Raw genomic sequence first — 144,179 nt, 5'->3', positions numbered from 1 at the left:
CAAAGATTCCAGCGGCAGCTCTCTCAACCACTGAGGATAGGGTTTGAACCCATTCCTGCCTCCCTACTTGAGAATAAAAGTCGTGAGGAAACCGTGGATTTGATGGTGGCTTTTCACACCGAAGACGGGGGTGTGACTGTAATGGTGGAGACCTTGAAGCGGATCGGTCTACGCAATGCAGCAATGAAGTTGCTGAAGAAATATAGAGCTGCCTGTCAAGTAGACGGTACTGTCTCTCCGACCTTCATCCCCAGATGGTGAAAAAGAAGCCACCTGCTCTTCCTCGTAGTCCTCAAATGACAATAGGATGACTGCTTGGATAGATTCAGACGTTCTGAATCTTTGTATATTTTTGTTCATGTATATTTTGTACATAAAGCCAAACTGTTATCGACCAATTGTTTATTATGAACAGTTTTCGACAACCGTTGGCCACTGACCAGCTAGCAGGAGCATGTTTTGGGTTTGCCAGGATCAAGGACCATTCATCATCATGTTTAGGGAGGGTGTTTGTCAGGGGTCATTGCCATGCTGGCTTGTGATGGATATTTTTGTCAAAATTCTATTTTTGCCATGGATACACACATCAATTAGATATAAACATAAAGAGATATAGCCTTAAATGACCGTTACGGGTCTGTAACTCTGAGCGTGTACAAATGGAACGTAATTACGCTCTATTTGTACACGTTCAGAGTTATGGGATTCCTTGAAAATAAAACGTTAAAGAACTGCTGTCCTAGTGGACTCATAATGTGCCATAATTATACTATAGTGTCATTGTAAATCAGTGTCATACATATTCTAAAGGAAACCTGGAGACTTGGTGTTCTGTAATTGTATTATGATCAAAATAAGAACATTATAATGGTGTGTAAAACAGACAATCTAAGCTTTGCCACGGACAATGACAAGTCTTTGCCACAGACACATTTGTCTGTACACATTTGTCTGTATACAGACATATGGATGGCCCCTGGTGAGTGTCATTCACTTAGGAACCCTTGTGCTCCTCTAACCTAGAGTCTAAAGGTTCCATTCCCAAACCTTTCAGGCCGTCACCCCCCCAAAATAATCATATTTGAACTGCTTGGGGACCCCATTGTGAAAATAGTTGGAGGGGGTACTTTAGGCATTACATTTAGTTTGACTTGGTTCCACAAATAAATATTGTGAAAATAGCCAAGCTACAAGGCTCGCATTGAGCTTGTAGATTGCCTATTTTCACAATATTTTTCTTTATTTTTACGTAATATTTGACAATTTGGTTTTAAAAGTGTCTTAAAAGTTGTTACATTCTAATTGTAAATTGTAGACGTGCATATACCCATATACACGTGTATATTGGTTAAGGTTTGTTTACTTTTGAGTGCATGATGAATTATAATTTGAGCCCCCCCGGGGGTTTGGGAACCACTGCTGTCTGAAATGTAATTATCATGATTTAATTACTCCAGTGACACATAATGATCACATAATAGCCTATATGTTTGAAGATGACTGTTCTACTCTTGGACTGGCCTACTTGTTTTACTATTACAATTCGCATTTTAAGAATGTAGGTTAATGCTGCAAGTGCTAATGTTTTTTCCCCTGTAATATTCCCATTTTATTTTATATTCTATTTCATATTCTATCTTTGTTATGCTACACAAATGTGTTTGTCAAATGTTATAAACAAACATTTATTTCTGTGGATTTTAATATGGCTTTTCATGCCATCAATTAATTGACGATTGTTTGATAAGGTTAGCAACAATCAGTTATTAAAACCTGCTTTAACCACATTTACCCTGTGTCACTATTTTCGGCATGTCATAGGCCCAACATACATTGTAAGCTTATAGAGTACTCGTTATGCAGAATGTCCCATTTCAAGTTTTCAAATGTATACAAATATTTTGAAAATAGCAGATCTACAAGTTCACAATGCGTTGCATTGCGAGCTTGTAGACCGGCCATTTTCAAATGGCCGAAATGTATACAGAGCTGCAGATGTTGAAGTGGCTAATGTATGATTTGTAATAATAATCAAAATCTACAAAGTAGCAAGTAACTAAAGTTGTCAAATAATTAGTAGTGATGTAAAAGTACAATATTTGCCTCTGAGATGTAGTGGAGTAGAGGTAAAAGTATTGGACATTGGAAATATTCAAGTAAAGTAGAAATATAGTAGGCTACATGAAATAAGTATATGTACAGTACAGCTACTTAGTTACTTTTTATCACTGGTGGAAACATCCCAACGACCTGCTGCTCTGGCTGTACCACAGGAGGGTTCATGAACACCTGAAAACGTTCAAGGAACAATGGGTTAAATTATGTATCATGCTTTATAAAGGAATAATGGATAGAATAGAATGTAAGCGAACATAAACCACGAAATACCTTCAACTGTCTGTTAAATCAAATGTTGGCCTAAATAGCCTACTGGATGGAAATAAAAGTGAAATTAACTGAGCTTGAGAAGACAGGCAATCATGGCAGAATATAAATATTCTGTATAAAACTGTGAGAATGACTTTTAAACTGGCAGCTCTTCTGCTAAATGCCACTACAGGATAAAGTACTGTATATGGATCACAATGACTGATCTAATCTAATAGAAACCCTTATGAGCCCAATCCTCTTTTCAACACCCATTGGAACGTCAAATCAAGCCAGGATCTCAAGCAGTGGCCAGGCTCATAGCCAGATAAACACTCACATCATATCTGCAGAAGCCTGTCCATTCAGGACTCCTGCCTAGTGCCTATGCAATTTGGATTTGTGTATCTAAAACGGTAGGTGGCAGTATTGCACCTCTAAAGCCCAAACTACTCATTATTTACAAAATTATTATGATGTGTACTGTCATTATTAATTAATGTATTAATTAAGTATTGACAAAGTATCAACAAATAAGTGAAACATTTTAAGCATAATACGCATGGCAGACACATATAGCCAGATCTGATCGTGGTTGAGAACCGACAAAAGTCAGGTAGATGTAGGCCTACACTGTCTGTATGTGCGTGGTAAAGTACTCACATTTTGTACTTAAGTAAAAGCATCAATAGGCCTACTGCAAGTAATCTGTTACAAGTAAAAGTATGGAATTCAAAATGCCTATTGAGTAAAAGTACGAAAGTATCTGTATCAAAATGTACTTAAAGTTCTAAAAGTACAGAATAGGCCTACTCATTGTGCAGAATGTCTCATTTCACAATTTGTCAAATGTATAAAATGCATAAATATCTTTTGAAAATAGCAGATTTACAAGCTCACAAGGATTACAGACAGAAAAAAACAGCACCCTGGACAGCGACCTTGGGCATCATCCATCCCTCTTCAGTGAGATTGAGGGCCCCAGCCCTTCTACCTCATGTCCTCCCCCCACCTCCTTTACATTTTCCCCATAAGGTATAGGCAATACAATATTTGTAATTGTTTATCTGTGTCCTCTCAAAGAACTGACTGATTGAGCCTAGAACTAAAAGTATGGAAGTTTTTTTCCCCCACATTTGTACTTGAGTAAAAGTACAAAAGTATTGGTATCAAAATGTACTTAATATACCAAAAGTAGGCTACTCACTATCCAGAACGTCCTGTTTCTCAAGTTTTCAAATGTATACATATATTTTGAAAATAGCAGGTGTAGAAAATCTGATCCTCATTCTCCCATGTGAGAAGGGACACTAAAAGCCAATCTTAAACACTACCCTAAGAGGCAATCCCCCATTTCAACGCAGGAAATTGGTCTTCAGGAAGAGACTGCCATTCTTCTGCTACACTAGTTGCATGAGCCATAGTAACAGTAATGACTAAGACAAGAGTGCCATAACCAGGGGTGTCACAAGGGGGGAAGTGGGACTGAGTTACTAGGGCCCAAGGTGGAGGGGCCCTAGTAACTTTAGCTATTGAAAAATAGCAGATCTACAAGCTCACAGTGCGGCACTCGGTGCCGCGCTGCGAGCTTGTAGATCTGCTATTTTTGAAAAGTCATGAAAATGTGTGCAAATCTTTGAATATATTTTTTAAGCGAACATTTATAACTCAAATTGTGCTTCTGGGGGGTCCCTGGAACTAGATATTTTGAGATGGGGGTCTGTGGTCAAATACATATCATCTTGGGGGTCCTTCACATGAAAGGGTTTGAGCACCACTGACATGGAAACATACGTTTTCTTGTACACAAGATTTTTCAAAAATAGCAGATCTACAAGCTCGCTGTGAGCTTGTATATCTGCTATTTTTCAATAGTTAACATTCATGGGGGGCAGGCAGTGAATCCTTGTACCCAGGGCCCAGAATTTGGTGTGACGCCCCTGGCCATAACTGTCTGTCAATGATTGCTGAGAGTGAGTGTGATGTGCGGGAGGGGCATGCTGTGTGTGTGTGTAAGGAAGTGAAACTTGAAGATAATACGTTAGTAACAGTTACAACTGGTTCCCACCATGTCGAGGTTTAAAGCCCTGCGCAGACCCAGGGAGAGTGTTTATGATGGACCCTCTATTTATGTCGAGGTTTAAACTCTCCATGCCCAGACCCAGGGAGAGTGTTTATGATGGACCCTCTACACTCCGGGACACCCTGGGACATTTTGAACATTATGAATTTGTGCGTTTCAGGTGGCATCTCTCTGAGGAGGTGATGTCAGAGTTTGAAGCCATTCCTAAGAGCCACCTGGAGAAAAGAAGTCGTGATGAAACAGTGGATGTGATGGTGGAGTTTCACACTGAAGACAGAGCTGTGAAAGTTGCAGTGGAGATCCTGAAGCAGTTGAGTGAACATGACGCAGCAAAAAGGTTAATGGAGAAATATACCGCCGAAAACAGAGATGACATCCTGTGAGTTTCTACCAGAGACCTCCTCCTGTGCAGCCTGGAGGAGTTGGGAGGTGAAGACTTTGAACGTTTCCGGCAGCAGCTCTGTCAGAAATTGGTGATCGTTTTTGAAGCCATTCCCAGGGGCCTTCTTGAGAATAAAACTCGGGAGCAAACAGTGGATCTGATGGTGGGTGCTCACACTGAAGATGGGGCTGTGAGTGTTGCAGTGGAGATATAAACATAAAGAGATATAGCCTTAAATGACCATTATGGGTCTGTAACTCTGAGCGTGTACAATTGGTTCTATTTGTACACGTTCAGAGTTATGGGATTCCTTGAAAATAAAACGTTAAAGAACTACTGTCCTAGTGGATTCATAATGTGCCATAATTATACTATATTGTCATTGTAAATCAGTGTCATACATATTCTAAAGAAACCTGGAGACTTGGTGTTCTGTAATTGGGTATTATGATCAAAATAAGAACGCTATAATGTGTGTAAAACTGACAATGTAAGATTTGCCACGGACAATGACAGGTTCTTTGCCACAGACACATTTGTCTGTACACATTTGTCTGTATACAGACATATGGATGACCCCTGGTGAGTGTTGGTCATTCACTTAAAGGAGCTATAGTCAACTTTTTCTTGAAAAACTGATGCTAAAATAAAAATAATGTTTCGAAAATATTTTATGAAAAAAAATAAGCTTCATTTATGTGTTTCTATTCAAAAATGACAACAAAAAGCGTAAAATAATGATAAAATAATCATTTTGGCCATAGTCAGACCGACACTTTGTTTACATTCTTGTCTATAGACTAGGATGTAAACAAAGTGTCCGGCCCTACAATGAAAAAGTTGACTATAGCTCCTTTAATTAGGAACCCTTGTGCTCCTCTAACCTAGAGTCTAAAGGTTCCATTCACAAACCTTTCAGGCCGCCATCCCCCCAAATCATATTTGAACTGCACGGGGACCCCATTGTGAAAATAGCTGGAGGCGGGTCCCTGACAACTACTTTAGTTTGTCTCGGTTCCACAGATAAATATTGTGAAAATAGGCAAAAAAAACAAAGGCTTGCATTGAGATTGGAGATTGTCTATTTTCACAATCTTTTCTTTATTTTTACGTAATATTTGACAATTTGGTTTTAAAAGTGTCTTAAAAGTTGTTACATTGTAATTGTAAATTGTAGACATGTGCATATACCCATATACAGTTGTATATTGGTTAAGGTTTGTTTACTTTTGAGTGTGTGATGAATTATAATTTGAGCCCCCCCCCTGGGGGTTTGGGAACAACTGCTTTAGACCATGCTGTCTGAAATGTAATAATCATGATTTAATAACTCCAGTGACATGACATATCCTATATGTTTGAAGATGACTGTTCTACGCTTGGACTGGCCTACTAGTTTTACTATTACAATTCCCATCTCAAGAATGTAGCATAATGCTGCAAGTGCTAATGTTTTTTTTCCCCCTGTAATATTCCATTTTATTTTATATTCTATTTTATATTCTATCTTTGTTATGCTACACAAATGTGTTTCTCAAATGTTATAAACAAACATGCATTTCTGTGGATTTTAATATGGCTTTTCATGCTATCAATTATTTGGCGATTGTTTGATAAGATTAACAACAATAAGTTATTAAAACCTGTTTTAATCACATTAACCCTGTGTCGCTATTTTGGGCATGTCATAGGCCTAACATACATTGTAAGCTTAATATAGAGTACTCGTTATGCAGAAAGTCCCATTTCAAATTTTCAAATGTATACAAATATTTTGAAAATAGCAGATCTACAAGTTCACAATGCGTTGCATTGCGAGCTTGTAGATCGGCTATTTTCAAATGGCCGAAATGTATAAAGAGCTGCAGATGTTGAAGTGGTTAATGTGTATGATTTGTAATAATAATCAAAATCTACAAAGTAACTAGTAACTAAAGTTGTAACATAATTAGTAGTGATGTAAAAGTACAATATTTGCCTCTGAGATGTAGTGGAGTAGAGGTAAAAGTATTGGACATTGGAAATATTCAAGTAAAGTAGAAATTCAGTAGGCTACATGAAATAAGTATATGTAGGCTACTTAGTTACTTTTTCATCACTGGTGGAAACATCCCCAAGGACCTGCTGCTCTGCCCCAGGAGGGTTCATGTATACCTGAAAACTTTCAAGGAATAATGGGTTAAATTATTTATCATGCTTTAGTTTGTAAAGGAATAATGGATGGAATAGAATATAAGCAAACGTAAACCAATATCATGATACTGTATACTTCAACTGTCTGTTAAATCAAATGTTGGCCTAAATAGCCTACTGGATGGATGATATTAACTGAGCTTGAGAAGACAGGCAGTCATGGCAGAATATACATTTTCTGTATGAAACTGTGAGAAAGACTTTTAAACTGGCAGTTCTTCTGCTAAATGCCACTACAGGTTAAAGTACTGTAATGGATCACAATGACTGATCTAATCTAATAGAAACCCGTATGAGCCCGATCCTCTTTTCCACACCCACATTGGAACGTCAAATCAAGCCAGGATCTCAAGCAGTGGCCAGGCTCATAGCCAGTTAAACGATCACATCATATCAGCAGAAGCCTGACCATTCAGGACTCCTGCCTATGCAATTATTCTGTGAATGGATTTGTGTATCTAAAACGGTAGGTGGCAGTATTGCACCAAACTAATACTCATTATTTACAAAATTGTGTACAGTCATTGTGGGCTCGCCAGTACCTGGCGAGCACACTTTAGATATTGTCATTATTTATTTATTTATTTATCTAGTAAGTAGACGGGATTTTCGGTTCCTTTCTACTCCTACATACTTAGTGAGAAAATGAAAATAAAAACATCAATGTGTTCAGCTTACTGTGGCGCAGTGTGCTATTACTTTTTACAGCAATCGGCCAAATGGTGGCGCTGTAGGAAGCCTTCGAAAGTGCAAACTTTGAACAGGTATAGCTCATGCTGTGTTATACATACAGCCATGAAACCTGTATACACTTATGCGTCTCCTCATGCCGAACAACTTTTACCCTCTAACTTTTGACCTCTGACCTTTAGGTCTCCCACAATTTGGAATAATATGAAAAACAGTAAAAATCTATCTCCTCCTGGGTTTCTTTCGTTACGCGCACGAAACTTTTTTCACATGAACTTTGGACCAATACGGTGAGATTGATCAACCAGATTTTTTTTAAAGTGAAATATAATTTTTTAATAATTCAATCAATATTGCGGTTTTATGCAAATTATTCTTCGGCCTCTAAATCATACATGCAAAGTTACACGTTCATGGCATTTGGCAAAGATGTAGAAGGTTAGTCAAAGTATCACTGAAACCAATTTTATTCCAATCGGCCAAAGGGGGGCGCTATACGAAGCGTTTGAAAATTCAAACTTCAAACGGGCATAAGTCATGACTCGTTTCGTTTGAAGACATGCAACTTGTTACACGCGTGCTTTGACTCAAGCGGAAGACATCTGTGTCGTTGTTAAGTAAGCTCCGCCCTTCAATTTTCCGCCATTTTAAGCAGTTTGTAAAACGCGCAAACCCGCTTTTATTCTGGAATCTTCGCGTCACGTGCACAAAACTTTTTTTACTTGAACTTTGGACCAATATCTAAAGATCTGTCAGATCGGATTTCTTCAAAATTGAAACATGCTTTTTTTTTTATAATTCAATGAATATTGCAGTTTTATGCAAATTATTCTTCTGCCTCTAAATCATACATGCAAAGTAACATGTTCATGGCATTTGGCAAAGATGTAGAGTGTTAGTCCAAATATAACTAAAACCAATCTTACTCCAATTGGCCAAAGGGGGGCGCTATATCATTTTGAGCAGTTTGTGAAACGCTTAAACCCGTTAGGATTTTTTTTCCGCAATTTGCATGAAACATTCTACACACAATCTAAGGACCTTTATCTAATATGCCTATGAAGTGCACACACAAAAAATATACAATAATAATTATAAATATAGCTGCAAGCAGCGATAAAGTGGCCAAGGCCAAAAACACCTCAAATCATGAACACAGCCTGCAATGTGCGTGAAATCTTGCAAGCACATTCCCAATAGGCCAAGGAACAGATACCACCCTTCTCACATTGGCCTGTTATAGCGCCACCAGTGGGTCAACTTTTGCACAACACATTTTTGGAACAAAATGGACCAATCTTTGACGTCAGTAACGTCAAAGAGAGCACTGCCTGCGATCTTGACATTTTGTACTTTTATAGCCATTGTTTTCTGGCTTGAAGCGAGCCCACAATTGTTTCGAAGGAACAATATTTTCTAGTTATTAATTAATGTATTAATTAACTATTGACAAAGTATCAACAAATAAGTGAAACATTTTAAGTATAATACGCAGCATGGCAGACACATAGCCAGATCTGATCGTGGTTGAGAACCGACAAAAGTCAGGTAGATGTTGGCCAGGTAGATGTTGGCCTACACCGTCTGTATGTGCGTGGCAAAGTAGCCTACTCACATTTTGTACTATAGGTAAAAGTATCAATAGGCCTAGTGCAATGAAATAATCTGTTACAAGTAAAAGTATGGAATTCAAAATGCCTATTGAGTAAAAGTACAAAAGTATCTGTATCAAAATGTACTTAAAGTTCTAAAAGTACAAAATAGGCCTACAGAATGTCTCAGTCATTTCACAAGTTGTCAAATGTATAAAATGCATAAATATCTTTTTTAAATAGCAGACAAGCTCACAAGGATTACAGACAGAAAAAACAGCACCCTGGACAGCGACCTTGGGCATCGTCCATCCCTCTTCAGTGAGATTGAGGGCCCCAGCCCTTCTACCTCATGTCCTCCCTCCCCCACCTCCTTTACATTTTCCCCATAATGTATAGGCTAGGCAATACAATATTTTTTATTTGTTGTTGTTGTTTTATTAATTTGTTTATCTGTGTCCTCACAAAGAACTGACTGATTGAGCCTAGAACTATAAAAGTATGGAAGTTTTTGTTCACATTTCAACTAATTAATTGTAAACGAAACGTTTGCTTATGGTTTACAAATAATGTATTGGAACATCAAATAATGTATAGGCTATTTGTAAACCACACTATGGTGCAGTTACTGTGAGTTGAGCCAGGGGTAAGGTTCTATACTTCTCACCTGTCCTTCAGCATATGGACATTGGACACTGTTACTATGTCAAATGGACTTGGACTTTTCCTTTTATTTTTATTGTTTCTCTTTTGTGATTGTGTCTTGCTTAAATTGCATTAATGCACTATGCACATGTAAGCCTGTTGTCCAAAAGAGCTGGAAATTGAACTGAACTCTGTCTCACACACACGTGCACGCACACACGCACGCAACGCACGCACACATGCAGGTGACACACTCACATCATGTGACATCAAGGGCATTATTATTAAAATGTTTCTTTTCTTATCAAACTAAACTTACCACGTGGCCACCAATAACTGCATGGACGTAGCTGGTTTCAGACATCACACATTCCATGACATGACGAGACTTCATTTTGGTTCCCTGCAAGACAGCGAGAAGACACGAACTGACGAACATAATTTCAGGTAATAATGCATAGGCCTATTTTGTTATTATCTCTCAATCTGCTAGCCTATAAACAATATGGAATTTCCCATAGGCCTATCTTAAAACTCGTTTGCACGTCTAACAGGTACCTACGAATAATTATGGGGGGAGGGGGCGTTTGGGACTTAAGTTCAGGATAAGAGGCCTATGGTCCGAACCATTGCTTATAAAGTCTCTAATTCGGTGTTTGAGCAGCGTTTAGCCTATAGCCTACTTTTCATTTAGTGGCCTACACACACTTTCTTTGATCCGGTCCATCAATGAAAGTGTTAGTGTCTCTTGACACTTGGTCACTAGCATATCCATGTGATGTTTGGTGTATTTGCGTGGGTGCTTGAGCACTGCTGGTGTCCACTTGTCAAGTTGTCATTAGGCCTAAGGGTCTGCAGTTCTATTGTCATTGATCCATGTGCTCAGAGTTTCAGCCTATAACTCTGGTTTCAGTAGCCTACATCCTCCTCCTCATGTCGTGTCATGTGCACATTTCTTTTTTTTGTTTTGCGTAGGCTATTTGATTGATTGATTGAATCATTGATTGATTCATTGATAACAGAATGAATGTCGCGCAAGACACAGGCCAAACTCTAAAAAGGATGTCACTTGCCCGCTTGCAAGTTGCAACTTACTTGGGTTTGATTTGAGGCCTAGCCTATATGTTTTTAAGGAGAGTGAAGGGGGGGAAAACTAATTCGTGATCGTTGGACATTGTTATAAATTATAACTTGTTGTTTTATGCGGGACGCTTGACAAACGTCCCATCTTCAGCCTTCAGGACTGTTGAGCCAGCGCCATTGCTACCGGCCTATTTATAAATAACTAGGATGCAGCATGCAGCTCTAGGCCTAACCCCATGCTTGCTTTTGCCAGTTGTTGCACTTGCAGGATTGGGTGGGGCACTATTCCTTGTTGCCCATCATGCACTCGAATCGATCCTCCTGTTTACCCAACCCAGTTGTGTTGTAATATCGTATTATTATTAGCATTCTGTGTGTGTGTGTGTGTGTGTGTGTGTGTGTGTGTGTGTGTGTGTGTGTGTGCGTGTGCGTGTGCGCGTGCGCGTGCGTGTGTGTGTCCTGGCTCTTCAGTTGAAAGTTGAAAATAGTTATTGCGGTGTTGAATGCAAGTCAGTCAGTGTAGGCTACTGTAGGCCTATGTGTGTCTGTCTGCCCAGGTGGGATGGGTCCATGACAGGGCCCATTGTCTCATAATCCACCTGTTTGCTCTCAGGTCGGGGATCACCAGGGGTTAAAATGTATCTACCCTTAAGGGTGTGTTACTCTGAGTGAACAAATTGAACCAAATGGACCCTTACAGGCCTGTAGTCTACACCCCAGCCTATATCATTTCTCAAGGTCAAGGTCAAGGTAAACTTTATTATCCCGTTCAGGGAAATTCATTTGGTCCAAAGGTGTGAGTACAAAAAACATACAATCACAAACAACATCCAACATTGAATACTGACTATACAGGCTACATGTATCTATCTGCTGACTTTTTTGTTTAGAATTCTGATTCTAAGGGCCCACCCAGACACTTTACATGGTCCATTTGGTTCCATTTCTCTCATTTACAAATTGGTTACATTAACACTGAGGTTTTAACAGTGTGAGAGAGATCTTTTTTTAAATCATCATCATGCCTACATCAAACTGGGAATCAATTATATCTAAAAGGTTGAGAATCACTGGCAAGAGCTTACTGCTGCTTTGATCTTTGACTTTGACATGCGTTGATTGTAGTTTAATTTGATTGTGTTTGAGAGAAAGAGAACATTGACGGTCAAGGTCTAGTTATGCGTAAATTGTAGCTAGATTGTAGCTACAACTCCCTCCTGACTCCCTGGAATAAACTCCCCATTGCAGTCAGAAGGTGGGGGGGGGGGGGGGGGGGGGCATTTACAGCACATTTAAGTTCAAATGAAAAATGAATTCTGTGTGAAAAGCTTATTTGAAAGTGTTTCCTCAGGAGGCTTTGAGTGAAATGGCTTATGTTTTGGGTACGGTATGTTCCTATACCCTGTATGGCACATACTATACAGTATGTCCCATACAGTATATGATATAGGAACACATTCAGAAAACAACTAAAAGAGTTTGGTCAATTTGTCACACAATATAACTACTAAAAATACATACACAATTCAATTATATTAATATATCAGAGCAGTGGTCTGGTTGGTTTCAGGTTCCAAGTGGTCCCAAATGAACATAATAGAAGTCTGAATGAACTAGGGTGACCATACGTCCTCTTTTGCCCGGACATGTCCTCTTTTAGGGGGCTGTCCGGCCGGTCCGGGGGGGTTTTATAAATTCCTTCAAATGTCCGGGGTTTCGCGCATATCACAGTTTAAGCACGGACATTTACAATGCACGTTCAATGGTTCTTTTGGAAACACACTGTGAGAGGCGCTAACCCCGGAACGTGTATTATTCATACTACTCTCTGCCTGCGATCCCTCCCTCCCTCAGCCTGTCTCGCTTTCAGATCAGAGGCAGAGCAGAGCAGAGCTCTGCAGCAGATCGCGCAGCGCAGAGCCAAACGAACTGCAAACGCTATTAATGCTCACTCCCTCAGCAACTGTGTTTACATTGGTGAAGGAATCTTGCCTGCTACTCCCTCAATCCTGGTCTAAAAATGACGGGAGACGGCTCTACGGATGCGTATCGGCGAGACGAAGGTGCTCGCGACGACCGCGGCTTTCAATCACTGATGAAATGCACAAAAAGTGCGAGTGACCAACATTGAGAAGCAGAGCGTTCTGTCAGCAAAGCTGGTAGTCTTCTGTGTCCATTTAGGCATTTACAATTATAACAGTTCTGCTTCAAGCCCATAACACTGCAAAGTAGCTTACAAGACAGTCTGTGCGAGGTGAGAGCTCTTCTGCTAACTAAATTGACAGAATCTTTTCTACAACCTTGTAAAGCAGAAGATACGGCGGTTTGAATAATGGGCTACCTCTCTTTTATTTAGTTACAAAGCTGAACGTTCATACAGCCAAAAGGCATACTTTATCAGTGGATCTCTAGCCTATTAATAGATTTGTAAAGGGTCCAATTGGAACCCCCTCAAAATTGAATACATAATAGGCTATTAGTGGTAGGCCTATAGGGCATAATTGAGCGGTAAACTAGTAATAGAAAAAAAAAATTGGGGGAAAAATTATATATATATATATATATATATATGCCGGGTAGAGTGTCCTCTTTTTGGATTTTCAGAATATGGTCACCCTAGAATGAACAATGTTATATCCACTTCCAATAATAATGATCACAATAAACAACACCTTCCCCACAGTGGGAATCACACAGGTGTATGTAACAGCAGGCCTAATGTCTCTGGTCCATCACATAGGTTGACATTGCCCCCTAGTGGCCAAACAACAGCCAAAGTACCACATGCCCATGAAACCTCTTTCTGAGATAGCTTTTTTGTGACTCAATATTAAAGAAGCAATATCTGTTTTGTTATTCTTCATAGTCTAGAAAATGATGTATGTGCTGTAAGTTTCAAGTTTTAATTAATTACAGAATATCTTTGTGCTTTGTGCTTTTTACAGGAACACAGTGGACTGTGGAAGTACAGTAGAAGAATGAAGTATCTGGTTTTCACCTTAATGCCATTGCTGCTCTATGCTGTTGTGATTAGTGACGCAAGAGGTAGGCTAATCATTATCGTAGACTATATTGTGTTGTCACACAAACACACACACTTTATTTAGTTAACGGTGTAAACTTAATCTCACAATTCACCATGATGTATTTTTAGAAAATAAGAAAAGGAAATTATATAATTTACTCAGAGATATTTGCTTACGGTAGGCTGTCTTTGTTTTAAACAGACACTGATTATGGTACTGTTGAGGAAATCATCTATGACGAAGACCCCATAACAGCTGAACCTGGGACCAGCGCTGTGTTTGAATGTACTTTCAGTCATGGTCCTGCATTCAAACCCATGTCTGTAAGGCTGATGAAGTGTGACTCAAAACCTATGTGTGACATGAAGGATGACGTCATCTTCGACTCCGAGGATGTCAATGCAACTACGGACCAGTTCAGGGGTCTAGTGTCCCTCTTGGAGCCAGATCTCAGCAAAAATAACTGCAGCATCCGCATCAATGACCTCAGCATCTGGATGTCTGGATCCTATCAAGTTGGAATTGTGTGTCAAAGGGATGGGCGCCCTGCTGTAATAAGGACTCACCATAAAAAGACCATCAAACCCACAGGTATGAAGAATTGGTACTTTTATAGTATAATTTAACTCTGAAGTGTGTGCAAATAAGCGAATGAACCCGTCTGGTTACTATTTGTCAATTAACACTTTGCTTTAAAATAAGACCTTTATGTTTTTTGTGCCACCAGGACTGCGTCAACCCAGAATAATTGGTCAAACCACAGTGGAGGAAGGTGAGAACCTGAACTTGACCTGTGAGGCTGAAAGCTCCCCTCCATCGAATGTCACTTGGACCGAGGCCGGATCCGATACCGCGCTGGTGAGTGGTATTCAGAGAGCCACTCTCGTCATTCCAACGGTGACAATGGAACACAATGGAAGTGTGTACATCTGCACAGCGAAACATGTGAACAAGACGAAGACTGCGTCTACTTGTGTAATTGTGACGAGTAAGTACTCTACACTGCACTGAGTTGCTTTGAGGAAACATTTATTGTCACTATTTTCACATTTTCACATTTCTATAGCTTATCGCCTGCACATTTCTCTTTCATGTGATTTTATAGTGCCCTCAGTCATTCAAAGGATGGAAACATTTTATTATGTTATCTTCGCCCTTGTGGTCCTGGTTGTTGCTGTGGCTCTGGCTGCAATGACATATGGCTGGATCAGGTGCAGTGTTACAATCCCTCCCTCTATATATATAATCTCTCGTGTTTCAATTTGACATTTTATTGAGAAATATTTAAACATTTAACTAAACAATAATGTTTTTTTCCCCCTTCTTTCCCAAAATATCTACTCAGATACAGAAAGATCCGCAGAGAACCAAGAGTCAAGGCAGATGCCTCGCAGATGGTGGCTCCTCAAGATCAGCAGGTATTATTTTGATCTATCTTATTACACTTTGTATCACTGATGTTTGAGACGTTTCTGATTTGCCGTTGCCATGCTTTGACCGAACATTTGTGTTTAACTTTGTCATCATTGCTGACTTGCTCATATCAATTCCACATTGTTCAACATGTTCACAGGCAGGAGGAGGAGGAGGAATACATGGTTTCACTGGGCTTGAGCAGGCCTTCCAGGAGGGAGGGGGTAAGAGCAATAATAATGATGATAATAATAAAAATCTTTGTAACGCACTTTATATTTGAAACAAATCATGGTCAACTCCTATTTTATCTAAGCATATACCGGTACATAAAAACACATTGCGATCCATCCACATGGCTGCCATATTAATGAACTAGTGGGTGTGGCCACATAAACTTTCTGTACACTTTTTGGGAAAGAATACCTCATCATCATGTCTTAGGGTGGAAAGAAAATCATGGTTTGACATGGTGTCCTGCTGTGTGTCCTATAGGTGTGCAGCCGCCAGCAGCTCTTCCAGAGGGAGGGAAGTAAAGCCATGCGCCCCTCTATCAACAACTATCAACCAATCAATCAAACTGTATTACATTGCTCGTTTCATACAAATACATACATGACATGAAAGTGTTTGACAACAACCAGTGTGGTCTACAGTAGCGGGCGAGAACAATGAAACTTATAGACGAACACACAACAAACAATGAATACACACAAGCTGATGAGAAACAGCTGGACTCGGTAAGACCAGGGGCCTGTTTCACGAAAGCAGAATTAAGTATGTCACACTCACATCTAACAACAATAGGAACTATAGTGGGCCTATAAGAGAGTAGGCTAACTAACAATGACATATCACATGAGTCATTGGTCATGGTCACACACTATTTCAGTAATAGGCCTATAATTAAATTGATTATAATGCATGGTAATTAAAATGAGTACTTATACAAACATAGTTGTTGAATTTACTGTGGAAAAAGTCGTTGGTTTACAAATGGAGTCAACATTGGACTAACAGCTATCTCACAAAACAAGGCACTGGATTAATACAGCTTGGCAGTTAGCCTGCATGGTCTAACTAGCATGTATGGAAAAACTGAATCCCAGTTTATCATATTCAGGATAACTGGCTAGGCTAATCTGCCAAGATAATTCAGCTTTCATGAAACCGATTGAGCGCTGATCCTGGCTAATTTAAACCAGGATATATAGCTGATATATCCAGGCTTTATCCCTAATATAGGTCTCGTGAAACAGGCCCCAGACATTCAAGCAACATGTAAACATGTTCTCATTTGTGTTCTTTCAGACAAAGGGGAAGAATGATGTATAACACGACAAATGAATGACTGATGTATTTACTGATAAACATTTTACTAGGGTTCAAATAATATTTGTAAATGATATGTCATCTGCTTGTGACTGCAATGTGTTCCTGTTCGCACTGCGGATGACTCGGCTCTCCTTGTCTCAGGACAAACTGCAGATTGAAAAGGCCCTTAGCTGTGAACTAAATGGTACAGCATCTTGCAATGGGCCTGGTGTACAAGATACACTAAACCACTAAGATACCCATGTAGCCTACCTGACAAAATACTTCCAAAACGTCAAGGATGTTCACAAACAACACCAGAGGCAGCTCTGCAGATCACTTCCAACCCAGATTTAGCTCAAAGGTTTAAATTCATTCTCCTGCTATGCCACACACATGTGGAACGCCCTACTGAAGGCCTTAAAAGAGTAGTAAATCTCTACCCTCCTTTAAAAGTCACTAACAGACGGCTGCTTCGCGAAACTTGTAAAAAAGACACAGCCTACCCTTTCCTCCCACTGACCTTTCTACTATAAATACCAGCATTAATGATTGTATTGTTTTACTAAATTTGTACGATATTTTCTGCTACTGTTTTCTTTGTCTGTTTGTAAATCTCTGACTTCCTTTAAACTCTGAAAAGCCACTTAGAGGTGGCTGCTACTCTAAACTGGCAACAGAAAACTTTACCTCCACCTGACCTTTCTATTGTAAATGTATTTTTTGCATCATGTTTTACAAGGTTTTGTTCTTATATTTTCTGCATAGTACTGTGTTTTATTTGTCTGTCATTCAATGTTATATGAATTTAAAAAAAGGACCCCAATTTAAACAAACCCAAAGCTTTTTTGAAGAGTTGATCCTTTTAGTTGACTTTGTACCAGTGAACTGTATTGTCATCAAACTCCTTCCTTTTCCTATGCAAACTTCTAATAAAGTCTTCAATCAATCAAAGCAGCACTCACAGTGCAATTATTCTGTGAATGGATTTGCGTATCTCAAACAGTAGGTGGCAGTATTGCACCACAAGAGTCCAAACTACTGCCACCAAAGCGGTAGATGGCAGTAATTCACCATAATCGCCATCAAGGGGTGAGAAGAAGCAGTGCGACTTGTAGTCAGTCCGTCAGTCGGAGAGGTCCGTGAACTGAGCAAATATAGAACTTCCGGTGTCTGTGTCTGTGAACGCGTGCGTGTGTCAAAAGTGCCGACACGAAAAGCCGTCTCCTATCCAGCGCCCACTAGAGTCGGAAAACGGCGCCATTTGAGTTCTTTTTTTAGCACCTGGCCGCACTGGACGGCCATCAAATTTTGCAATGCCGCCTCTCCCGCTTAGCGGAGAGTGTGGTGTGGTAGAGGAGGTCTCTGTGAACGCGTGCGTGTGTCAAAAGTGCCGACACGAAGAGCCGTCTCCTCTCCAGTGCCCAATTTGTAAAGGCTGTGCACTCCATTGAAGAGCAGTTTATCTAGTTGTATACTATATTTTTGTTTTGTCATTAAAACGTTATTTTTACACAGAAACATAATTTTCGTTGTATAGCTTCAATTAAATGCTTAATCTATATTTTTAATGTGTATATCATATACAAATTAATCGTTTTTCAATGGCTTTAGGGGTACTCTTATTCTGAAGAGATTGACACCGGAAGTCTTATATTTGCTGACACTAAATTTGTTCACGGAACATAGCCATAAGCAGGTTACTGGTTACAACCAAGCCCCCAGAACGAAAGGTTTCGTACGAAACCATGGTTTTCTTAGTTTAGGAGAAATGCACTCCTCTTGGGTTATCGCGCCTCCTAGCGTGCGATACAGAGCTACACATATGCTCCCGAATGACAAAGTCGGAGGGTATGCCAGTCAAAACGCCCCGCCCCAACCGTGGGCATAAGGCGCGAGACTGGCATGTTCGGTAGCACTTTATAATAAGGTGCCATTAATAAACACTTATTAACAGTTAATAAGATACTTAATAACTTGTTATTAACTCTAATAAGAACGTTATTAAACCTTAATAAACACATAATAAACTATATAATATGAATCTTATAAACGTTAATAAACTACTTATAAGATAGTTATAAACCTTAATATATACTTACTACAGCTTAATAAAAGATTAATAAGAACGTTTTAACAACTTAATTAAACATTTATACGATGCTTAATTATACATTAATAAATAATGTATAAGTCATCTATAAACCTTATTATATGTTTATACATGTTAATAAATTAATAATAAGAAAGTCAAATAACCTTAATTAACACTTAACAAACTACATGAAAAGGTACCTTACTAACGGTTAATTAACAACTTATAATTAACCAATAAACCCTATTATATTTTAATACAGGTTAATAAACCATCTTAATTACTACCAATATTGTATCAACTATTCATAAGATACTTAATTAACAATTAATAATCTACTAATAAGATACTTGTTATATCATAATAAATATTTGTAAATGCATTATGAATACTATATAACAATATATACATGTTAATTAGATACTTAATTAACAACTGTTGTAAGTGGAATAATATCGTATAAACAATAACAAGTCCTAAATAGATTTCTTATTAACATTGAGACAGTGCATTATTAACAATAATACATTCTTTATTGAGCATTCATTAACACGTTAATTAGGCATTTTGTGGGTACATGTTGTAAAGTGGGAACATGTCTTATAAACATCAACAAATCCTTAATAAAGTGTGTTATTAATGTTGAAACTGTTTTATTTACTTCAACAAATCGTTAATTAGGCATCTATTAACAATTACATTTTGTGGGTACCTGTTAAGTGGGAACACGTCGGTCTTATTAACATCAACAAATCCCTAATAACATGTCTTATTAACATTGAACGTGTCTTATTAACATCAACAAATCCTTAATTAGTCATTCAATAACATGTTAATTAGCCATTTTGTTGGTACCTGTTGTAAAGTGGGAACATGTCTTATGAACATCAACAAATCCTTAATAAAGTGTCTTATTAACATTGAACGTGTATTATTAACATCAACAAATCGTTAATTAGTCATTCAATAACATGTTAATTAGGCATTTTGTGGGTACCTGTTGTAAAGTGGGAACATGTCTTATGAACATCAACACATCCTTAATAAAGTGTCTTATTAACATTGAACATGTATTATTAACATCAATAAATCGTTAATTAGGAATTCATTAACACGTTAAATAGGCATTTTGTGGGTACCTGTTGTAAAGTGGGAACATGTCTTATTAACATCAACAAATCCCTAATAAAGTGTCTTATTGACATTGGAAGTGTATTATTAACATCAACAAATCGTTAATTAGGCATTCATTAACACCTTAAATAGGCATTTTCAGCTACATGTTGCAAAGTGGGAACATGTCGGTAAAACATTTATCTTTCTTTTCACTTTAGGTAAATAAAAGGAGGTAATTCATTCTTAAATGAAGGCTGTGCACAAACAGAAGTAGTAATGTTTTGGGGCTAGCGATTCCTTTGCAGCTTATGTAATGTCATTCCAGTTTATGTACAACTTCTTCCTCCTCCTGCCATCGCTTGAAGACGAAGAGCTTGAGGAATTTGAGGCAAAGGTGGTCGAGTAGCTGGACTTTGATGGTGACTTGACAGAGGTTGGAGACTCATTTCTTGATGCTGTAAAAACAAAATGCAAAATGTACGTAAATAGGAGGTTAGGCATGTTAGACATGTTTTGTTCATAAAGTGGTTACAGTGCACTTATTGTAAATAATAATAACAATACATAAATAAATAAAAAGGAGCAGCGCTCTTCCAAGCACAGGTCTCCAATGTGATAGGCAAATGTGAAAAGGGTGCCATGTCATCGGTGGCCTGTCATGATTTGAGGCATTTTGTTCCAAAGATGTGTTTTGCTCAAATTGAGCTGCTGGTGGAGCTATAACAGGCCAATGTGAAAAGGGTGGCATTTGTTCCTTGACCTTTTGGGAATGTACGTGAATGTACAAGGCTTTTTTTTCTCAAAACAGACCAATCCTGCAAACTTTAGAAGCCAATCTAAGCCAACTAGGATGGAATATGAATTATCGGAAAGATCATTCTTGATCACTAGCCTATAGCGATACTCGGTACTGATTCCCGTGATTTCTGGAACAAATCTGAAGGAGTAATTAAAAAAAAATTGTTTTACAAAAGTCAGCATCCTGGTGGCACTTTAAAAAGATGTGAAAAATGAAGGGCAAAGGTTTTTTTTGGGCTCTTGGGAGTGCGCATACAAAGTTTCCACTGATCGGTGGAGTTATTTGTAAAAACAGAAATCGGCCTGTTATAGCGCCACCATGAGGCTAATTTCAACATTTTTACAGGCATTTCTTCCTCTGCCTAATGGGAATGTGCGTGCAAAATGTCACTTAGATCGCACCCTGTGTTCAAGATTTGAGGCATTTCGTTCAAAAGGGAGCACATTTGCAAAAGCCAGTCAGGATGGAATTTGAAAAATCGGAAAGACCTGTTTTGTTTAAGGACTATAGAGATACCGTGTACCGATTTGTGTGATTTTTGGACAAAATTGTTAGAAGTACTGTCCAAAAATATGTTTTTGGACATCCACTGTAAACAATGGAGCGATGGTCCCAAAATGAGTTCTGTTCAACCAATGAGTTCTTTAATCAATCCAGTTTCAGTAGCCCTCCTATTTAATCCTTTTTGGGATGTTGAAGTTATCATCTGCCCATTTGTCAATTTTGTCAAAAGAAATTGGTTGAATAGAACTCATATTTTGGGACCATCGCTCCAATGTTTACAATGGTTTGTAATGCAGGCTGCCACCATGTGTGGTCATGTGATCCAAGATGGCCGCAATGTGAACTAGAAGAAGTGCTCTTCCGAGCACAGGTCTCCACCAGGCCACGCGTCCTGGTGGTGCTATAATAGGCCAATGTAAAAAGGGTGGCATGTGTTCTTCACCAATCTTAGACCTTTCATGGCGCCACCATGAGGCGTATTTGAACATTTTGTAGTGTAATTTCTTCCTTGGCCTTTAGCGAATGTGCATACGCAATTTCATTACAATTGCACGCTGTGTTTGATTTAAGGCATTTTGTTCGAAACGGGTCAATCCTGCAAAGTTTGGAGGCCAATCTTAGCCAATCAGGATGGAATATTTAATATGGGACAGATTCGTCTTGATCATATGACTGTGGAGATACTGTGTACTGATTTGTGTTAATTTTGGGGTAAAATCAGAAGGAGTAATATCCAAAAATGTGTCTTACATAAGTAGGCCTCCTGGTGGCGCTATAAAAGGCTGATGTGAAAAATGTAAGGAAAGGGTTTTCCTTGGCCTATCGGGAGTGCGCTTACAACGTTTTAAACTGATCGGTGGAGTTATAGGTAAAACCACAAATTGGCCTGTTATAGCGCCTGTTATAGCGCGATTTCATGTTAATTGCACTCTGCGTTTGTGATTTGAGGCATTTTGTCCAAAATGGACCAATCTTACAAACTTTGAAAGCCAATATCAGCCAATCAGGATGGAATATGGAAAATCAGACAGATCTGTGTCGATCACATGACTGTAGAGATACTGTCTACCGATTTGCGTGATTTTTGGAAAAAATCTGTAGGAGTAGTGTACAGAAATGTGTTTTGCAAACATCGGCCTCTTGGTGGCGCTAGAACAGGGCTATTTGAAAAATGTGGGGCAGAGGTTCTGAATTGGCATCCAGGGAGTGTGTGTGTGCTCATTTGGCAGTGACCGGGCCAACGGCGCCGGAGATTAGCTGGTAACAAACTCAGAGGACGGACGCACGCACAGACGGACGGACGGACGGACGGACGGACAGCCGGACGGACGGACAGGGGCGAAAACGTACTCTCCCCCTGCCTTCGGCTGGTGGAGACAATAAGGTCTATAACAAGCCCATGCAAAACATTGGGGCAGAGGTTCTGCTCTGGCACCCAGGGAATGTGCATGCTCAGTTTAGGCCTGGCAGAGACAAAGGGTTTGCAGAAATCTGCCTCCTGGTGGCACTATAACAGCAGAAGTTCACAGCATTTTTTCTTCTTCACCTTAATTTTTCATCGTCCTGCTGGATGGAAGTGCAGCAGGACCATTTCAGTAGTACATTTTGAAAATGAATATTAATAATAATAATTTATCCAGCAACAATTTCATGGACCCACTGCAGTATCTCCGGACCCCCTGCTAAAGACAGGGGTGTTGCACCAAATTCTGAGCCCTGGGTACAAGGATTCGGGCGGCTGCTAGCTGTGACTTAATAGACTAAGCCCTTATGCTCCCCCCACCTTTTTCTACCTTTGTATTTGATGTTATGCTTTTTCAGCTTTTGAAATTATCCTAGATAAAGTACTATGTTCTATCCGTCTGTCTTTCAATGTTATATGAGATACTTAAAGTGTGGTTCCTGTGGAAATAAGCCTCGGCTTTCTAGGATCTCCTTTTAGTTGACCTTGTACCAGTGATTTGTAAAACTCAAAATGTACAAAATCAATTATTCAAAATCACAATCGGTCACTTTACAAATGTCTTGAACTTAGAAATAACCCATAAATGTCCTATGGTCTTAAAAGTCCAATCCTAGTACCACTGTGTGTGGCAGTAAGTTGTGAGTATTTGTTAAGTTCACTAATTGTCCATCCAGGTAAGGGTTAAGACTGTCAACCATGAATTACAATTCTGTTCCGAAGAATGTTGACAGCCCTAGTATGAATCCAGAGTGATATGCCAATATCACTCAATCCAGTCCAAGTAAAAGACCTGACCTGTTAAACAAGGTCATTATAATCAAATTAGGATCACACTCTTTAAAAGTTTAGAAAATAAAAATAAAATGTTGTCTTCTTCTTAATTCAACTACTGAACGTGTGTTTACAATTATCAGAGTACATAATCAAAACAAAACTATTACTGTCAGAGTTAGTCAGTGGCTGCTACTGCAGTCACAAGCACAGTACAGTTCAACTCACCAAGTCAGACTTCAAACTAATCACAGGGTTCCAGGGATCACCAGGTTTCAAAAATAATCAAAATACAGCTCTTCTGATCAACCAAACATATCTGTTCACATTCATCAAACTTGTTCTTTCTTAACTCAATCTGTAATCTGTTTGTTTCACATGCTTCTCTCTGCTTCCTTCTCATGTTCTCTCCAGAACATTCTGTGCTCTGCTGCATGCAATTAGCTGAATCACATCACCTGGGCTGGTGGTGTCTTCAAAGAGCAGTCAATTGATTGAGAGACCTCATTGGCCAATTGGTTCATTGGTTGTTCAGAGCACCTCACAGGGCTCTTAAAGGAACAGTACACTACAAGTAGAGGAATGTGAATCAGAATGAAAATAAAACCCATAGTATCTTTACTCTGTACAGTAGTAAAATAGTTTGACAAATCCTATTTAGTGTTCTTCTCTTAAGCTCTTTTTTTAGAGGTTTGTTCACTTTATTTTAACCTGGTTTATGAATCAAGTGCATTCATATTTAGATAAGTACTTGATTCAGTTGTCTATTTTGACCTGGGTTACAAATAGCAGATGTACAAGCTCATGTGCGAGCTTGTAGATCTGTTTTATTTTTATTTTTATCGTGAACATTTTTCATGGGGTCTTTAAATATTTCAAATTTCAAACATAAGTTTTTGCAAAACACATGTTTCTATGTCAGTGGTGCTCAAACGTTTCCATGTGAAGAACCCCCAAAATGATATGTATATGGCCACGGACCCCATCTCAAAATATTTAGTTCCAGGGACCCCCCAGAAGCAAAATTTGATCTAAAAATGTTACCTTAAAAAATATCCATATTCAAAGATTTCCACACATTTCATGACTTTTAAAAGAAAACAGATCTACAAGCTTTCAGCGTGGCACCGAGTGCCACGCTGCGAGCTTGTACATCTGCTATTTGTAACCCAGGTCAAAATAGACAACTGAATCAAGTAATTATCTAAATATGAATGCACTTGATTCATAAACCAGGTTAAAATAAAGTGAACAAACCTCTAAAAAAAGAGCACTAAATAGGATTTGTCAAACTATTTTACTACTGTACAGAGTAAAGATACTATGGGTTTTATTTTCATTCTGATTCACATTTATCTACTTGTAGCGTACTGTTCCTTTAAGATCCCTGTGAGGTGCTCTGAACAACCAATGAACCAATTGGCCAATGAGGTCTCTCAATTAATTGACTGCTCTTTGAAGACACCACCAGCCCAGGTGATGTGATTCAGCTAATTGCATGCAGCAGAGCACAGAATGTTCTGGAGAGAGCAGGAGAAGGAAGCAGAGAGAAGCATGTGAAATAAACAGATTACAGATTGAGTTAAGAAAGAACAAGTTTGATGAATGTGAACAGATATGTTTGGTTGATCAGAAGAGCTATATTTTGATTCTTTTTGAAACCTGGTGATCCCTGGAACCCTGTGATGATTCTGTGATTAGTTTGAAGTCTGACTTGGTGAGTTGAACTGTACTGTGCTTGTGACTGCAGTAGCAGCCACTGACTAACTTTGACAGTAATAGTTTTGTTTTGATTATGTACTCTGATAATTGTAAACACACGTTCAGTAGTTGAATTAAGAAGAAGACAATGTTTTATTTTTATTTTCTAAACTTTTAAAGAGTGTGATCCTAATTTGATTATAATGACCCTGTTTTATAAACAGGTCAGGTCTTTTATACTTGGACTGGATTGAGTGATATTGGCATATCACTCTGGATTCCTACTAGGGCTGTCAACATTCTTCGGAACAAAATTGTAATTCATGGTTGACAGTCTTAACCCTTAACTGGATGGACAATTAGTGAACTTAACAAATACTCACAACTTACTGCCACACACAGTGGTACTAGGATTGGACTTTTAAGACCATAGGACATTTATGGGTTATTTCTAAGTTCAAGACATTTGTAAAGTGACCGATTGTGATTTTGAATACTTGATTTTGTACATTTTGAGTTTTACAAATCACTGGTACAAGGTCAACTAAAAGGAGATCCTAGAAAGCCGAGGCTTATTTCCACAGGAACCACACTTTAAGTATCTCATATAACATTGAAAGACAGACGGATAGAACATAGTACTTTATCTAGGATAATTTCCGAAAAAGCATAACATCAAATACAAAGGTAGAAAAAGGTGGGGGGAGCATAAGGGCTTAGTCTATTAAGTCACAGCTAGCAGCCGCCCGAATCCTTGTACCCAGGGCTCAGAATTTGGTGCGACACCCCTGTCCTCAGCAGGGGGTCCGGAGATACTGCAGTGGGTCCATGAAATTGTTGCTGGATAAATTATTATTATTAATATTCATTTTCAAAATGTACTACTGAAATGGTCCTGCTGCACTTCCATCCAGCAGGACGATGAAAAATTAAGGTGAAGAAAAAATGCTGTGAACTTCTGCTGTTATAGTGCCACCAGGAGTTCAGATTTCTGCAAACCCTTTGTCTCTGCCAGGCCTAAACTGAGCATGCACATTCCCTGGGTGCCAGAGCAGAACCTCTGCCCCAATGTTTAGCATGGGCTTGTTATAGACCTTATTGTCTCCACCAGCCGAAGGCTGGTGGAGCCCTGTTCTAGCGCCACCAAGAGGCCGATGTTGGCAAAAAACATTTCTGTACACTACTCCTACAGATTTTTTCCAAAAATCACGCAAATTGGTAGACAGTATCTCTACAGTCATGTGATCGACACAGATCTGTCTGATTTTCCATATTCCATCCTGATTGGCTGATATTGGCTTTCAAAGTTTGTAAGATTGGTCCATTTTGGACAAAATGCCTCAAATCACAAACGCAGAGTGCAATTAACATGAAATCGCACACACACATTCCCACTAGGCCGAGGAAGAAATGCCACTTCAAATGTTTGAAATCAGCCTCATGGTGGCGCTATAACAGGCCAATTCGTGGTTTTACCTATAACTCCACCGATCAGTTTCAAACTTTGTAAGCGCACTCCCGATAGGCCAAGGAAAAACCCTTTCCTTGCATTTTTCACATCAGCCTTTTATAGCGCCACCAGGAGGCCTACTTATGTAAGACACATTTTTGGATATTACTCCTTCAGATTTTACCCCAAAATTAACACAAATCAGTACACAGTATCTCCACAGTCATATGATCAAGACGGATCTGTCCCATATTAAATATTCAATCCTGATTGGCTAAGATTGGCCTCCAAACTTTGCTGGATTGACCCGTTTCGAACAAAATGCCTTAAATCAAACACAGCGTGCAATTGTAATGAAATTGTGCATGCACATTCGCTAAAGGCCAAGGAAGAAATTACACTACAAAATGTTCAAATAAGCCTCATGGTGGCGCCATGAAAGGTCTAAGATTGGTGAAGAACACATGCCACCCTTTTTACATTGGCCTATTATAGCACCACCAGGACGCGTGGCCTGGTGGAGACCTGTGCTCGGAAGAGCACTTCTTCTAGTTCACATTGCGGCCATCTTGGATCACATGACCACACATGGTGGCAGCCTGCATTACAAACCATTGTAAACAATGGAGCGATGGTCCCAAAATATGAGTTCTATTCAACCAATTTCTTTTGACAAAATTGACAAATTGGCAGATGATAACTTCAACATCCCCAAAAGGATTAAATAGGAGGGCTACTGAAACTGGATTGATTAAAGAACTCATTGGTTGAACAGAACTCATTTTGGGACCATCGCTCCATTGTTTACAGTGGATGTCCAAAAACACATTTTTGGACAGTACTTCTAACAATTTTGTCCAAAAATCACACAAATCGGTACACGGTATCTATAGTCCTTAAACGAAACAGGTCTTTCCGATTTTTCAAATTCCATCCTGACTGGCTTTTGCAAGTGTGCTCCCTTTTGAACGAAATGCCTCAAATCTTGAACACAGGGTGCGATCTAAGTGACATTTTGCACGCACATTCCCATTAGGCAGAGGAAGAAATGCCTGTAAAAATGTTGAAATCAGCCTCATGGTGGCGCTATAACAGGCCGATTTCTGTTTTTACAAATAACTCCACCGATCAGTGGAAACTTTGTATGCGCACTCCCAAGAGCCCAAAAAAAAACCTTTGCCCTTCAATTTTCACCAGGATGCTGACATTTGTAAAATATTTTTTTTTAATTACTCCTTCAGATTTGTTCCAGAAATCACGGGAATCAGTACCGAGTATCGCTATAGGCTAGTGATCAAGAATGATCTTTCCGATAATTCATATTCCATCCTAGTTGGCTTAGATTGGCTTCTAAAGTTTGCAGGATTGGTCTGTTTTGAAGAAAAAAAAAGCCTTGTACATTCACGTACATTCCCAAAAGGTCAAGGAACAAATGCCACCCTTTTCACATTGGCCTGTTATAGCTCCACCAGCAGCTCAATTTGAGCAAAACACATCTTTGGAACAAAATGCCTCAAATCATGACAGGCCGCCGATGACATGGCACCCTTTTCACATTTGCCTATCACATTGGAGACCTGTGCTTGGAAGAGCGCTGCTCCTTTTTATTTATTTATGTATTGTTATTATTATTTACAATAAGTGCACTGTAACCACTTTATGAACAAAACATGTCTAACATGCCTAACCTCCTATTTACGTACATTTTGCATTTATGTTTTACCGACATGTTCCCACTTTGCAACATGTAGCTGAAAATGCCTATTTAAGGTGTTAATGAATGCCTAATTAACGATTTGTTGATGTTAATAATACACTTTCAATGTCAATAAGACACTTTATTAGGGATTTGTTGATGTTAATAAGACATGTTCCCAATTTACAACAGGTACCCACAAAATGCCTATTTAACGTGTTAATGAATTCCTAATTAACGATTTATTGATGTTAATAATACATGTTCAATGTTAATAAGACACTTTATTAAGGATGTGTTGATGTTCATAAGACATGTTCCCACTTTACAACAGGTACCCACAAAATGCCTAATTAACATGTTATTGAATGACTAATTAACGATTTGTTGATGTTAATAATACACGTTCAATGTTAATAAGACACTTTATTAAGGATTTGTTGATGTTCATAAGACATGTTCCCACTTTACAACAGGTACCAACAAAATGGCTAATTAACATGTTATTGAATGACTAATTAAGGATTTGTTGATGTTAATAAGACACGTTCAATGTTAATAAGACATGTTATTAGGGATTTGTTGATGTTAATAAGACCGACGTGTTCCCACTTAACAGGTACCCACAAAATGTAATTGTTAATAGATGCCTAATTAACGATTTGTTGAAGTAAATAAAACAGTTTCAACATTAATAACACACTTTATTAAGGATTTGTTGATGTTTATAAGACATGTTCCCACTTTACAACATGTACCCACAAAATGCCTAATTAACGTGTTAATGAATGCTCAATAAAGAATGTATTATTGTTAATAATGCACTGTCTCAATGTTAATAAGAAATCTATTTAGGACGTGTTATTGTTTATACGATATTATTCCACTTACAACAGTTGTTAATTAAGTATCTAATTAACAATGTATATATTGTTATATAGTATTCATAATGCATTTACAAATATTTATTATGATATAACAAGTATCTTATTAGTAGATTATTAATTGTTAATTAAGTATCTTATGAATAGTTGATACAATATTGGTAGTAATTAAGATGGTTTATTAACCTGTATTAAAATATAATAGGGTTTATTGGTTAATTATAAGTTGTTAATTAACCGTTAGTAAGGTACCTTTTCATGTAGTTTGTTAAGTGTTAATTAAGGTTATTTGACTTTCTTATTATTAATGTATTAACATGTATAAACATATAATAAGGTTTATAGATGACTTATACATTATTTATTAATGTATAATTAAGCATCGTATAAATGTTTAATTAAGTTGTTAAAACGTTCTTATTAATCTTTTATTAAGCTGTAGTAAGTATATATTAAGGTTTATAACTATCTTATAAGTAGTTTATTAACGTTTATAAGATTCATATTATATAGTTTATTATGTGTTTATTAAGGTTTAATAACGTTCTTATTAGAGTTAATAACAAGTTATTAAGTATCTTATTAACTGTTAATAAGTGTTTATTAATGGCACCTTATTATAAAGTGCTACCTGTACTTCCTCTTAACAACACCGTTCCTCTGCACGCAACATGCGCGCGAAGGGGCGTTTGAGGAGTGCATTTCTCCTAAACTAAGAAAACCATGGTTTCGTACGAAACCTTTCGTTTTCTGTCATTTACTCGAAATGCACTCCTCTTGGGTCACATAAACCCCCGGAAGCGCACACCCTCAAATTCCGCCCGCTCCGCCTGACAGGAGACCACACCCCCGGCGTGGCCCCTCCCCCACGGAGCCCCGAGCCCACCGGACTCGAGAGCGGAAGAAAGTAGAAAGACCCTGACAGACCGAAATCCGCCTCATGAACTAATAGGCCGACCAGGTCCGCCTCATAAAACCCTGACAGGCTGGAGCCCGCCTATTCACTAATAGGCCCACTAGCAGCCGTTTTATAAGGAAACAGGGTCTCCCCCTTTTACCGAGAGCAAAGGGACTTGGTCTCAGCTATAAAAAAGGGGGAAAAAAGTCTTTAACTAGAGGAGGCGGCAACACCCAGGACCGAATGCGCCAATGAAGATGGAGCCACGTCCAAATGGTAAAAAACCACAAAAGTCGACGGAGTCGACCAGTTAGCCGCCGAACAGATCTCTTGGATCGAGACACCCCTGGCTAGAGCCCAGGAGGTCGACATTCCCCTAGTGTCATGAGCCCTTAGGCCCTCAGGAACCGGGACTTTAGCACAAGTGTAGGCCATCTTTATGGCCTGCACAATCCACCTTGAAAGTGAAGCTTTAGCCACCGCTTTCCGTCTAGGACCACTTTTAAAAGTGACAAACAGTTGGTTTGACGCTCTAATAGCCCTCGTCTTCTCACAGTAAATCCTCAAGGATCTTACCGGACAAAGACAATGTAGACGCCTATCCTCCTCCGAAGAAAACGGAGGAGGATGAAAAGCCACCAACTCGGTTGGCTCATGTATAATCACACGGTTCTTTGGGACAAACGCCAAATGGGGTTTTAGCAGAACCTTCTTGCCATCCTCACAGAATCTCATGCACACCGGGTCCACCGATAACGCATGTAGATCACTGACTCTCTTGGCTGTAGACAAAGCCAACAAAAGACTAGTCTTAAAACTCAAAAGCTTTAAGCTCGCCGCCTCCAGAGGCTCAAACGGTGGACGGCACAGCCCGTCCAACACCACACCCAAATCCCACGATGGGAAAAGGGACCTAGTAACCGGTTTAAGCTGGTGCACACCCGCTAAAAACCGAGCCACCAGACGGTGCCTACCCACCGTCTTACCCTCAAAGCCCACATGGCACGCTGACAGCGCCGCCAAGTAACCTTTAATGGTAGAAAAGGCAAGACCACATTCTAGCTTTTCCTGAAGGAAATTCACAACAAGCTGGACCGGAGCCTCAAACGCCACCACCGGCGACGTACGCTCCGCACACCAGTCTTCAAAGATCCTCCACCTCTTATCATAAGCCGACCGCGTGGACGAAGCCCTAGCACTTTGAATAGTCTGAACCGCCCCTGGCGTCAGACCCAAAGCGCTCAAAGACTCCCCTTCACGGGCCAAACCTGAAGGTCTAGCTTCGCCGGGTCGGGATGGAAGATCTCCTGCCCTGCCTGCCGTAGCAGATCTCTGATTGGCGGCAGAGGCAACGGGTTGTCGTAAAGGAGGGGAGATATCTCCGACCTCCACACGCCCCACCCCGGAGCCACCAACAATAGTTTGAGGCCGAACCGCCTGACCCTCTCCAAAGTCTGGGGGATCAGTTCCAACGGAGGAAACGCGTACAGCAGTTCCCTCGGCCAGTCGTGAGCCAGAGCATCCAGCCCCAGTGGGGCTGGCCCCGTCGCAGAGAAGAAAAGTGTACACTTCGCGTTCTCTGCTGACGCGAACAAGTCGACTTGAGGCTGACCGAACCTGCTCCAAATCTGTCTCACCACTCCCGGGTGGAGGGACCAATTCGCATAAAGGGGCTCCCCCCTGGACAGCAGATCTGCTCCGCTGTTCAGAAGCCCCGGAATGTGCGACGCCTTGATCGACGCCAAACGTGGTTCCCACCACAGCGTCAGATCCCGCGCCAGCTGATTGAGAGCCGGGGAGGAGAGGCCCCCCTGCTTGTTGATATAGCACATGGTCGTCGTGTTGTCTGTCCTGATCAACACGTGACATCCTTCCACGAAAGGCAAAAAATGTTTCAACGCCAGAAACACTGCCTTTAACTCCAGAAAATTGATGTGCCGTTTCTGTAGAGCGGAGTCCCAAACTCCCCTCACCGAACGGCCCTCGTGCGTTGCGCCCCAACCACTGAGGCTGGCGTCCGTTGTGATCACTTTCCGTGACACCACCACGCCCATACTGACCCCCTGGGACAGAAGAGTCACGTCCACCCACGGTCTCAGTGTGTACACACACCCTGGGGACACCTTGACCTTGCGGCGACCTTGTGTCGAGTGGATTTTGAGTGCCAACATCCACTTTTGAAAAGGCCTCATATACAGCCTGCCCAGCCTGAGTAGATGGATAGTTGAGGCCATCAGCCCTGACATAATCATGCAGCGCTTGTACGTGACCACTCTGCCCACGCGAAAAGATTTCACGCAGGCCACGATCTTGACTAATCGCTCCTGTGAGAGTCGAGCCGTCATATTTATTGAGTCCAGCGAGATCCCCAAAAAGGTGGTCTGCTGAGCTGGTGTTAACATACTCTTTTTGAAGTTTATGTTGAACCCCAGAGAGGTTAACTGCGACATCACCACATTGGTGAGACGTGTCACCTCCTCTCTCGAACTTGCGCTTATTAACCAATCGTCCAGGTACGTCGCAAGTCTGATTCCCTGCTGCCGCAGGGGAGCTATAGCCGCTTGTGTCACTTTGACAAACACGCGGGGAGACAGAGAGAGGCCGAACGGGAGAACAGTGTATTCGTACACTTTCCCCTCGAAACCGAACCTCAGGAATTTTCTGTGTGGGGGGTAAATTCCCACATGCTGGTACGCGTCCTTCAAATCGAGGGACGTCCAATAATCGTTGATTCTGATAGAGCGCAATAGCGCTACGTTCGTCAACATTTTGAAACTGTATTTTACCAGAAAATTGTTGAGGGCTTTTAGGTCCAGAATGGGCCTCAGCCCCCCCCCTTTCTTTGGCACAACGAAATAATGAGAATAAAACCCCAGACCGAGCTGATCTGTGGAAACTTCCCTGATCGCTCCTTTCCCCAATAAAGAGTGAATCTCCTCCCTCAGAATCAAAGCGGCCTGCCCCTTTGCGTGCGTGAATATCACTCTGTCTGACAAGGGAGGCTGGGTTGAGAATTGTAGCCTGTATCCCTGCCTCACGGTGCGAAGCACCCAGGGACACGGCTTGCATGCTTTCCATTGAGTTAAATGCTTTGACAAAGGATTCTGAATGGGAGCTGACGTCAGACCTAACGGAATGTGATTGATAGGAATGCACGGTATGTGCACCCCCGGACATGACACTGACGTCACCGGTAACGCGGAAGTCAAAGGGACTCGAGACTGAGACACGTGACTTACTACTGAGCGTGACACCGTCTTGCTGTGAAGCGAGGGCCTTACGTTTAATGCCTTTATCACCGGCGACAACACTTTGTTGCACGGTGGGACAGGAGGCAGAGGAGGAGTGTAAAAAGGAACGCATTCTTGTAAACACGTCCTGTCTAAAACCCTGTTTAATACTGCTGTCGCAGCTGGGGCTGGGATAGCTAAACAAGAAAGACCTCTCTGCAACCTTCTTACCTTGACTGGCGCTTTTGCGCCCTCTCGTGTCGGAAGGGAGGAACACTTGTTGTTCCGGCCCTTGAGTTGAGGCTGTGGAACAATTAAACCTTTTATATTGGAAATGCCCCTTAAGGGGGTTTCCTTGAAGGCTGTTTGTGTTTGTGATTGTGGTACTGGGCATGCATATTTTATATATGGATGTCCCCACTGGGGATTCTCCATTGTGTGTGCATTGTGAAAGAAGAGACCTTGTTTCGCAGACACATTCTTTACTGGGGAGAAAACATTTGGCACAGTAACAAAATTCACATTTACATTGGATTCCTCCACCCTGGGTGGCAGGATCAAAAGTGCACTGTGCTTGCGCGCTGGAGAGCCGTCCATGACCCTGTCTCCGTGCGCCGAGGGTGAGAAGGCCCTCTTTCTCAAAGTGTCATTTTCTCGACCCTCTCCCACGCCCCCTCACTGCTGCACTGTATGAAGGGCGAGCTGGTGGGCGCATCTCCTGGTGCTGGGAGCCCTGGTTGCTCTGACTTCTGTTCCTGCTCGTGCCCGAGGAGGAAGACGGAGCTCTAGGAGAACGATGGGGTTTCCCGCCCTGTCGGGGGGGTCCCTGATATCTCTCCCTATTACGGGAAGAGCGTCCTGAGTAACCTGACTGTTCTTTCCCTTTATCAGGTTTACCCAAAACAGCATCCACCACTTCTTTTTGGGCTTTACTGGTGTCGGTGATGACACGGAGGAAGGGTAACGCTCCCTCGAAGAGACTGTTGGGGGCTGTGTCCAGGCCCCTCAGCTCCTCTCGCCTCTCGCTGGCCTTTGGTTCGTCGCCTTGGAAGGGGACTTTCTGCAGCCACCTGAACCTCTCCATGCTGACAGCGACGTCCATCCCTCTGCCAGCCCATTGGATGGCATGGACGTTGCTCACTATTGCCAGCTGTAGCATGGCATCCCATTCAGCATAGGCTTCAGGAGGGAGGCGGTCCTTGTTTTGGAGCAGCATCTCTGCCATGGCTCCATTCATCAGCCCCACCACGTTTAAACTTTTCACAGAGAGCCCTGCAGCTTTATAAACATTTTTTACCATGTTGGAGACCTTGTTCTCGTCCTTGTTCTTGAACTTGGGCACAGGCTCCTGAGTGAAGGGGCATTCCGTGGGTTTAAACTGGGCACAGAAGAACTGATTAGTGGCGACATCCACAGGGGGAAGGCCGCCCACGCCAAACTTGTCCTCATCCGCCAGTGAGGTTGACAGAGCCATCTTCCCGGGCTCTCTGTGTTCTTTCCATGTGGAATGGAGAGCTTCTTTGAGCCCCGGGGTAGCGGGTAGCTTCTGAGAGCGAGGGACTGGTGTCTGTACCTCTCTCTTGCCCGCAAACTTGATCTCCGTTGAGCTCGCAGGGCGAGGCTCCACTGGCATAGTGAGGCCCATCTTGGCCACCGCCAGCTCAACCACTGCCAGCAGGTCCAGTTCTTGTGGGGTGGATTCTGCTGTGGCGCCCACCTTCTCCTTATCCACCGCTGCCTTCTTGGCAGGGGCGATGGGGGGGGCTTGGGGTGAGGTGCGAGGGGTGCCGCCATGACGGGGGCTTAGCATCACAATGTCCTCACTTGTCTCCTCTTGAACCAAACCGTCCTCCTCCTCCTCCTCTTCATCTTCCTCCTCTTCTCCTTCCATGGCATCTTCCTCCTCCTCGGAGGTGCCAAACTCGTCCGAGCCGCGAGGCACTTTACGTGGCACGTTCTGTTGGGACGTTAAGAGAGGGGGGAAAGAGGGGGGGGCGGTGACCGTGGGAGTCATCAGGAACGGGTTGGTGGGGTGAGGAGTCCCACTGGTGGCCGCCTCGGCGGCGACCGGAGACAATGGCCCCGCCTGGAGTGGTCCCTGGAGGCTAGCCTGCAGGGCGGCGGAGGCCTGGAGAGGCCCGGTGCTGGTCAAACCAGGACCGGGCGTGAAGGAGAAGCGTGGGGTGGAGCCGAACATGCCGGGTCCACCACTGTGCGCTGTGGTAGAAATAGTGTACATCGGAGCGAAGCTACTGCGGATAGGTTCGCAAACACTAGGAGCCGCCTGGACAAACCTTGCTGCGGTGCTGGAAACAGGCCCGCTTCTTTGTCCTGGCGTGGCGGGGATCTGAGCGCCGTGTTCCATCTGAGCTCCCCGAGCGACGTGGCTTTGTTTGGGCCTTGTAGCGTCCATGTTCATGACCACCAGCAGACGCTGGTGAAGAACGGCCGCGTCCATCGTCGCGCAGAACACGCAGCTGTTTGGGAAGTAGAAACCTTGCCAAGCGTGTTGTAGCTCCAGACAGCCCAGGCAGATGGAATGCGGGTCCTCAGCGGCGATAAAGCGGCTGCACTCCGGATCCCCGCAGCGTCGAGGGAGGGGTGGTGAAAACAGACCCTCGCTAGACATGACGAAGGTAAGCTAAGCTAACCTAGGCTAGCCGCTTGTTATCGTTAGCAGCAAACAGCGAAGAACAAAACAGAGAAGAACAGACCAAGTTGAACGAAACCCGTGGGTGATGGTCCTACTCACCGCTAAGGCTAAAGTTGAATTCGAACTGGTCTTATACTGAGTAACTTGAAGAATTAATTATTTGTCGTAGAGTAACATGTGTAGACGTCCGTATCTCATGCGTGCAGAGGAACGGAAGAGGAAGTACACATGCCAGTCTCGCGCCTTATGCCCACGGTTGGGGCGGGGCGTTTTGACTGGCATACCCTCCGACTTTGTCATTCGGGAGCATATGTGTAGCTCTGTATCGCACGCTAGGAGGCGCGATAACCCAAGAGGAGTGCATTTCGAGTAAATGACAGAAAACCCAAGTAGTAAGGCTGCAGCGGTTAGCTTCTCCCAGAACCCAGGGCTAGACTTGAAGCAACGGCTACGTCAGAGCCCTAGAATGGAGAGTTGCGTCACTCCCGTTCACTTCATGGGGCCAGGTCGTCTACGCACACATCTATTGGCGTATAGTGACAAACGGCCAACCGGAAGTTTACAAAATGCATTGAAGTCTATGAGGTGTAAAGTGACAATGAACCACGTGACCAGCGCTGTTTCTGACCCCGCGGTGACACCACTCTCTGATTATACTGCTCTGGGCTACGTGCTAGCATGTAGCTAATCCAGGTGCATTCTGGGGGTTTGGCCCCACTACTCCATGGTTACAACTGGTTCCGACTTCCCACCACAGTTATAGCAACTAGCTGTCTGTATACAGTTATAGCCATAGGTTATAGCTCGTTCTCCGCCGCATTGTTTGCCAGGCCTCTTTTTCAAGGGTTGTTACTACCAGATAAGCACCAAGCTATTGTACTAGCAAGCTACCAGAGGAGGACTCCAAACTAAGCTTATTCAGAGCCGTGAAGCTTGAAAATGTAAGTATGATCAATCATACTGACATTCCAGTCAACGCCGGTGTAATTTTTTTTTTTTTTTTTAATTTTAATAGTAAGTGGTTTTCATGAGAGTAACGCCGTGTGGGCCTAAGCCTAAGGCCTACTTCGTCTCTGACTTCTTGTTTGAAATGACCAAACTTGCCTACCGATGAATTATTTGCATGGGCATAAATCATCTTGTAGATCTGCCATTTTGAAAAGGATTAAATTGGGTTTTGTGTTCCTTTTAAAGGAGCACTTAATTTTCAACCTTTTGTTCATTATGGATCCTCACTATGCTCATATAAGATGGCACTGTCTCTGTCCACTCGCTCTGTGTCTAAGGTGGACTGTATCGACCGATCAGAAACCTGGCAACTTTATTTAAAACAAACACAATTTTGAGCATGTAGATAGGCCTATGCTATTTTCGGATATTTTATTTGTGAAAATTTCCACCTAATATTAATGACATGCCAAAAATGTGCACACCAGGTTGAAAGTAGTGGTTAAGAGATTGATTTCCCACTAACAGCTTTAGGCCAGGGGTTCAACATAGAGAATACATGTGTAGACCTACTGTTATGTTCATGCAGTAAAATAACAATCCTGTCCATTCTATCAAGTAACACATTCCATGATTTTCTTTCATTTAGCTGAACCAAGCAGATGGAATCGAGCACAGAAATCCTGGACAGACCCAGGAAGAGGCTTAGGACACAAGGCCTGAACAACCCTAAAAAGAGAATCCTGAACTCCCTGGAAAATCTAAAAAAAGAACCATTTGAACGTTTCCAGCTGAATCTCTCTGAGGAGGTGAAGTCAGAGTTTGAAGCCATTCCTAAGAGCTACCTGGAGAACAAAGGTCGGGATGAAACAGTGGAAGTGATTTTGGCGTTTCACACTGAACACAGAGCTGTGAAAGTTGCAGTGGAGATCCTGAAGAAGTTGGATAAAAATGACGCAGCAAAAAGGTTGATGGAGAAATACTATACTACCAAAAACAGAGATGACGTCCTCCAGTGTATCTCTATCACAGACCGCCTCCAGCGCACCCTGGAGGAGTTGGGAGATGAAGATTTTGAACGTTTCCGGCAGAGGCTCTCTCGGGAATTGGAGATTACTTTTGAAGCCATTCCTAGGAGCCTTCTTGAGAATAAAACTCGCCAGCAAACAGTGGATTTGATGGTGGGTGCTCACTTAGAAGATGGGGCTGTGAATGTTGCAGTGGAGATCCTGAAGCAGATAGGACACCACAATGAAGCAAAGAAGTTGGTGGAGTCAAATGTTGATTTTTTTGTAATGAAAAGTAAAATGGTGAAAAATTTGGAATGGTTAGATGAATCAGGATTTGAAAAGTTCAGGTGGCAGCTCTATCAGGGATCGACGATAAGGTTTAAACCCATTCCTGCCTCCCTCCTTGAGAATAAAAGTCGCTTGGAAACGGTGGATTTGATGGTGGAATTTTACACCGAAGACTGGGCTGTGACTGTCATGTGGGAGACCTTGATGCGAATCGGTCAACGCAATGCAGCAATGAAGTTGCTGAAGGAATTCAGAGCTGCCTGTCAAGGAGACGGTACTGCCTCTCCGACCGACATCCCCAGATGGTGAAAAAGCAGTCACCTGCTCTTCCTCGTAGTACTCAAATGACAATAGGATGACTGCTTGGATAGATTCAGACGTTCTGAATCTTTGTATATTTTTGTTCATGTATATTTTGTACATAAAGCCAAACTGTTATTGACCAATTGTTTATTATGACGCAACCCCACATGGTCAACACACAGCTCTAATCCTCCTCTTCTCCTCTCCTTTTCTTCATCAACACCACACGCCAGGACTCGACGAAATCAGATGTTTGCAGGTCAAACAGTTTCCCGTATCATTTGGCAATTCCACAGTGTATAGTGCAGTGTAGAGGAGATATGTTTTAATGATTCTGTTTGATTTTATTTATTTTATCCCCCCTTTTATTAGGATGTTCCCATCTGACCAGTACTGCTTGTAGATCTGTCTTTTTCACTTCATACTTTAACATACATGCTGATGGGTTTTGAATCTAATTTTGACCTTTCATCCTTTCCTCCATTTATGGTTGTTTCTATGAATTATATACCTTTTTCCTTTTTAATAAATGAGAATGATTAATAAGGTAATTTGTCATTTTTCGTAAATATTCATATTTTACCGTATGTATGCACAGTAATGAACATGTATTGCAACTCTGCCAAGAACTCACGCTTTTAAACAATAGCGTGATAAAAAAAAACATATTTATTTTATGAAATATAATGTTTAATATTACGATACATTAATACTGTATCCATATTCAGTATTCATATGCACTACATTTGACTATTTGGTTTTGAAAGTGTCTTAAAAGTCTTTAAATTGTAATTGTAAATTGTAGACATGTGCATATACCCATATACACTTGTATATTGGTTAAGGTTTGTTTACTTTTGAGTGCATGATGATTGATGAATTATAATTTGAGCCCCCCCTGAGTGGGACTGAGTTACTAGGGCCCAAGGCCCAAGGTGGAAGGGCCTGGAATTATTTTATACTTTAGCTATTAAAAAATAGCAGATATATACAAGCTCACAGAGCGGCACCGATTGCTGCGCTGCTTGTAGATCTGCTATTTTTGAAAGTCGTGAAAATGTGTGCAAATCTTTGAATATATGTATTTTTTAAGCAAACGTTTGTGACTAAAATTTTGCTTCTGGGGGGTCCCTGGCTGGAACTAAACATTTTGAGATGGGGGTCCGTACATATAATTTTGGGAGTCCTTCACATGAAAAAGTGTGAGCACCACTAACAGAAATTTTTTTTTTTCAAAAAACATTTTAAAAAACTTTTCACGGTTTAAAAAAGAAATAGCAGATCTACAAGTGCCGTGCTGTGAGCTTGTATATCTGCTATTTTTCAATAGTTAAAGCACAAAAGAATGTGTAATAATGCGTTCCCAACCCCCCTCCGCCTTTGAAGAACATTCATGGGGGGCCCCAGTGAATCCTTGTACCTGCAGGGCCCCGAATTTGGTGCAACGTCCCTGCTTTGTACCTGTAGGTTCTCAAACATTTTCATTTTTCAAGCACCCCAAAATCGATGTATGTATTTGGACGCGGACCTTCATCTGAAAATGTTTTGTATCAACTGGGGACCCCCGGAAAAGAAGATTTGTGTTAAAATAAGGTAAAATTATTCCACATTGTACACATTTCTTTCACCATTTTTCCAAAAATAGCAGATCTACAAGCTTCATGATGCGTTCGCATTGTGATGTGTTGTGAGCTTGAAGATCACATTTTTCTGCTGACCCCCTGGAACCCCTTCAAGGACCCCTGGCAGGCTGGGGGTCCCCGGACCCCACTTTGAGAACCACTGCTTCTGGACCTATAGGACCCTGCTGAGATCTCAAGCAGCGGCCAGGCTCATAAGTTAAAAGATCACATACACATCAGCGCATACACATCTTGCAATGGGCCTGCTGTACATGATACACTACACCAGGGGTGTCCAAACTCAAATATTAAAACACCCAAGGGCCGACTGTCCCCTGATAAAATATACTTTCGGTTGGACCATAACAAAGTCACATACATATGCATCGCAATTACAATATTTTATTTAACTATCATCATCAATATTTAATATTAATGGTCTTTTGTCAGGTGTCTGCTCTGAACAAAACACAAATAACTTCTATTACCAAAAGGACACCCCTGCACTACACCACTAAGATACCTGTGTACCTGACAAAATACTTCCAAAACGTCAAGGATGTCCACAATTACAACACCAGAGATGTTCAACCCATATTCGGCTCAAAGGGTCAAATTCGTTCTTCTGCTATACCACTTAACATGTGGAACGTCATACCGAAGGCCTTAAAAAGGATACCATTTATTCTTGCATCATGTTTTACAAAGTATTGTCTTATATTTTCTGCATTGTACTGTGTTTTCTTTGCCTGTCATTCAATGTTATGTGAGTTAAAAAGGACCCCAATTTAACCAAGCCCAAAGCTTTTTTGAGGTGTTGATCCTTTTAGTTGACTTTGTACCAGTGAACTGTACTGTCATGAAACCCCTACCTTTTCCTATGCAAACTTCTAATAAAGTCTTCAATCAATCAAAGCAGCACTCACAGTGCAATTATTCTGTGAATGGATTTGCGTATCTCAAACAGTAGGTGGCAGTATTGCACCACAAGAGTCCAAACTACTGCCACCAAAGCGGTAGATGGCAGTAATTCACCATAATCGCCATCAAGACTAATCTGGGATCACAACTACTCTTCATCTAATAACAACTCTTATCTCAACACAAAAGTTCTATTCATGTGGTGAAAGGCACGCGTCTTCCCTATGAACACAGCGCTTTTCGAGAGGTGGGTATCTGGGCAAGTGTTATTGTTTCTTTTGATCAATATCTATATATGATCATGTTGTGTGCTAGCCCTGAATACAGGACTCTCATATACATGAGAGTCCTGGTGCCGCCTCAACATGAGGAGTAGTGGGCAATCGAGCCCTTAACGGTTTGAGCTAGGAACGTCAGATTTCAAAAATAAACTGCTTACCCAAGCCAACTTTGCTAACGATTTGACGCCGCACAACGTTCATTACACGCCGCTCCCCGGTTGTTGAATAAAACGCATTTTTGTCCGAAATTATTTTGCTTAACATAGGACGTCCGCCTCTAGTGGACAGTCGCGTCATCGCATCATCTCCGTTCACTACAATGATCAACCGGAGATGACGCGACTGTCCACTAGAGGCGGACGTCCTATGTTAAGCAAAATAATTTCGGACAAAAATGCTTTTTATTCAACAATCCGGTAGCGGCGTGTAATGAACGTTGTGCGGCGTCAAATTGTTATCAAAGTTGGCTTAGGTAAGCACTTTATTTTTGAAATCTGACGTTCCTAGCTCAAACCGTTAAGGGCTCGATTGCCCACTACTCCTCATGTTGAGGCGGCACCAGGACTCTCATGTATATGAGAGTCCTGTATTCAGGGGGGATGGTGTTTTTTACTGGTGTTTCAGTCCGAGTGTGGGGAAAGGGTGCGTTCGGAAATGCGCACCGGACTGCGCGGGCGTTTATCGTGGGCTTGCCCAGGCCTTACGGCCTGGGCATAAATATAACGATTGCATTCACCACGGCTTCGTAACTCGCGCGGCGCTCCGCCGGCCGCGCGGCCCTGGCCCGCTCTTCGCGCCGCTTGCAATGTCGTGGACAATAAAACGAGCGCACCCTTTCATACACTCTGACTGAATCACCAGTAAAAAAACACTCTCTCGTATTCAGGGCTAGTTGTGTGCTAGCTAGCTAGCTCAATGCTGTGTGTATGTGTGCTTTAATACTAACGCTTATGAATGAATGAATTAAGCCATGAAATCACTCTCTGTCCATGTCGTCAACACAGCATTGTGTCATTAATATGAACATGATAACTTTGCCTGGCAATCCCATGGAATAACGTAGCTCTGGTCCATAGCGTTAGTAGAACTCCACTAACGCTATGGACCAGAGCTAGGAATAACGCAGCTATGACCGCATGTGTGTTAGCTGTATGATGCTATTATGATAAAGCCTAAAATAGTGTTCCCTTCCCTGCAAGTGTGCGAGGAGCATGTGGCATATTATTTTACACGGCTTTGTGTGGATAATGGTTGATAACACAAATCCCAAGTGTTCTTTTAACTAGTGAGTGTACAAATATAACCTCAGGGACAATTGTGGTCAAGTACTAACCTCGCCCACCAGGCTTTAGTCAAGTACACTCAAGTCAGGCACAATGACAAGAAGTTGATGTCTCTGTCAGATTGTCAATAAATGGAAGGCAGCAACGTAATGAATTATTATGGGGCCCATGGTTTGGGCCAACCAAGAAAAATGGATGCCATCATGCATTCATGCTACTATGGCAACTGCTGAATAAGATGTGAAATGTGTACGTGTGGAAATTGTATCTGAGGGGTTTTTCACCATCCAGAGCTGTGTTCATTTTCTATTTCATATTCTATTTTTGTTACGCTTTGTTACGGGGAGTATTGTTGTGAGGAGTATGAGATATTTTTGTTTATGGAATGTACAGTAGAGCAAGCTAGAAAATAAACCTGTTTTAATTAACCTTTGTGTCACTATCTTGGGCATGTCACGGGCCCAAAACCTTTCAAAAAATAGATATACAAGCTTACAACATTTCGAGATTCAATACGTAAGCTTATAGATGTTTAATATTTTCACAATTGGCCATAAGAAGCTTATGTGATAAAAGTGCTGTCTTGCAGAGGCTGAGGGAGGGAGATCCTGGCAAAGGCTGGAAACCAGTGGTGGAAAATGTACTCACATGTTTTACTTAAGTAAAAGTATCAATAAAATACTGCAATGTACAAATACTCTATTACAAGTAAAAGTCTGTAATTCAACATTTACTTGGGTAAAAGTAGAAAAGTATTGGCGTCAACATGTACTTAAAGGACCAAAAGTAAAAGTACTAGTTATGCAGAATGTCCCTGTATGCAAATATTTTGAAAAGTGCAGATCTGGGTTCCATCAAGATGCATTGTGAGCTTGTAGATCTGCTATTTTCAAATGGCCCAAATGTACAGAGCTGAAGTGGTTAATGTATGTTTTGTAATAATTATAGTAGTAATAGTAACTAAAGTTGTCAAATACTGTAATTGTAGCGGAGTTAGTACAATATTTGCCTCTGAGATGTTGTGACGTATAAGTAAAAGTATTGGAAATTGGAAATATTCAAGTAAAGTAGAAATACTGTACATGAAATAAGTACACATGATTTTACTTTCCACCACTGGTGGAAACATCCCAAGGACCTGCTGCTCTGGCTGTGCCACAGGAGGTAACATAATATAACTTCATGTACACCTGAACATTTTAAAGGAATAATGGGTTAAGTTATTTCTTATGCTTTATAAAGGAATAATGGGTTCAAATAGAATAGAATGTAGGCTAAAGTAAACCAACTTCATGAAATACCTTCAACTGTCAACATTCTGTTAAATCAAATGTGACATTTAACAGAGCTTGTGAAGACAGGCAGTCTAGGCATATAATATAAATATTCTTATGAAACTGTGACAAAGACCGTTACACTGGACAGTTCTTCTGTTGGGTAGAAATATCACTACAGGTTAAAGTACTGTATATGGATCACAATGACTGATCAGCTGCCATCAAAATGGTTGATATAATGTAATAGAAACCCTTGTGAGCCCAATCCTTTTTTCAATACCCACACTGGAACGTCATGGAGGCGTATGTCCAGCTGCAGAATTGTCATTGTAAACTTCCTGCCCAGGGACCAGGGGTCAAGTGACAGCTGTATCATCCCAATATATCTGAGATCGATTGTGTTCTGTTAACATTGGTGGGTGGTTATACCCACTATACCACAGCAAAACTATTAACATGACAACAGCTAGCTCTTCTACTAATAAGCCAAGAGTCAATTATACATCACACTAGTCTAACTCGGAGCAGTTCGTGTGGGCAAATGGGCGGGCGCGGCGAGTCTCACCGCAAGTCTCCAGCCAATAGCATTGTGTTCTCCTCTCCCCACCCCCCTCTGCTCCTCCTCCTCCTCCCCCTCGCTCAACGAACGCAGCTGCGTCATGACGTCAACACATTCCGTGCAACGCCCCTCTGCACTCTGATTGGTTAGGGAAAACTTCCTCCAACAGTGATTCTAATGGGAACGCCCAGGCTTCATTTTCTTCCGAGCGCCTAATGAAGCCTGGGTTTCCGAGGCTAATTATACATTAATTGCAAATACAGCTTTGTTATAATTCCCAGGCAACTGGGGTCCAATTGGGCCTGCACTTCAAATGCCTGGTCACCCGTAGTTAGTGTCAACAGACTTTGGACCAGTTGGTTCTCAAACATTTTCATATCAAGGACCCCAAAGTTGATATGTAGGGTTAGGGGTGCCGTGTCCTGAGGCAAACCAACACCCGTTTCCAATGTTATCATGTGATAGAATGACACTGACATACAGTAGGGAACACATCGACATCATTCTGAGAAAAAGAACACATTAACCTTGATTGATAGATAGATTGACAGATTGATTGATTGATTGATTGATTGTGCAATTAGTTTCTCAGAGGATAAAGGTGGTGGGGAGCTTATCACTGCATGATTTTAATGTTTTCTTTCAGGTGCCGTCTGTACTGTGTCAGCCACTGGAGCGAACAGCTGGAATGATGCATGTAAGTGACGTGGTGATGTTGTTCAACCCAGCAGAGCCATGAAAGAGAGAGTTACGACACTCTCAGACTTACGTTGTAATCAGAATATTCATATAATATTCAATTTTCAAACAACCAACTTGATTTGGAATTCATTTTGGTATTCTCCGAGATAAGAACAAGAAGACTGCAGAGTATAATGCTTGACCAATAGTTCCACCAATCTACAAGCTTACACCGCACCGCATCGCAATGCGCTGAGCTTATAAATCTGCTGTTATGAACCTAGCTGATCTACAAGATCACAACTGCACAATCATTTGTAGATCTGCTATGTCAAGGCCCAGAGTATAGGGATGCCAGGGATACTGTGGTAAATGGGTGCATGAAGGCATGAAGCACACAGGTCAAGACACCAATTTAATTCCTGGAATCTGATCCATGTTCTCCCGCGTGAGAAGGGACACTATAAAGCCTCAGATCTTAAACACTACAGTAAGAGGCAATCCCCCATTTCAATGCAGGAAATTGGCTTTTGGTCTTCAGGCAGAAACTCTGCCATTCTGCTACACTTGTTACATGAACCAGGATCACATAGTAACAGCGAAAACAAAGAGTGACTGTATGTCAATGATTGTTCAGCCTATGGAGCAGGTAACTTCGCATAACCAGGCTTTCTCTAGGGAGCAGGAGTGAGAGTGTGCTGGAGGGGCGGTTGTGTAAGTGTGATCAGGAAGTGTCACTTCCCGCCGTGTGGAAAGTCCCCTTGTGAGGTGATCGGTTGGTTAAAACAGTTATAGTCAGTTATAGCTATATTCTCTGTCGCTGTACGAGCATAAAGTGCTCGTTCTCCACCGCATGGTTTGCAGGGTTGTTTTTTCAAGGGTTGTTATTGTTACCACCAGTTAAGAGCCAAGTTTGCTAGTAAAGCTACCAGAGGAGGACTCCAACTACGCTTCAGAGCCGTGATTAAAAATGTAAGTATAAAACAGATCAATCATGATCAATCATACTGAGATTCCAGTCAACCCTGGTGTAATTACATTTTATTTGATTTTTTAATAGTACTGTAAGTGCTTTTCATGAGAGTAACATTGATACGTATAGGTCTAAGGCCTACTTCCTCTCTAACTGCTTGTTTGAAATGACCAAACTTGCCTACTGATGAATTATTTGTGCATAAATCATCTTGTAGATTTGCCATTTTTGAAAAGGATTAAATAGGGTTTTGTGTTCCTTTTGAAGGCGCACTTCCTTTTCAACCTTTTGTTCATTATGGATCCTCACTAATGCTCATGTAAGATGGCACCGTCTCTGTCCATTCGCTCTGTGAGGTGGCCTATAGACCGTGCAGAAACCTGGCATCACCTTTAGACACAATTTGATCTTGTAGATGTGCTATTTTCGGAAACTTTATTTTTGAACCATTCTCCTAATATTAATAACATGCCAGAAATGGGTACACCAGGTTGAAAGTGGTTAAGAGATTGATTTTCCACCACTAACAGCTTAGGCCAGGGGTACAACATAGAAATGTTTTCTAACTTACTATTTCTCTTAACTGCACATTTTGACTGAGTGTGTTTAACCAGTGAAATAACAATCCTGTCCATTCTATCAAGTAACACATTCCATGGTTTTCTGTCATTTAGCTGAACCAAGCAGATGGAACCTAGCACAGAAATCTTGCACGCCCCCAGGAAGAGGCTGCTTAGGACAGAAGGCCTGCACAACCGTCTATATCCTAGAGAGAGAATCCTGTCGACCCTGGAAAATTTTAAAAAAGCAGAATTTGAAAGTTTCCAGTTGCGTCTCACTAGGAATGTGATGTCAGAGTTTGAAGCCATTCCTAAGAGCCACCTGGAGAACAAAGGTCGGGATGAAACAGTGGAAGTGATGGTGGAGTTTCACACTGATGACATAGCTGTGAAAGTTGCAGTGGAGATCCTGAAGAAGTTGAGTCAACCTGACGCAGCAAAAATGTTAATGGAGAAATATACTGGCGAAAACGGAGATGACATCCAGTGTATCTCTATACCAGAGACCTCCTCCTGTGCACCCTGGAGGAGTTGGGAGAACAAGACTTCAGACGTTTCCGGCAGCAGCTCTCTCAGGAATTGGTGATTGTTTTTGAAGCCATTCCGAAGGGCCTTCTTGAGAATAAAACTAAGGAGCAAACAGTGGATCTGATGGTGGGTGCTCACACTGAAGATGGGGCTTTAAGTGTTGCAGGGGAGATCCTGAAGCAAATGGGTCAACACAATGCAGCAAAGAAGATGTTGGAAAGTGTGTTCTATTATACCATCGGTATAGACGGTTTTTCTGTAATTGTGCAAATCCTGAACGCCCTGGATGGACAAAATTTTCAAAGATTCCAGCGGCAGCTCTCTCAACCACTGAGGATAGGGTTTGAACCCATTCCTTTCTCCCGCCTTGAGAATAAAAGTCGCGAAGAAACCGTGGATTTGATGGTGGCTTTTTACACCGAAGACTGGGCTGTGACTGTTGCGGTGGAGACCTTGAAGCGAATCGGTCAGCGCAATTCAGCAATGAAGTTGCTGAAGGAATTCAGAGCTGCCTGTCAAGTAGACGGTACTGTCTCTCTGAACTTCATCCCCAGATGGTGAAAAAGAAGTCACCAGCTCTTCCTTGTAGTACTCAAATGACAATAGGATTACTGCTTGGAAAGATTCAGACGTTCTGAATCTTTGTATATTTTTGTTCATGTATATTTTGTACATAAAGCCAAACTGTTATCGACCAATTGTTTATTATGAACAGTTTTCGACAACCGTTGGCCACTGACCAGCTAGCAGGAGCATGTTTTGGCTTTGCCATGCTCAAGGACCATTCATCATCATGTTTAGGGAGGGTGTTTGTCAGGGGTCATCGCCATGCTGGCTTGTGGTGGATATTTTTGGCAAAATTCTATTACCATGGACACACACATCGAGTAGATATAAACATAAAGAGATATAGCCTTAAATGACCGTTATGGGTCTGTAACTCTGAGTGTGTACAATTGGAACGTAATGGACCCTGTAAGGGTTCTATTTGTACATGTTCAGAGTTATGGGATTCCTTGAAAATAAAACGTTAAAGAACTGCTGTCCTAGTGGACTCATAATGTGCCATAATTATACTATAGTGTCATTGTAAATCAGTGTCATACATATTCTAAAGAAAACCTGGAGACTTGGTGTTCTGTAATTGGGTATTATGATCAAAATAAGAACATTATAATTGTGTGTAAAACAGAAAATCTAAGCTTTTCCACGGACAATGACAAGTCTTTGCCACAGACACATTTGTCTGTATACAGACATCATGGATGACCCCTGGTGAGTGTCATTCACTTAGGAACCCTTGTGCTCCTCTAACCTAGAGTCTAAAGGTTCCATTCCCAAACCTTTCAGGCCATCACCCCCCAAAATAATCATATTTGAACTGCATGGGGACCCCATTGTGAAAATAGTTGGAGGGGGTACTTTAGGCATTACATTTAGTTTGACTCGGTTCCACAAATAAATATTGTGAAAATAGCCAAGCTACAAGGCTCGCATTGAGCTTGTAGATTGGCTATTTTCACAATATTTTCTTTATTTTTACGTAATATTTGACAATTTGGTTTTAAAAGTGTCTTAAAAGTTGTTAAATTGTAATTGTAAATTGTAGACATGTGCATTTATCCATATACACTTGTATATTGGTTAAGGTTTGTTTACTTTTGAGTGGTGATGAATTATAATTTGAGGCCCCTCCCCTGGGGGTTTGGGAACCACTGCTGTCTGAAATGTAATAATCATGATTTAATTATTCCAGTGACAACACATAATAGCCTATATGTTTGAAGATGACTGTTCTATGCTTGGACTGGCCTACTTGTTTTACTATTACAATTCGCATTTCAAGAATGTAGGTTAATGCTGCAAGTGCTAATGTTTTTTCCCCTGTAATATTCACATTTATTTTATATTCTATTTCATATTCGATCTTTGTTATGGTACACAAATGTGTTTCTCAAATGTTATAAACAAACATTTATTTCTGTGGATTTTAATATGGCTTTTCATGCTATCAATTAATTGACGATTGTTTGATAAGGTTAACAACAATCATTTATTAAAACCTGTTTTAACCACATTAACCCTGTGTCGCTATTTTGGGCATGTCATAGGCCCAACATACATTGTAAGCTTATAGAGTACTAGTTATGCAGAATGTCCCATTTCAAGTTTTCAAATGTATACAAATATTTTGAAAATAGCAGATCTACAAGTTCACAATGCGTCACATTGCAAGCTTGTAGACCGGCTATTTTCAAATGGCCGAAATGTATACAGAGCTGCAGATGTTGAAGTGGCTAATGTATGATTTGTAATAATAATCAAAATCTACAAAGTAACTAGCAACTAAAGTTGTCTTATAATTAGTAATGTACAATATTTGCCTCTGAGATGTAGTGGAGTAGAGGTAAAAGTATTAGAAATTGGAAATATTCAAGTAAAGTATAGAAATACAGTAGGCTACATGAAATAAGTATATGTAGGCTACTTAGTTACTTTCTATCACTGGTGGAAACATCCCCAAGGACCTGCTGCTCTGGCTGTACCACAGGAGGGTTCATGTACACCTGAAAACTTTAAAAGAATATATTAATCATGCTTTATAAAGGAATAATGGATAGAATAGAATGTAAGCAAACGTAAACCAATATCATGAAATACCTTCAACTGTCTGTTAAATCAAATGTTGGCCTAAAAAGCCTACTGGATGGAAATAAAAGTGATATTAACTGAGCTTGAGAAGACAGGCAGTCATGGCAGAATATAAATATTCTGCATGAAACTGTGACAAAGACTTTTAAACTGGCAGTTCTTCTGCTAAATGCCACTACAGGTTAAAGTACTGCATATGGATCACAATGACTGATCTAATCTAATAGAAACCCTTATGAGCCCAATCCTTTTTTCAACACCCACATTGGAACGTCAAATCAAGCCAGGATCTCAAGCAGTGGCCATGCAGGCTCATAGCCAGTTAAACGATCACATCATATCAGCAGAAGCCTGACCATTCAGGACTCAAAACGGTAGGTGGCAGTATTGCACCTCTAAAGCCCAAACTAATACTCATTATTTACAAAATTATTATGATGTGTACAGTCATTATTAATTAATGTATTAATTAACTATTGACAAAGTATCAACAAATAAGTGAAACATTTTAAGTATAATACGCATGGCAGACACATATAGCCAGATCTGATCGTGGTTGAGAACCGACAAAAGTCAGGTAGATGTAGGCCTACACTGTCTGTATGTGCGTGGTAAAGTACTCACATTTTGTACTTAAGTAAAAGTATCAATAGGCCTACTCCAAGTAATCTGTTACAAGTAAAAGTATGGAATTCAAAATGCCTATTGAGTAAAAGTACAAAAGTATCTGTATCAAAATGTACTCTCTCCCAGCCATTTACAATAGGCTTGTGCGCCTATACTGCCAGGAATTTTATTAATTTCCAAGTTAGCTTTAATCTAACCCAACAGGGATCATATTGTTGTACAATGTAGTACTAGTACTATCCACTAGAGTGTGCCCAACGATAATCTCCTAGAGTCTGGACTAGCGAGTGGACAGCAGTAGACCCATAATGGCGGCGCCCATTGGCGGCCATTATGTCTCCCGGTCCGCCGAACGGGAGCTATAAAACACGATCCGAACGTCGTGCGCACGCCATTTACACTCGTTTTTGCTCTTGAGTGACCAATCTGTCAGTCCAGCCATTTTTTTCCGAATGAGAATCGGTCTAAAAATGGTAAAGTTTGATAAGAAAAACGTCAACATTCAATGCTGTAAAAAGGCCCATTCTATGTTATGGCCGAACGACTTCCGGGTTACGTCATCGATGATGTCACTTCCTTCGAATATGTAACTTTAGACTAAAATTAAGCTAGAAAGGTCATTTATAGCTCAAAAAATGTCAAAAAAATACCAAAATGATCAGAAAATGATCCCCAAGGCGACGTTTGGCGATCTGGCTGCCTCACCCTCCTCAAAATGGCGATGGAAGGCGATTTGGCTGTGAACTAGTTAAAGTTCTAAAAGTACAAAATAGGCCTACTCATTGTGCAGAATGTCTCATTTCACAAGTTGTCAAATGTATAAAATGCATAAATATCTTTTGAAAATAGCAGATCTACAAGCTCACAAGGATTACAGACAGAAAGAAACAGCACCCTGGACAGCGACCTTGGGCATCATCCATCCCTCTTCAGTGAGATTGAGGGCCCCAGCCCTTCTACCTCATGTCCTCCCCCCATCTCCTTTACATTTTCCCCATAAGGTATAGGCAATACAATATTTGTCCTCTCAAAGAACTGACTGATTGAGCCTAGAACTAAAAGTATGGAAGTTGTTTTTTCCCACATTTGTACTTGAGTAAAAGTACAAAAGTATTGGTATCAAAATGTACTTAATATACCAAAAGTAGGCTACTCACTATCCAGAACGTCCTGTTTCTCAAGTTTTAAAATGTATAAATATATTTTGAAAATGGCAGGTGTAGAAAATCTGATCCTCATTCTCCCATGTGAGAAGGGACACTAAAAGCCAATCTTAAACACTACTACCCTAAGAGGCAATCCCCCATTTCAACGCAGGAAACTGGTCTTCAGGAAGAGACTGCCATTCTTCTGCTACACTAGTTGCATGAGCCATAGTAACAGTAATGACTAAGAGTGCCATAAGGGGCGTCACAAGGGGGGGGGGGGAAGTGGGACTGAGTTACTAGGGCCCAAGGTGGAGGGGCCCTAGTAACTTTAGCTATTGAAAAATAGCAGATCTACAAGCTCACAGTGCGGCACTCTGTGCCGTGCTGCGAGCTTGTAGATCTGCTATTTTTGAAAAGTCGTGAAAATTTGTGCAAATCTTTGAATATATGTATTTTTTAGGCGAACATTTATAACTCAAATTGTGCTTCTGGGGGGTCCCTGGAACTAGATATTTTGAGATGGGGGTCCGTGGTCAAATACATATCATCTTGGGGGTCCTTCACATGAAAGGGTTTGAGCACCACTGACATGGAAACATAAGTTTTCTTGTACACATTTTCAAGATTTTTCAAAAATAGCAGATCTACAAGCTCGCAGCGCGGCACTCGGTGCCGCGCTGTGAGCTTGTATGTCTGCTATTTTTCAATAGTTAACATTCATGGGGGGCAGTCAGTGAATCCTTGTACCCAGGGCCCAGAAGTTGGTGTGACACCCCTGGCCATAACTGTCTGTCAATGATTGCTGAGAGTGAGTGTGATGTGTGGGAGGGGCGAGCTGTGTGTGTTTAAGGAAGTGAAACTTGAAGATATAGTCACAGTTACAAACTGGTTCCCACCATGTCAAGGTTTAAAGCCCTGCGCAGACCCAGGGAGAGTGTTTATGATGGACCCTCTATCTATGTCGAGGTTTAAAGCCCTGCGCAGACCCAGGGAGAGTGTTTATGATGGACCCTCTACACTCAGGGACACAATTTTTTTTTTTGAACATTATGAATTTGAACGTTTCCAGTGGCATCTCTCTGAGGAGGTGATGTCAGAGTTTGAAGCCATTCCTAAGACCCACCTGGAGAAAAGAAGTCGTGATGAAACAGTGGATGTGATGGTGGAGTTTCACACTGAAGACAGAGCTGTGAAAGTTGCAGCGGAGATCCTGAAGCAGTTGAGTGAACATGACGCAGCAAAAAGGTTAATGGAGAAATATACCGCCGAAAACAGAGATGACATCCTGTGTGTTTCTGCCAGAGACCTCCTCCTGTGCACCCTGGAGGAGTTGGGAGATGAAGACTTTGAACGTTTCCGGCAGCAGCTCTTTCAGAAATTGGTGATAGTTTTTGAAGCCATTCCCAGGGGCCTTCTTGAGTATAAAACTCGGGAGCAAATGTAACGGAGGTGATCTGAACCTCCCCACCCGGGTTCGTACCCGGGTCTCCCACGCAAAAGTCCAACATCTTAACCACTAGACCAAAGAGACATCCGGGGGAGATATAGTCCAGTCATTTTAGGGTTAGACCTAGAACAAATTGCAATAGTAGCAAACTCAACTGATTTTGTATCCTCATTATGTCCTTAGTGAGGGGAAAAAAGTCCCAAGGAATCCCACCGGGGCAAAGTTTTGAAAACGACCTACCTACCTTCAATTACTATACACTACAATATAACGGAAAAAATGACTGAAAAAAAATCTGCTTTAAGTGGGATATGAGGGGTCAAACTAGGGTTTTTTAATTATTCTGAATCCATTGCAAGCATTTGTTTTGCATGAAAAACATTCCTTGGGCTAAAAACGGACCCCAAAAGACTGAAAATTGATGAAAATTGATGAAAATTGACGTTTTGAGTGGCCATTTCTGGCCCAAGGAATGTTTTTCGTGCAAAACAAATGATTGCAATGGATTCAGAATAATTAAAAACCCCTAGTTTGACCCCTCATATCCCACTTAAAGCAGATTTTTTTTCAGTAATTTTTTCCTTTATATTGTAGTGTATAGTAAGTGAAGGTAGATAGGTCCTTTTCAAAACTTTGCCCCGGTGGGATTCCTTGGGACTTTTTTTCCCTCACTAAGGACATATTGAGGATACAAAATCAGTTGAGTTTGCTGCTATTGCAATTTGTTCCAAGTTTGGCCTAATTTTGGCCTAAAATGACTGGACTAATACTAGACTTTTGAGGCTTCAAGGCTGGGGCTGCGACTCTCTCCATCACACTCACCCCCCTTTGACCTCCTCCTACGGGGAAGCCCGAATCCGGGTCACGGCACCAATGTAACGGAGGTGATCCGAACCTCCCCACCCGGGTTCGTACCCGGGTCTCCCATGCGAAAGTCCAACATCTTAACCACTAGACCAGTCCGGGGGAGATATTAGACTTTTGAGGCTTCAAGGCTGGGGCTGCGACTCTCTCCGTCACACAAACAGTGGATCTGATGGTGGGTGCTCACACTGAAGATGGGGCTGTGAGTGTTGCAGTGGAGATCCTGACGCAAATGAGTCAACACAATGCAGCAAAGAAGTTGGTCGAGTCAAACACTGGTTTGATTAGACAGGAACATAAATATATGTATAAAACACTCCGAAAATCACTTCTGGAAACCCTGGATGCCCTAGAATGGGAGAAGTTTCAAAGATTCCAGCGGCAGCTCTCTCAACCACTGAGGATAGGGTTTGAACCCATTCCTACCTCACGTCTTGAGAATAAAAGTCGTGAAGAAACGGTGGATTTGATGATGGCATTTTACACCGAAGACGGGGCTGTGGCTGTCATGGTGGAGACCTTGAAGCGAATCGGTCAACGCAATGCAGCAATGAAGTTGCTGAAGAAATATAGAGCTGCCTGTCAAGTAGACGGTACTGTCTCTCTGAACTTCATCCCCAGAAGGTGAAGAAAAAGAAGCCACCTCATCTGCCCTTCCTTGTGGTACTCAAATGACAACAGGATGACTGCTTGGATAGATTCAGATACTTTCTGAATATTTGTTTATTTTCGTTCATGTCCTTGGACTACTTATTTTGTTTCTTGAAGAACCCACTCGAATAGGTACATTAAGTCGGTGCTTTTAAAGGGCAGTTGAAGCAATGGCTAAAACGCTCACAAACATGTAACCACCTATAAGAAAATATTTGATGCCTGTACAAATTACTCTGCCAGGTTAGTCTCTCCTGTGTGGTTTTTAACTTACTGCTGGCACTAGGCACCTTGTCGCACTAGACAAGCGGTTGCGCCAAGCACCTTGTTTTTGCTGTGTTGTTGTTCGCCCTGTACTGTTCTGTTCTTGTTTGTCTCGTTTTGTTTCTTGTTTTATGTCCTGAGGACAACGGATGAAATTTAGCTTTAAGCTAACTCCGGCTGGTTTACACTAAGATCTTGTATGTTGTATTATGCAATATGTCTTTATCTCTGTGTCCATGAACTGGTACTGTCCTGTCTAAATAAACAAATAAAGTAAAAAAGTAAGTAAAATGTTATCGACCTTGTTTATTATCAATAACTGTTATCGACAACCGTTGGCCACATGATCAGCTCCACTGGAGCGGTTTTTGGGTAGCCTGGCATTAGCCAGACTGATAACATGGATTCACTCACACGTTCCTCTACGGATCAGTCTGGACTTCGGCCCATATAGGGAGTGAGTATGAGAAATCAGAAAATGACCGGGCCAATCAGTGACTGCGATTCAACTGAACAGTGTAATGCAGTCACTGATTGGCCCGGTCATTTGACAATCTGGCCAATTTGGTGAATTGTAGAAATGAACAGATACTCTGTACACACTTACAGTATACTGTATGTTGGTTAAGGTTTGTTTACTGTTGAGTCAGGAATTATAATTTGAGGCCCCCTGGGGGTTTGGGAACCACTGCTTTAGACCATGCCCTGCAAGCCAAATGACGTTATTATGACGTTATGATAACGTCCTCCGGTGACTCTGGTGATGTTCAGAACTCGGCCAGATCACAGCCCATATGGGGATAATCTTGACGTCATTACCAGGACGTCATATGGATTTTTTTATTTTTTTTTGGACAGGATTATTGTTATTGCTTGTAATGTTAGTTGAAATATGAGCAGGGGCATATATTCTGGGACATATCTGACTAGTTATGATATTTATCTAGCCTCGATCAGACCCTGACCTCTGATTAATCGAGGACGTTTTTGTTGGCAGGATTTATGTTGTTGCTTGGTGATATTCTAGGCCAGATCTTACTAGTCATGGTTTGACTTGATCTGGCCCCAATCAAGACATCACTGATTGGTCCAGGTCCTGACCGTGCTTGCTGGGTGCTGTCTGAAATGTAATCATGATATAATTACTCCATTGACAGTCACATAATAACCTTTATGTTTGAAGATGACTGGCCTCAGTGGCCTGCTAGTTTTACCTGAAACACTTACCATTTCATGGAGGATTTTGTTAATTCTGGAAGTGCTAATGCTTTTTTCCTGTAATATTCAAATGTCATATTCTATTTCATATTCTATTTTTGTTACGCTTTGTTACAGGGAGTATTGTTGTGAGGAGTATGAGATATCTTTGTTTATTGAATGTACAGTAGAGCAAAAATAAACCTGTTTTAATTAACCTCTGTGTCACTATCTTGGGCATGTCACAGCCCCCAAATGTTTCAAAAAAAATAGATATACAAGCTTACAACATTTCAAGATTCAATACGTAAGCTTATAGATGTTTAATATTTTCACAATTGGAAGCTTATGTGATAAAAGTGCTGACTTGCAGAGGCTGAGGGAGATCCTGACAAAGGATGGAAACCAGTGGTGGAAAATGTACTGTAAAATGTTTTACTTAAGTAAAAGTATCCATACTAGTCCAGTAATTTTAAGCCAAAATTAGGCTAAACCTAAAACAAATTGCAATAGTAGCAAACTCAACTGATTTTGTATCCTCAATATGTCCTTAGTGAGGGAAAAAAAAGTCCCAAGGAATCCCATCAGGGGAAAGTTTTGAAAACGACCTACTTACCTTCACTTACTATACACTACACTATAAAGGAAAAAATGACTCCCAAAAAATCTGCTTTAAGTGGGATGTGAGGGGTCAAACTAGGGGTTTTTAATTATTCTGAATCCATTGCAAGCATTTGTTTTGCACAAAAAACATTCCTTGAGCAAGAAATGGCCCCTCAAAACGATGGTTTAGTGATTTTCACAGTCTTTTGGGGTCCGTTTTTAGCCCAAGGAAGGTTTTCCATGCAAAACAAATGCTTGCAATGGATTCAGAATAATTAAAAACCCCTAGTCTGACCCCTCACATCCCACTTAAAGGAGATTTTTTGGGAGTCATTTTTTCCTTTATAGTGTAGTGCAGGGGTGCCCAAAAGGTAGATCGTGATCTACCAGTAGATCACCAAGGGTGTACAGGTAGATCACATGACATGCCCTTAAACATTGATTGATTGACTTCAAGAAGGGCCTGTCCTTCATGACTTCTAGGCATCCCCTGCAATGCAATGCAATGCTTTGTTCAAGAGTAATAGCATTACTAAGAACCAGAAAACGTACCACTTCCATACAGAATGGAATGAAGTCTTTTCTGTTACGACTGGTGTGAGTTGACCCAAACGCACAGCAAAGGAGGAGGCAGAAGAAGGTTGAAGCCCACCCGGGCGTGTTTATTAACAATGGAACTCAGAGTTAATTCACAAGGGGGGCAAAAAGGGGAATTGGGCTCTGCGGCTGCTCCAACTCAGCACGGAACCCGGGAAACTGAGGAGGAGAGAAAAAGGCAGAGTCAATAATAATCCACAAGGAATAGCAGTGCACAGCAGCTACAAGGAGCAAAAACTGGCTATCTCTACTAAACTGGGAAAGCTAATAATGGCTGTCTACTTTACCAACCATGGACTGGTGAGCAACTGGCGCCGAGCTGCAAACAGGCCAGGCTCTTGTAGGCTCTGGAGGAGATGATTGCAGATGGCGACCAGGTGAGGAGAATGGCAACGGGAGACAGGTGTGCAGATGTCTGGGACTCAGAGGTCTGCTGTGACGTACTGTGCCACGAGAGGGTGCCACAGTGCCAAGTGAGGGCCAGGACGTAACATTTTCCCCCCTACTATTTCTCATTTCAAGGCAAAGTGAGTTTGTATTAGCGGTATATGTTATGCCATTGCCACTATTCCAAAGCCTGTTCGGGTAGATTTTTTGGGGTGGGTAGATCCTGTTGAGCTGGTAATTTTAAAAGTAGCTCTCAAGTAAAAAAAAGTGTGGGCACCCCTGTAGTGTAGGCCTATAGTAATTGAAGGTAGGTAGGTCGTTTTCAAAACTTTCCCCTGATGGGATTCCTTGGGACTTTTTTTCCCTCACTATAAGGACATAATGAGGATACAGAATCAGTTGAGTTTGCTACTATTGCAATTTGTTTTAGGTTTTTTCATATAACAACTGGACTATACTGCAATGTACAAATACTCTGTTACAAGTAAAAGTCTGTAATTCAACATTTACTTGAGTAAAAGTAGAAAAGTATTGGCATCAAAATGTACTTAAAGAACCAAAAGTAAAAGTACTCGTTATGCAGAATGTCCCTGTATGCAAATATTTTGAAAAGTGCAGATCTACAAGCTCACAATGGGTTGCATCGCGACACATTGTGAGCTTGTAGATCTGCTATTTTCAAATGGCCCAAATGTATACAGAGCTAATGTATGTTTTGTAATAATAATAATAAACATTTACAAAGTAGGCTAACTAGTAACTAAAGTTGTCAAATAATTGTAGTGGAGTTAGTAAATATTTGAGGTGGCTATAAATTGAGCTTATAAATCTGCTGTATGAACATAGCAGATCTACAAGATCACAACTGCTATTTGTAGATCTGCCATTTTTAAAATCTTTTTCGACTATAATGACAGGCCCAAAGGGATGCCAGGGTAACTGTGGTAAATGCGTGCATGAAAGCACAGATCTTAAACACTACAGTAAGAGGCAATCCCCCATTTCAACTTGGGAAATTGACTTTTGGTCTTCAGGCAGAAACTCTGCCATTGTGCTGCACGTGTTACATGAACCAGGATCACATAGTAACAGTGATAACAAAGAGTGCCTTAACTGTATGTCAATGATTGTTCAGCCTAGGAAGGGGCGGGTATGGAAGTGTAATGCTGCTGCAGCGTGTGTCACAGCTGCGTAGTAAGCCTGTTACAACTGGTTCCCCAACCACTGTATTGTGAGGCGATCGGTTGGTTAAAACAGTTCTCTCATATTCTCTGTCGCTGTACGAGCATAAAGTTAAAGTGCTCGTTCTCCACTGCATGGTTTGCGTCTGTGTAATTATATCTGTCGCTGTACAAACAAAAAGTGCTCTTTCTCCATCGCATGGTTTGCTAGGTACATAGGCCTCTTTTTCAAGGGTTGTTATTTGTTACCACCAGTTAAGAGCCAATCTTGCTAGTAAGAAGAGGAATCCAACTACGCTTCAGAGCCGTGATTAAAAATGTAAGTATAAAACAGATCAATCATGATCAATCATACTGAGATTCCAGTCAACCCTGCATGGTGTAATTCAAGTTTATTCGATTTTTTAATAGTAGGCCTACTGTAAGTGCTTTTCATGAGAGTAACATTGATACGTATAGGTCTAAGGCCTACTTCCTCTCTAACTGCTTGTTTGAAATGACCAAACTTGCCTACTGATGAATTATTTGTGCATAAATCATCTTGTAGATTTGCCATTTTTGAAAAGGATTAAATAGGGTTTTGTGTTCCACTTCCTTTCAACCTTTTGTTCATTATGGATCCTCACTATAGTCACTAATGCTATAAGATGGCACTGTCTCTGTCCACTCGCTCTGTGTCTAAGGTGGCCTATAGACCGTTCAGAAACATGGCAACCCTATTTAAAACAAAATCTAAATGGTCGATCTACATTATCACATCACCTCTAGACACAAGTTGATCTTGTAGATATATTTTCGGAAACTTTATTTTTGAACCATTCTCCTAATATTAATAACATGCCAGAAATGGGTACACCAGGTTGAAAGTGGTTAAGAGATTGATTTTCCACTAACAGCTTAGGCCAGGGGTACAACATAGAAATGTGTTCTAACTTACTATTTCTCTTAACTGCACATTTTGACTGAGTGTGTTTAACCAGTAAAATAACAATCCTGTCCATTCTATCAAGTAACACATTCCATGATTTTCTGTAATTTAGCTGAACCAAGAAGATGGAATCTAGCACAGAAATCCGGTACACCCCCAGGAAGAGGCTTAGGACAGAAAGCCGGCACAACCCTCTACAGCCTAGAGAGAGAATCCTGTGGATCCTGGCAAATTTTAAAAAAGCAGAATTTGAAAGTTTCCAGTGGCATCTCACTAGGAATGTGATGTCAGAGTTTGAAGCCATTCCTAAGAGCTACCTGGAGAACAAAGGTTGTGATGAAACAGTGGATGTGATGGTGGAGTTTCACACTGAAGACATAGCTGTGGAAGTTGCTGTGGAGATCCTGAAGAAGTTGAGTCAACATGACGCAGCAAAAATGTTAATGGAGAAATATACTGGCGAAAACGTAAATGACTACCTGTGTATCTCTAGTACCAGAGACCTCCTCCTGTGCACCCTGGAGGAGTTGGGAGATGAAGACTTCAGACGTTTCCGGCAGCAGCTCTCTCAGAAATTGGTGATTGTTTTTGAAGCCATTCCGAAGGGCCTTCTTGAGAATAAAACTCAGGAGCAAACAATTGATCTGATGCTCGGTGCTCACACTGAAGATGGGGCTTTAAGTGTTGCAGTGGAGATCCTGAAGCAAATGGGTCAACACCATGCAGCAAAGGAGATGGTGAACTCATATATGTACTGTGATAGCATCAGTGGCCGTTTAGGTATTTCTTTCATTATTCTGCAAACTCTGAACGCCCTGGATGCACAAAAGTTTCAAAGATTCCAGCGGCACCTCTCTCAACCACTGAGGATAGCAGGGTTTGAACCCATTCCTACCTCACGTCTTGAGAATAAAAGTCGTGAAGAAACGGTGGATTTGATGGTGGCTGTTTACACCGAAGACGGAGCTGTGGCTGTCATGGTGGAGACCTTGAAGCGAATCGGTCAACGCAACGCAGCAATGAAGTTGCTGAAGAAATATAGAACTGCCTGTCAAGTAGACGGTACTGTCTCTCTGACCTTCGTCCCCAGTGGTACTCAAATGAAAATAGAATGACTGCTTGGATAGATTCAGATACTTTCTGAATCTTTGTATATTTTTATTCATGTATATATTGAAAGTCAAACTGTTATCGACCAATTGTTTATTATCAACTGTTTTTGACAACCGTTAGCCAATAAACAGCTGGAGCATGTTTTCAGGTTGCCTTGCTCAAGGACCATTCATCATCATATTTAGGGAGGGTGTTTGTCGGGTCATTAGAAGTCGTTAAATTGTCATTGTAAATTGTAGACATGTGCAAATCCATATACCCATGTACACTTTTATATTGTTTAAGGTTTGTTTACTTTTGGTTGCATGATGAATTATAATTTGAGCCCCCCCTGGGGGATTGGGAACAACTGCTTTAGACCATGCTGTCTGAAATGTAATAAACATGATTTAATAACTCCAGTGACATGACATAGCTGTTTGAAGATGACTGTTCTACGCTTGGACTGGCCTACTTGTTTTACTATTACAATTCCCATTTCAAGAATGTAGCTTAATGCTGCAAGTGCTAATGTTTTTTTCCCCCTGTAATATTCCATTTTATTTTATATTCTATTTCATATTCTATCTTTGTTATGCTACACAAATGTGTTTCTCAAATGTTATAAACAAACATGCATTTCTGTGGATTTTAATATGGCTTTTCATGCTATCAATTAATTGACGATTGTTTGAGGTTAACAACAATCAGTTATTAAAACCTGTTTTAACCACATTAACCCTGTGTCCCTATGGGCATGTCATAAACCCAACACACATTGTAAGCTTATAGAGTACTCGTTATGCAGAATGTCTCATTTCAAGTTTTCAAATGTATACAAATATTTTGAAAATAGCAGATCTACAAGTTCACAATGCATCGCATTGCGAGCTTGTAGATCGGCAATTTTCAAATGGCCGAAATGTATACAGAGCTGCAGATGTTGAAGTGGTTAATGTGTATGATTTGTAATAATAATCAAAATCTACAAAGTATAGTAACTAAAATTGTCAAATAATTAGTAGTGATGTAAAAGTACAATATTTGCCTCTGAGATGTAGCGGAGTAGAGGTAAAAGTATTGGAAATTGGAAATATTCAAGTAAAGTACAAATACAGTAGGGAGTAGGCTATGAAATAAGTATATGTAGGCTACTTAGTTACTTTCTATCACAGGTGGAAACATCCCCAATGACCTGCTGCTCTGGCTGTGCGCCAGGAGGGTTCATGTACACCTGAAAACTTTCAAGGAATAATGGGTTAAATGATGTATCATGCTTTATAAAGGAATAATGGATAGAATAGAATGTAAGCGAACGTAAACCACGAAATACCTTCAACTGTCTGTTAAATCAAATGTTGGCCTAAATAGCCTACTGGATGGAAATAAAGGTGAAATTAACTGAGCTTGAGAAGACAGGCAATCATGGCAGAATATAAATATTCTGTATGAAACTGTGACAAAGACTTTTAAACTGGCAGTTCTACTGCTAAATACCACTACAGGTTAAATGACTGATCTAATCTAACAGAAACCCTTATGAGCCCAATCCTTTTTTCAACACCCACATTGGAACGTCAAATCAAGCCAGGATCTCAAGCAGTGGCCATGCAGGCTCATAGCCAGTTACACGATCACATCATATCAGCAGAAGCCTGACCATCCAGGACTCCTGCCTAGTGCCTATGCAATTATTCTGTGAATGGATTTGTGTATCTAAAACGGTAGGTGGCAGTATTGCACCTCTAAAGCCCAAACTAATACTCATTATTTACAAAATTGTGTACAGTCATTATTAATTAATGTATTAATTAACTATTGACAAAGTATCAACAAATAAGTGAAACATTTTAAGTATAATACTCAGCATGGCAGACACATAGCCAGATCTGATCGTGGTTGAGAACCGACAAAAGTCAGGTAGATGTTGGCCTACTACACCTTCTGTATGTGCGTGGCAATAGCCTACTCACATTTTGTACTATAGGTAAAAGTATCAATAGGCCTAGTGCAATGAAATAATCTGTTACAAGTAAAAGTATGGAATTCAAAATGCCTATTGAGTAAAAGTACAAAAGTATCTGTATCAAAATGTACTTAAAGTTCTAAAAGTACAAAATAGGCCTACTCATTGTGCAGAATGTCTCAGTCATTTGACAAGTTGTCAAATGTATAAAATGCATAAATATCTTTTTTAAATAGCAGACAAGCTCACAAGGATTACAGACAGAAAAAACAGCACCCTGGACAGCGACCTTGGGCATCATCCATCCCTCTTCAGTGAGATTGAGGGCCCCAGCCCTTCTACCGCATGTCCTCCCCCCACCTCCTTTACATTTTCCCCATAAGGTATAGGCTAGGCAATACAATATTTTTTATTTGTTGTTGTTGTTTTATTCATTTGTTTATCTGTGTCCTCACAAAGAACTGACTGATTGAGCCTAGAACTATAAAAGTATGGAAGTTTTTGTTTAACTAATTAATTGTAAACGAAACGTTTGCTTATGGTTTACAAATAATGTATTGGAACATCAAATAATGTAGTAGGCGGCTATTTGTAAACCACACTATGGTGCAGTTACTGTGGGTTGAGCCAGGGGTAAGGTTCATAGAGTTATAATAAGAGGTAAGGTTCTATGCTTCTCACCTGTCCTTCCGCATATGGACACTGATACTATGTCAAATGGACTTGGACTTTTCCTTTTATTTTAATTTTTTCTCTTTTGTGATTGTGTCTTGCTTAAATTGCACTAATGCACTATGCACATGTAAGCCTGTTGTCCAAAAGAGCTGGAAATTGAACTGAACTCTGTCCCGGCACACACGCACGCAACGCACGCACACATGCAGGTGACACACATCATGTGACATCAAGGGCATTATTATTAAAATGTTTCTTTTCTTATCAAACTTAACTTACCACGTGACCACCAATAACTGCATGGACGCAGCTGGTTTCAGACATCACACATTCCATGACATGACGAGACTTCATTTTGGTTCCCTGCAAGACAGCGAGAAGACACGAACTGACGAACATAATTTCAGGTAATAATGCATATTTTGTCATTATCTCTCAATCTGCTAGCCTATAAACAATATGGAATTTCCCATAGGCCTATAACAGGCTTAAAACTCGTTTGCACGTCTAACAGGTAGACTGACGACCTACGAATAATTATGGGGGGACGGGGCGTTTGGGACTTAAGTTCAGGATAAGGCCTATGGTCCGAACCATTGCTTATAAAGTCTCTAATTCGGTGTTTGAGCAGCGTTTAGCCTATAGCCTACTTTTCATTTAGTGGCCTATACACACAACTTTCTTTGATCCGGTCCATCAATGAAAGTGTTAGTGTCTCTTGGCACTTGACAGGTCACTATATTCATGTGATGTTTGGTGTATTTGCGTGCGTGCTTGAGCACTGCTGGTGTCCACTTGTCAAGTTGTCATTAGGCCTAAGGGTCTGCAGTTCTATTGTCATTGATCCATGTGCTCAGAGTTTCAGCCTATAACTCTGGTTTCAGTAGCCTAGGCCTACATCCTCCTCCTCATGTCGTGTCATGTGCACTTTTTTTTTTGCGTAGGCTATTTGATTGATTGATTGATTGATTGATTGATTGATTGATTGATTGATTGATTGATTGATTGAATCATTGATTGATTCATTGATAACAGAATGAATGTCACGCACGCTGGGGGGCATTAGGCCTATTATGGTCTGTAGTCGGAGAAGACACAGGCCAAACTCTAAAAAGGATGTCACTTGCCCGCTTGCAAGTTGCAACTTATACTTCGGTTTGATTTGAGGCCTATAGCCTATATGTTTTTTAAGGAGAGTGAAGGGGGGAGAAACTAATTCGTGATCGTTGGACATTGTTATAAATGATAACTTATGTGTTGTTTGCCACCGGCCTATTTATAAATAACTATATCGTTGTCTTTTTTTTTATGCAATTTAGTTTTCATATTTTAATTATAGTTATAGTTTTAGTAGTGTGAATGGCCCTTTAAAGCATGCAGCTCTAGGCCTAACCTCATGCTTGCTTTTGACAGTTGTTGCACTTGCAGGATTGGGTGGGGCACTATTCCTTGTTGCCCATCATGCACTCGAATCGATCCTCCTGTTTACCCAACCCAGTTGTGTTGTAATATCGTATTATTATTAGCGTTGTGTGTGTGTGTGTGTGTGTGTGTGTGTGTGTGTGTGTGTGTGTGTGTGTGTGTGTGTGTGTGTGTGTGTGTGTGTGTGTGTGTGTGTGTGTGTGTGGCTCTTCAGTTGAAAATAGTTATTGCGGTGTTGAATGCAAGTCCGTCAGTGTAGACTACTGTAGGCCTATGTGTGTCTGTCTGCCCAGGTGGGATGGGTCCATGACAGGGCCCATTGTCTCATAATCCACCTGTTTGCTCTCAGGTCGGGGATCACCAGGGGTTAAAATGTATCTACCATTAAGGGTGTGTTACTCTGAGTGAACAAATTGAACCAAATGGACCCTTACAGGCCTGTAGTCTACACCCCAGCCCATATCATTTCTCAAGGTCAAGGTCAAGGTAAACTTTATTATCCCGTTCAGGGAAATTCATTTGGTCCAAAGGTGTGAGTACAAAAAACATAAAATCACAAACAACATCCAACATTGAATACTGACTATACAGGCTACATGTATCTATCTGCTGACTTTTTTGTTTAGAATTCTGATTCTAAGGGCCCACCCAGACACTTTACATGGTCCATTTGGTTCCATTTCTCTCATTTACAAATTGGTTACATTAACACTGAGGTTTTAACAGTGTGAGAGAGATATTTTTTTAAATCATCATGCCTACATCAAACTGGGGATCATTTATATCTAAAAGGTTGAGAATCACTGGCAAGAGCTTACTGCTGCTTTGATCTTTGACTTTGACGTGCGTTGGTTGTAGTTTAATTTGATTGTGTTTGAGAGAAAGAGAACATTGACGGTCAAGGTCTAGTTATGCGTAAATTGTAGCTAGATTGTAGCTACAACTCCCTCCTGACTCCCTGGAATAAACTCCCCATTGCAGGGGGGGGGGGGGGGGGGGGGCACCATTACAGCACATTTAAGTTCAAATGAAAAATGAATTCTGTGTGAAAAGCTTATTTGAAAGTGTTTCCTCATGAGGCTTTGAGTGAAATGGCTTATGTTTTGGGTACAGTATGTTCCTATACCCTGTATGGCACATACTGTATATATATACAGTATGTCCCATACAGTATATGATATAGGAACACATTCAGAAAACAACTAAAAGAGTTTGGTCAATTTGTCACACAATATAACTACTAAAAATACATACACAATTCAATTATATTAATATATCAGAGCAGTGGTCTGGTTGGTTTCAGGTTCCAAGTGGTCCCAAATGAACATAATAGAAGTCTGAATGAACAATGTTATATCCACTTCCAATAATAATGATCACAATAAACAACACCTTCCCCACAGTGGGAATCACACAGGTGTATGTAACAGCAGGCCTAATGTCTCTGGTCCATCACATAGGTTGACATTGCCCTCTAGTGGCCAAACAACAGCCAAAGTACCACATGCCCATGAAACCTCTTTCTGAGATAGCTTTTTTGTGACTCAATATTAAAGAAGCAATATCTGTTTTGTTATTCTTCATAGTCTAGAAAATGATGTATGTGCTGTAAGTTTCAAGTTTTAATTAATTACAGAATATCTTTGTGCATTGTGCTTTTTACAGGAACACAGTGGACTGTGGAAGTACAGTAGAAGAATGAAGTATCTGGTTTTCACCTTAATGCCATTGCTGCTCTATGCTGTTGTGATAAGTGACGCAAGAGGTAGGCTAATCTTTATCATAGACTATATTGTGTTGTCACACAAACACACACACTTTATTTAGTTAACGGTATAAACTTTTAAAAGGTTTTGGTTTGAACAATCTCACAATTCACCATGATGTATTTTTAGAAAATAAGAAAAGGAAATTATATAATTTACTCAGAGATATTTGCTTACAGTAGGCTGTCTTTGTTTTAAACAGACACTGATTATGGTACTGTTGAGGAAATCATCTATGACGAAGACCCCATAACAGCTGAACCTGGGACCAGCGCTGTGTTTAAATGTACTTTCAGTCATGGTCCTGCATTCAAACCCATGTCTGTAAGGCTGACGAAGTGTGACTCAAAACCTATGTGTGACATGAAGGATGACGTCATTTTCGACTCCGAGGATGTCAATGCAACTGCGGACCAGTTCAGGGGTCTAGTGTCCCTCTTGGAGCCAGATCTCAGCAAAAAGAACTGCAGCATCCGCATCAATGACCTCAGCATCTGGATGTCTGGATCCTATCAAGTTGGAATTGTGTGTCAAAGGGATGGGCGCCCTGCTGTAATAAGGACTCACCATAAAAAGACCATCAAACCCACAGGTATGAAGAATTGGTACTTTTATAGTATAATTTAACTCTGAAGTGTGTGCAAATAACCGAATGAACCCGTCTGGTTACTATTTGTCAATTAACACTTTGCTTTAAAATAAGACCTTTATGTTTTTTGTGCCACCAGGACTGCGTCAACCCAGAATAATTGGTGAAACCACAGTGGAGGAAGGTCAGACCCTGAATTTGACTTGTGAGGCCGAAAGCTCCCCTCCATCGAATGTCACTTGGAGCGAGGCCGGCTCCGATACCGCGCTGGTGAGTGGTATTCAGAAAGCCACTCTCGTCATTCCAACGGTGACAACTGGACAATCTGGAAGTGTGTACATCTGCACTGCGAAACATCTGGAAAAGATGAAGACTGCGTTTGCTCGTCTAGTTGTGACAGGTAAATATTGTACACTGCATTGAGCTGCTTTGAGGAAACATCTATTTTCATCTTGATCCTAGATCCTTTCATCTTATTTTGATCTATCTCACAATTCATCATGAAATATATTTAGAAAATAAGAAATTAAAATACTCAGAGATATTTGCTTACAGTAGGCTGTCTTTGTTTTAAACAGACACTGATCATGTTACTGATGACATCATCTACAACGAAGACCCCATAACAGCTGAACCTGGGACCAGTTATGTGATTGACTGTACTTTCACTCATCGTCCTGCATTCAAACCCATGTCTGTAATCCTGAGGAAGTGTGAACCTGGACGTCAGTGTGGGGAGGATGACGTCATTTTCGACTCTGGGGATGTCAATGCAACTACGGACCAGTTCAGGGGTCGAGTGTCCCTCTTGGAGCCAGATCTCAGCAAAAAGAACTGCAGCATCCGCATCGATGACCCCAGCATCTGGATGTCTGGATCCTATCAAGTTGGAGTCAACGGTCAATGGAATGGACGTCCTAGAGAAATAAGGACTGACCTTAAAAAGCCCATCAATGTCACAGGTATGAACTATTGTTACTTTTATCGTCTAATTAAACTCTGAAGTGTGTAGGCCTACAAATAACCAAATGAACCCGTCTGGTTATGTTTGTAAATGAACACTTTGTTTTAAAATAACACATTTGTGTTTGTTGTGTCAGGACTGCGTCAACCCAGAATAATTGGTGAAACCACAGTGGAGGAAGGTCAGACCCTGAACTTGACCTGTGAGGCCGAAAGCTCTCCTCCATCGAATGTCACTTGGACCGAGGCCGGCTCCGATACCGCGCTGGTGAGTGGTATTCAGACAGCCACCCTCGTGATTCCAACGGTGACAACTGGACAATCTGGAAGTGTGTACATCTGCACAGCGAAACATCTGGAAAAGATGAAGACTGCGTTTGCTCGTCTAGTTGTGAAAGGTAAGTATTGTACACTGCATGAGCTGCTTTGAGGAAGCATCTATTTTCATCTTGATCCTAGATCCTTTCATGCTATTTTGATCTATCTCACAATTCATCATGAAATATATTTAGAAAATAAGAAATTAAAATACTCAGAGATATTTGCTTACAGTAGGCTGTCTTTGTTTTAAACAGACACTGATCATGTTACTGATGACATCATCTACAACGAAGACCCCATAACAGCTGAACCTGGGACCAGTTATGTGATTGACTGTACTTTCACTCATCGTCCTGCATTCAAACCCATGTCTGTAATCCTGAGGAAGTGTGAACCTGGACGTCAGTGTGAGGAGGATGACACCATTTTCGACTCTGGGGATGTCAATGCAACTACGGACCAGTTCAGGGGTCGAGTGTCCCTCTTGGAGCCAGATCTCAGCAAAAAGAACTGCAGCATCCGCATCAATGACCCCAGCATCTGGATGTCTGGATCCTATCAAGTTGGAGTCAACGGTCAATGGAATGGACGTCCTAGAGAAATAAGGACTGACCTTAAAAAGCCCATCAATGTCACAGGTATGAACTATTGTTACTTTTATCGTCTAATTAAACTCTGAAGTGTGTAGGCCTACAAATAACCAAATGAACCCATCTGGTTATGTTTGTAAATGAACACTTTGTTTTAAAATACACATTTGTGTTTGTTGTGTCAGGACTGCGTCAACCCAGAATAATTGGTGAAACCACAGTGGAGGAAGGTCAGACCCTGAACTTGACCTGTGAGGCAGAAAGCTCCCCTCCATCGAATGTCACTTGGACCGAGGCCGGATCCGATACCGCGCTGGTGAGTGGTATTCAGACAGCTACTCTCGTCATTCCAACGATGACAATGGAACACAATGGAAGTGTGTACATCTGCACAGCGAAACATGTGAACAAGACGAAGACTGCGTCTACTTGTGTAATTGTGACGAGTAAGTACTCTACACTGCACTGAGTTGCTTTGAGGAAACATTTATTGTCACTATTTTCACATTTTCACATTTCTATAGCTTATCGCCTGCACATTTCTCTTTCATGTGATTTTATAGGGCCCTCAGTCATTCAAAGGATGGAAACATTTTATTATGTTATCTTCGCCCTTGTGGTCCTGGTTGTTGCTTTGGCTCTGGCTGCAATGACATATGGCTGGATCAGGTGCAGTGTTACAATCCCTCCCTCTATATATATAATCTCTCGTGTTTCAATTTGACATTTTATTGAGAAATATTTAAACATTTAACTAAACAATAATGTTTTTTTCCCCCTTCTTTCCCAAAATATCAACTCAGATACAGAAAGATCCGCAGAGAACCAAGAGTCAAGGCAGATGCCCTGCAGATGGTGGCTCCTCAAGATCAGCAGGTATTATTTTGATCTATCTTATTACACTTTGTATCACTGATGTTTGAGACGTTTCTGATTTGCCGTTGCCATGCTTTGACCGAACATTTGTGTTTAACTTTGTCATCATTGCTGACTTGCTCATATCAATTCCACATTGTTCAACATGTTCACAGGCAGGAGGAGGAGGAGGAATACATGGTTTCGCTGGGCTTGAGCAGGCCTTCCAGGAGGGAGGGGGTAAGAGCAATAATAATGATGATAATAATAAAAATCTTTGTAACGCACTTTATATTTGAAACAAATCATGGTCAACTCCTATTTTATCTAAGCATATACATAAAAACACATTGCGATCCATCCACATGGCTGCCATATTAATTAACTAGTGGGTGTGGCCACATAAACTTTCTGTACACTTTTTGGGAAAGAATACCTCATCATCATGTCTTTGGGTGGAAAGAAAATCATGGTTTGTCATGGTGTCCTGCTGTGTGTCCTATAGGTGTGCAGCCGCCAGCAGCTCTTCCAGAGGGAGGGAAGTAAAGCCATGCGCTCTTCTATCAACAACTATCAGCCAATCAATCAAACAAACTGTATTACATTGCACGTTTCATACAAATACATACATGACATGAAAGTGTTTGACAACAACCAGTGTGGTCTACAGTAGAGGGCGAGAACAATGAAACTTATAGATGAACTCACAACAAACAATGAATACACACAACCAGGGGCCTGTTTCACGAAAGCAGAATTAAGTATGTCACACTCACATCTAACAACAATAGGAACTATAGTGTGCCTATAACAGAGTAGGCTAACTAACAATGACATATCACATGAGTCATTGGTCATGGTCACACACTATTTCAGTAATAGGCCTATAATTAAATTGATTATAATGCATGGTAATTAAAATGAGTACATATACAAACATAGTTGTTGAATTTACTGTGGAAAAAGTTGTTGGTTTACAAATGGAGTCAACATTGGACTAACAGCTATTTCACAAAACAAGGCACTGGATTAATAAAGCTTGGCAGTTAGCCTGGTCTAAACTGAATCCCAGCTTATCATATTCAGGATAACTGTCTAGGCTAATCTGCCGAGATAATTCAGCTTTCATGATACCGATTGAGCGCTGATCCTGGCTAATGATCCAGGATGGTTAATGATCCAGGATATATAGCTGATATATCCAGGCTTTATCCCTAATATAGGTCTCGTGAAACAGGCCCCAGACATTCAAGCAACATGTAAACATGTTCTCATTTGTGTTCTTTCAGACAAAGGGGAAGAATGATGTATAACATGACAAATGAATGACTGATGTATTTACTGATAAACATTTTACTAGGGTTCCTTATAATATTTGTAAATAAAATGATATGTCATCTGCTTGTGACTGCAATGTGTTCCTGTTGGTGCCACGGATGACTCGGCTCTCCTTGTCTCGGGACAAACTGCAGATTGAAAAGGCCCTTAGCTGTGAACTAAATGAGATCTGCACTCCTCTCTGCACAACCTCAGCAAGGTTGATAACTTCACAGTCAAAGTGTTGTACAGTAATAACAAGAAAATACTAAATTGCCTACTTGGGTTGCATCCTAGAGGCTAAATTTCCAAAATGACTACTAAGGTAATCAAAAAAATCAACCAAAGAACTTTTTTTTTACAGAGGATCGCCTGCTGGTCAGTAAGAAATACTTTGAAGACTCTAGCAAGAGCACTCATTCAGCCCCACTTTGACTATGGAGTCCACCAAGGCAAACAAGGTTCCAAACAGCCCAAAACAAACTTTTTAAGTGTGGGGTCAGGTGGCTCACGGTAGCTAACATGGTACAGCATCTTGCAATGGGCCTGGTGTACACGATACACTAAACCACTAAGATACCCAAAATACTTCCAAAACGTCAAGGATGTTCACAAACAACACCAGAGGCAGCTCTGCAGATCACTTCCAACACAGATTTAGCTCAAAGGTTTTAATTAATTCTCCTGCTATGCCACACAAATGTGGAACGCCCTACTGAAGGCCTTAAAGAAGAGTAGTAAATCTCTACCCTCCTTTAAAAGTCACAAACAGACGGCTGCTTCTCGAAACTTGTAAAAAAGACACAGCCTACCCTTTCCTCCCACTGACCTTTCTACTATAAATACCAGCATTAATGATTGTATTTTTTTACTAAATTTGTATGATATTTTCTGCTACTGTTTTATTTGTCTGTGTGTAAATCTCTGACTTCCTTTAAACTCTGAAAAGCCACTTAGAGGTGGCTGCTACTCTAAACTGGTAACAGAAAACTTTACCTCCACCTGACCTTTCTATTGTAAATGTATTTTTTGCATCGTGTTTTACAATGTTTTGTTCTTATATTTTCTGCATAGTACTGTGTTTGATTTGTCTGTCATTCAATGTTATATGAATTTAAAAAAGGACCCCAATTTAAACAAACCCAAAGCTTTTTTGAAGAGTTGATCCTTTTAGTTGACTTTGTACCAGTGAACTGTATTGTCATCAAACTCCTTCCTTTTCCTATGCAAACCTCTAATAAAGTGTTCAATCAATCAAAGCAGCACTCACAGTGCAATTATTCTGTGAATGGATTTGCGTATCTCAAACAGTAGGTGGCAGTATTGCACCGCAAGAGTCCAAACTACTGCCACCAAAGCGGTAGACGGCAGTAATTCACCATAATCGCCATCAAGGGGTGAGAAGAAGCAGTGCGACTTGTAGTCAGTCGGAGGCGTGCTCAAACTATCACAACTACTCTTCATCTAAAAACAACTCTTATCTAAATACAAAAGTTCTATTCATGTGGTGAAAGGCACGCGTCTTCCCTATAAACACAGAGCTTTTCGAGAGGTGGGTATCTGGGCAATTGTTATTGTTTCTTTTGATCAATATCTATATATGATCATGTTGTGTGCTAGCTAGCTAGCACAATGCTGTGTGTATGTGTCGCTATAGTGCTTACTAACGCTTATGAATGAATGAATTATGAATGAATGAAGCCATGAATTCACTCTCTGTCCATGTCGTCAACACAGCATTGTGTCATTAATATGAACATGATAACTTTGCTTGGCAATCCCATGGAATAACGCAGCTATGACCGCATGTGTGTTAGCTGTATGATGCTATTATGATAAAGCCTAAAATAGTGTTCCCTTCCCTGCAAGTGTGCGAGGAGGAGCATATGGCATATTATTTTACACGGCTTTGTGTGGATAATGGTTGATAACACAAATCCCAAGTGTTCTTTTAACTAGTGAGTGTACAAATATAAGCTCAGGGACAATTGTGGTCAAGTACACTCAAGTCAGGCACAATGACTAAGAAGTTGTTGTCTCTGTGTCAGATTGTCAATAAATGGAAGGCAGCAACGTCATGAATTATTATGGGGCCTTTCGTTTGGGTTTGGGCCAACCAAGAAAAATGGATGCCATCATGCATTCATGCTACTATGGCAACTGCTGAATAAGATGTGAAATGTTTATGTCTGGAAATTGTATATGAGGGGTATTTCACCATCCAGAGCTCTGTGTGTGTGTGTGTGTGTGTGTGTGTGTGTGTGTGTCTCCAGGACAATTATCATATGGCTGCTACTGAGATGGAGCCAGGTTCTCCAGAAAACAAAGGGGACCACCACCACCACCATCACCATGGGACCGCTGACTCTGATTCCAAGTATCCATTGAAAGTTCTGTACTGTGGAGGTAATTGATGATGAATGAGGCCTAGAATATTGCACGTTTTCTTATGCCTGTTTAAGAACGTTTTCACTGGATCTGTTTACAAGTCATGTGTTTAATCAATATATTTCCCCCCTTGTCGTCTAGTGTGCTCCTTGCCTACGGAGGTACGTTTCCAACTTTTAACCCTAATTGTCATGTTAAACATACATATTCACTCAGTGTACTATACGATACCTTCAAAAATTGAATGTTCAATGAGTGTGCGACACTGCGACTATAACCTGTATATTAGTCTTGCCTAGCCAGCTGATCATGGGGAAATCTTAATTCAATGTAGTGGCTAGAACGGCGGGGGAAAAAATACACCCACTGAAACCCTGTGATACCGTTCTATATGAAAAGTACTAACCTAAAGTCTTTTACTTCTGAAAGCTGTTGTTTTGTTTTTATTTTAATTTCCCAATTGTATCCTCAGTTCTAGCCCCTACATTGCATTTTAGTTGTCACCAGATGAGATTAGGTGGAAATCTCTAAAAATCTGGTGATGACGAGAAACTACTCGACTGTATTGTCATTTTGACCCTGTCTGCTCTGTCTCCAGTACTGTGAGTACATGCCTGAACCTGCCAAATGTAGGCAGTGGCTTGAGAAGAACTTCCCAGATGTATTTGCTAGGATGAGTGTAGGTAAGTTGAGTTCCGTTTGACATTTTAGCCACATTATTTAAAGGGCCGTGAAAACAAGTTTTCTACTTCTCAAAATGTGTCGCGCCTAGGACCCACAGAAGAGATTTTTTTCTCAATTCTGTATGATTCAGAATATGAAAAATAATATTTCAAATATTTTCAAAAATTGCGGATCAACAATTTCAACGTTTTCCGATCAACGTTTCAGTCACTCAGACCCTCATCAGTCTGAGTGACCGCAACGTTGCCTAGCCTACCAATAAAAGTATTTTAAGTGTGTGGGACTCCCCTTTAATTCTCCTCCTTGTCAATTTCACTGCTCCACGCACCTGTAGTTGTGCAAAAGGACCTTTTTCTTCTAAATATAAAATATTATAAAGGATCCCACTCCACTTTGAGAACCACTGATCCAAAGTCCTTATTGTCTGACTGCAGCAAATAATGCAGTAGATGGCGCTGTAGTGACCCCTCCTTGCTTGTTGTGTTGTGTCCTACTGGCCCTGAAGGAAACGCACCCAAGCAGGAAACTGCAAGTGGAGATGTTCCCCCTGCCGGCGAGGAGGAGGAGAAGAAGAAACAGAAAAGAGGTTTGTTTGTCTTAAATCTGATCATTGATTTGTTTAGGTTTTATAACAAGGTGTTGATATGTTACTTAAAATGTACCACTCATTTTCAACTTTGAACTATGTCATTAATATACCTTAAAGGGGATGACCTCCCATTTTCAGTAATCAACTATATATTTTATATTATGTTAATGTTGATGAGTGAACATTAGCCCAAGTGCCCCCCCTCCTGTTGAGAGGGGAACGGAGTTTGGACGATTTGGGGGTCACGTGACCAGTGACGTCGTCAAGTTGTGAAATGCAGCCTGCCTCCATACGTTTCAGTGGGATATCAGAAACAGCGCGACTTCAATTTAAATACAGAGCCTTTTCAGCCATGTCAGTTGTATTATGTACAAGGGCTGTGTCTTGTGAGCTAGAATATGTATCCATATGCCATCCAAAACGAGCAGGATCTACTCCTTCTGCTATTATTACTTTGTTTACACGGAACCAGAGCCCTAGAATGAAGAGTTGCGTCACTCCCGTTCACTTCATGGGGCCAGGTCTTCTACGCACACATCTATTGGCGTATAGTGACAAACGGCGAACCGGAAGTTTACAAAATGCATTGAAGTCTATGAGGTGTAAAGTGACAATGAACCACGTGACCAGCGCTGTTTCTGACCCCGCAGTGGCAGGACTCTCTGATTAGAAGGCTCTGCACGGAACGAGGGAAGTAGGGCGGAAATACATGCTCATATTTGGCGGAACGTGATAACGTCTTTCAACGAGCGACCGACGGCCGCATCGGCGCTCTCGGAGCTCAGATGGACGAAACGAGGCGGACAGAGAGAGAAACAAGCACAGACAAAGTGAGAGATAAACACACTTTCTCCAAAAAAATCTTTTGAGGAGCATGGTGAGGACCTGGATCCGTCTCCTAGATTGTTTTGATTTTCGCATTTGACTTCCCTCTTCTGAGCGCCGTCCGTCGCTCTTTGAAAAACGTCATCACGTTCCGCCAAATATGGGCATGTATTTCCGCCCTACTTCCCTCGTTCCGTGTAAACAAAGTAATAATAGCAGAAGGAGTAGATCCTGCTCGTTTTGGATGGCATATGGATACATATTCTAGCTCACAAGACATATTAGCCCTTGTACATAAAACAACTGACATGGCTGAAAAGGCTCTGTATTTAAATTGAAGTCGCGCTGTTTCTGATATCCCACTGAAACGTATGGAGGCAGGCTGCATTTCACAACTTGACGACGTCACTGGTCACGTGACCCCCAAATCGTCCAAACTCCGTTCCCCTCTCAACAGGAGGGGGGGCACTTGGGCTAATGTTCACTCATCAACATTAACATATATAAAATATATAGTTGATTACTGAAAATGGGAGGTCATCCCCTTTAAGAGTTGTTGTGTGGAAATAAGAAAGGGGTCTCCGCCTTCTGTGTTGCCTAAAACTGGAGGATTGATTGTGTGGTCATGTGAGGTGTACTCTGCAAGCTAAAGAGTACACCTTCATGATGTCACTGATTACATGACCCCACATTCCCCCTTTAACCGCTAGCAAAGCTGGCGTCCCTATTTGGACATGCCAGTATATCAAATAGCAAGCTCACAACGCGTCACGTCCGCAATTTGTTGTGAGCTTGTAGATTGGCTATTTTTGTGTGACATAAAATAGGACTTATATGGTTAATATTTGTCCGAAATGTATTTCTTTAAGGCCCTTCTTTTCTCTCAACCTTTTTACACCATGTACCACCTCAGAAAATATCTGTCTCTTCAAGTACCACCATACTAACCTGTGTGTAGACCTAGAGTAAAATAAAGGCACGTAGACTTACAGTACCCCATCCTATTCAGCTATACACAGGAGGGCAATGTATTCCTTGAATTCATGGAGATTCTTGTGCAAGATTTAGCTATCGGCTGGAGAGCCTATTTCAACCAACTGCTTGGTTAGAACAACTACCTTTAGAACCACTGCTTTAAGGAATAATAAAATGGGTTTTGTATGAAGCTGCCTTTGCCACTGTTATAATGAACATAGTAATATCTAGCAGCCTAACGGTCGTTGTTATGTGTCTTTCAGGAGGCAGAGGCCAGATTAAACAGAAAAAGAAGACCGTGCCTCAAAAAGTTTCAATAGCGAAAATCCCAAGAGCCAAGAAGAAATATGTCACACGGGTGTGTGGTTTGAATACATTTGGTAAGTGTGAACTACATTGTCGTTTTATACCGAAGCAGTGTTGACATTTTGATTTAGTTTTAGTCACATTTTAGTCATCTGAGCTGTCAACAAAAATGTACTTTGGCAGGCCTTGATGATGATGATTTTATGGCAGTTCTACAAGCTTGTAGTTCTATTTTCAGAGCGCAACACCCGAGCGCAACCAAACATAAAATGACTTGTCTTTTAGTGGAGAAGACTCCACTAGTCCCTCATTTTAGTCTTCTTTTTATTTGTTGACGAAATAGCGAATGCTTTTATTCTTAGTTTTAGTCATCGTAGCTTATTTTTTATACAGTTTTCGTCTGTGAAAAAGGTAATTAACAAACATTTTTCATCATAGTCGACACTCGACAACAGTGGTAAGTGGGAACTCAAGTGTAGTCCTCTGCTGAAGACGAGTAGACTAGACGGTCACTGAATAAAGTGTATTAATGTAAATATTTTGTTGTTTTCAGATATTGACCTTAAAGAGGCGCAGCGATTCTTTGCCCAGAAGTTCTCATGTGGTGCCTCAGTGACGGCGGAGGATGAGATCATTATTCAGGGAGACTTTACAGATGACATTATTGATGTCATTCAAGAGAAGTGGCCGGAGGTATGTTATTTTGTGACATTGTTCAAAGTTGACTGGTCAAATGTTTTAACGGTCCTCTAGTGTAGTGGTTCTCAACCTGTGGGTCACCCCGCCTGATTTTGGTGGGGTCCGTAGATGACAGTAAAGTGACAATTTAAGCACCTTTTTTAATAATAATAATAAACTTTATTTGTATAGCGCTTGACAGAAGAATCAATAAACAACAAATCGACAATACAAAGGCAAAGTAATGACAAACTACTATATTCTCTGGTCAAACTTTGGCTAAATTGGGCCAAATATTATAAACATGTTATAAGATAGATAGAAAGCTTGCAACGCGAGGTGTTGTGAGGGTAACATGATATTGGTTCGACCACCTAAACCTTACCCTAACCTCAGTAAAACTAACGCTGGTGAATGCTAACCTGTCGACGCTGGTTAATTCTAACCTGGTGAATGTTAACCTGGTCGGACCAACGGGAGGTCGAACCAATGCCCAGTCCCCGTTGTGAGCTTGTAGATGAGCTATTTTCACAATGTTTACCTGTGTAACAGAGTCCAACAAAATGTAACGCCTCAACTCCTACGTGTCAGGGTAGGGGAGTCCCCAGTTCAAATATTGTTATATTGGGTGGTCTCGGCCTGAAAAGGTTGAGAACCACTGTTCTATTGTATCGATTAGCCGTTATATTTTTCCCCGTGCATGCTGTTATGTTGGAATACAAGTTTCCAATGAAATACTATCTGATGTTTCACATAATATGCACCTGAGCTGCATCTTGTATTCAGCTTGTCCCTATGTTCAGAGAGCAAAGGAATAAATATTGGCGGGGATTTAAACAACCGTATACCGGCCATCTTTGTTTGTAGTATCTTATCAATAGCTAATGTAGCGAGCTAGCAGTAATAATATGGTAGATATCATGAATGTAATATAGTGCTTATGTTTTTCTTTTTCTTTTATTTATCACAGTAGTCCACAGTGTTCTGTGGTCTCACATACGGTACACACACATTATGCATTCACAATGTTAGTTCATTCAGCCCTGCCCTTTCTAGCTAGCTATTTGCTGCGCTTTGAAAGGTCAGTGACTGGAATGGACAGAGTTGAATTCAGTTGAACTTTGAGTGCAGCGGCAGGCAGTATAGATGCAAAGTGACGCTCCATCGCCTATGTGAAAGACCAGTAATACTGTAGGTTTCATATTCGTTATTTGTATATACGGTAGGCACATAATGTGCTAAACAAATCATGTGATGTATCATGTCAAATTATGGAAGATCTTGGTATTTACTGTAAAATACCTATTTAATCACACCACTGGGATTCCAACTAACGGTTTTAAATGATATACACAGGAACATCAACAACACAATAATACCAATATGTTTTTCTCTTAGGTGGATGATGACAGCATTGATGATTTGGGAGAAGTCAAGAAGTGAAGACACTATGCACTTTTATTGAAACACCGATTTGACATGTAACAGCAACAACTTGGCCAAATGCACACACATCGATGTTAAAAGTTGTTTTATATCTATTTTATTTACTGTATATAAAACTGTGGATGTGGCCACATACTTGGCATTTTAGTTATTGATAGCTGCTTTCTCTCTCATTTGCCAAAGGTGTGGTAAGATGTGAATTCCTCTCAAACGCTGTTCACTTCAAGCTGACTGTAGCCTAATAAACTGAATTCCCTTCACCAGTTCATGCAAATACCTCTGTCCTAGTTTTTTTGTTTTTTTTTTAAATGCATTGTCTTTTTTTCACTGAATCTAGGGGGACGTTTTGAGCAGTTGCTACAGATATTCCTTTCAGAACAAAGTATCATTATCTCATCTTGTCTGATTCACTTGTGTGGCCCCAAGTAAATTTTTCAGGGATGTTATGTTATCTCCGTATTTTTACTCTTTTACGTTTTTTCCCCCGATAGATTAACCATACTACAGTGTCACACAAAGTAAGCAAAAATAGCTGATCTAAAAGCTTAAAATATGTCCCATTGCAACTCCTTTTAAACTTACAGATCTGCTTTTTTTTATTTGAATCCTGAAAAGTAAGAGTTTGGATATGTTCAGACAATCTGTTTCCGTCTGTACGTCTAAATAGTTCAGAAAATTGATTCAGGCTTTAGAAGATACAAATGCCTTTTTTTATATTTTTTTATATATATATGTAACAAAGAGTGTACAAACTGAACCAAATGGGCCCTTATGCATCCATTTGGTTCAGATTGTACACATTCAGAGTTCAATCAACTCTGAGCATGTTACAGTGTAAAATGTGGGTCCCAGATTCAGAACGGGTACACATTATAGTGTATTATTATTTTATGCTTTAACTATTGAAAAATAGCAGATATACACGCTCACAGCGCGGCACCGAGTGCCGCGCTGCGAGCTTGTAGATCTGCTATTTTTGAAAAATCGTGAAAATTAGAATTTTGACCCGATTCTATAAGTGTCTTTTGAATCCTTCGAAGGTTTTCTGAAAAACCTATGTTTCTATGTCAGCAATCTGGCGAGCCATCGTCAAAGAAAAGGCCCTTTTCACATAACTGGAGCTCAGTTAGTCTGTTCTTGAGAGACTACTATGTCAGTGGTTCTCAAACTTTTTCATGTGAAGGACCCCCAAAATTATATTTATTTGTCCACGGACCCCCTTCTCAAAATATTTAGTTCCAGGGAGTTACAAACGTTCGCTTTGAAAATACATTATATTCAAAGATTTTGCACACATTTTCACGGCTTTTCAAAAATGGCAGATCTACAAGCTCACAGATCTGCTATTCTTCAAGAGTTAAAGCATTCAATAATCCTTAAAAAAAACATTTGGGTGTCTGTGGACTAATCCCTCTCAAGCTGCGGGTGCTTGAAATGAAAAAGGTTCCTTAGGGGGGGTTCCAGGGGGTTCCAGGTGGTCCCCAGCTAAATGATGGAGAGTTGGTAACCAAATAGATCCTTATATAGATCTTTAACTCTTGAGAGCATTATACGCTCTGAAGGGATACATTATTGTTAAACGTCTGCATTACAAGAAGTCTACACAATTAGAGAATGTAGATGAATTGTTATTTTTGATCAAGTATCTCTCCTATGGTACCAACATCAATACACCATGGAATTATGGACAAAATCGTATCCAACGATAACAAAATATTCCAAGTTTGGGGTCTGAGGGACTAAATCTCATCAAATGGTGGTCCGTGGCTCAAATACCAATAAATAATGGACCTTGATTTGAAAAGCGTTGAAAGCCAAACCACTGGTCTAATGGGCCTGGACTGTTCTTGCTATTTGATGTTTGCTTATTGATAAGCAGTTCTTCTCTAACAGGTGTGTACAGTACACAGTGTGAGATGTTTGAACATCTGCATCATCATGGGCTTCAGTCTCCTCTTCCCCTGGCACATCCCTTGATATGACTTCTGTGTCATCAGTTCTTTATTGTTGTTGTCATTTTCTGCACAATCAGCTTTGCATGGCAGCTTAAAAGTGACCATGGACAGGGGGAAACATCAAGCCAGCTGTTATTCGTTTTGCTTTAGCACTATCATGCATTGCTGTATGGATCCATTCCTCAAGTAACAAGTTAACTGTGCCCCCGGGCACAGTTAACTTGTTACTGAAGTGGGCCTGCAGTATCTTAGCTCTGGTCCATAGTGTTTAGGTCTGCAGACTGCAGTAGAACAGGAATGCCAATGTTGAATAATAGGCTATATTTAAATCTATACAGTATTATGATTATTATGTCTTTTAGGATTTTTTTTTTTTTTTTTTTTACTTTTAATGGTCACAAAACTATAGTTTTGTTTCCCGAGCAGAACAGTTTTAATTTGTGTTGAATTTACTGTGTCATAGGCCTACAAAAGTTGGTGTCGATTTCCATAAAACTAATAAAGACGATCAGAGAGACCCACTCTGCTTGTGTGATTGAATATTATAATACTTCTCGGGCCAATAACAAATAATATTTTTTGTCACTATAAAATGCATAATGTGGGGAGAGAGACAGAGCAGCTCTGCCAAAATACTTCAGACCAGTGGTTCTCAAAGTGGATTCCAGGAACTCTGTGCCTGTGGGTTCCTTTAGGGGGGTCCAAAAATTGACCCTTACAAGTCTGTAACTCTGACAGTGATACAAATGGAACCAAATGAACCCGTTATTTGGTTCCATTTGTAAACTGTCAGAGTTAAGGGGAGACCTTGAAATGTGAAAGTTTGAGAAACACTGCTTCAGACCAAAGGCTCTGTCTGGTCTGCTTCAGACCAATAATAACACCACGTAACCCACGTCACGGTCAGCATGACGTCATGGTGTGTCAGACAATGTGTGATCTTGGGGCAGGGCTGTGGAGGAGGCTACAGTGTTGCCAACCATCACCATCTGTCTGCTCTAGTCTGTATCTGTCTGGGAAAGAGATGCAAAACGCTCACCGTCACAACATCATCATCCTCTGCGTCGATCAACCGAAGCAAATCCGATATCTTCCCTAAAAGTAAGAGATCAATGAGTTTAATTCTACTTGTGTGTGTGGTGTTTCGTGTTTGTTTCGTGTTGCTGCTCCCACACAGTTACATTCTTTAACAGCAGCTATGCTATCTCTGCTAATCTCTAGCTAGCTGTCTCTCGCATAAGCAGGGACCAAAACATTTGGGCTTTTCTGGACAGCTATAAAATCAGTTCAACATCAAATTCAGATATGATGATGACAGTAACATCCCGTTATCTGTGATGCCCTAATTTAGAGATGTATTTTCACAGTCAATAGCTATACGCGCCCAGCTGAGAAAGGGCAGTCTGTTCTGTTATTTCAGCCTAAGTAACACTGTTATGACACTGTTATAAAACAGCACAAAGCTTTATTTGTCAGAGTCGGTGGTGTGTTATGTGGTGGTGTGTGTTTACGGTTTACTGTCACATAGACAGCGCATTCTGACAGCTCAGGGAGTTTGTTTTGTTTTGGTCTGCCTGGGTGGAGAAGGGAGGTCGAAGTACACTGACACTCACTCAGCTGTCTGACCAAACAGCTCATCTTACCTCCATCATGGGTCAAGCTAACTGTGCATCCTATACAATCCTTAGTGTTAATCTGTGATTACTGTGAAAATGTAATTGTCTGCTGCTATTTTTATATGCTGCATAATATAGGCCATTCTCCATCTGCACAAGCAGTACCTGTATATTTCTGCCTTCCATTGCTTAAAAAATAATTATCATGCATCTTATGTACTGTATATTGGTCTTTGTATATTGTTGCTGTCGGTTTAGAAACCATATTTAAAATGTGATATTCTTTTGCAAATGAATGCCATACTTAATCATACAGTTATCACACAAATCGGATAGTCTATTTTCACTACATCAAAACAACAATAAAATATTAATAAAAAAGGCATGGTTTTGGACATAGATTTTCCACCCGACAGCAACAATATTTGATTTGACTGCATGTGCCTTCCTGTTATTTTACCTGGTCTCTTTCTTATTACATAGCCTGGTCTCTTTCTTATTACATAGCCTGGTCTCTTTCTTATTACATAGCCTGGTCTCTTTCTTATTACATAGCCTGGTCTCTTTCTTATTACATAGCCTGGTCTCTTTCTTATTACATAGCCCATTCTAACTATTCAGCTTGCACCAAAAATAATTTCACCCTCTCTTTCACACCTGTATAATAAAGTGGTGTCACTGGTGTGACAATAAAGCCGATTCTGATTCTTATTCTAATCTCACTCCGAGAGTGTACACATTTAACCAAATGGACTCTGGGAGTGAGATTAACACAGGGTTTTACTGTGGAGGCTTAGCAATCTAACATTATGTCATGCAATATATGGACACATATCATCATCATCATCATCATCATTCAAGTGCCCTCGAGATCTGCGACACAAGCTGCTTCCACTGGTCTGTGTTGCTCATTGCCACACCAAGTTATTTTCCTGTGACCCTACTCAGAACATCTGGAAATGTGAGCGGTCTAGTTCCCCTTGATGGGCAGGGTCACATACTGTATAGACATACTATCTTGCTATATCTTGAAGCACAGCATTGAAACATGTAAATGTCCAGTGAAATCATATTATAGCCTAAACAGGCTTAAGATCAAGCTAGCGAATATAGCTGATCTACAAGCTTACAACGCCGTGCAAAGCGATGCGTTGTGAGTTTGTAGATCTAATATTTTTGCTAGTTTGGTTCCCCTACAAAAATGTCTTAATTTCTCTTAAACACTTTATTCTGTTCTGTTCATTTGTTTTCTACAGATATACATTTGCTTGTCATGAATAGTGTAAGATTCCAGTATTGCTTAATAGATGCCATGGTGGTAACACGTATAAATAGATTCACTGACAGTGTTGTGGATTTAGGGTTGATGACCCATCAACAGATTTAGATTTTAAATTACAGTTGTAAATCTACCCACTCTTTCAGACACAATTGGGTCAAGGGTTGAATTGGGGTTAAGTTCCTGTGCCATTGCATCATGTCCAGGGGGTGTACTTGTACTACTTGTGCATCAAGCTGCCTCACGCAACGGAAACAGGAAACAGGATGTAGGCTCCCCTGACCATGAGGCTACTTACTTACCTGGCATAGGAATTTCAGAAACTGACATAATGTGACACAAGCATGTAGCATGAAGTCGAGGCAGAAACGTCCACATTTCTATCTAATGTATGTATCCCAGATGAGGTGATGAAACTGTCTTTTAATACAGTGGTTCTCAAAGTGGTAACTCTAACAGTCTACAAATGGAACCAAATGAACCCTCACAGGTTCATTTGGTTCCATTTGTACACTGTTAGAGTTAAGGGGAGACCTTGACATTTGAAAGTTTGAGAAACACCGTTTTAAACCACAATACATTTATATGGTAGATTGGTTGAGATCAAACTTAAAACAGTTTATTTATTTGCTGTTTGCAAACAAACATGGTATTTTATTTGGTGCTGTCAAAATGTATTCTGGCTGGCATCACTAATCTCAAACAGAGTGCAGCACACATGCAAATAAATTATATGTTTTGTTTGTGTTATTTAGTTTCTTTTTTTCTCAGACTTGGTATAATTTGTGGTTCTGATGGATTCATATATCCTAGAAATAGATAGTTTCCACCCTTTTTCTCTATCTTGATACAATGTATTTCAGATATTTCTGTTTCACAGCTGTTGTGCACAGAATAAAATAGTACATTTGATTATTTAGCCCAGTGATTCTCAAAGTGGATTCTAGGGTCTCTGTGGGTTCCTTAGAGGGGTCTAAATTGACCCATAAGTCTGTAACTCACAGTATACAAATGGAACCAATTGACCCATATGTCCATATGTTCCATTTTGTACACTGTTAGAGTTAAGGGGAGACCTTGACCTTGAAAGTTTGAGAAACCCTGATTTAGCTTATACTTATTTAATTTGATTCACTAATTAATTTCATTCTGTTTTTCCTTAGCTACCTTCCATCAAGCTGGATCACTGTCGGGTGGTGGGGAAGACTTTAGGTCTCCCACATTGATGAGGTGGGACCCCCCGGAGTGCCCCACCCCTGCACTGGACGACACACCATGAGTGCAGGCAAGCCCAGTGGACTCAAACCCCCCAGCAAGATAGGACGTCCTGCTGGGGCACCGGCAAGAACACCCCCCGCCACTGGCAAGTAGCGCAAGTTATTCCAATGAATAACAACATCCTTATTTATGAATTATGTACTGTATGCTCTTGCTTACAGTATACTGTTTTAATCTTTAATAAATTATGTATGCTCTTGCTTACAGTATACTGTTTTAATCTTTAATTTAACTTTGACTGGGGGCAAATGGACCCATCATGGTTACATTTGTACCCTTTCAGTGCTACAAATGGATAAATGATGGATTCATTATTTTACTGTGTATGTACTCATTTGAATTAAAGCAAAGTCACTTAATTCAGATGTGTGTACTTGCAAGGTGCTGCAGTATTGAAGCAGTTCCAGTGTCTGTTTACCATGCTGTTGATTGAAATAACGATTGTTTTGTAATGTTGAAATAATATTTCATAATAAAAAGTAATAATAATAATACCTGGAATTTATATGGTGCCTTTGACATGTGTGTGTGGGGGACAGATGTAGCTTTCAACTGAATGGGAACATGAAAACAGTGGAACCTTGTGCAACTTTAAAGGTGCAATCTGGAAACTTGTCTTAATGAATAAAAATCTTATTTGAACCACTCTGCATGGTAGAGTATGTTAATACAAATATAATTAGCACATCTGCAGTGCTTGGAAGTGGTCTCCCTACTCTTCCATTGAGTCACTAGTGGCGTTTCCATAAACTTAATCGAATTAGGGAAGCGTATTATCACAAATACGCATTAAGACAAAGCGAATTTAGCATGTTTCCATTTGCGGGTGTCATTCGAATTAGCGACGTCGCAAGAGTTGATCGGGCTGATTTTTATCAGACCGAACCTGAGCACTGCACCGTCTGCACGTCTGACTGCTGTGCCTCGGTCGCTGTCTAGTAGTGGGAAGAAGGTGTTATCATCATCATGGCCCCAAATAACTTTTAAATACAATTGGCGACGAGTCTCTTACGAAATTGGCAAGAGTTCCTCTCAATACATAAAGCTACCGGTTCACCGGGAAAACCGCGGTCGCGTCGCTGCAGTTGCACAGTGCAAGTTTTAGCGTCCTCTGGAAGGTCAGGTGGCCGATCTGCAAGCTCTCAACGCGGCGCGGAGACGTGGATGTGAGCTGCAGCAGCTGCTGTGCCTGTGAGCTTGTAGATTGGGCACGTCAGGCACGCAACACTGTGGGATGAGGAAGGGTTTGCTCGCCACCGATGGCTTGAGGTGAAAACGGGAGGAATTTACACACGAACAAACAAACAACAGGTTTGTTTTGTGGGCTAACGCTATACCATGGACAAAGCGGCAGGGGATGAGGAAATGGACCTAGAACGTCATAATCTATTCGCATGTATTGTCTGACCCGTTTCCATTCACTTAAGCGCATTTAGTTTATTCGATAAAGGCTCAAAATCCTCCTCCTCCAAGCGGATAACTTTTTTTGCGGATAATGAAAGTTTATTCGCATTTTGAAGTGTTTCCATAAAAACATTTTGCGATTAAGCCGTTAATGCGCAAAAAGTGGCTTTATGGAAACGCCACTATTGACACCCTGGTGGCGGCTAAGATGCCTGGTTGACAAGTAATAATGTCTGAAGCTCTGAGATGTTATTGTTTTGTTTTTTCGCACTGTTTTTTTGACTTTGCACTATTAAGTTGGAACTATTGCTGTATTGACTTTGACCTCTAAGGACCTTCCAGGGAGAGTGCTCATGTGCGTCTTGCGGTGACACGCTGCCTAGTTTCTTCTGCTCTGAGCTGTTTCTGTTGTTTTTTTCGCACTGTTTTTCGACATTGCACTATTAGGTTGTGTTGGTAGTTTCTGAGTATGTGTCTTGTTTAACAATGACAGTGAGATACTTGTTGCACTAACTAGCATTGACTGCTTTGGTATCTTTTTGTAAGACACTTTATGTATATATACTTATATTTAATTCGCCCCCTCTATTGATGCACCTTCTCTTTTTTGGTACTGTACTGCTCTTGTTTTTACTCTTATCTATTTTTTTTCCTACTTCTCTGTAACTTTGTAAATAACTGTATACTGCTGTGCTACAACTGGACAACTAAATTTCCCCCTTGGGATAATAAAGGTATCTATCTATCTATCTATCTATCTGCACTGGGCAAGCGGGGATGAGTTATGCCCTTGTGCTCACAGCCGCGGTAGCCAACTAGCCATGCCTCTCTGCTTTAGTAAAAAATAAAAAATACACTTTCGCTACTACTCACCAAAACAAAGACGGTTTTATGGAGTTGAAAGCCTACTTTCCCTAGTGGCAGTACTCTGAGCCCCCCGCCGCACATCTAAAATACACTTTTTGGCCAAAAAAGAAAATATTTCACTGGAAGTAAAACCAGTGAAATTCTCTTTTCTGGCCAAAAGGTGTATTTTAGACGTGGGGTGGGGGGCTCAGAGTATTGCCACTAGGGAAAGTACATCAAATCTTTCAACTCCCTAAAACCGTCTTTGTTTTGGTGAGTAGCGAAAATGTATGTTTTATTTTTTACTACAGACGAGAGGCCTGGGCTACCACGGCTGTGAGCGCAAGGGCTCATCGGTGACACAGTGTTAAGGAGAACTCCTTCTAACGTTTGAACCCTGGGTAGAACATAAAGCGTACGGATTGCAGCTTTAAGGAAGAGGAAAAGGGCCATGTTGGTCATTGTATCCTGGTGTTACTTGATACATTAATAGTACATTATTAAAGGAGGTGTAAGTGATATCCGCTTGTTAACTAACTAACTAAGTGTTAAAGATGTGTGTTCAGATAGTAACCATTGCTGCATAGAGTTCGTTCAGTATCATATGTCAACTCTTCTGTTGAGCTCTTTAGTAAAACATGAAATAGATTTACTGTTCAGGATACCAATTTTATCCAATCAGGGGGAAAGTCTGAGAAACCCTTGTTACTGAAAAACACTGTATAGCAATGATTGCTATTGGAATATAAGAGCTTAGACCTCATTTTCTTTCTTCCTTTAAGCCATTAAGAAGGTTAAGACCTGGAATTATTTTATACTTTTATTGAAAAATAGCAGATATACAAGCTCATAGCGCAGTACCGAGTGCTGCACTATGAGCTTGTAGATCTGCAATTTTTGAAAAATCATGAAAATGTGTGCAAATGTTTGAATATATCATTTGCTACTGGGGTTCCCTGGAACAACATATTTTGACATGGGGTAGGAGGCCAAATATATATAATTCTGGGGGTCCTTGACATGAAAAAGTTTGAGAAGCACTGACGTAGAAACATGCATTTTTCAAAAACCTTAGAAGGATTTCGAAGACGCTTACTCACTTACTGCGCTGTGAGCTTGTATATATTCTATTTTTTTAAGTTAAAGTTAAAGCATAAAATCATGGTTAAAGTAATAATGCGTAATAATGCGTTCCAGGTTTAAATGGGTTAATTTTATTTTATTCATTTTATTTCACAAAAAAGTATCGCCTACATTTAATACTATTAATGATTTTTCTTCAGGCACTCCAAAGCCAGTCCCTCCTGACAAGCCCTCGGAGGCGGTCTCCTCACCCACCCAGGATGGAACGGGCGACTACCAGGTGGGAGAGAGGGTGTGGGTCAACGGCAACAAGCCCGGGTACGTCCAGTTTGTCGGGGGCACACAGTTTGCCCCCGGGCAGTGGGCGGGCATCGTGCTGGACGACGCCATCGGGAAGAACGACGGCTCGGTGGCAGGGGTCCGGTACTTCCAGTGCGAGGACGGGAGGGGTATATTCACCAGACCCTCCAAACTGAGCAGGACCGAGCTTCCGGAGAAGGAGGCGAACGGGGGACAGGCGAGTCCTCCGGCCAAGGGAGACGCGGCGCCGCCTCCCGAGTCTGCACCTGCTACGCCTGCTGGCCCTGCCTCCACTGGTAAATGATTAACTTAAAGGAGTAGTTCACCCAAAAAATTACTTAAAGGAGTAGTTCACCCCCAAAATGACTTTTTTTATATAGATTTCTGTTGCATTCCTAAGCCAATAATTTCAGGAGACTCACACTTTCAAGATTATATCAGCAGATGTACAATCTTGCAGTGCAAAACGAAAATTTACGTACCACAAAGTGTTAATGCATAGAGTTCAAATTGTTAAAATAAGGGTTAAATAGAGTAGTAATAATTGCGTTTGTTCAGTAACAGGGCTCTTTCCATCTCTCAATTCAATTGAATTCCAAATTACAACATTTGTGACAACATTAGTTGTCACAACCCTTTACTTAAGGCCTGTCTATACTTGTTTGGTTCGGTTCGGTGAGTTGTGTTTTCCGACGTGCACATTTCTGAACTCTCATTCGGTCCAATGCTTTTCAGAAGTCACGACTCATGAGGGACATCATTTTATGGTTGAAAAGGACCTTTTGACCGAAATATTTCGGTTTCGGTCAAAGTATAGACAGGGGTTTACATTATAGTCCGAGCGGCAACCATAACTGCGCTGACACCTATGTGTGTGTAGGTGCGGCTGTGCGCTACGCGACGAAAAAAGGTCTACAGATCAGATAATAGCTCCAGTGAACAAAATATACATTTTGAGGTCGGAATAACAATTTTATTCAGGCAAAGAGATGATAATAGGCTAAGTGAAATTAGAAGTGATGAACCAAGGAAATTAGCAGACAAATTTAGAACTGGAACACTATTAAATTGAAGCTGATATGAATTAACTTTTTGGGGTCCTTTCTCCTTGGATTGGAATGGAAAACATTGGTATCCCAACCTGAAAGTGTATTTTCTGTTTAGTAAAGAGCTGGAGAATTGGGGAGACCTCTGTTACTGAACTGATTACTATCTCAATATACGGCTATTTAACAGTTATTTTAAGTAAAATACAGTATATCACCCCTTTAATGATGCAATTTCACAAGAATGTGGATATACTCATTTCTTACTGGCAATAACCATAACAGAAACTAAACCGTACTGTATACAGTATGTGTGCAGGTATGTCTATATTGAGGTTGTATTCTTGGTTCAGCTCAGGGCAGCACTGGCATCAAGACAAGCGGCACGCTCACCAGAACCCTCACCGCCAGCGAGTCAGTGTCGAACCTCTCAGAGACAGACTCTGCCAAGAAGAACCGACGAGAGCTGAAGCTTGGAGACCGTGTTCTGGTAAGGGTTTGTTGCTAAGGTTCTGCTACAGTAAGGGTCATATTTAATACACCGGTTAATAATGAGCAGCTGAATTTGGAGCATCACATCACTAAAAGTGCAACTATACTTGCTGCATCCTTGTTGTTGCGTCATATGATGCACATTTTGTCAGCAGCTCATGTCCACAGGGATATCTCCAGATTTGATGAGTGACTGCATGCACTAGAAAATGCAAGTTTGAGGTGAGGTTGAGAGGAGATCTGTCTCTACCTGCTGTATTTCGTCACTGTCTGGCCAAAACCTCTTAACTCCATTTTTGAGGTTTTAGATTTTTTGACATAAATCAGGGCTATTGAACACCCTTTATGTCTGTGTGTTGGTTAAAATAATATTGAACCTATGAAAAGTAGTAAAAAGCCCTTCGGTCAAAACCTCCTAACTCCACTTGAGCTCATTTTCCCAAAAATGAACATTTTGGAGTTAGGAGGTTTTGGCCCGACACGACAGCAGAGATATGACCGTGACAAATTAAACAAGACTTTAACTAGAAGTGATGTTTGCTAGCAGGTTTGTTGACCACTTATCTTGAACCCCAGCTTCCCTATTCAGGGAGCGAACATTCTGCAAAAAAAAGCAGATCTACAGTACAGGCTTTACTGTTATTTTTTGGTATAGAGGGAAACAAACAGAGGGGACCATGTATAGACTCCCGGGAGACTCCAGTCAATGAAGTATACAGGGTTTAAAGTGGTTTAATGGAATGGAATACATACCAGAAAACAGGAACGCACTGAAATAAATGATGCAGAATAGAGTGAAACTGGGACGGTAGACCTCTTGTCACAATGGCCTCTTTCTTACCACGGTACAAGTCTTTCAATTGTGTGGAAGAAGGTCATTAGATTATGCCTTGCATTGAGTGCATCCTGAGTTGCTCTTGAGCGTGTGTGCGACTGTGCGTCTGCAGACACAAACTATACTATAATCACATTCACGTTGCGTCCGCTGTCCACAGACTCTAGCGCCTACACGGACGCGGCAAGTATAATCGAGCCCTTTATCCATTCCTTCTGGTTAATAGTGCTGCAGTCATTTTTACTTGACATAATAGTTTCTTTCTGTCTGTCTCTCTCTCTCTCTGTGTAGGTGGGCGGCACCAAGGCAGGTGTCGTGCGGTTTCTGGGGGAGACAGACTTTGCTAAGGGAGAGTGGTGTGGAGTGGAGCTAGATGAACCGCTTGGCAAGAATGACGGAGCTGTGGCAGGGACCAGGTAAGACAATCTGAAGTGCACACACAGTAAAATCCGAGTGTTAAATCTGCAATCCATGAGATTTATGTCCTTCCCGAGATGCAAGGCCAGGTTGATAACCAATGTTAATACCAGTGAGCTAAGACGGAACTCCCGTTTGTCCAGCAGAGTTATTTCCCTCTGAGCTTCAGGCAATACTAATCTGTCAACCACTAGTGTTTCTACCCAAACACGGGTCTCTAAATGAATCAGTGGACCACCTCCAACCACTGCAAATGTGCCAGTTACATTGCAATTACATTACATTTCAAAGTATTTTGTACTTTGAAATGTAATGTAATTGGCATCAAAATGTACTACCAAAAGTAAAAGTACTCATTATGCAGAATGTCCCATTTGACATATTTTCAAGTGCATAAAAATCTTTTGAAAATAGCAGATCTACAAGCTCAGAATGCGTTGCATCGTTCGCAACATATCCTGAGCTTGTAGATCGGCTATTTTCAAAAACGAGCTATGTTGCTCAGTTCGGGGGTCTCCCCAAGTTGGCAGAGGGAGGGTAGCGCCAGGATTACAGTTTAGGCAATTGGCACCGGGTAAAAGATCGGCTTATCCCTCTTGACAAGCCGTCGCCCACCCAGGATGGAACGGGCGACGTTCAATTGGGAGAAAGGGTGTGTGGGTCAACGACAACAAGTATGTCCAGTTTGTTGGGGGCACACGGTTTGCCCCCGGGCAGTGGGGGCCAAACTCTGAAAAGAAAAAAAAGATCTGAAGTGTCCACTTTTGGTTTCCTCCTCAGGTACTTCCAGTGTCTACCTCGGTACGGACTGTTTGCTCCGGTGCACAAGGTGACGCGCATCGGCTTCCCATGCACCACGCCTACCAAGGCCAAGAGCTCCTCCCGGCGGAGGTCCTCGGCGCTGAAGAGGAGCCCCAGCGCCTCCTCCATGAGCTCCATCAGCTCCGTCACCTCCTCTGTCGGCGGCAAACCCAGCCGGGCCGGCCTGGTGAGACGCACACTGTACATACTGTTACGCAGTGGTGGAAAAAGTACTCAAATGTTTTATTTAATTCAAAGTATGGAACAAAAAAAAGTGGATAAAGCATCGGTCAACAACACAGTTGACCAAAGTTCTTTTCAGTGAAAAGTAAAAAGACAGATATAAGATGTAAGAAGAATATAAGAACATGAAAACCTGTAAAAAAAAGATAAAAGCACAAATAAAAAATCATAAAAGTGAAAAGATATAACACAGTAAAAACGCACAAATAAAAATCATAAAACACAAATAAACGCTTAAACACAAACAAAGTAAAACTCTCAAACTGGGTTAAAAGCTAGAGGGTAAAATAGGTTTTAAGAAGATTTGTTTTTTGAACTGAGGGGGCCAGCCTAACATGGGGGAGAGAAACTCATTTCAGAGTTTGGGGGCAGCAACAGAGAAGGCTCGATCCTCCCAAAGTTTAATCACTTAAACCCTATGCTTATGTCCCTCAGGGCTCTATACTAGTGACTTTATGTTTTCGCTCTACACTAAATAGCTTTGCTGAAAATAGCTACTGCTGAAAGCTTGTGAAAATGGGTTTTTAGTTTGCTTTTAAAAGAAGACACTGTTAACTTGTAACTTACCTTAGATCAGCTGGTACTGTATAGAGGATATGTGGGAACACAGTGACTGAATGCACATAGTGACTGAATGCATTTAGAGTTTATCCAGTGAAAAATAGCTGCGTTGTGAGCTTGAAAATCTGCTATTTTCACTACTTCTTAAACATGTTGTTTTCTAATTTAGGGAATTTCCCTGATTATTATAATTTTTTATGTGGACATCTTCAGAAAAGACATGTTGAGAGTTGTAGATCAACTACTTTTCGGTATTTGTTTGGTGGCGAAAAGAGAAAACGTTGGAAAATGTTCGCCTAGAATGACATCCCAAAATTGTGATGCCACGTTGAAAGTGGTTAATAACTTGTTGCACGCAATAAAACGCTCTAAATTATAACACGTGTCACATGTAGATGGCGATGGAATCAGATTAATCTGCAAAAACAATTCAGAGTTGCGGTTGATATAAAATAACTGAATTTGAGGTCATATGTGAACGCTAGGTGGTGGCCATTGCCAATCCATCCTCTGATGACCCAAATGACACCTGTGTGTGTGTGTGTGTGTGTGTGTGTGTGTGTGTGTGTGTGTGTGTGTGTGTGTGTGTGTGTGTGTGTGTGTGTGTGTGTGTGTGTGTGTGTGTGTGTGTGTGTGTGTGTGTGTGTGTGTGTGTGTGTGTGTGTGTGTGTGTGTGTGCGCACGTCCAGCTGACGGAGACGTCGGCGCGCTACGCCCGCAAGATCTCGGGCACCACGGCGCTGCAGGAGGCGCTGAAGGAGAAGCAGCAGCACATCGAGCAGCTGCTGGCTGAGAGGGACCTGGAGAGACACGAGGTGGCCAAGGCCACCAGCCACGTGGGGGAGGTGCAGCTGGAGCTGGCCACGCTCAGGACCGGACAGGACCAGGTGAGAGGACACATGGCAGTTGAGTTAGTAAAGTACTGTAAGCAGTGTTGGGCAATATTACTTGGGAGAGTAATCGTTACTTATTACTTATTACACCTTGGAAAAAGTAATAATATTATATTACTTATTACTTGGAATCAAGAGTAATATCTAATATATTAAGTTATATTACTTTTTTTTTTTTTTTTACCCCGCAAAAGAAAATAGATGTAGGCCTACAACAGAATCTGTTTAGCCAGCTCCTTTTGGAACTGAATCAAATTTATAGGAACAATAAGAGTCTCTGGGATGCAATTAAAAATATATATAATTAATGACAGGCTTTGTAATTAATTAATCGCAAATAATCACATTTTAATCGCACATCAATATTTGACCTGGGAACAGTGATAAACCTTTTTAATGGATTTTGGTATACAAGCGAATCAATTAATAATTAATATATATAAGCTAAGCAACAACACATTGCTTATTTTTATTACATTCAAAACACCTCGGTACTTTAGTATTTTGATCCTAGGCTCTGTACTTGGACTGCTCTTTCCCCTCTACACTCTAATCCTCAGAATAAATAAATATTAGGGTTTAGTCAGTGGTGATGTAAATAAAAGAAAGGGGTCCTATCAGCTATTAGACAAGGATATATGGAGACCCCTGTTGTAACTCTGAGGACCCTAGGGGTCCCGGACGACATGTTGAAGACCCCTGCCTATATTATCCTTATAATAAATATTTTCTTTTCTGGCTTAAAAGTGTATTTTATAAGTGATGTGGAGGGCTCTGGGGGGTTCCCACTAAGGAAAGTAGGCTTTCAACTCCCTAAAACCGTCTCTTTCGGTGAGTAGTGAAACTATGTGTATTTCTTATGTTTACATTTTACAACAGGCGAGAGCACAAGGGCTCAGTCTAGTGGAGGGCTGGAGGCTAAGCTAACGGCTAAACAGCAACATCGCATTGCGTTGCTTGAGGCTTGATGATGTGCTGTGGTGATATGCAAAGCATAATTTGCGAAGCCGTGCTTTTGTCCACGCTCCCGATTGCTTTTTAAATGTAAATGTCCCAGCCATCCACTTAGCGTTTTCAAGCTTGGGGATCCGCTATAGATGAGGTGGACGGGCCGCTTTTGGCCTAGTTTTTTCGGGCTGCGAGGGGGTCCGCGGGGGTCCCCAAGGGTGGGGGACCCCTCGGGGACCCCCTGGGAGCCGGCCCCGTCCCTCCAGGTGGCTCTGGGGCCGAGCTGTGTCGCGCGCCGTGCACTGTGGACGACAGAATGTTGTGCTGTCCAGCCTGTCTTCTATGACTGTTGGACAGGCAGCAACGCTCGGCTCACCCCTCTCCCCTCTCACATAAGCTACGTCATAACTGTGCGCAAGCTGCGGCAGATCTACAAGCTACACAGCATCTCTGTTGATATGTGTTATAGTTTGTAGGTCTGTTCTATTTTTGCATGATGCGGCAACTTCAAGTAACGGGTAACGAGGGCTTTTTTTTGCGGAGTAAAGCGTTACATATTACCAGTTTTGACAGAGTAATACCTTATATTACTCGTTACTGGATAAAGTAATAATATTACAGTAATATATTATTAGTAATTCGTTACTGCCCAACACTGACTGTAAGCCAGGAGGAGTCTTCAACGTTTTCAGGCCAAGGACCCCTTAGTTGAGAGAGAGAGAGATGAAGCAGGGACCCCCACAACCTTTACTCATTTAGTGCCAGAATCTTTTCCAATTTGGGTGGGTATATGTGCCAGCCTTTTTTGACCATTTTGCCACAACTCTGCAGAGCCACAGCGAATCCAAAAATAGTACGATATGAGCAAATTTCATTCTGAATGAAGATTAGAATGCCTACTTTCACCTGCAAGATTATGCAATAAAAGTCAAAACCCGGTGATTTTCGGGATAGGCACCACGGACATGAAAATAACCACCCGGAAATCTTTGGGATAGGCACCAATTTAATAAATTCCATATAGTTTCATCGTTTGACAGCACAATCATCAGTGTATTTTGGATTCATGTCAATTTGTGTTTTCAGATATTTAACCACTTGAACCGTCAATACATAATAAACTTGACCTTTCACTCTGCACTTTGTGTGCTCTTTTTTAGCAGATCTACAAGCTCACAACGCCTCGCGCTGTGAGCTTGTAGATCTGCTATTTTTGGCCTAAGTTATCAGAATATGGATGCTAGGGACTTGAACCCTAGCATCCATATTCTGATAACTTAGGGTAACTAACCCTAACCCTAACCCTAACCCGGTTAATATAAAAAAGGAGAAAAAAAGTTTCTGTCACACAAAGATTCTGAGGCCCCCCTTTAGTAACTCAGAGGACCCCCTAGGGGTCCTGGACCCCCTGTTGAAGACCCTTGCTGTGTAAGCCTTACCCAAGACATAAAATCACACCTAGTGTGAATTGAGTGGTGCTATTTATGAGTTAATTTCATCAAGCGTCCCGCAGGCCAATCACAGCGTGTCCTGCGAATCTTGGCCAATGGGACCCTGGGTGTACAACAAACTTTGAGCCGTTTGTGCCAAGATGTAGGCCAGATGTAGGCCACATTACATCTCAGAGGCAAATATTGTGCCTCCACTCAAATTATTTGATCGCGTCATTTACTAGTTACTAATATGATTTTATCTTATTATATACTTATGATATATTGTGTGTGTGCGCGCGTGTGCGTGTGTCAGTATGCCATAGATACGGAGGCCAAGCTGGATCAGCTGCGAGTTCTGGTGGAGACGGCAGACCGAGACAAGGTGGAGCTTCTGAACCAGCTGGAGGAGGAGAAGAGGTGGGTGGTGGTGGTGGTGGTCTTGGTCTGCACACATGAAGTTCAAAAGTGAAGGTTGCTCACATCCAGTTGGTCGCTGGTGCTGAGCAACAGTTAAAGAAAATCATAACATAACATCATTGCTCCAAAAAGTGACAGTGTCGGTTCAATGTTTCATCAAGGGAGGCCTTCATCTCTGTTGTGCGGATTTGTATTATTTTAACCTGAACAAATGAAACCATAATGTGGATACATATTTTAGTTTTCATCTTTTCCCGGAAAGATCCTTTTGGCTAATTCACCCAATTTCACAGCTTAAACACACATAATAATATTCCATTGCAAAATCAAGGATGTTTGCCTGCATTCTTCTGGAGGGACTGGCTAATCCTGATTTATACTTTCAGTAGTCATGTGCGGATCAGTAGTCAAAAATAGCCGATCTACAAGCTCTCGCTGCAACGCCTTGTGAGCTTCTAGATTGCCTATTTTCGGTCACCGTGTGCATGGCTATTCCTTTGAACTCCTGAATTACTGTGTGATCAGAAACATTTGACAGCGGCTTATCGTGATTATTTGCTCTGGAGTTGTCTGTGCTTTGTCATCAGAAATGTAATAAGTCACGTCCAGGTGACTTATGCACTGCCACAGAGATTAGGGTTTTTTGAATCCTCTGTGGCCGATGACGTGAGCTGGTAGAGCAGCTACTTTTGAAAGATAAAAACACTGAAACACTTGGATTCAGTTTTGAACAATTTTAACAACACATTACTGTATGTTCTCTTATGAGGGTTATTAACTCATTCGTAGTTTACGGCCGTAAAGCCCGTTAATTTCTCTATGTCTTTCACTGCCGGCTTCTCCTACCTGTTAACGTGGGCGCTCGTCCAGTTCCCATCGTGCGTGGATCGGACACTGCTATGCATCGTGTGTTCGCGTATTCCATCAGCTTATCAAATCCGTTGAAACTTTTTCAATTGATCAATAAGTTCTCCATCTGTAAGTTCAGACAGAAAGTTAACGGGCCAAAATAGAGGACGGACTTCCGCTTCCGGTTCAGGGACTCCAATGTTAAAGTTGTCCGCTCAATAATGTGTCCGTGTAGAAACCGATCACGGAGCATTAGTTCCGGCCTATTTTAGTTCGGTTCGATAAAAAAATGTTTTTTAATTAATTTTTATTACATTTACGGGTTCTACGGGCATGGCAGAGAAGGGGTACAAAGGGGTATTTTGATGGCAGAGTTTGAGTTAAATGGACCTGAGACGCAGCCTAGACCCTCCTTCATGACAAACTGTAGGGCTCAGCGGTGATGGGGACTAGAAGCGTGCATGGGGACTAGAAGCATGCTATTTGTCATAGCAATGAAGGGGGAAAAACATTAGCAATAAAAAATAAATAAATAGAAAAAATCTTTTTTATACAGATGGCTGAAAACGATGTTTAGATTCTGTAAGTGATTATTCTTGGGTTGAATCTGAACGTCTTTTGTTAAAATGTTAAAACTACATTCTGATTGTAACAATTGCTATAGATTGTATAAGTAACAGTCACCTGGAGAGAAAACTCACTTTACTAAAGAGAGCTGGATGACCCCAGTTACTGGACAAACACTCGATATAGAACTATATACTATATAGAACACAACAAAAGACATTGCTCTCTAGGTCGTCCTCAGACAAGCCTTCCATCGTCGCTTCCTGCCATCCCGGTTCTCCATACATCCGTCCAGTTCGTTGGTGCTTTGCGCTCCTGCCTCTTTCTTGAGTACATCCACATAATTATGTTAGTGTGGGACGTCCTCGTGACCGGTGCCCATGTGCTGGTTCCCACAGCACCAGTTTGCTGGCTGGCAGCTCTTGGTGTCATTGGCAGTGTCCTGCAAGTCTCATTCTCCTGGCTGCTATTTTATCGCTCACCCTTAATATTCCAGCATACAGATTCTCGTTGGTGACATGTGTACTCTTGCTGCACTACACGTAACATTCTGGTGTAGCACCCGTCTAGAGACTTCTGCAGAGTTGGCTTCAGAGTCCAGCATTCACTGCCATATAGGAGAACAGACTCTACCGTCGCACAGAAGAAGCTGAGTTTGATTTGTCGCGGGATGCCATTCAGGGCCCTCCATGCAAGTGCCTTCCTCATCGCTCACTGCACCTTTAATTATGTCCTTTTTTTAACAGGAAAGTGGAGGACCTGCAGTTCCGTGTGGAAGAGGCATGCATCACCAAAGGTGACCTTGAGGTAACCAACGTTATATTTTTAGTCTCACTCTCTCCCTCCCGTAATCTCTCTCCTATCTCTCTCTCTCTCTCTCTCTCTCTCTCTCTCTCTCTCTCTCTCTCTCTCTCTCTCTCCCACTGGTTTCTCTCTTCGTCTAAAGGAGTAGTGACTTGACGTCACGTTGGCTCCCTGCTATCCGTCTCTCTTTCTCTCTCTCTTTCTCCTGCAGGCTGCTTTGAAATGTCCAGTTAATCCATAGACCTAGAATTATTTTATGCTTTAACCATTGAAAAATAGCAGATTGCTGCACTGTGAGCTTGTAGATTGCCATTTTTTGGCAAATCTTTGAATATATCTTTTTCAAAGCGAACATTTGTAACTCAAATATTTGCTTCTGGGGGGGGGGGGGGGGGGGGGTCCCTGGAACGACATATTTTGAGATCGGCCAAATACATGTAATTTTGGGGGGTCCTTGACGTCAAAAAGATTGAGAACCACTGATTTGGAAGAAGGATTTAGAAGACATTTATAGAATCAAGACTTTCACAAATTTTTCCTATTTTCCAAAAATAGCAGATCTTCCAACTCGCAGTGCAGCACTCAGTGCCGCGCTGTGAGCTTGTATATCTGCTATTTTTTAATAGTCAAAGCATAAAATAATGGTTAAAGTAATAATGCGTACATTGTAATGCGGGTTAACTGGCTCCTGCTGCTGTCCATGATCTTATCATAAATAATGATAATGATGATCTTTCGTGTTTTAACTCATTTCTAAGAGCCAAGGCTTTATCGAAATACTTGTATGCTGATCTTGCTTTTAGTATCTCCTGCAATCGCTGTATGTATGGTGTTTATGAAGCTATTCTTCAAACCCGATTTACACTTTTGTTGGGCAACCGTGTCGTGCGCCGAAGATTCGCCGATCCATAAGCCCACTTGTGAGCTTGAAGATTGGCTATTTCCGGCACAGGACAGCGTGTCGCCCGATGGGGTATAAATTCGGCAACTGTCTCAATGGCAACATGTCATTCATTCTCAGGCCGTCTGGTTGTGGTCCCCTCGCATCTCCTCATTACATCCACCACACTGCCTCCAGTGTTAGGATGCTTTTTGATCCCATCCTCCTGTCTGTGCTGTCTGTCTGTGTCCCTGTGTCACCCTTTGGAAACACACCGATGTTGTATCATCCATCTCTGGTTATCCCTTCTGGCGTTGGAATAGAAGATAATTGACAGTTTTGACAGTTTTAGGGATTTTAGCAGGCGCTCCTATCCAAAGTGTCATATCTGGAGTAAATGACATGAACTCTTTAGTCAGCAAACGACAGGATAAATAGTCCCATGAGTGCAAAGAAAACAATTTGTTGCTTCAAAGAAATTAGAATACCAGGTAAACATCAGACCTAGCATCTGTTTAAACAACATGCCATCTGTTATAAATAAGTTAACATTCTGTACATTTGTGGTCAAGCAAAGAATTATCTAAGTTAACAACGCACATTACATTTTTGGGGCCCTCATCATGACCATCAGCTGGTTGAAGCTGAAACGGAAAACAACAACAACAACATATGCATTAACACCTGTGAATAGAGAGACAATTATGTACTTGTTGGCCGTTAGACAGAGAGAAATGTGAGCCAACCGGGAAGTGATCCACAACAAGCAGCTTCAAAAGTCACAAGGTTAAAAGATTAAAACTTTAGAATGAGTTTGGTGTGGATTGGGCTTGATTGGTTGGGTTTAATCCTCTTCCCTATTCCACTGTCCCCGGATAACAGTGACACTGATATACATACAACATAAAGTGCATTGCATACATACTGTATATTATACATACATATGTCTGTTTCCTTACTTAATCATCTTCTCTCTTTCATTGACCATATTCACGTGGTTGCCATTTTATTCTTACGTCAAAAAGCGATATTTCACGTTCAAACACGTTTGGGGTAATTTTAATGTATTACTAAGGCTTTTGTGTGCACTCCAGACAAGTTGCTTGATTCAGTATTTCGATATTTGATATTCATTTGATCAGAAAACAGAAACTGTACTGAAATGAAACTGAAATGTACTGTAATGTACTGTAACTTCAAACTCCATTTTAACCTGCTAGATTCATTGAAAGCACGTCCTTGGTGCTGGTGACTGATATTGTCCTTCTAATACGTGATGGGGACGTGTTTTTCCCTTCTTTTTTTTACAATTCTTTTGAAAATTTTAATTTAAAAACACTGTCCCCTTGCGCCAGCACCAAGAACCAAGGATGTGTGTTTTCAACAAGTCTAACAACCACAGTTACAATGGGTTTGTATAGGAAGTTGTCTGATAAATATCAAGTATCTAAATACTGAATAAAGCAACTTAAAAACACAAAGGCCATTAAAATTACCGTACTCCAAACATGGTTATATACTTAGATTGATGCCGAAAATAGCTGATCCACAAGCTTGTAGATTGTAGATCGGCTATTTCCATACAAATCGGCCTTATGGCGTAAAAGAAAAGGCTGTCATGTGGATTAACGGTCGATGATGTTTTGTTGTCCTCCTTCTGTGTGTGGCACAAAGCTATAGCATGTCAGTGTGGCCTCCTCGGTGTGTGTTCTTCTGCTGTTCTCTACCTCTTGCTCTCTTTTACTAACAGACGCAGATCAAACTGGAGCATGGCACGATAAGGGAGCTTGAGCAGAGCCTGCTCTTTGAAAAGACCAAAGCAGACAAACTCCAGAGGGACTTAGAGGACACTAGGGTAATACTGAATATCTGAATAACCACGCCTTCCCCAGAGCCACAGAACCACCGCTCTATCAGGATCGTAACACCGTAGTGAGCCGTAGTCGGGTATTAGACGTTATAACTGGTCTAAAAGTGTTGTTTTTTTTGTGTGTGATTATGTCGTCCGATATGGTCTGTCATTTGGTCCATAATTCCTTGTAGGCCTACTGTGTCTAGATAACATCAAAATAGACATTATTTTACGTCCTCTAGGTGCATTTACATGTACTGTAATAACAGTGAATAATAACTACAGGGTTCCCACGGTCATGAAATTCCTGGAAATATTTTGAAATTTAAAAAAAAAAATCCAGTACTGGAAAAGTTTTGGAATTGATCCTGAGTCCTGGAAGGTCCTGGAAAAATGAGCTGTGCATTGTCTTTGGTTATTGATTTTGTTAATACCTCTGAAATGACAAATGAAACATTGGCCAAATTGTCAAATATTAGAGGCAGAAATTGTGAAAATAGCAGAAAATGCAGTGAGCATGTAGCTCACTGTGAGCAGTGTTGGGTATCGTTAACCTGGAACAAATTGCAATAGTAGCAAACTCAACTGATTTTGTATCCTCAATATGTCCTTAGTGAGGGAAAAAAAGTCCCAAGGAATCCCACCGGGGCAAAGTTTTGAAAACGACCTACCTACCTTCACTTACTATACACTACAATATAAAGGAAAAAATTACTGAAAAAAAATCTGCTTTAAGTGGGATATGAGGGGTCAAACTAGGGGTTTTTAATTATTCTGAATCCATTGCAATCATTTGTTTTGCACGAAAAACATTCCTTGGGCCAGAAATGGCCACTCAAAACGTAAATTTACATCAATTTTCATCAATTTTCAGTCTTTTGGGGTCCGTTTTTAGCCCAAGGAATGTTTTTCATGCAAAACAAATGCTTGCAATGGATTCAGAATAATTAAAAACCCCTAGTTTGACCCCTCATATCCCACTTAAAGCAGATTTTTTTTCAGTCATTTTTTCCGTTATATTGTAGTGTATAGTAATTGAAGGTAGGTAGGTCGTTTTCAAAACTTTGCCCCGGTGGGATTCCTTGGGACTTTTTTTCCCTCACTAAGGACATAATGAGGATACAAAATCAGTTGAGTTTGCTACTATTGCAATTTGTTCTAGGTCTAACCCTAAAATGACTGGACTTATTTAGTTACTGACTTGAAAAACTAATCCGTTACGTTACTCCGCTACCCAATGACAATTGTAACTTAACGAGCTACCCGTTACCGTTACCGACCATTAAAACCCACTGTGAGAAAGTTTGGTAAACATAAAAAAGAGTGCAGCCTACCGGATTGTTGTGGCTGTCAGCTGTGTGCGTGGCTGTCTGAGTGCAGCTTCAACGTGGATAATGTAATGACGTTGATCTATCCTTTATTCCTTTCACCAAGTAAATCCAAAAATAGTGTGAATCCTTCCACAGCCTTACTCAAGCCCTGCCATGTAAATTAAAGTAAACAAGACACGCAAAAAGTTCTTCTTGACTCGCTAATAGTCAGATGACCGCAAGTAACCCCAAGTTACACCAAATCGTAAACTGTAGAATGACTACGCAACCACCACAGGCTGGAAACACATTTCTGGTTGGTCAAATTTTTCCGTGTAAAAATGCGGGCCATGATGCGTGCATGCATGCCTCTTCAGGCTCCTTCTATGACAGAGAGAGAAGAGCTCATTCAGGAAACAGCGCAAATGTGTCAGATGGATTTATTTTTCCTTTGTGGCAACAGAAAAAACAGGGAATTATAGGTCTTAAATACCTAATTAACGCCGCTATTTTTTGGGAAATGTAACTGGTAACGATCCTACTAAATTGCAGAAGTAACTTGTTAAGTTACTCCGCTACCACCAAACCACCAAACCTAACGGCGCTACGTAACGTTGTTAGTTATAGCGCCGTTACACCCAACACTGGTTGTGAGCATGTAGATCGGCTATTTTCACCATGAAACCGTGTTAAACAAAATTCCTCAACTCTTAGTGCTTGTCAGGGTGCTGGGGTCCCCAGTTAAAATATGATTATTTCGGGGGTCACGGCCTAAAAAGTTTGAGAACCACTGTCTTTGGGCATTGCGCATAGGAGTAAGCGACTCGTTATTGAGCTGAATTATTGTTATATAGTCCTGGAAATCGGGTAAAATATTCTGGAAAAGTTTTGGAAATTAATTGGTAAAAATGTGTGGGAACCCTGTAACTATCAATCGTTTAGCTTTGGACACCTTCAAGGACACGGACCAATTTGATACAATCATCTCTGGGACCCCAATGTTCACTGTAAAATCTTCAGTGTCAATTTAACTCTGAGAGTGTTCAAATGGAACCACATCCATTTGGTTGTCTAACTATTAATCTTTTAGCTGGGGACCCCCCTGGAACCCTCTCAAGGACCCCCTGGGGTGGGGTGGTATTTTAAAATGTAGGCCATCAACCTGTACAATACTTAAGGGGGTTTCCACTCCGCTATATTTGGACAGTGTGTGCAAGTTTGTGACAGAGAGAGTGATTTGCACCCTGACCCGCCATTTCTATTCAGGTTTTTATAAAAGCAAAGTGTGCAGGAGTCAGGACAAATAAAGTAGCACATGAGGAGATGAATAGAGTAGTCCATGCACACAGGAATAAAGCTCTCCGTCCAAATTGTTTATTGGAACAACAAGGTGTTGATCCTTAGAGATCTACTTAGTGCTGGGTATGGTAAGGTTCTGTAAGGATTTAAACATTGTTGATAGGGATGCAGTGATGCACAGATTTTTGGCAATGTCGGCCATAATCCCTTAAAGTCGGCCATACCATAACAGCCCTGATGGATAGGATATTTATGACGGATAGGTCATTTAAAACAAAATGCCAGTCGCCAGGGCCTTTTGTGATGACGAAGGCTGCTTTTGAGTAATGCAATTTTGCTTCAAGTGTCGGAGAGGGCTGCTTGAATGAAGCCACCAAAGAAAGGTGTACATTTTCTTTGTTAAAAAGTTAAATCTCTACATTCTGATCGTAATCGATAATCATTGCTATAATATATAGTGTTCAATAACAGGAGACCCCCGTTACTGAACAAAGACTCTAGTCTATAGGGATTTATAATGATCACTATCAGAATATACAGCTATTTAACAACACTCATTTTAACAAAAAGTGTAATTTAGACCATGCAAGGTCCCTAAAGGCTGATATATCACAGTGTCGCATGCCGAAAATAGACGATCCACAATCTCACAATGTAAAGCAATGCGACGATTGTAGATCTGCTATTTACGAGGATAGAGCACGGCTATTAACCTCTTTAACCTTGGCCTCCCAATGCTGGGCATGTCATTATAGGAGAAAATAAATGATACATAAAAACTAGACAATATCTGCAAGCTCACGTGTCACACACATGTTGTGAGCTTGTAGATTGTAGAACCCTTTTTTTTTTAGAAATAATTTGGAATCATTGTGGTTATTTTGACCTAGCTCTGTCATACAGTATGCTTCTTGGGATGGGACGATATGAAAATGTCACGATTATTGTGGCAAAAATAATAGCGATTAACAATATTATCGCGATAGTCAAAACTCAAAATGCAACCACTTGAGACCCCAGCATCCTTATTCAGGGTTCAGGGTTCGCCAAAAATAACCGATCTACAAGCTCGCTAGTAGATCGGCTATTTTTGGCAAATGGTACAGTGGGTTTTAAGTGGTACTGGATTTTGTAGCTCAACAAAAGCCTAGCGTATGACGGAGGACAATTTCACGATCGATGAAAGATCTCTGCGACACGATTATTGCAAGCGTTTTTTTTTTTAAGAAATCCCAATAAATGACAATAGCGATCATCGTCCCGTCCCCACATGTTGCTCTTTGTGCCTCCCCTCATGGGTTGTTCCTCTTATAGGGATGGGACGATAATCGTTATTATCGTCTTATCGTGATAAAAAACACTCACGATAATCGTATTGTGGAGATTTAAATTGATTGTGAAATTACCCTCCGTCATGCACTGGGATCAATTCACCTTTTATTTGCAGAGCATATCTTTTTTTTTCACTCTACCAAATATCTTTGCCAAAAAATAGCAGATCTACAAGCTCACAACGCGTCACGTTGCGACGCATTGTGAGCTTGTAGATCTGCTATTTTTTGGCAAACGTTCCGTCCCAGGATAATGGATGTTGGGGATATTTGGATTATCGCGATAATATCGTAAATCGTAATAATCGTGACGTGACGTTTTCATATCGTCCCATTCCTTCCTACCCTTCCTCCACCTCCTCGGCTCATGGTGCGTCCCGCCTCGCTGTCGCCCCCAGGTGGCCACGGTGTGCGAGCGCTCCAGGATCATGGAGCTGGAGAGGGAGGTGGCGGACATGCAGCTGAGGCTGCGGGCCTCCCAGCAGACGGAGGACGCCATGTCCCTGTCCCAGCAGCAGCTCAGCAGCCTGCGCAGCCAGGCCACGCACCAGGAGAAAAGGGTTGGTGATGATGGCATGACATGTTGTTACCATTATTTTATTTTATCTTATTTATTTAACCCAGTGGTTTTCAACCCTTTTCATATCAAGGTCCACTATTTGTTCGGCATTTGAGCCACAGACCACCATTTGATGAGATTTAGCCTTTCAGACTCAAAACGTTTTATATGTTGTTGTCGTTGAGTAAGATTCTCTCCACAATCCCATGCTGTATTGATGTGCTGCCTTATAGGAGAGATAGCGGGCAAACGTTGATCAAAATAACAATTCTTATACATTCTCCAATTGTGTCTTCTTTTAAATTAAGTAATGATGATTTAAATTAAGAACAATAATGTAACTCTTGAGAGCGTAAAATGAAATGTGGTTTCATTTTGGCTCTCAAGAGTTAAAGATGTGTAAGGGTCCATTTGGGTACCAACTCTCCCATCATTTAGCTGGGGACCACCTGGAACCCCCTCAAGGACCACTGGTTGAGAACCACTGCTTTAATACTTACATGATAATAATATAACTTGAATGTCTTCAACGCTCAATTATGTTAGGGGCCCCTTATTAGTCCAAATCTCCCTGGAAATGAAAGCCAGAGTGGGTTACAGGAAAATTATATCAAGCTAACAGAGATCTAAAATTTACAAAGTTCTGTCCGCTTCCCTATAAACCTTTTCTGTACATTTAATTTTGTTTTGACACGTTGTGAGCTCGCAGATGCAGATCTGCTATTTTCAGTATTTTTGCACAATGCCGTTGACGAAGTTTATAATAGTGAATCACTATTAGTGATTCATTCAATTCATTGATAACCAGTAAGACTCCCTAATCGGGAGATAAGCGACCGTTGGTCGCTTATCTCCACAAATAGGCCAAAAGTTTGTTTTACCAATTATCAAGACATACGGGCAGTTGACAGTTTGCCATGGTTACTCATTGAAGTTGAATCTCCATATATGGAGATAACCTACGCATCACACTAAGTCTGACCTCACCAGCCCATATTTTGGCATGAGCAACTTATGTCTCCATATATGGAGATATGATGACATCACACAGTCCTCAGCCGATGATGTGGCGTGATGTCATACAATACACAAACGAGCCCTACAGTATAAAGGGGCAATTCTTGCCAGGAAAGAAGCATTTCTTCGACTCAGACCTTATCGCCAGGGTTGGCTTATAGCAGCTGTCGGTAGATAATGCCGGTCTTATATACTCATTGAAGTTGAATCTCCATATATGGAGATAACCTACGCATCACACTAAGTCTGACCTCACCAGCCCATATTTGGGCATGAGCAACTTATGTCTCCATATATGGAGATATGATGACATCACACAGTCCTCAGCCGATGATGTGGCGTGATGTCACGCCACATCATCAGCAGTGTGATGTCATACTGATGCGGAGATATGAGCAGGGCAAAGGTGTGACGTGTGACCGACCGACGGACGGCCGGTGGAGGTTTTGATACTAAACTGCGACCTTACGGTCGCAATAAAAAAATATTGCTTTTCAACTAATTGATTAATCGAAAAAGTTATGGATAGAATATTGTCTGATGAAATAACGTATAGTTTGAGCTCTGACTGTGTTTGTTCCTTCCTGCAGATCAGTGAGCTCAGTGTGGATCTGGAGAGCAAACAGAAAGAGCTGCAGTCTGCACAGCAAGACAAGAGTTCACTGGAAACACAACTTACTGATCTGGTGAGACACGCACGCACACACACACACACACACACACACACACACACACACACACACACACACGCACGCACACACACACACACACACACACACACGCACGCACACACACACACACACACACACACACACACACACACACACACACACACACACACACACACACACACACCAACAGGGGCGTCACACCAAATTCTTGGCCCTGGGTACAAAGATTCACTGCGGGCCCCCCATGAATGTTAACTATTGAAAAATAGCAGATATACAAGCTCACAGCGCGGCACCGAGTGCCGCGCTGCGAGCTTGTATATCTGCTATTTTTGAAAAATTGAGAAAATGCGTGCAAGAAACCTATGTCAAGGACCCCCAAGATGATATGTATTTGGCCACGGACCCCCATCTCAAAATATTTAGTTCCAGGGACCCCCCAGAAGCAAAATTTGAGTTCGAAATGTTCGCTTAAAAAAATACATATATTCAAAGATTTTCACACATTTTCACAACTTTTCAAAAATAGCAGATCTACAAGCTCGCAGCGTGGCACACGGTGCCGCGCTGTGAGCTTGTATATCTGCTATTTTTCAATAGCTAAAGTATAAAATAATTAAGGCCGCTCCACCACCTTGGGCCCTAGTAACTCAGTCCCACTTTCCTACCCCTTGTGACGCCCCTGCACAGCAACACACCACACGTGCTTGTGTGTGCACGCACGCACAGGGGCGGACTTACCACTTGGCAAGGTTAGGCGACCGCCTGGGGCTTCAACAGTCCAGGGGGCACTCATGAGATTTCCTCAGATCTTGAACCCATTTAGGCCTGAACACATTATGACGCAATATTTTATGCTTTAAATATAAAAAAATAGCAGATATACAAGCTCACAGCGTGGCACCGAGTGCCGCGCTGCGAGCTTGTAGATCTGCTATTTTTGAAAAATCGTGAAAATTAGAATTTTGACCCGATTCTATAAGTGTCTTTTGAATCCTTCTAAGATTTTTGGAAAAAACCTATGTTTCTCTGTCAGCAATCTGGCCAGCCATCGTCAAAGAAAAGGTCCTTTTCACTTAACTGGAGCTCAGTTAGTCTGTTCTTGAGAGACTACTATGTCAGTGGTGCTCAAACCTTTTCATGTGAAGGACCCCCAAAATGATATTTATTTGGCCACGGACCCCCATTTCAAAATATCTAGTTCCAGGGACCACCCAGAAGCAAAATTTGAGTAACAAACGTTCGCTTTGAAAATACATATATTCAAAGATTTGCACACATTTTCATGACTTTTTCAAAAATAGCAGATCTACAAGCTCGCAGCGCGGCACTCAGTGCCGCGCTGTGAGCTTGTATATCTGCTATTTTTCACTGGTTAAAGCATTCAATAATTCTAGGCCTAAATGGGTTAAATATATAAATAAACAGTTGTTCATTCCAATTGAGGACCCTCAAAAAACACGCATTCAAATGCATCAAGAGCGCACCATTATGCCACTGGCCAGTTCCAAGCCCAGCTGCCAAGAACGTCACGTCACATTCCAGGAACTAAAGATGGAGCACGCTGTTTTGAGCGAGAGAGATGCCAGCCCAATTGGCCTGGAACGCAGTCCTAGCGGGCACTTAGGCTCCAATGTAGCTGGACAGCGCGTCGCGGGTTTGAGGCCCGATCATGACGGCCTTTGCTGGGTTGCCAACTGGGAGAGAGATCTCCCAGTTTCCTGTCTGACATCACTTTGCTATCAATAAAGGCATTAAAAGCCAAGACAAGTCCGATCGATTTTTAAAAAGGAAACACGCTTTTAAAAGTGACAAGGAAGGAGTAAAAATGATTTGTTGATACGTAAACTTACAAACTAACTTAAATTCCCTTTCAATTACGCTGCCTCACCTGATGTTATGGTTTGTTACAGCAACAAGAACAACCAGCGTTGTGCTGGCTGCTACAGATGTTAGTGCTTGTAGTAGTAGTGATGTTAACATCAACCTAGGAGCGCCACCTAGCGCAGATGCTTGTATTAGCTCTAGTACTACTACCAGTACTGTCGTTTTTGATGGCGATGATGACGACAGCAGCAGTGGTGTTGATCAGGATCAACAATTTCTGTCACAGAACCATGCATCCATGCAGGCAGCGCCACTGCCACAATCGACTCTTTATTCACTCTTGAGCTTAAATCAGTGGTTCAATAACTTTTTTTTTTTCATATCAACAAGGACCCCCAACTTATTATGTATATTTGGCCGTGGAACCCCACCTGAAAATACTTTGTGCCAGGGACCCCCATACAAGATTTGTGTTTCAAAAAAGATTCCCAAGTGCAGTATATGGGTTAAAGTGGTTCAACCCATTTCAATCTGGAAAGTATCTGTGTCACTTTAGATTTGAACTATTCTAACCATTATTTTATACTTTAGCTATTGAAACGAAAGGCTCTTGCACACCTACAGCGACAGGCGCTGTCGAGGAGAGACCAAACAATGGTCGGTGAACTGAAAAGGCAAAGACTCCACGCACACTGTCTTCAAATGCAAAAAAGGGGGAATTTAATAAAGAGATGCAACGTTTCGGTATTTAAACCTTTATCAGGCAAAAATACTTTAGCTATTCAAAAATAGCAGATCTGCAAGCTCGTATAGCGCAGCACTGAGTGCCGCGCTATGAGATTGTAGATCAGCTATTTTTGAAAAATCATGAACATTTGTGCAAATCTTTGAAAATATATTCTTAAAGCGAACATTTGTAACTGAAATCATTCTTTCTCTTGGTCCCTGGAACAAAATAATTTGAGATGGGGGTCCGCGGTCAAATACAGTACATATAATTCTAGGGGTCCTTGACGTTAAAAGGTTTGAGCACCACTGATGAGGAAACATAAGTTTATCAGAAAACCATTAGGATTTAGAAGACATTTTTTCAATCGGCCTCAGGTCTTAATGGGTTAACTCATTTAGCTGGGGACCCCCTGGAACTTAAATAACAAAACCTACTCCCTTATGCCTGGCATAAGCCACGGGCCGGAACCTCATATTTGGCCCAGGGCCTCCATCACTAAGTCTGCACGCACACACGCACACGCACACACACACACACACACACACACACGCACGGAGCAAACGGAATGAGCTTCAGTCTGTACAACACAAGAGTTCTCTGGAACTACAACTAACAGATCTGGTGAGACACAACACAACGCGCACACACACGCACGCACGCACGCACGCACACACACACACACACACACAGAGAGAGAGAGGAGTGTGTAATCGATTTTCAACGATCACAAGACACCATAAGTTATTGATTCACGGTTGTATTTAGTGTTTGATCTGATGAGCTGTCTTTTCTGGCTGGCTATTTCCTGTGTCCTAAACAGTGGAAAATAGCAGATCTACAAGCCAACAACGCAGTGTAGATTTTAGATCAGCTATTTCTGCCGCACAACATCACCATGTTATGGCAAAATACAGTCCTGGAGTACAGACAGATTCGCTCTGTTCAGTGGATTTATTTTTTTATTTTACTCAGTCTGATTGTCTTCCTATGCAGTTTTGGACACCCAGGCGCTTAGGATTCTGATTGGTCCGTGGCCGTGTGGGGAATGGGGATGGACCATACGGAATGTAAAATTCAAGTCACTTCCCTTTTCATTGGGATTCCTTGAGCACTGACCAATCAGCAACGACGTGCCTGCATAACAGGTTAACGTACGGAAATCAGGCTCCCAGACTGAGAAGCAAAAAAAAAAAACTCTGTCAGAGTCAGTCTGGATTCCAAAGCTAATAAAAGAGGGCTTATGTGCTTAAAAGTCGGATCATTTAAGACCTGCTCGGCAATTCCCCTTTTCATATTGTATGAAAATGTTTAGTCTTGGCTTCTTCTTGACACTGACCCAGTTGAGAGAGGCAGTGGTTTTGACGTGTTTATTTTCTGTGGATGTACAACAGCAGCACTGTAGATGCAGTTATGCTTTCTCTGCTAAGTGAAGGAGACAGAAGGTTGCTCACTATGTAGGAAGTGTTTGCCGCTGGTATTGAAGCTGCTGTTTCATGGTTTCAGAGAGCGAAGCTTGATGCGGCCGAGGAGGACAAGCGAAGATCGGCGAAGGTCACGGCAGGTAATGTCTGTTGACAACTTAGAGACATTGATTCGATTATTGTTTCCCACTGGGTAGGTACTCGGGACCCATCGTAGGTTGGGTCGTAGACCCAATTGTATGGGTCACGATTGTATGGGTCACGATTCCATTAAAAATGTTCCCCTCCCCCAATTTGTTTTAGAATTATTTTTTAAAACATTTAAAAATGAACAAACAAACAAAACATCTAATAAATTCCATAAATGTAAAAAAAATGTAATTAAAAAGTTGTGAAAATAGCCGATCTACTAGCTCACGGCGTGCGAAGCGACGCACTTTTGTGAGCTTGTAGATCTGCTATTTTCACTACTGTAGTTAGGGTCCCGGGCAAACGTCTAATTTCTCTTTTGGGTCTTGAGCTAAAAGGTTTGGGAATCACTGGATTAGATGATGTTTTTGTTATGCCACTAAGTGCAATATTTATTTATTCATGAATTCGTCCCATTTTCTATTCTGTCAGAGCTGGAGAAGAAGATGGAGCAGGCGATTAAAGACAAGCAAACCCAGAGCCAAGAGATCCAAGACCAATTAAAACTGGTAGGTTTTACTCATCAACGTATTCATCACTGTATTAACCCATTTAGGCCTAGGATTATTGACTACTTTAACCATTGAAAAATAGCAGATATACAAGCTCACAGCGCGGCACCGAGTGCCGCGCTGTGAGCTTGTAGATCTGCTATTTTTGAAAAATCATGATTTTTCTTTGCAAGTCTTTGAATATCTAATATCTAAAAGCGAACATTTGTAAATCAAATATTTGCTTCTGGGGGGTCCCTGGAACAACATATTTTGAGATGGGGGTCCGTGGCTAAATACCTGTAATTTTGGGGGTCCTTGACATGAAAAAGTTTGAGAACCACTGATTTAGAGGAAGGATTTAGAAGTCGGGTCAAAGATCGGGTCAAAGATATTCAAAGACTTGCACACATTTTCATAATTTTTCAAAAATAGCAGATCTACAAGCTCGCAGCGCGGCACTCGGTGCCGCGCTGTGAGCTTGTATATCTGCTATTTTTCAATAGTTAAAGCATACAATAATGGTTAAAGTGGTTAAAATCTAATGCGACTCGGGCGCGTTCCAGGTATTTGAGAGTTGATGTTGTCACTGTTGGATGAAAAACTTGTATGTCCATAACTCTTTTTTTTATTGCTATTTAAAAAATGAAAAGAAAATAGTGAAAATATCTACAGAGCTTGTAGATCAGCTATTTTCCACAACTTTTGTCTTTTGTGTGACACTCTTGTGATGATGAAGGAGGGTATTAATTTACCCCCAAAACATAAAGGTTGATACCCCAAGAGTTCCAAACTTTTCATCTGTCTGAACGTAACCGATTTTTAAATCCAATCGTTTAGTCATTTGGGATCAGACAATCCACATTTTGTCCCCGGCATTTCAAAACTATTCAGAATAGCAAGATTCGATCCAGATAAATATTCAATTTGAATTGCTGATCTGATCGAATATCAGCGTGATCCCAATAGACGGGTTTCTTGTTTACAAACATTGAGACTAAATGCACAGCTGACTGTATCATGTAATCAATTCCGTCCAATCCCCAAACCTGTTGTTTTGGGGAGCGCTGGTTTCATTGGCTAATTTGGCTACGGACCCTGCGCACGCATCTAGTTTTATCAGTGTAACGTGGACCAGAAACCCATCTATCAAGAGAAAGAAATGCACTTTCCTATGAAAATAACTGTTAAAATATTTGGTGGAAATTGGTGTTAACACATCTGGTGCCAACCCCAAGTTTTCCGAGTTTGTATTGATACCAACGCTGTGCCAACCCCGAGTTTCCCGAGTTTGGGCCGTTTTTGAAAAAAAAAAAAGAAAAAAAAATCACATTTTTTTTGTATTAGGCATGATCGCGATCGCGAAATTGCATGTTTAACCCCCATACCAACCCATTCTTTCAAACATGGCAGCCATGTTTGTTTACATCTGAAGAATGGCCCATAAATCATGAATGCCTGAACGGATTTCCAAGCGGATTTTTTTGTTTGAAAGCTGTGAACAGCATCTACACACGTGGTGCATCATCTAGGCATGGGCGTGCACTTTTTACACAATTGCACAATTACATGGAAGTCTATGGTAACCATGGCAACGCGAGACATTGAAGAGAAAAAATCATTGCAACATAAGTGTTAAGAGTCACTCTGAATCCAAAGAACTCTTAAAGTGTAATGTTCACTGTGGGATGTCTCCATGGTTCCTCAGGCTACTGAGACGTCACAGAGACTGACTGACGACAAGAACGCACTGGAGAGCCAGGTAAGGAAGAGGATATGATGTGGAGCTGAATTCCACTTCATGTCACGACGTACTCATTTCTATGAATATACAGATCCATCTAAAAAGAAAAAATAGAATATTGTGTAAAAAAGCATCGCAGATGCCATAGCATCCCAAATCAAAACTGACTGCGGAAACTTCCCACTGGACTTCAAGCAACTCTGAGTTCAGGAGGTTGACATTTCGTTATAAATCCTTGTTTTGAGTGGTCTTGTGTAATATTTTAATATTTTGAAATATGCACTTTTGATATTCATGAGCTGTTTACCATACAAATTCAAATTTTTATTTTTTGGAATAATACACTGGATGTGCAATTTATCTAGAATATATGAAAGTTTCAAGAAATATATGAACATTTCAAGAAAATTTACTTTTCACAATATTCAATTTCTTTTAGCTGGATCTGTAGCTGCTGTAGGCATGAATGTTACACTTCATAGTAAGGTCTCTCAGGATCTTTGGAACAGCATTACGTCAGTGACGAAGGCTGGATAGCTGAAACATTTGATGCGTAATTTCAGAAAGGCATAGGGGGAGGCAAAAAATAATGTATGTTGCCATAGCCCCATTTCTAAAATAGACGCGTTGAGAGCTTGTACCGTAGATCAACTATTTTCAAACTAAATGTTTGAAAGTGTTCGCCTAGATTGATATTTCCAAAATAGGGATGCCACGTTGAAAGTGATTACTGATTAATGAATGAATGGTTGCATAACAATAAAATACTTGATCTGAGAAAAAAAAAATCAGCATTAGGTTAAATGTGAACACTAGGGGGTGCCGGTTGCCATCCCCTGATGAGCCAAATGACACCCCTGCCTAAAGACATACTGGAGAATAAGTAACAATACAAAAGTTAACCCACTCTTGCATTCTTGAGTTGCGTCCCATCACTTTTGTAGTATGATATTGGTCTAGGACAGAGAGATGAATCAAGGACCCCCCACTACAATGTGTATAACATTGTGTGGCAGATTAAACATTTTCCTAGATTTCATAGATAGCTTCATAGACTTGTTTCACAGCACTATTATATCATCAGTGTTGGATTCATGTTAATGTGTATTTTCAGACATTTAACCACTCAATACTTGGTACTCTGTACTTAGTCTGCTCTTTTTTCCTCCTACAACAACAAACCTCTTTGTCAAAAAAAGAGGCGCTGCGAGGCGTTGTGAGCTTGTAGATCGGCTATATATATGTGTGTGTGTGTGTGTGTGTGTGTGTGTGTGTGTGTGTGTGTGTGTGTGTGTGTGTGTGTGTGTGTGTGTGTGTGTGTGTGTGTGTGTGTGTGTGTGTGTGTGTGTGTGTGTGTGTGTGTGTGTGTGTGTGTGTGTGTGTGTGTGTGCGTGCGTACACTGTGTACACACAGTATATATATACACACACACACACACACACACACACACACACACACACACACACACATACACATACACACACACACAAAGATGTGTCCGACCCCCTGTAGTAACTCTGAGGTCCCCCTAGGGGTCTCGGACCCCCTGTTGAAGACTCCTGGTCTAGGAGAGTGGAGGAGTCAGAGTGTGGCCAGTAACAAACAGTTTATCTCTCTGGTTCTTTCCCATTTGTTATGGCCATGTTGGTTTTTACGGTTTATGTCTTTGAACATTTCAGCCTATCTGTGAGAGTTATGCAAATATTATGGCTGTACAGTAAAATACAGTATATTATGTGCTTGGTTGCGTTTATGTGCCTGCGTGCACATTGTGTATGCCTGTGCATAAGGTCAACCTCCCAGGCTCACGCAGGCTGAGTATGATTTATGTTGTCACACTGAGTCAGTCTGGCGTGAACGGCTGTGGGCTGTTTGTTGTCCTTTCTCTTTCTCGTCTTCTTCCCGCTTTCATTTCTTCATATCTTATGTTTCACTTTCACTCTTTATCTTTACCCGTTTTCCTGTTGCTACTTGGTCCAAATTCTACCCCCAAGTACAGTATGCTCCGTCTGAAGCTTTTCAAACTTAAGCCTAGGTTTATATTTTTGAAAGAGCTATGAGCTCGCAATGCGTTGCATCGGTGGTTTTGAACCTTTTGGCCCTGCGTGTATACTGTACTTACTGCATCCCGCATTTGGCAAGACCCAAACATTTTTAACTCAAATATTTGCTTCTGGGGGTCCCTGGAACAAAATATTTTGAGATGGGGGTTCACAGCCAAATACATGTTATTTTGGGGGTCTTTGACATGACAAAGTTTGAGAACCACTGACATTTGCCGATTCTACAAAAGCATTCTAAATCCTAACAGTTATCTGAAAAGCTTATGTTGCTATATCAGTGGTGCTCAAACTTTGTCATGTCAAGGACCCCCAAAATGATATGTATTTGGCCGCGGACCCCCATCTAGAAATATGAGATGGGGGTCTGTGGGCCCTGATCCAGAAAAAGGTTGAGAACCACCGCGTTGCATCATCACGTTGTGAACTTGTGGATGGCGACCGCTATCTGATGTGATGAGCCATTTCTGTGGTATGCATCTGTGGAATGCCATCTATATATATATATATATATTTGCATCTCTCTGTCTCTCCAAATCCACTCAGAAACCCCCTCCCCACGGTGTGTGTGTGTGATCCAGATGGTCAGTCTCATGACAACCATGAAAATGGATGAGAGATTAGAAACACACAGACAGACACTTAGTGTATATCGTTGTTGTCGGGTGGAAACCTTGTATGTCCAAAAGCGTTCGTTTTGTATTTGTCATTTAAAAAATTAACTAAAATAGTGAAAACAGTCGATCTACAAGCACACAACGCCTCGCACCACGAGGCGTTGTGTGCTTGTAGATCTGCTGTTTTCAATAGTTTTGTGCGACGGCCTTGTATGATGAAGCAGGGCTTTACTTAGCGAAAAAAACGTACACATTTGAAACTTGGAGATACAAGGTTTCTGCCCGACAGGTGACGATATACTGTATGTGTTTATGCACGCAAAGACACATGTGTGCATGTATGCAGGTACACACACACACACACACACACACACACACACACACACACACACACACACACACACACACACACACACACACACACACACACACACACACACACACACACACTCACACACTCACACAGACACACACAGGGAGAGACACGCACTATGCATTTCAGGCTGCTTGTTAATACATGTGTTTGGCATTACTTTTTCATCGTTCCACTCCATTTGGTTATTTGACAGTCTCACATGACTTATTTATATGCACAGAGCACTCCTGTCACCATGGCAGTTGTATCCTTTCTGTCAGAGGGTTTGATTCGTGTTCAAAACGTTAACGTACTGCCAGAAATAAAAGTGACGTTCTGTGACCTTTGAATATGGCTGGAGCTCAAGTACTAGACAATAATTGATTGATTGATTGATTGAAGAATTTATTAGCAGTTTGCAATAGACAGCACAAATCACTGGTACAAGGTCAACTAAAAGGAGGTCCTAGAAAGCACTACGGCTTATTTACACAGGAACCACACTTTATGTATCTCATATAACATTGAAAGATAGACGGATAGAACATAGTACTTTATCTAGGATAATGTCAATTTCAAGAAGCATAGCATCAATTACAAAAGCAGAAAAGGGGGGGAGCATGGGGGCTTAGTCTATTTACAAGTCATGAGTAGCAGCGGCCTGAAGGTGACTTTTCATACCAATTTTGAAGGAGGCTAGGGATTTGCTCTCCTTTAAGGTTTGAGGAAGGGCGTTCCACATGTTGGTGGTATAGCAGGAGAACGAATTAGAGTCTTGTTTAGTGTTAAATCTACGTTGATGATGATTAGTGGAGCTGCCTCTGGTGTTGTGATCGTGAACATCCTTGACCTTTAGGAAGTAGTTTGTCAGGTACATGGGTATCTTGGAGGTGTAGTTTATCTTGTACACTAGGCCCATTGCAAGATGCTGTACTCTGTCAGCTACTTTGAGCCACCCCACGCTTTCGTGGTGAAGATCGGTAAAGTGGGCCCGAGGAGGAAGACCAAGCACGACCCTAATTAGTTTGTTCTGGGCTGTAACTAACTAATAATTCAACTAACATTCAGCTTCTACACAGTATAAATGTAGCTGCTCAATAATATAGGTGAGAAATATAGTTTTGCATGCTAGCACTGAACACTTCAGATTCATTAGCTTGTCAACTTTAACTTAGTTTAGACTGATCAGCCTGCTCATGTCAAGTGAGCTGATGTGGAGAAATAATTTTAAATGTAGATGACTGCTTATTATACTTGTACACTGATGTCCTAAACGTTAAGGCAGTTCTTAACTCAAACACAGTTTGAAGACGTTAATGATGTAGTAGTAGATCAGGGAATTGTAGATCTACAAAAAGTGTTAATGTCTTTATAAAGCTAAGATGCTACAGGGTGACTTTAGAGCAAAGGCCATGGGGTTATCCGTAAAATCAGTAGGGGTCACCGAGCCCATGAAGCTTGTAGATCTGCTATTTTTGTTTTAAGTGAAAGTGTGGCTTTTATACATATTTAACCAGTGAAAAGTATTAACAAGAAAGAACGTGCTGTGACTAAATAACAACTACATTGGAGCACAGGTTCTTTTTTGGACATACGAGGTTTCCACCCCACAGAGACCACAAGCTATATTTTCCTTGTGAGCTTGTGAGCTTGTAGATCTGCTATTTTCAAAGATTTTGTACTTTTGGTACTTAAAAGGAGTAGTTCACCCCCAAAATGACTTCTATTGACTTCAAAATGACCCTATTGATTCCATCCGGAATCAATAGGGTACATTTATTGTTATCAAATTATTGTCTTTGGAATGCGGGAAAAAAAACTCAAAGATATTATTGAACTCAAGTCTCCATAGCAGGAGTAATCATTATAAAAAAAAACATTTTGGGGGTGAACTACTCCTTTAAGTACTTATTGATGCCAATACTTTTATACTTTTACTCAAGTAAATTTTGAATTCCGTACTTCTACTTGTAACAGGGTATTTCTACATTGCAGTATTGATACATTTGAGTACTTTTTCCACCACTGGCCTCATACAGTATCTTGTTTGGGACCAAAATGTGAACCAAAGGATCAACATTGCCTGTAGAGCCTGTGGAGCCCCGAGGCTAGCATGGCTAAATGTCCTGCCTCGTTGCTGTCGGGTAGAATCCTTGTATCTCTATATTTCAACTCATATCACCCCCATAAATGTGCAATTCTTCATCATACAAGAGCGTCATACAAGGGTAGTGAACTGGAAAAAAGACGATCTACTGTAGAAGCTCACAACGCGTCGCATCTGCTATTTTCACTATTTGAGTATGAATAAAAAAATCACACCCGTGTGAAGTGGAGCTGTGTGTGTGTGTGTGTGTGTGTGTGTGTGTGTGTGTGTGTGTGTGTGTGTGTGTGTGTGTGTGTGTGTGTGTGTGTGTGTGTGTGTGTGTGTGTGTGTGTGTGTGTGTGTGTGTGTGTGTGTGTGTGTGTGTGTGTGTGTGGATCATGTGTACTGATTTTTGTGACATTTGAAGAAAATATGTAGGAAAAGGAGCAAAAAGTGTGTTTTGGAGAAAATTCAAGATGGCGGAAAATCTATCATGGCGCAAATGGGCGTAGCCTATATGGGGAGATGCGTCATGACCCAAGGAATCCAGGGAAAAAATATTTTTAATTTTCCGACCTACGGTTCAAGAGTTACAGGCCAAAACGTAAAGTGGGGTGTTATGGCGCCACCATGCGGCCAAATGACACAAGTATTTTTTATTTAATCCTTGAAATCATTATGAACCTCCTCTCCAAGTCTTGAAACTCTAGCCCCTATGGTTTGCGAGAGACAAATAATTGAATGTGAGTTTTTGCAATTCCCATTATAAGTCAATGGGGAAAATTAATTCACTAATAAATTAATATCAATTAAACTATAGAACCTTTCTCTTAGAAAAGTAATAGCCCACGATTCCCGAGTAAGCCGGTCGATTTGACATATGGCGCGAGTGTGTGGTGGCAAAACTGTGGGACTAGTGGCGTGCCGAAGTTTAGGAAGTTCAGGCTACATACAGACACACAGACAGACACACACACAGACACACACACACACAGACCCACACAGCCACGTATAGGGAGCCTGTGCTTCACACAGCTCCAAAAAGGAACGGTTTGGACCTACAGTACAAGGTTTCCACCGGACAGCAGAGGATATCGTCACTGTCGGGCAGAAACCTTGTATCTCCAAAGTTTCAAATGTAAAAGTTTTTTCGGCAAGTAAAGCCCTGCTTCATCATACAAGGCCGTCGCACAAAAGTAGTGAAAACAGCAGATCTACAAGCACACAACGCCTCGCACCGCGAGGCGTTGTGTGCTTGTAGATCGGCTGTTTTCACTAGTTTGGTTCATTTTTTAAATGATAAATACAAAACGAACGGTTTTGGACATACAAGGTTTCCACCCGACAACGAGGATATGTTGTAGTAGCACATGGTGTATGTGTGCAGCGATGCTCTGTCAGTGTGTGTCTGCTGGCTGAGCTGTCCCCTTTCTGTGTCCATTCAGCCCCAGGCTGTGATGTAATCATGTACATGAGTCATGACAAGAGTTGAACTGTAGAGTGTGTGTGTGTGTGTGTGCGTGCGTGTGTGTGTGTGCGTGTGCGTGTGCGTGCGCGTGCGTGTGCGTGTGCGTGTGCGTGCGTGTGTGTGTGTGTGAGTGAACTGTAGACAGAGTATGTGTGTGTGTGCGTGCGTGTGAGATGCCTGGGTGGGCAGAACATTGCTTTATTGACTGTGGACATCAGACCCTCCTGGGCTATTTTGTAGCAATGTGTATTTACAGTATTACAAATGCCACACAATAAACAATGACTTACATGGACAATATTTATTCATTCATTCAGACAGACCGAAATCATTCTGATCAGAGATTCCAACTAAACTATTTTTACATGGACACTTAATAAAAGTAATCCTCATTTACTGTACATGCTTCAAAGTATTTAACTGGAATATAACTTTTGACATGTACAAAAGTGGTTCAGACTGGAATTTTTCTTATATATTTTGGGGGCTTTTCTGCCTTTTATTTTATAGTAGTATCAGTGAACATGGCCAGGAAACAGGGAGAGAGAGATGGGGAGAGACGTGCAGTAAAGATCGCCAGCAACGGGACTCGAACCCGCGATGCACTGTCAGGCTGTACTATAGCCTAGGTGCACAGACCGGTGCCAAGATCACAAGCCCTGTGGTCCGGGCCGGGTCTTTAAATTTCTGTAAATTGATCTGAGAAATGATCAGAATAAATATTGACATGCTTATGTCTTCTTGTTGATCTGAATATCATACGGTTTAGACCACCCTTCTCAACCAGAATGAGAGAAATCCTTCTGATCAGATCGGATTGAACTTGAGGATCAGTGAAATATATTCTTGTCCATGTAAACGCTGTCAATGTTGTAGCACAGAGATGTTGAATGACAGCCAGTTAAATAATGTCTTGAAACCGCTTTCTAACAACTGTCTCTATTTTTGGGGCCTGCCATTATAGGCGGAAACCATTCAAAACGAACTAAAATATATTAAACAGCAACAACAACAAAAAAAGCTCACGGCGCATCACTTCGTGCCGCGATGCAAGCTTGTACCTCAAATCTTAATGGGGTCAAATAGATCTTAAGTGGTCAAATCGTAGTGTTTGTTTGGCATATAGAGATGGCAGGTCCAGTGTGTGTCTCTGTTATGGTGGCGAGTGATGGTGAATGAACGGCGATGCATGTTTGTGTGGGGCACGTGCTGCACGAGTGTGTGCATATGTCACACACCACACACACACATACACACACACACACACGCGCGCGCGCACACACGCACACACACAGCTGCAGGAGATGGGGTGGGGGGGTTGAGTGTAGGAGGAGCTTATCGGGGGTGGGGGACTTACATAATACGAGAGCGTTGCCTCTTTAATGCAATGGGGGAGAGAGCGCTCAAAGGCAAACATGCTCTCTCTATCTCTCTCTCTCTCTCTCTCTCTCTCTCTCTCTCTCTCTCTCTCTCTCTCGGGCGCCGTGCATGACTGGGGATGCATGATGAGGGCTGATGGTTTATTGATGTCAGGCTTGCGTTAGTCACTTTGCGTGTGTGTTATTACAGACAGAGGAACAGTGGTAAAGGGGGGGTGGCAACAACGGTACGCTGAGTGTGTGTTCAGTGCAGTGATTGATGACCAAAAAAAAACTAAAAACGTGGGGAACATTTTACTGAGGCTGGGGAGCAGAATCTGTAGGATAGGATGGACGTCAGGGATTCTCACCTCAGCACCAGGTACAACTAAATGCTGTCTCTCTATGCCGGCTTTGGCTTATCGGGAAGCCTATTTGATTATGATCAATTTGAAAGAGGTTTAGCGACACAGGCGTAGATGTTAACTTTCTCCACAGAGGAATGCACCGTGGCACTTTATTTAATATTTACTGTGCTAGTAACTCTCGGAAGATGCATTGCATGTCATACATGTTGGGTTTCTTAAATGTTTGTTGTTGATTTCGGTTTTGTCTTTTTACGATGTTTTTTTTTTTTAAGATGGTTTGTTGTTTTATGTGGCTGAGGGGGAATGGTATTTCAGATTCTTTATGTATGGGGGTACAATACATACTAGGGAAACTGACAAATATTCTTCGGAGGCAGATACGTAAATACTGAGAGAGGGGCAGTAATTGTTGGGCTTGTCTTATTTATAATAATGATATAATATGATAATTAGATTTATTTTTAGAATGCATATTGTTATATTGTCTAGTTGTGAAATGAGGGCTGATTATGTTAATCCATGTGTTTCTGTGGCTGTGTTGCTATTAGCCAGGGATTAACCCATTCAGAACGGGTACACAATTTGTGTTTCATTATTTTATGCTTTAACTATTGAAAAATAGCAGATATACAAGCTCACAGCGCGGCACCGAGTGCCGCGCTGCGAGCTTGTAGATCTGCTATTTTTGAAAAAAACGTGAAAATTCGAATTTTGACCCGATTCTATAAGTGTCTTTTGAATCCTTCTAAGATTTTTTGAAAAACCTAATGTTTTCTATGTCAGCAATCTGGCCAGCCATCGTCAAAGAAAAGGTCCTTTTCACTTAACTGGAGCTCAGTAAGTCTGTTCTTGAGAGACTACTATGTCAGTGGTGCTCAAACCTTTTCATGTGAAGGACCCCCAAAATGATATTTATTTGGCCACGGACCCCCATCTCAAAATATTTAGTGCAGGGACCACCCAGAAGCAAAATTTTAGTTACAAACGTTCGCTTTGAAAATACATATATTCAAAGATTTGCACACATTTTCACGACTTTTTTCAAAAATAGCAGATATACAAGCTCACAGCGCGGCACCGAGTGCCGCGCTGTGAGCTTGTATATCTGCTATTTTTCAATAGTTAAAGCAGTCAATAATCCTAGGCAGCCTAAATGGATTAGGCTCTGTAGCATGTGGCTGTCATCCACTCAGGGCTCATCCCGCTGTCCTAAACACAAACGATGTCACCGAATGTCACCGGTGGCATCCTTATTTACAACGCTGTCTCTCTGTCGGGGGGAAATAATAGGCGATCTACAAGCTCACAACAACTCACATTGCGATGCATTGTGAGCTTGTAGATCGAGCTATTTTTTTTAAATTTAAAATTTTAATTACTTTCCAGATATCATTTGTGTGGACTAAACAGACTACGTAGGTGTTAAGAGACTGTAACCTTGATCAAAAATGGACGTACAAAAACAGCTGAAACACCCCATCCATCCATCATTTTAGTATGTTAATGTTTTATTGCAAACTCCATGTGTAGTCTCTCTCTCTCTCTGTGCATGATACATTGTTAGGAGGAAAAACATGTTTAGTATGTTCATGTGACATGGATGACTGTCCTTTGCACACATAGGATGCTGTGTACGTTTATCACATTTACATGCCGAGGACCCACTATGAATACACAGCTTTATCGTCGCTGACAATGGAACGTAAAGTTAACTTGGTTTGCATGAGTGAAACATATAAACCCATATCGTCGTTGTCGGGTGGAAATCTTGTATGTCCAAAACCGTTGGTTTTGTATTTATCATTTTAAAAAATGATTTAAACTAGTGAAAACAGCCGATCTACAAGCACACAACGCCTCGCGCCGCGAGGCGTTGTGTGCTTGTAGATCTGCTGTTTTCACTACTTTTGTGCGACGGCCTTGTATGATGAAGCAGGGCTTTGCTTTGCGAAAAAATGTACACATTTGAAACTTGGAGATACAAGGTTTCCTCGAAACAATGCATAGCTCCCTTAAAGGAGTAGTTCACCCCCAAAATGACTTTTGTTCTATTGATTAGTCACGCCATGGAGACTAGAGTTCAATAATATTTTTAGTTCTTTGTCACATTCCTAAGACAAAAATGTGATAACAATAAATGTACCCCCATTCGTTCCGGATGGGGACCCGTTTCGAAACAGGTCCCCATCCGTAATCAATGGGGGTAAATTTACTCGAATCAAATTTTTGTCTTAGGAATGTGACAAAAACCAAAAAATATTATTGAACTCTAGTCTCCATGGCGTGACTAATCAATAGAAAAAAAGTCATTTGGGGGGTGAACTACTCCTTTAATGCTGTGTGAATGTACATGCATGCAAGTGACCTCTTATTTGTATTGTGGTGCATGTGGATTTCTTCTTCTTTTTTTTACCCCTTACCTAGAAGGCGATGATTTGGAATCTATATTTATCCTAGTCTTAAATTAATGATTGCCCCTTGTTGGCTCTATGTTAGAGCTGGTGAGATGAGATCATAGACCTTCACGTGTCTATGAAACCCTTGGCAGTATGAACAATCAGAACATATGACCTGTAAGAACAAGAATTCTTACAGCCATAAAACGGTGGTATCCGTCATCTGTGTTTGAGAAGAGAAAGCCATGACACGTGAAGACTTTTATGACGCAGCTGCTTGCATTATTAACTTAATTATTTGTCCGTATATGGCTAAACAATGGGTGTTAATATAAAGGTAGGGTAAGTGGTATCTTTTGGTTAAAACAAAAACGCTCTCCAGCTCTTTAATAAACAGAAACTATATTTTCCTGTTCATCAGCTTAAATTTTATAGTGTCCCATTTGCAATTTTGTCTGACCATTTCATTGTGTCATCACATCCAAATTCAGTCGTTAAATTCATATCCTGATCTGGAGAGCTGGACAGAAAACAACTCTATATCAATCTATCAGTACTATTATAATATAGAGCTATTTAACACAAATTTTAACACAAAAAAGAAACGACTTACCCTAGCTTAAGTGTAAAAATGGAGAGGTAGATTTTTGAATACACATTTCAAGATACATTTTGTGCACTGTCTGCTCTGCTGTCCCAGAAGCTGTTTGGAAAATATTGTTAATTAAACCCTATGGTTGACCGGAGTCCCAGCCTCAGGGCTCTCTTTTCTGTTTTGGCTCTACATTAAATATCTTTGCCGAAAATAGACGATCTGCAAGCTCGCGAGCTTTTGCTGTTAGTAGATGTGCGATTTTCTACAAGTTTCCCCCAGATTTCAGATGGTGAGAAGTTAAACCCATAGTTGACAGCATTCTTATGTTATTATTCCGCTATTTATCCGATGTTTTCTGCAAATGTCCCTCGGGATACTAGAGTTCAAGCGTGATGGCAATATGATATTGACTATTTGTTAGTCGTTACAAATAAGACATTTTGTAACAGCATATTAGGGTAGTGAACAAAATAATTATAAACTGCAGTGTGTTATTGTAAAAGATATCCAACCGTGGCGTCTACATGAGTCCAAATACAATGATGGTTCGTGTTCGTGAGAGATTTATCCTCCAGGGAATTGTTTAGTTTAGTTCAGGGGTCTTCAACAGGGGGTCCGGGACCCCTAGGGGGTGCTCAGAGTTACTAAAGGGGGTCCTTCAAATCTTTGTTTGATAGAAACTTTTTTCCTCTTTTTTTATATTAACCACTTGAACCCTAACGTCCATATTCTGAGAACTTTAGCCAAAAATAGCAGATCTACAAGCTCGGCTATTTTCGGCAAAGAGGTTTGGTGTAAAGGGGGAAACAAGAGCAGACTAAGTACAGAGTGAAAGGTCAAGTTTATTAGGTATTGACAGTTCAAGTGGTTACATATCTGATGACACAAATTGACATGAATCCAAAATACACTGTTGATTGTGCTGTCAAACGATGAAACTATATGGAATCTGGGGGTCCCTGCTTCATCTCTCTCTCAGCTAAGGGGTCCTTGGCCTGAAAACGTTGAAGACCCCTGGTTTTGTTTGTATTTTATTTGTTTGTAACATTGTGTGATGTGTCTTTCATCTGTGACTCTTGCAGCTTGACGTGCTGAAGCAACAGAACTCCAAGTACCAGGAGGAGCTCAGCCTCTCTAAAGAACGCAACCGTTCAGAAAACCGGCGCATTGGAATTCTCTGCAAGGAAATGTAAGTTACAATGACCAATATTTAGGTTATTGTTGTTGGTTCTGTCTTTGTTTTTGTGTTTTGAATTAGTGTGAGTAATGCAATATTAGACAAATTATCTTTTCTGGCTGTAATTCTGTGAAAACAGGCCGGTTGGTAATAGTGCTTTCTTCAAAAATGTGTTAAATTCTTTATAAAGTTATTCCTATATTTAAATTGCCTTGAGGGTGGGTGTACTTGCGAGGTCCACACCAAACTTGGCACCAACACTTTTCAGGTTGTGCCATCAGAATAGCCATACCAGGAACCTTGTGTGCCCCCCAGGGGCCATGGAGACCCCAGGAGACCTCAAGGGCCCACCAAACTTGCCACCAGCACTGTTCAGGGGTCTGCCATGATAACAGTCACACCAGGGACCCTATGGGCCCACAGGCGCACCGTTGCTCCAAAACGCTCCAAAGTTGGTCCTCTGTTTTGAACCCATCCTAGCAATTGGAGCAGTGCCTCAATCTTTTGAAAAGTCGTGAAAATGTGCGCAAATCTTTGAATATATGTATTTTTTAAGTGAACATTTGTAACTAATATTTTGCTTCTGGGGGGTCCCTGGAACTAAATATTTTGAGATGGGGGCCGTGGCCAAATACATATCATTTTGGGGGTCCTATACATGAAAAGGTTTGAGCACCACTGACATAGAAACATAGGTTTTTCAAAATAGCAGATCTATAAGCTCGCAGCGTGGCACTCGGTGCCGTCCTGTGAGCTTGTATATCTGCTATTTTTCAATAGTTAAAGCACAAAATATCGCAGTGAATCCTTGTACCCAGGCCCCAGAATTTTGTGCGTCACCCCTGATTTCATTCATACATTGTTAAGTCTCTAGAGAGACTAAATAGTTTTCATATTATGTCTAATGTAGTACAAAAGAACACAATGCCTGTGAGGATGTGATATTATTCTTCAAAATAGTATACGTAGTTAAGAGCAAAAGCGAGAAACGCAATAAACATCCATTGCTCGTTAGCTCACCGGTTTATCATAGCAACGGATTCATTCTTAGCGAGCTACGTCTGGCTCATTAATGTTTGATCTGTCAGATGGCTGGCAGAAACTACCCAGGTGCTTTATTATGGTGGAGGAAAAAGAAGGAAACCTGCACACTCCTTCATTTAATGACGTTACGAGCCAAAGCTCTCCTCAAGTTCAGGTCAAACTCATTTTGACCTGACGTGCCATCGCGCAAGCTGCTGTTTACGATACACAGATGGAACACAAACATGCAAATAAAAATAGCCAATAGAAAACTGAAAACAGCCAATCTACAAGCTCACAACGTGTCACCTTGCAGATCAGCTTGTCGGGAAACAGGGGAGAGAGACGGGGAGAGACATGCAGTAAAGATTGTCGGGAACGGGCGATTACAATTTACAATTTAGGCATTTGGCAGACGCTCTTAATCTTACAATAATCAAGGTATACACTAGTAAGACGCCTCAGGGTGACATGTCTTGGCCAGTGATGTATATCGGACCAGTTACCAATATATGGAGACCCCTGTTATCCATATATGGAGATCCATGTACTGTATATGGAGATATGCTGTGAGATCCCAAACATGCTTACTCAGTTATTCGTTATGTGAAAATCCTATGACGTTTATCACATCTGACATCATACATACAATCCATTTTATGCCCATACATGGAGATCCCTGTCTGAAACAGCCACACAGATATGGGCTGTCTTCCTCCATATATGGGCATTCCCATATGAAGTCCTGTTAGATATGGGCTTAATATTGATGACATCAGGGATCTCCATATATGGGCATAAAAGGGATTATGTTAGAGTGGTTCCCATGACATCACAGTGACACAGTGATGTCAAAAAGTGTACACGTCCAGACAGACAGACAGATTCAGCATGTCTCGTTTCACATACAAAACTTCGGTCGCAATCAATATATCAACATGAATACATCGAATGCATAGAAATAGTCATCCAAGAAAAAACGTTGGTAGACCACGCACCTATTCAGTCAAAAGGCTGCTCATGTGCCTACTGTAGGTGCCTACTGTAGGTGCCTACTGTAGGTGCCTACTGTAGGTGCCTACTGTAGGTGCCTGGACTGCTGGACCACAGCCCAGGCCCAGATCAGCTATTTTCACTCTTTTTAAAAAGGTTTTTTTTTTTGGACGACGTTGGTCTATAAATAGGGACACCGGGTTGAAAGAAGTTAAAGGGGCTGTGTAGAAGACACAGCTTGGCTGTGTCTTTTCTTCCTTCTGTCTGACAATGTGTTCCTCTTCTGTTCTGAGAGGAGACGCGTCTTTTTCTCCCTCAGCCTCCCGGGAGGAGGAAGCTTATGTAACGCCTCAGCTTTTCATAGAACCGCCTGGCTCCGACACGCTGCTGCCACTCCTCCCATTGTGACCTCACTGTGCGTGTGCGTGTGTTTGTGTGTGTACTATACTGTCTTGCGAGGAAGAAATGTCCCCACAAGTATAGTATCATTTGAGAAACAAACAGACAATAATGTGAGGAACATTTTGTCTGTGAGGGGAGTTTACAATTATAGGAAAGGTTTCAGGTTATAGGGTTAGCATTAGGCATTTAGAGTTTAGGTTTAGGGGTTAAAATTAGAGATACGCCTTAGTTGCACGTTGTGATCTTGTAGATAGGCTATTTTTCAGGCCTTGGGCATACTGTAATAAATGTCACAGAACTGTAAAAATGACATTAATAAAACCACTCTTGATGTCCTCACAAGTATAGTTTACAAGCATGCGTGCGTGTGCGTGTGTGTGTGTGTGTGTGTGTGTGTGTGTGTGTGCGTGCGCGCATGCGTGCGTGCGTGTGTGCACGTGCGTGCGAGAGTGTCTTTCTACATCTGAGAGAACAGCTGTAAACACTGCTGTGCTGTTTAGCTCCCTGTGCTTCCATCCTCGTTAGATATGGGATTATAACTAAATGTCATCCACCACCTTTAACCACTTAAACTCTATATTTTTATCCGGGGTCCTTTCTGTGTTACCTACCTTTTCCCCCTCTACACCAAATTTCCTCGCCAAAAATAGCTTATAGATCTGCTGTTTTCGCCAGATATTTTGCATATTATGACATGCCCAGAATAGGGATGTGTTCTTGATTCTTAAAGGGATAGTTCACTATTTATTTTTTCGATTACTCACCCCATGGAGAGATATTTTTTAGTTTTTGTTGCATTCATTCCTTCCTAAGCCAATCCTTTGATGACCAGCAGTGGTTCCCTATGGAGACACAAAGAGTTTTTGGGCCTTTATTTTATAGATTTACTGTAGAGACGGATATACAAGCTCACAGGAAACGCAGAGAAGCGTCAAAGATCGCCGGGATCGGGACTCGAACCCACGACACGCTGTCCAGGCTACAGATCAGCTTAGGTGCCCTTATTATTGTTTGAAAACGTTCTTCTACAATGATATTCCAAAGTTGGGACACCAGTAGGGCTGTCACAATTATTACATTGAGGTAATCGCAATTATTTGAGGTAATCGTCATAATCGTTTCCATGTTGAGAAATGTTAATATGGTTTCAAACACTTTCAAAAAGTAGTGGATAGCAGATCTACAAGCTCACAACGCGTCGCATCGCGACGCGTTGTGAGCTTGTAGATCGGCTATTTCCACTACCGATGTTCTTTTTTAAGTATAGATTTGTCAAATATGTCAGTAATTTATTTGTATATTTAGGTTATGTGTCATAATTGCCATGTGCAACTTCAAAGCCTAAAAGCCAAACAGAAATGTAATTGTCAACGACGAAAACACAACAAAATCGTTAATCGCAATTATTTGAGTGACAATTAATCGTCATTGTAAAATGTCATAATCGTGACAGCCCTAGACACTAGTGATGGGCCATCCCGTTCATTTCAGTGAACGAATCATTTCGTTCACGTTCACGCCTGATCCGTTCAAAAGATTAGTTAAAATGATTCGTTCATATAGCGCGATCGTCCCTTAAAAAAACACAATCGCGGGAGCGTTTTTATTACGATTCTTACGAACAAATCACTCATGAACGACACATCACTACTAGACGACACCGGTATGAAAGAGGTTAACCAGCCTCTTGACTGTCCTCATATTGCACACTGCTGTTGAGAGTGCTGTGACAGAAGCATGGAGGATGTGATTATACTGGAGGCCACTGCATCCCGCCAGATGGGGCTCCGACAAGAGCATTTTGTCACATAGCTTCAGAGCTCTACGCAGTTTGACCTCCACAGCCTTCAGTGTGCGTGCGTGCGTGCGTGCGTGCGTGCGTGCGTGCGTGCGTGCGTGCGTGCGTGCGTTCGTGCGTGCGTTCATCAGATGCATACAGCCATCCTTCAGCACTAAAACAGTTAATTTGAGAGAATACCACTGAACTCTATTGGCTTGCAGCATCAATGAATATTTAATATGTGAGCCCCCATAGTTGTGAACAGCTTTTTGTTTCAACAACAACAATTCAACAACCTTCAATAAACCTTCTGGCACAATAAATAGCCTGCTAGAAATAGTTGTTTTGTCAATGCAGATACAGTATATCAGTTATATTACCTTTTTCCTCTGGTGGTTCCTAACCTACCTACTGCCACTTTTTCATGGTTCTCCTCCAATCTCTCTATTACTTTAGCATAGGGCATTAGGGCAGTCACCTCTTTGTCAAAGGTTTGTAGGAGGTGTAGCAAAAAAATTGTTTTGAAAACGCAAAATTGCAGAATATCTACTGAGACACAAATGTGTATAGATCTTGGCTAGAGGTTCTTGCATGGACTGTGCTTGAAAGGTTTTACGCCGATGATCGGTTCAACGGTGCCGAAGATTAGTTGTCCACAGGCACACAGATAGAGCAAAACATTTTTTTTTGGATTGATTGTTCGCCATGTGAACATTTCATCATGATGTGAACATTGAACGTATTGATCACCATGTTAACAATTCATCATGATGTGATCATTGAATGTATTGATCACAATGTGAACATTCCATCATGATGTGTGATCATTGAACGTACTGCAGTGTTAACGTCACTATTCCTTTCCTTCTCTTTTCCCAGTGAGGAGCTAAAACTGGCTTCCCAGAAGTTTCAGCACCTCGAGGAGGTACTGAACAAGTTCACACACAAATATTACATTAGGCTTAAAATCCTCCTAGCCTCTTATGGATCTTGGTTTGTTGGCCCAGAATCAATTATTTGATGTTTTCCTTGTTGTTTGGCGATTGGTTATGATAAATACATATATATTGTCATTCAATGTTTCACATAATGTTACCACTCTATGCAAGTACAGATTCATATTTTACAGTATAAAGTATTTAAACACATCACCCTTTTGATATAGTAACACCAACACTTCAGGTATTCCAAATGGAATACAGTAGCAGATAGAATTGCATAAATGTTCTTTTCCGATAATCCACAACTTAACATATTATTAATGAAATCGTGATACAAGGCAGTACACATACACATTGTCAGTGTTTATTGAACTCGATTGAGAGATTACAATTGGTTTTCATTTGTAGTCTCTCAGAGTAATAAATGGATACATCGACACTGATTTTGAAACTGAACCTGAGCGAGAGACAGACATTTGTAACTGCCTCTATGTTTGTGTGCCTTAGAACCACGGAGAGCGCAAGAGTCAACAGCTAGACATGATAGACAGGTAAGAGTCCCGGACCCCACTTTGAGAACCACTTCTTTACAAAATGTGTTCAAGCTGTTTTGCTAGTTCTCTCTCTCTCAGTGTTGTCAGTTCAGAAAAAGCTAAGGTATGGCAACATGACTGTCATGTTGCCATACCTTAGCAACAGGCATGATACATTTAAATAAGTACATTAAATTTTTTCCCCTGTTTCTATGGTTTCTTGGGCTGGATATGGCAGCCTGGAACAGTTGTTCAAGTGCAGCTAAACTTGGCATGTTAGGAAACGTGCCACAATTAACAATAATGCATTGCACCTGTGCACAGTGTGCAGCTGACCTGCGGAACCCAGGAATATACCATTCTGCCAAGATGGGGAGAATTTAATTATAATACCTTGTTAAAGTGACCATTTTGTAAAATGTTGCATTTGTAGTTATTTTACTGTAATTTTACAACCAGCACAGATAGACAAAGAGACATTCATGGATTTATATTTTAAAAAGTAACTTTTATTTTCCCCCCCTGGACCCAGGGTATGGCAGCTGCATACCCCTGCCATACCCAGTTGACGCCCCTGCTCTCTCTGTCTCTGTCTGTCTCTCTGTCTCTTTTTCTCTTATCTCTGAGTCAGTTTGTGTCTCTTCCTCTCATACAGTAGACACACTCACCACACCACACTGCTTATGTGTGTGATTGTGTCTCTGTCTTACAGGGAAACCATTTCTAACCAGAAGACAGAATCCACTGGAGCCTTAATATCAGAGAAGGACCAGGAACTGGAAACCCTCAGGAATGAGGTACACGCACGCACGCAAGCAAGCACGCACGCACGCACGCACGCACGCACGCACGCACACGCGCACACAGCTGTAGTAAATGCTTGCATTGTACAAGTTAACCACCTTAAGCCCTTATCAGATTCTGAGGTGAAGAGCCATCACCTCAACTTTTAGGCGATAAACTATCACCTAAAGATTTGATGGCCATCCTAGTCACGGACTCACGGTGAAGTCATATCACCGTGCCTCTAAAACCAGGGGGCACACTGATTGGTCGACCAATCAGTGAACGGGATGGTGGGGAGATGGGAAAGTAAAAACAGGGGAGAGATGTCTAGGTCTGCAGTGATGGCTCTTCAACGCGGCTAATGACGTAATGTTGTAGTTTTCTGACTTAAAAAGACTACACCACAGTTATAAACCATCACCACGGTCTACACTCTGATAGGGGCTTAACTGTATGTACTTCTTCATTTGACAAGTGGCAATAATAGTCTGCACATCGGCCATTTCTGCTATTTAAAGAAAATAATTTAAAACATTTGAGAAAACTATTTCTTTGTAACCTTGTGGAAATTTGCCCAAAATAGCCAGGGTTAATGTGGTTAATTCAGTCATTCAGTCATTCTCTCAAGAGAAAACAAGTCCAAACAGGCCTGGTTGCATGGTTTCATGCTGAAAAAGGCTAACCGTGTCGTTCAGATCGCAGTGCTGCGGGGTGAGAACGCCATGGCCAAGACCCTGCAGACGGCCGTGGAGACCCTGGAGCGCGACAAGGGCCAGCTGCAGATCCGCGTCCACAGCCTGGAGCAAAGGCTCATGGGTAGACAGGCCTCCGAAGGAGGAGACAGCGGAGTTCCGTCCTCAGGTGAGCTACCGTCCTTCTTCACACCTCCCACTAGTCTAGCATAGCCTGGGATTTTAGTTTAGTTTAGTTTAGTTTAGTTTATTTGATCACTCACATTTTTACAAGTCATACATCCACTTAGTCATTGTTACATGTGGTCAAAAGGAATAGGCTGAAGCTGAAAGCTTGTAGAAGCCTATCCTACTTATTCAATGAGTAAAATACAGTGATTAGTTATAGGAATGTTTGAAATTCAAGGATACATCGGCCTCATAGCATATATGAGAATGGAAAATAAAAAATTAAAAAATAAATGGAAAATTAAGAAAAGGGAAAAAACATGTTGGAAGAATTTCCATATACATCAACACTAGCAATTCAGGAATCAGAATATGTTATAAGAGTATACGATTTTACCTTCTGGTGATAATGAAATAAATGAATAGATGAATAATCTACTTTTTTTCTCAAAAAAATGTAATTACATAAATGGAGATAAAGGAAACATGATAAAAGGATAAGGGTAATAATAATAATAATAACTGAAAAGGAAACATGATAGAATGAATGTACTTTTTTTTTTTTTTTTTTTTTTACTTACATAATAATTTAAAGTGTTTAGGATTTAAGCATACATCAGCCTAATAGCAGGTAAGAGAAAATTAAGAAAAGAAAAGAGAAACAAACAGACTAATAATATGGGTAATAATAGTAATCATAATAATAATAATAATAAGGGTAATAATAAATGGAGGTAGAGAAACATGATAGAATGAATGTAGTTTTTTGGAGCCGTGGGCGGAGCCCATGGTCTCCCTCTGAGTGGCAATGTGTGTCCTGTCTCACCAGTGAGAACTGTCCCGTTGAGTTCGAACAGTACCTTTTATGACCACACATGTTAAGGGAGGGGCGCTGTTTTCAGGCCAGGCACACACACACACACGCACACACACACACACAGGGGGGAACACATAGAATCAAAAACATAGATCTGGAAGTGCTCAATTTCACGGCTCCACTTCGAACCAAGGTTTGATTTTTTTTTTCCTAGGTTTGTGTCCATGATTACGCATTGTCCATGATATTTTCCAGGTTAATTCAGTTGTGGCCTCCCTTTTGTTACGCTTCAGTTCAAATATGGTTACAGTACGTGCACATCCACTTTGGCTAGGCAAAGCCTGTGTTTTGCATTCTTTATCTGAGTCAGTTTGACATTTTTCTGTAGTAGAGTTGGCGCAGTGTTTTGGCTACAGGGTTATCAAGCGGCATGTCCTTGAGACAAGGGATTTACTGTCTGTTATACAGAAGCAGCTGTCTTGGGCACATATGGCAGGAAGAATTAAGCACAATTCATTTGTATTTGTCCCGTTCTTTCTTGTCTTGGTAATTCTGCTTCACTAATAAAAATGTCAGAGTTTCAGTGTCTCGTACTTTTTTGTTAGATGTTCGTTGACATAAACATCCGAGCCTTTAAGCTTCATTCCTTGTATCAGGAGTTGATTCTTGTGTTTTCTGTTTGCGAATCTCAAGAGTATAACAGGGTTTGCTTTACGATCCTTGCTTGGGAGTGTGTAGCAAGCAGCGATATGATCCTGGTCCAACACAATCTCCTTAGATTTAAAGAAATCAATGACTTGCCTTTCAGTGGTTGCTTGTTCTTCTGGCGGGGTGCTGGGGCTATTGGCAGCAGCCCTGGTATAGGAGAATGGTTTAACTTTCAGCCCCGAAATAATTATGTCATCCAACCTTGAATATTGTTCCATTTCATCCAATCTTTTCTCCAATTCTTCAATCTTTTGATCTCTTTCCTTGACCGTCGCCTTCAAAGCCAAGACCTCCTTCATCAGGTCAGCCTGATGTTGGATCATCAAATTCGTCAAAGTAGTCGTCAATTTAGTCATCTCCTCAGCCTGAAGGCTGAGTGAGGTCTTTATTTCTTCGATATCCTTTTTCGTCATTTTGTCCTTTAGTTGTTCGATTTGGCCCTGCAGTGAGTTTTCACCACAAGTGGCCTTGAGCTTGTAGGAGCTATAGTGCTATGCGACTATGCGACCGTCTCTTGTCTCTTGTCTCTTGTCCTCTCTACTGATCACTTTTAGTTTCGGGTTTCTGATGCGGTCGGGAGCGGAAACAGCCTGCGTCATATTGTAGTCATCAGACGGACTACACTTTGGCCTAACTACCAAACCGGAATCAGTTTTAACTCAAAAATTATTCCCCGCGCTCAAGGGCATCATTTTATGGGCTACCCAATAAAACTCTTGATGCGGTGTAGTTTTGCTTATTTTTTGAAACGTTTTTTGATCTATCCATCTTTTAGTCCTACACTCCTTGAGCATTAAATAGGGATTGGGGATACAAACAGGGGGGACCGAAACAAAGCGACACCGCTTCTTCTGCCTGTTGCCGGTTTAAAACAAACCAGGATTTCCTCCGAGGTGGAAAGTCTGGTGATGCGAGGTTAAGTCTAACATAGCCATGCAGACCCTCCACAGCCCCGCCTACTCTCTCCGGCTGAGGAGTGGCAAGAGCATGCAGAGCTTTATTAAAGGTGTGGCTATGCGAGGCCTTTGACGGAAATAAGTAGTTTAGACACCATAGAGGTGAAAGTTACTGTACTGTTCATTTAAAATCATTTCGTTCACGGCAATCTTTTAATTTACAAAGTATCTTATATCATAACATACTGTAAATACATGTCTGACATTTATAACAAACCAAACCGTTTGAAAATTGGTCTAAAGTCTTTGGAAGCAGGAAAACAGCTTCCTGACTAAATCACCCACCATAGACTTATACTCACTGAGAAAGCCCTGATGGTGAAATTGGGGAATCCAATGGAGAGTACCTGATGATATACTGTATGTCTTGTAAATAATACATCATTAAATTGAACTATATCCATAAGAAGGGCCAGAGTATAAGTGTAAAGGCACTGAGTGTGGCTGTGTTTTCTGTGCAGGCGACGCAGCTCTGGAGCAGCTGAGAGAAGAGAAGGAGTTTGCTGAGGGACAGGTATGGATGTGTGTCATATGAGTCTCCTCCAAATGCAATCAACATACTGTATGGTCAGGCTTTGAATAGACCAGCGTTCCTCAAACTTTTACATTTCAAGGTCCATTTGGTTCCTTTTGTACACTGTCAGAGTTACAGACTTGTATATGGGTCCATTTACTGTAGACCCCCCTAAAGGAACCCACAGAGTCCCTGAAATCCACTTTGAGAAACACTGGAATAGACAAAACAAATGTGTTCCATAAATATGTTGCTCTATGTCACACTTGATAATGTTCTATGTTCCTCTCTATTCTTTAAGCCTCTGCAACCTCAGATAGTCGTTTAAATCTCTGTAAGGGTCTGACAGTGTGTGTGTGTGTGTGTGTGTGTGTGTGTGTGTGTGTGTGTGTGTGTGTGTTCTTGTCTCAGATCAACTTCCTGAACAGTGTGATCGTGGACCTCCAGCGGAAGAACGAGGAGCTCAAGGTCAAGCTGAAGAAGATGGCCCTCGCTGAGTTCAACGGCAATGACGGCACAGACGGGTAAGACTCAGCAGTGTGTACATGTTAAAACCAAACAACAATCTCCGCCTACCTCACTTTGTTCCTGTCAGACTGCCACTGAAAACCATGACTGTGTGGAGAGTGACGCACGTGCACTCTCTCTCTTTCTCTCACACACACGCGACGTCCGTGACTGGCATATTGTCCTCTGAAATCTCTCTGGCTTAAATAAAACGGTTGAAAGCGACTGACATGTCACGGCGGGGGCGAAAGATTTACAGACCTAGCAACAGTAACCAAGAGGGGCGGGTCTTAGCGACGGGCAAGTAGTCGCTCAATTAACACACCCATTACCAATCCCGAGTTTGTCTTTGTTTGAGGCCTGTTTGTTTTAAAATGTATACAATTATATAAAAAAAAAACAATTATAAAAATAAAAAAATATATATAAGTAGGAAAAGAAAATGGGATTTTTACTCGGGATCGTGACCCACAAATGGGTCCCAACCTACTGTTTGGGAACGACTGGCCTACTAGGTATGCTTCTGAAGCCTATCATTCATACGACATACTAGCGTCACGTCCAGGGGGTGTACTTGTACAACAAGCTGCCTCACGCTACAGAGACAGGAGATAGGCTCCTGCCCTATGGGCATCATGGCTCTGCTCTAGGGGATTCACAAATAGTGATTTTTAGTATTCGAATTATTCGACCTCAAAGTATTGGAATATTCGACAGGACTGGCCTAACTGTCAAATATTAAGTAAGCAAGAGGCGAACATTGTGAAAATAGCAGATCTACATGCTCACAACGCCTCGCGTTGCGAGGCGTTGTGAGCATGTAGATCTGCTATTTTCACAATATTTATCTGCGGAACCGAGTCATATTAAATGTAATACCTACATTCCAAGTGCTTGTCAGGGTGGGAGTCCCCAGTTCAACTATATTTATTTTGGGGTTCACGGCCAAAAAAGGTTTGAGAAGCCCTGGTATAGAGCATTAACAAATTCATCTACCAGGGGCATTGACAACTCATTCGTATGACTTCCTATCTAGCCAAGCTTTATAAACTATATCTTTTTTTAAAGAGAAAAGAAAAAAAAAAGAAAAAAAAGCGAATATTCGACTTCGGAGAACAGCGTCGAATAGTGACTTTGATATTCGAATATTTGGTGAATGCCCTACTCTGCTCTGTACTTTCTTTCAATCATTCCCACTAAACCCTGTCTCTCTCTCTCTCCCTCTAGTCTGGAGGAAGGAGCGTCGAAGCGAGAGAAGAAGGCGCCGCCGCGTCTCTTCTGCGACATCTGCGACTGCTTCGATCTCCACGACACGGAGGACTGTCCCACGCAGGCCCAGAGCCCCGACTCCGTCCCGCACTCCACGCACCGCGGCAACCCGGCCGACGAGAGGCCCTACTGCGACATCTGCGAGGCCTTCGGGCACGCCACGGACACGTGCAACGACGATCAGACCTTCTAGTTTGATTTGACCCGCTATACCCCTACCTACCCTTAAAGTTTAAACAGTCATTTAACTCACCATCCCCTATACCCTCTTAAACGGTTATTTAACCCGCTATCCCCTACCTACCCTTAAATAGTGATCTAACTCGTCCTTGCCTTACCCCTGTCGCTAAACTTCTTTGCTTTTTTTACTATTTTAAAAATCTTTTTTCAATACTCCAAATAGCCGATCTACATCGACACATTGTGAGCTTGTAGACCGGCTATTTTAACTATTTAAAAATGTTTTTCAAAATAGTAAAAAATTGCAAAAATGTTTAAGAATAAGGGGTATGCATGGACGAAAATAATGCCCAGAACCCCTATCGTTAAACAGTTATTTAACACGCTATCTCTAACCCATAACCACTTAAACCCTCTAGTCTCTAGAAAAACACGCTTCAGTAAAGCCCTTTGCACACAGGCGCGTTTATCCGCACGGATAAAACGGACAATATAATTTTTTGAAAAGAAAACAATGATTCTCTATGACCTCATGCACACCGGCTCCGAATTAGCCGTGCGACGAGCGGCTGCCGCCGTGCGTTCTTTTCTCGATCGAACCCAGTTCGATTCGTGCGTCTTGTCGCATGCGGTAAAAAACTCATCACTCCTTTTGACTTATTTTTGGATCCGCAGCGCCGATTCCGCACAGCCTTGCACACCAAATCCAATGCGTTTTATTCATGCCGCAAACAAAAAAAAACGCAACTGTCCTGTGTGCAAAGGGCTTTACAACCGGACATTTTCTGTCTACACAAAATCTCTTCGCCATAAAATAGCCGATCTACAACCTCAAAAACGCGCCGCAAAGCGACGTGTTTTGAGCTTGTAGATCTGCTATTGTTGGCGAATGTTCCCCTCAGAATAGGCATTCTGGGGTTCAAGTGGTTCAACAACATCTCTTATTCTCTTAAACCATTCCTTTTATTCCCTCTCCTTCTAATTATAATTCTGACATTAGGTCCTGCAGAGCCAAACGACAGATTTTTCCATATATATTTTTTTATCTTGTATTTATATATATATATATATATATAGTATATAACTGTTGCGAGGTGTTTTGAATTCTTCACTCCACAAAAAAGACTCTTTAAACTTTTAACATAAGCTAAAATGACCTGAAGAACAATGCATAATGCTTATCCAAATATGCTGCTGTAGTGCAATATTAATGTGTGGAAGACGTAAGCGACACATCCTCTGCACTTGCCGTTATGCTTAATTTATAACGATGTTGTGAGGCGGTGTCGCTTGTCAAAAAGTAGCCGATCGACCATGCTGATCGGCGGCTATTTTCGGTGCGCGGGCACTAGCGCGCAACAAAGTATAAATCAGGCTTATTTGTTGTTTTTTTAACGTGTGCATTGTATTGTGTTTTTAAAATACCGCATTGGGCTGACGTTTTGACCTCAGTTCCTATTGTGTTTTATGTGTTGATATTAGAATAAAAACAGGGAAAGAAGTCGAGGACGCACAGTCAGGAACAAGTTAAATGAAGGAAACGTAACGAACGTTGTAGCGCTAGACTGCCTCTGCCTTGCTACCTACTAGCTTCCTGTTATCCTTGTCACATTCCATTGTCTCCGAGGCTCAAACCTAATCGCAAAATATGACTGCCATTTTCAAATGTAATTGGGCAACAACCGTGGCCTTTTTCAGTGTATTAACTTAACTTACAGTAGCTATTAACCCAAGGAAAGCTATTTTAAAACTGCAATCCGGCACTTCTTTTAATGATTAAAATGAAATTTTCTTTTTTTTTCAAGATTTTTGTTTTTGGGGCTTTTTATGCCTTTATTCGATAGGACAGTAGACTGACAGGAAATGGGGAGAGAGATGGGGAATGACATGCGGCAAAGGTCGTCCGGATCGGGAATCGAACCGGCGACGCCAGCAGGCATCATAGCCTAGTATGTGGTATGCACCTTGACCACCAGGCCAGCGGGCGCCCCCGATTAAAATGTAATTTTAACCAGGAAGCATAATGTTAAAGCTGCAATCCATTACTTTATGTATGTGAAACGCACAGTGTGTGGAACACAATTATACTTTTGAGACATTTAGCCCTATTGTGGTCCAGTAGGATAGGAGGTATTGCACGAAGCTGAAAATGTAATGTCTTGGCACTCGTTTAGGACAGTGGTTCTCAACCTTTTCAGACCGCGACCCCCAAAAGAATTGTATATTAACTGGGGACCCCCCCACCCTGACGAGCACTAACAGTTGAGGCATTACTTTTTGTATAACACGGTTCTATTGTGAAAATAGCAGATCTACATGCTCACAACGCCTCGCATTGCGAGGCGTTGTGAGCATGTAGATCTGCTATTTTCACTATTTCTGCCTCTAATATTTGACAATTTGGCCAATGTTTCTCATTTTAGAGGTATTAAAAAGTCCTTAAATTGTCATTTTAGAAATGTGCAGATACCCTCTATCCACTTGTGATGGTTTGTTTACTGTTGAGTGAGAAAACACTGCTGCACATTATAATAGGTTAATCATCTGGGGACCCCCCAAAATAATTTGGTGACCCACCTGGGGGTCCCGACCCACAGGTTGAGAACCACTGGTTTATGACACAAGTTATGGATACAGGGTAAGTGCACTCCATGGCTGCCGCCCAGAAAACCTTTTATTTTGAACAATTTCTACTTTTTATGTGTTTTCGTAATACAATGCCCTACTTTATCGCACTACTGTGTCGTACAAAAGTAGTGATAGTATATGTTCACTATTTTATTTATTTATATATTTTTTCTTATTTTTTTAATGACACAAAAGCACGGTTTTGGACATTCAAGGTTTCCGCCACATGTGCAGTGGTTGGAGAGGTGGTTTCCCTACTCTCTAACCCGGGTGTCTGGTAGGCCACCTACTGGTCGACCAGTGGTACTGCCTGAAGATCACATGCACAACATCTCCCCAAAGTGGGAATCGCCTCTTGGATGAGAGGTAGAAACTTGAAAGGTGCTGGATATCTCACATAAAAGTGACAGATTGCAGTTTTAAGTATGTCGTAGTATTCTAATAGTACTTAATGAATAATCTCTATTTCTATATTGCAAGTACAGCGGTCCAGTGACTCAATGTAAGCACAAACAATTCCTTTTGAACGCTGGCAACTGATTCTGGTGTCAGTATGTTATGTATTAGGAAGCATGTTTAGTTCTTTTCTACTTTTTTTTTACTGAGATGGACATTTGATAGGAAGGGAAGGGAGTATTGTGTCGTCCCCATGGGGATGCCGGGGGACTTGACCTTTCTGCACGCACCCCGTAGGGATGGAACGATAATCGTTGTTATCATTTATCGTGATAAAAAACACTCACAATGATCGTATCGTTTAGATAACATTTATAGTGGAATTGTCCTCCTTCATGCACTGGGACCAATTCACCTTTTATATGCCGAACTGCATATCTGGTACCATTTAAAACCCTCGATAATATTGGTAAAAGGGACCTGGAAATAAGGTACTTGATACTACAGACTTTTCTTTATTTTTTCACTATCTACCAAATATCTTTGCCAAAAGATAGCCGATCTACAAGCTTGTGAGCTTGTAGATCTGCTATTTTTGGGGCAAATGTTCCGCCCCAGCCAGGTAATGGATGTTGGGGTTGATATGTTTTATTATCGTGATAATATCGTAAATCGCAATTTTTTTTTGGTCACAATAATAATCATGACATGATATTTTCATATGGTCCCATCCCTAGTACCCAGCAGATGGATGCTCAGGTGGCTCGGAGGGGGGCTGTCATAAACCCATTTAGGCCTAGGATTATTGACTACTTTAACCATTGAAAAATAGCAGATATACAAGCTCACAGCGCGGCACCGAGTGCCCGCGCTGCGAGCTTGTAGATCTGCTATTTTTGAAAAATCATGATTTTTCTTTGCAAGTCTTTGAATATATCTATTTAAAAGCGAACATTTGTTACTCAAATATTTGCTTCTGGGGGGTCGCTGGAACAACATATTTTGAGATGGGTGTCCGTGGCTGAATACCTGTCATTTTGGGGGTCCTTGACATGAAAAAGTTTGAGAACCACTGATTTAGAGGAAGGATTTAGTAGTCGTGTCAAAGATTGGGTCAAAGATATTCATAGACTTGCACACATTTTCAAAAATAGCAGATCTACAAGCTCTCAGTGAGCTTGTATATCTGCTATTTTTCTAAAGTTAAAGCATAAAATAATGGTTAAAGTGGTTAAAATCTAACGCGACTCGGGCGCGTGCCAGGTATTTGAGAGTTAAGAGTCTGGTTCAGGGCGCTTCATAGATTGGCGAGTCGAGGGTCGAACCAGTGACCTTCTGGTTTCCAGTTTGGCTTCTCTACCCGCTCAGCTGCGGCTGCTAAAAATAGCCGTAGAGGCAGAGAGAGGATAGAGATTCCATCCGGCATCCGGGATGCAAATAATTTAGGTCAACAAGAACGTGTGTCTCAATCACTACACAGTCAGTGGCTGCAGAACATTCCCATTAAGTCATTATGCGGTATTCTTGTGTACTCGCAGCACTTTTCCTACTGATTACAAACACACTGATACAATACACTATGAATCCAATCGTTGCAGAGGATTTTATTTAGATTGTGTTATGTCATGGGAGGTATCTAAGCGAGATATTGTGACAGGCAAAATCCAGGGTTCAAATTAAACAAGGTTTAATTTTCCCACAGATCATTAACTCAGGACAGGCCAACATCAGGGCAATTTG

General features: G+C 41.2%; 2 protein-coding genes across 4 annotated transcripts; both read left to right on the top strand.

Annotated features, from left to right (window-relative positions):
* Positions 1 to 41,289: 41,289 nt before the first annotated feature.
* denr (density-regulated protein) lies at positions 41,290 to 79,543 on the top strand. 3 transcript variants are annotated; one of them, XM_080742460.1, is made up of 8 exons: positions 41,290 to 41,389; positions 73,660 to 73,792; positions 73,916 to 73,935; positions 74,373 to 74,458; positions 74,956 to 75,044; positions 77,111 to 77,227; positions 77,707 to 77,846; positions 79,230 to 79,543. In XM_080742460.1, the coding sequence occupies exons 2-8, from the start codon at positions 73,672 to 73,674 to the stop codon at positions 79,272 to 79,274; spliced, it is 618 nt and encodes a 205-aa protein (XP_080598586.1). In that variant the 5' UTR covers positions 41,290 to 41,389; positions 73,660 to 73,671; the 3' UTR covers positions 79,275 to 79,543. The 3 variants fall into 3 exon arrangements, with proteins under 3 accessions (XP_080598586.1, XP_080598587.1, XP_080598585.1); XM_080742461.1 differs by lacking the exon at positions 41,290 to 41,389 and adding an exon at positions 72,794 to 72,938 and having other exon boundaries at positions 74,373 to 74,457; positions 74,964 to 75,044; XM_080742459.1 differs by lacking the exon at positions 41,290 to 41,389 and adding an exon at positions 72,794 to 72,938.
* Positions 79,544 to 82,281: 2,738 nt separating this feature from the next.
* Positions 82,282 to 141,170, top strand: clip1b (CAP-GLY domain containing linker protein 1b). Its single transcript, XM_080742887.1, has 23 exons — positions 82,282 to 82,333; positions 85,291 to 85,490; positions 88,939 to 89,334; positions 90,438 to 90,574; positions 91,703 to 91,827; positions 92,609 to 92,816; positions 94,123 to 94,320; positions 97,021 to 97,124; positions 99,287 to 99,347; positions 101,975 to 102,079; positions 106,415 to 106,576; positions 108,183 to 108,278; positions 112,324 to 112,381; positions 112,863 to 112,939; positions 114,630 to 114,683; positions 127,052 to 127,158; positions 132,224 to 132,269; positions 132,793 to 132,836; positions 133,531 to 133,615; positions 134,300 to 134,465; positions 137,407 to 137,459; positions 137,871 to 137,983; positions 139,194 to 141,170. The coding sequence occupies exons 2-23, from the start codon at positions 85,403 to 85,405 to the stop codon at positions 139,426 to 139,428; spliced, it is 2,718 nt and encodes a 905-aa protein (XP_080599013.1). The 5' UTR covers positions 82,282 to 82,333; positions 85,291 to 85,402; the 3' UTR covers positions 139,429 to 141,170.
* The last annotated feature ends 3,009 nt before the right edge of the window (positions 141,171 to 144,179 follow it).

This window comes from Nannobrachium achirus, assembly GCF_963921795.1.
Source record: "Nannobrachium achirus genome assembly, chromosome: 15".
NCBI classification, from domain to species: domain Eukaryota; kingdom Metazoa; phylum Chordata; class Actinopteri; order Myctophiformes; family Myctophidae; genus Nannobrachium; species Nannobrachium achirus.
This window is presented reverse-complemented; position numbering and strand designations above follow the sequence as displayed.

What these genes read in the sequence shown, in the direction of transcription:
- denr (XM_080742460.1), top strand. Translation starts at nt 73,672, where the DNA reads ATGGCTGCTACTGAGATGGAGCCAGGTTCTCCAGAAAACAAAGGGGAC. An exon ending in GAAAGTTCTGTACTGTGGAG is followed by an intron (nt 73,793 to 73,915) that starts GTAATTGATGAT and finishes CTTGTCGTCTAG; the next exon opens with TGTGCTCCTTGCCTACGGAG. An exon ending in TGTGCTCCTTGCCTACGGAG is followed by an intron (nt 73,936 to 74,372) that starts GTACGTTTCCAA and finishes CTCTGTCTCCAG; the next exon opens with TACTGTGAGTACATGCCTGA.
- clip1b (XM_080742887.1), top strand. Translation starts at nt 85,403, where the DNA reads ATGAGTGCAGGCAAGCCCAGTGGACTCAAACCCCCCAGCAAGATAGGA. An exon ending in TCAGGACCGGACAGGACCAG is followed by an intron (nt 94,321 to 97,020) that starts GTGAGAGGACAC and finishes TGCGTGTGTCAG; the next exon opens with TATGCCATAGATACGGAGGC. An exon ending in CAGCTAGACATGATAGACAG is followed by an intron (nt 132,837 to 133,530) that starts GTAAGAGTCCCG and finishes TCTGTCTTACAG; the next exon opens with GGAAACCATTTCTAACCAGA.